This window comes from Tiliqua scincoides, chromosome 3, assembly GCF_035046505.1.
Source record: "Tiliqua scincoides isolate rTilSci1 chromosome 3, rTilSci1.hap2, whole genome shotgun sequence".
NCBI classification, from domain to species: Eukaryota; Metazoa; Chordata; class Lepidosauria; order Squamata; family Scincidae; genus Tiliqua; species Tiliqua scincoides.
In genome coordinates this window covers 78,822,263-78,944,158 of record NC_089823.1, presented here as the reverse complement: position 1 = coordinate 78,944,158, position 121,896 = coordinate 78,822,263, and the positions used below count along the sequence as shown (strand labels likewise).

Sequence of the window (121,896 nt, the reverse complement as noted above, 5' to 3'; positions counted from 1 at the left end):
AGTGAGACACACAATCTCCCACATCACCACAAAGCCACTTATGCTAACATCAATTGGAACAATTTGGATTTAAGCCTGTGTATGAACTTGTGTGGTTCGTGGGTGGATGTCAAATTGTATAGTTCCTCTCTGCGATTTTAGTTTTATCAGCCCAGATTTAGAGCGCCTGTAGTAACACTGCCAGAGGTTCTGACCAGGAGATTTCCCTGCATCTGTCCCAAGGTTAATATTAACAGCTTAGGCCCTGAGCCATTCCAATTCTTTTGTCACAAATCAAAACATTCCAATCACTTCTACTATGGAAGCAAAGATGGTTCATGAAGGGATTTGAAAGTGTGGGGGGGGGGAAGCTTAGGGCAGCAAACTGTGCTTTTAAACATTACAAAATAGGTGACAATATATGATGCAGTTTATATATATATATACTACTAGAGTAACCTATAGCAAAAACATCTTTAATGGGTGGCCTTGACAAAACAACTCTTTAACCTAAGGTTAAATTAATAGGGATGATGAATGACATCAAATTTGAAATGTTTAAAAACCGGTCTTATAAAGCTGGGGTGCCCAAACCCTGGTTCAGGGGCCACTTGTGGCCCTCAAGGACTACCAATCCAGCCCACAGACAGCCCTCAGTCACTAATGAACCTCTGGAGATTTGCTGGAACCTGTGCTGGCCCAACGCAACTGCTTTCAGCATTAGAGTGACTGTTCAACCTCTCATGTGAGCTGTGGGACAAGGGCTCCCTCCATTGCTTGCTGTTTCACAGCAGCAGCAGTGAATAAAAGGCCAGCCTTGCTTTGTGCAAGGCCTTTTATAGGCCTTGAGCTATTGCAAGACTTTCATTCATTCATATAAGTTCCAACTCTAATACATTCATTTATGTAAGGTTGCTCTGCCGTAAGTCGTTTAAATATAGTGATGTGTGAGCTACCCCTCCCCTCTTCTGTAAGCTTTTTACAGTCTAGTGTAAGCCTTTTGTTCACATTGTAGAGGAAAAGAGGCTAGGAGCTTGTTCCTTGCCTCTGTGCATTGGAGCACACATCCAGTGTGGTTTTTTGCTTTTGAAAGTGCGAATGGGAGGAGGGTTTTATTTGGCAGGTAAGAGATTTAAAGCCTCTCTGGAAGCCATGCTTTCTGTTGAAGCATTCCTCTGCTGAAGAAGCTGTTGAAGCTCTCTGAAGAAGCATTCTTTTACCATCCCATCTCAGCCTGAGGGCTTGAGGGCAGGTAAGATGTGAACCTGAAACCTTATTTGCATAGCAGGAAGCTCACCTTGCCCTATCTGACAAAGCAGCTCTGGCCACCCAGTCAGTTTTCTTAAACTGTTCCAAGTCTGTACAGCTATCTAGACTACACTGGCATAGCACGAGTGTCTGCCTTGTCCTGCCCTGGTATTGAAAGGGCTTCATGCCATGCGTGGTGCAGATGCAGCTCTGTAGTAAAATGGTCACCTGGACCCACTTCCCTCCACCCAAGTTTTGGAAAGCCTGCAGCCACTAGAATTCCAGAGTTGCTGCTACTAAGAATATCTATATACCACTTTTCAACAATAGCAGCAGTTCACACAATGGTTTAGAGAGGTGGGGCAGGCAAGGAGAACTCCTCTGGGAGGACCTGCAGCTAGTGTCCCAACTTGGAGTGCCAGAGGCTGCTCCTGGTCAATTGTAACACTGTGTGATGATGGAGGAGAAGGGCTGCAGAGTGAAAATGAGGGGCAAGGCACTCTGCACATGTTCAGAGGAGGCCGTTTAGCCATCCATCACTCATTTTTGTGAGGGTTTGCAGAGGTGGGGAAGGCAAGGAGAATTCCTTGGGGGGGGGCTTAGCTGGTGTCCCAACTTGGAGTGCCAAACAGCTGAATGAAGAAGCAGCTCCTGGCCAGACCTAACGTGTCATGATGGAACAGCCTGCAGGAGTGAAAAAGCAGGGCAAGGCATTCTGCACATGTTCAGAGGAGGCCCTGTTTAGTCAGCCATCACTCATTTTTGTAGGGGTTTGCAGAGGTGGGGAAGGCAAGGAGAATTCCTCTGGGTGAGCCCTTAGGAGGAGGAGAAGGGCTGCAGCGTGAACAGGGCGAGGCAGTCTGCACATGTTCAGAGGCCACGTTTAGCCACTCACTTTAGTGGGAGCAGCCTCAGAGAGGAGCTTCCCCGCAGGGTGAGGAAGCCCAGGTGAGTCTCCACCCCCTGCGCTGCAGCCGCCGCCGCCGCCTCCTCCTCCGGCCGGCCGAGCGAGTGCGTGCTGGAGGCTGCGGAGCGGGAGCGCCGTGCGGGCACGTGCCCCGGGGAAGCCTCCCGCGCGCCCTCCCCTTGGAGCGCGGCTGTCGCCAGCCCGCGCTCGGCTGTGCTGCCGCAGAAGGCGCGAGGAGGCTCCTGCTTCACCTCCTCCCTCCGCGCGCCGGAGGGGCAGAGCCAGAGCCAGCCCCGCTCCGCACCGCCGCCGGACCCAGCGCTGCACCTTCTTCGCCACTGCAGCAGCAGCCTCGTCCTCCTCCGGCTGCGGGGCGCTCCCCCTCCATGGAGCCGCCGGGAGTCGCCGCAGCGCCGGCAGCCGCAGCCTCAGCCGCGGCGCCCCTCTTCTTCCTGGCCGGCAGCGAGCAGCAGTGCTACGCCGAGCTCTTCGCGCTGTGCTGCGGCGGCCAGGCGGCGCCCGAGGCGGCCCCCGCCGCTGGGGGCAGCAAAGTGGCGGAGCTGTTCAGGGCCTCGCAGCTCCCCGCCGAGACGCTTCACCAGGCAAGTGGGCAGCGCAGCGGCAGCAGCACGCCCGGCCAGGGATTCCACTCGGGTGGCTCATGTCAGTCACCCCCTCCCCGCTGAAAAGAGGCTTTGGGGGCATGTGCAGAGTTCTTTTCTGCTTCAGCACCTCCCCACTGAGTCTTTTCATAGCAAGTTTGGGGTGAGGCTTGCAAAGTCAGCGGAAGGGGGAGGGTGGCCTCTCGCAAGGCTTGAACTCTTTGCAGATCAGGTGCGGAAGGGGGAAGAAGGGCTGGCAGCCCAATCCTGTGCATGTCTGCTTGGGAGTAAGTCCCATTGTAGTCAATGGGGCTCACTCCCAGGAAGCTGTGGATAGGACTGCAGCCTTGAGCCCAATCCTATGCATGCCTACGCTGAAGTAAGTCCCATTGTAGTCAATGGGGCTTACTCCCAGGAAAGTGTGGAGAGGATTGCAGCCTGAGTTGGCCAGTGGACATTACTTCACTTACAAGGGTGATGAGCTGGGCCAGGCACTTTTCTTAACTATTTCTCTTCCTCCCGCTCTTCCTTGAGAATAAGCGTTGTTGCAACAAGGGCAGGAAGTTCGTTTTGTTCTTAAAATCCATATGCTCTGCCTTATCCTTTCATTAGTGGCTTGTTTTCTACCTCCTGTGAATCCAAGGACTGGTGGTATCTAAACCTTGATCTCAGCCAGATTACAGGCCTCTTCAGTAGTGTACGCAGTTGTCCAAATGTGTTTATGGGTGCTGAAAGCTTGCAAAAGTGTATATATGTGTATCGAATTTATATGTATTTGTTTTGTTTTTACCTTTTAACATGTCAAAAAAAAAAACAACACAAAACAATTCTGAGCCTTTGACTTCATTTGCTTGGTGTTAGTATAGGTCCAGGTCGTTAATTTGGCCTTTGTTGGAGGTACTCCCTTTGAAATGTCCCATTGAAGACTACACAAGCGTAGTTCCCATTAGTGCTGCATCACTACAGCTTGTAAAGTATTTCCAAATTCTGTTAAACGAAATTCTGCGCTGTTCTGTACACCATTTTTGATTCTTGAATGCTCTCTATTAGGTAGTGTGAGTCTAGTGTACCAGAACTGCTACTTTTTCTCCCCCGGGGAGACTGTCATGGCAGAGAGCCTTAGCTTTATGCTGTCTCATCATCCCACTTCCTTTTATTTTCTCTGAAGCCCACAGAGGAAAGCAAAAACAAATGAAAACTAGAGTAATAGTTGCAGCTGCACCAACATCCTGAACATCGTTGATTGTTTTGTTGTATACCTCCTCTGCTACCAGCTGCAAAAATGCTGGAGCTGTTTTATTTCTTCAGGAGTTTGAGTCTTTTTGGCAAGCATATACCTCACTCTCAGAATTCAGCCATGAGCGGAACATCACTCTTTTAAAAATTCATTTTAAGTTCTGCGCTAACAATAGTATGCTTATGGTCGCCATTTCACCTTCAGGATGTGAATCTCTTCATAGTGGAAGATAGATATTTGCACTTGTGGTATCAAATGGTTATTTGGAGATGAATTCAAGATTGAAAACCTCTGGGATAGAAGGGAAATATTATTCATGCATACCATTCTAGTTACAAGCTAGAGTAGAAGGGTTCAGTTTTTACATTTGGTTTGAGGGTTGGAGTTGTTTGCCCTGATCCAGGGAGCTTTGAATATAGTAATAAGTTTGGCACCTGTTGCTTTTATTCCCATTGAGACCTCCTTGCCTCTTCTGCCAAACCTCAAAATAATCAGAGCTGTTAAAAAGATGAAAAAGGAGTGTGCCCGGACAGCATTTTAATTGCTCCATTCCCAGTCTTCTCAATTCCCCATAAGCAAGAGATGTACATGGGAAAGAATGAATTCAGCAGAGGATGCTGTCCTGGCATCGGTTATACAGGTAACTTCCATTGGTTTGGATTTATGTATAATCCATATATTAGCTGCAGATGCAAATAGGAACAGTGGATGTACAAGCCAGCTGCTGTGGATAGGAGGTTGAGAATCCAGTCATTAACTTTTGTGCATGTTACTTTCTGGCTGCAAACACATTTCTGCAGCATGATTGCAGCAAAGACATTGGGCAGAGTGAGGGGGGAGACTGGTATATTCTTAGATCCATGAATGATACTTCTGAATCGAATTGCGTATCTACCTGAACTGTCCTGAATACACTCTGTAAAATATATGCCGCTCTTGTATGTGCAGATGTATTGCAAGACTGATTACACGTCGGCAGCTATCTGTGCATTTTTTTTCCTTGGGAAAGGCTTAATACTTGCGAAATTGTACTGGATTAGCACATAGTTACTAAGAATAGCCTGAAATGCAGAGCAAAGCAGAAAAATTGTAGTTCATATGTAAGAATTCAAGGAATGATCTTCGAAGCACTTGTTGCACATCAAGCAGAACTATTTGAATGAAAGCTGGGAGGCAGGTAAATGTAGTCAATGCTTAAAGACAGTAATTGTCTGTTTCCCTAGAAACTGCCTGGTGTCAATTGCTTGCTTCTGCACCAGTATGGGTGCTGGTTATTCTTTGTTTTGCTTTCTGAGATGCTTCTTGTACTGTGTTATCTATGATGACACCTGTCTATTCAGAGAATTGCAAAGGGTGGACTTCATTCCTAGAAACCATTTTTTCCTTTTATTGGACCCCCTTCCTATAGTTAATAACATAAAGAAAAGTGTACTTCTAAATGTATGGGTAGCTGGGTTTATATTGTTTCTAAGGTGCTGCCTCTACAGAAGTGGTGTGTTTGATCCTTTGTGAACCCAGCTTCAGACCCATCATGCGCTAGCTAGTTATAAAATCTTCATAAGCTAATTATGTGAAGATGGTTGCAGTAATATATGTTTGCTTGTCCTAAGTTGGAAATAAATCTATTCGTGGGATGATTTACAGCAGGCAAAGCTATCTATAAAAAAGGATTTGGTGCTTGAGAGAACTTTGAACTTGCTGTCCTTCTGCCATAATACATCCTTATCCCTTTTGGGACATGGAGCCATTGAATTACTTTATTGACAGCCCAATCCTATCCACACTTTCCTGTGAGTAAGCCCCATTGACTCTATGGGACTTACTTCTGAGTAGGCATGCATAGGCTAAGGCTCCCAGTCTATAAACTGCTGTGTGAACTTTTTTTATTGAAAAGCAATACGTAAATGTTAATAATAATCAGTAATGCAGGTTTGATTCAAGATATGCAGACTACAACAGTTAGATGAGCATGAAAGATGACTGCATCTTAGAATTTGAACTTGGGTAGTCATGCCCTGAGGCCTGTGATGGTTCAGACAAGCCATAGCCTCAAAGCACTGATGGTATTGGGAGTCCTTATGGAATTGAACTGAAAAGCTACTCCCTGTTGACTGGATGCTTTTGAAGAGTATGATTTTGCAGTAGAACATAGCTTTTTGGAAATCCTCCTTGTGCTTTCTCAGTAACGGATCAAGTTTTTTTGTGTGTGTGTTTTTAATACAGTCTATTTCATGAGAATATAGAAGTTCTTCCAATTTCACATTTCTCCACAGATTATTACAGCTTCATAATTCATGCTCTGTTTTCTCTGTCATGCTTGCAGCAGTCAGTCTCAAAATGAGTGGGTAGTATAACCTGATACTGTGGGGGGGGGGAGCACGGGTAATCCAGTAGTCTTGTATAAGTTAATGGGCATCTATACATTTTTTTCATGCTTTGCTTTATGGAAAAAAAGTTAACAGTTTTTTGTCAATAGAACATGCTGGCAGTGTGAAGTGATAGTATTGCATGGATCATTGCCACTGGCAGGAGGAAATCCCAATTTGAGTAAGGCTGCCAGCTGGTGTTAATAGACAGCTTGTTTATGTTGAAATAAATCTGCCAGTTGAAGATTTTTACTTTTAAAATGTTTCCTCATTGGCACCTACAATATGAACCAAGTTTTTCAGCTGCTTGTTTCGACCATGCAAGAAATCTTTGTTTAAATAGCATGCCCATAATTCGGAGGTATTTCTTTGAGAAATCAGGAAAAGGATTCTAGTTCTATGTCTTTTAATAATAATAATAATACAGGTATTTCTATACCGCCTTTCTTGGTCCTCAGATTTCTCCTTAGACTTTATTCAAGGTAGTTTACATAGGCAGGCAAATTTAAATCCCCGTAGGGATTTTTACAATTTGAAAGAAGGTTTCTATCTTTCAAGAAACCACAACATTCAGATATTTCTTTCTTGATCTGGTCGCACATTCTGGCCTCCATCCTCCCACGCTCAGAGCAGATGGAATAGCTCGGCTCAGCTTGTCAGCTGCTTCAAGGTCGCACAGTGCCGGTGGCCTCGAACTGGCGACCTTCGCCTTTGACCTTCAGTGGACAGTCTTTTCCACTGTACTTGGTGATCCTATAGTGGCCTGCCATCATGGCAGTTCTAATGTCCTTAAAATTCATGACTGTTAGGATGATGACCAAGGAAATACATAATTGCCTTGTCTAGAATATGAACTTGTATAATGAGCCTGGCAAAGTTTTTTTAAAAAAAAACTTTGCATTATATGATGTTTTAGAAGCCTTTCTGGTAGTAGTCCCAAGATATAAACAAGTAACTACAAAATCATACATGCATTTTTCAAGCTCTTTTAATGATTACCCATTTCAGTTAATGTGAACTTAACAAGTTGTACTTTTCCTGCTTTAAATGCCCCAGGTAACTGCTCTACCTAATGTAGGAAAAAGTACTCCCCATTTGCCTATACTGAGTGCTCGTCTAATTTTATAATGACATGGCTTGTAACGGTTTTGACATTGTGTTGTCCACCTTCTTGCATTATGTTCCCACCACTTCAGTACATTTCCTTTACAATCTCCCTTTTCTGGTTTCCAGTGAAACTGAGATGGTTTGGAGAAAGTTTGGTCAATTCTAGGGATGTCAATTTGAATTTAAAAAAATTACATCTTGCACCAATGTTAAATAATTACAGTGAAACTGACACTTCCTTTCTGGTGACCCTATCATTTTCCCTGGAGAGGATAAAGGAAGGGTGGGAGATTAGTGTGGATGAAAAGAATGGTGCTGCAGAGGCTCATGATCCTGGAAAAAAGGCTGAATTTTATTAGTAGTGTCCAAAGAGGAAGTTCCCTAAAAGGAAGAAATATTAAATGTGTAAAAAAAAAAACCCTCAAAAATATTGTACAAATCCTTGGAAATAATGGTTTATGGAAGAATAAAAATGTGCTACAGACAGAATGCTGTTCACTGGTGACAAAAAATTTGGAAAGGCTTGAATTGCAATTATAAATCCTGCATGGCTAAAAACTAATTTAAGAATTCAGGCATGTTTCAAAACTACATTTCTATCTTTTACACATGCAGGCCAACAACAGGTGACGGGCTCCAAAATGCTTCAGATGACACTGAAATTGGTCCTGTTCTTAACCGTTTATTAACCCAAGCCAATATAAAAGAAGCAACAAAAACTAAGGGCGCAATCCTAACCAAGTCTACTCAGAAGTAAGTCCTATTTTGTTCAGTGGGGCTTACTCTCAGGAAAGTGTGGTTAGGATTGCAGCCTAAAAGTCATAATCTTCACAGATATTTTAACACCACAATTATAACTTTGAGACTTGATTCATCTCCCTCAATGATGAGTTGGTTAACTTGGAATGATAAGCTGAAGGTGCATAATTACAGGCCACTTTCCTCTTGGGGGGAAAAAAGTCAGATCTGCTTGGTTAGAGCTGGGGTCTCTAAACTTTTCAGCTGAAGGGCCACATCAAATATCTGGCGCAGTGTCGAGGGCAGGAAAAAAAATTAAATATAAAATGTAAATAAATACTTTAGAGATGGAACTTAGATGAATGAATAAATGAATGGGCTCAAATGTCCAGGACTTCTCCAAGCACCCAGAAATAAAGCATTTCTTAAATATAAGTATAAATAAAGAAATAAAGCAGGACTCCCATTTCCCCATCCCACAAGCACAACTCTGGTTGTGTTTGGTCAACTGGGCCAGAGGCTCTCAGGGGATCAGAGGCTGGCTGCAGGCCAGATAGAGGCTTGCCGCAGGCCACATCTGGCCCCCGGGCCGGGGTTTGGAAATCCCTAAGTTAGAGCAAAGAGTAAACATTAGCTGATGCGGGTTAGTTTTGTCTCTCAGTGATATTTCATTATCCATCAGGGCATGTTTCTCAAAATTTCATTAGAAGCTTTAGCTTCACCACAAGGCAGGATAGTGTGTTGGATAGACTGCTAGTCTGATTTGATCTGATAGCTAACCTCTCCAGGAATGCTGAGGTATGAATTTTTTTTCTAAAGCTGTATATAGAACAAGCCTATCACCTGCATCAGCTTGATACCATCAGGCTTACATTCACTGAAGCTTCTTGCAAGGCTGATATTGAATGCATTAATTGCCGCTCAACAGGTGGTGACCGTGGCTGTTTTTTCTTTTTGTTGTGGCCTGTTTGTGACTTGTCTTTTAAAGGACTGCGAGCAAGCAGAACATCCGTTGTCATAGTGTGATCCAGCACCATCTTGGGAAGACACACAGACTTTATCAAAGGAGATTTTATTTATGCTATGTTTTAAAAGCATATATTTATGCAATGTTTTATGCAATCTTTCCTGATAAGGCAGGGGTGTCCAAAGTTTTTGGCAGGAGGGCCACATCGTCTCTCTGACACTGTGTCGGGGCTGGGGTGGGGGAAAGAATTAATTTACATTTAAAATTTGAATAAATTTACATAAGTTTATATAAATGAATATATTAAAGATGAACTTATATGAATGAATGAAGATCTTGCAATAGCTCAAGGCTTATAAAAGGCCTTGCACAAAGCAAGACTGGCCTTTCCTTTGCTGCCGCTACTGCATCACAGACGTGAAACAACAAGCAGTGGAGGGAGCCCTTATCCCACAGCTCACGCGAGAGGTCAAACAGTCGTCCTCACGCTGAGAGCAGTTGCGTCAGGCCAGTGTGGGCTCCAACAAATCTCTGGAGGGCCAGAGGCTCATTGGAGACTGGGGGGTCCCTGAGGGCTGCATTGAGAGGCCTCGAGGGCCGCGTGGCCCCACGGCCGGGGTTTGGGCCCCCCTGTGATAAGGAGTGGATGTATTTTATCTTGCTTACTACTACTGAAGAGTCTTGATCGAATGGGTAACCAAAAGTATATGAATTGTTATGTCTGTGATTGTTGGTCACTAGTGCCTACAAAATTCTGAAAACAATTATTCTATAATGGGATGTTTGATAGTGATAGGCTCCATCCCATTACAAACAGTTATGATGTCACAATCAATGTTGTGTTGTCAGTTGCACACAGGGAACAAGAGTTCCCCAAATGTGCCATATAATGAAGCTGTCACCTGCTCCAAGCCTAATTACCTACTCTACAGGCACTTACTTACCCTGTGCATTGCTGCTCTGTCTTCCACCAGGATGCTCTAGGTATATGCTCAGGATGCTCTAGCAGTAGCAAACTGTAGAGGGAGTTCTGTAAGGTAAATAAATACAGTGGTGGTCAGGGGGGCCAAAACCTCAGGCACTATGCCTGTGGGCCTTGCTGGGGCAGCAGTGCTGTTTCTGTCTGCCCTCCTGAGTCATTACATTTCAGGCAAAGCCCCATGCTGCATCCCCAAGCACTCTGAAGGCCTTCTGAGGTCCCCAGAACACTCTTAAACAGTACTTCTGGTATTTTTCAGAAAACCTGAACTACTGTTTAATGGAGATCTGGAGGGCTCCGAAGACTTTCAGAGAGCTCAGGAATGTCATATGAGCTACTTACCCTCATATGAGAGGGTAAGTAACCTCTGGGGGGTATGGTGTGTTGCGGGGGAGGGTGTAGCTTGTTCCAGTCCTGTGCGGCACAAGGGCCAGGTCTGCAGCTAATAATAATAATAATAATAAAACTTTATTTTTATCCCGCCCTTCTCCCTAACGGGACCCAGGGTGGCTCTAAGTAAATATGGGAAGGAGATGGGAGGGTCACTTAGCTAACTTTTCATTAAGCAGCCCACTTAGCCAGCATATCTCCATCGGTTGTAGAGAGATGCTGGTTAAACTAGTTTTCCAGCTTTTTAAATTGCTGTGAATGTGTTTTTTACTATACCTCTGTAAAATTATTTTTAATTCTGTAGGGATGCAACAAGTTATATAGTGAATAACAGTTCACTATAAATGTGAGACATTTATGCTTTTTCCATCACTGGAAGCAAAATTCTTGATATTGTATTGTGATATATGGTTTGTTACCAGCAGTGCTTTTTAAATGCATGTAACATGTGCACACAAGGGAAAAACTGTTGCGTGCAGGAATCCTGTGTGTATGTTCTGGTGGTGAATGGAAAATGGGAACAAGGGTGAAAGGTACACAAAAGGATTTATTTTGGTGATTTAAACCAAGGAGAATCAGAACTGGGATGGCACTGAATTTACTCACTTGCACCTTAATCTACACAGTGGAAAGCAATACCTACCATTCACTGAATATGGGGGCATAGGAAGATTAAATAGGTTTCCTAGAGGAATCTGGGGTAAGGCAAAGAATGTGTTGTGGTCCAGAAGATAAGAGAAAGAGGGGAAAGTGGGAGAGATTAGAGGGGAGAAAAAAGAATCCTATGGTTCAGACTCTTGCTGGAGAGTGGCTGTAGCCAAATTGGGGACATCAGACAAGAGGTGGGCTGTGAAAGCACTGGGTGGGGGAGCTAGTTTCTCCCACCAGACACCCTTAACTGACATCTCAAGTCTCCAAAAGGAGATTAACTGGCATTGGAATTCTCCTTGTTTTCAGAGTGCTTGAAGGATCGGTTAAGGGGGTTTGTCGGAAAGGTCTGAGGTCTGGGTGTGTTGCATTGGAGGAGCCACAGCTGCAAAAGAGCCAAGCCAAGCAAATCTCCCTGAGTCAAAGCAGAATCTCTCAGATGGAAAACTGCCCCACCAAAGTAGTGGACCAGCCCTTGCTGGCTCAATAGCTTTAGTTGCACTGGGAAAGAGGTTGGAAAGGAAAAGGAGGAGCGCGGTGTTGGCTGGCATGGTAGTCTTTGGGATGGCACTTGGAATGGAGGTGACTTAACACAGCAGTAGTGGGTTAACAATCCATGGGCAGCAAAGTAGGTTATGGAATGGAGTGAGAAGCAATAGAACCAAAAATATGAGGCTCTGGAGCTCAGAATTTTTATAGATTTTTTTCCCCACCAAATCCTATGGGGTGAACTAATCCAAGGATCCACTTGCTTACAGAGGTTCCCTGCTGGGTTCTTCCCATGCCTTTCATCCACAATTGAAGATGAGGTGTCTAGTTTGGAGTGCTCTTGGCTCATAAACATGACTCTTCAGTTGGATTCCAGTCATAGAGTTGGAAAGAAAAATTGGAATTGGTAATCATTCTTTTGTTTTGCTAAGGTGAGGAGCACTTAGTCAGTGGCCACAGTCACAAGGTTTGAAATCTGGTGTTCCAATAGAATTTGGAGGTTCCATTTGAATTTGGAACTGTGAAAACTCTGTTTCAGTGTAAGGAGTAAACAAGTTTCCATTTTTAATTTGGAGTACCTCATGGCTCAGTTAAATCAGTTAGGAAGGGGAGTGGGAGTGCGCACAGCATCAAGTGTAGAACTAAAAAATATAGAATATTGACCATGTGACAGAGTGGAAAGTCAGATTATGTTGGACAGTGTTGCTGCACAAGGAAGAGGACTATAGCTTAGAAGTGTAGCACAAGCTTTGCACACAGAAAGGCTCAGGGTTCAGTTCGTGGTGGGTTCAGTTCGTGGTGTGTCGTAGTGAGATTAACTGATCTCACTAAAAACAGTAAAGGGCTGACTGAGGACCTACAACCATTGGAAGGTCAATCTGACCTACATCTGAAGTCCCAGTATACAGTAACAGAGAACTGCAAAAACTTTTAAAACCTCACACATGCACTAGCGCATACTCCCCACCACCACATTATTTTTGCTGCCTCTGCCTCTTTTTCTTTGCCTGCCAGTTTGCTTTGAAAAGCAGCTGGGTGGGCAAGGAGAGGGAAGAGATGTGGTGGTACTGAACCCCCTCCACCCCCTCCTTACCCTGAGTCTGTTGTTGCCTCTTACTCCTGCCAACCCTCTTGGAAACAATGGGACGAGCATGCAGGGAATGCCCATCCTGTTTGTTTCAACAGGACCAGGCAGAGTAAGAGGGAGGTGGTGGCACCAGACTGATTGTAAAAAGAACATGGAGGGGCTCCAGTTCCTTCTCCTTTTTGCTTGCCTAGCATTCTTGCTGGGATGGAATGTGAGGAGGAGGAAGAGCCAAGCAATCTTGTGAAAACAAGCCTACAAAACAGGACTGTAGTGCTGCTGCTTCTTGTTGTCCTGGTAGAAGAGGTGGGCTGCTGCCGCCTCAGTCCTCTTACTCATACTCAGGCGAGTGGTGGGCAGATGTGTGGGTGGGGCACTCCTTGTCATTTGTCCCTCCTGCCCAGCTGGCCTCTTGAAACAGGCGTGTCAGTCAACCTTGTGGCTCAAGCAGCCCTGACAGTGAGTGGACCCTCTTGGTCACCACAACCTAGCACCAGCACTGGCTAGAAAAGACCCTTACCATGGAGAGCCACTGCTCCACAGAGCAAATCCTACTGGGCTGGAGAACAACCAGTGGTCTGACAGCGCAAGGCAGTTTGTTGACAATCTATATCTGTGTTAGGATTATCCTTGTCTCTCAGACAACAGGAAATTCAGATAGGTTATCTTGCTTTTCTTCTCTGTTCCTAATGGGTTAATTTATCTTTATGGTGATTTGTCACTATGGTTAGTGCACATTCCTGTTGCCATTAGAACACTGTCTAAATAATTTTTGAAATCTGTTCACATTATTTCAAAGTAGGGCACTTCAAGAAGAATGTCAGCGATTTTGTTGTGTGTGTTTGTTTTTGGGCTCCAGCACCTATGTCAGCATTAAAGCAGTTTTAAACGACAGGGAGAAATGAGGTTCTGTCAGCTACAGTGTATGAATTTTGAGATTTGTGCATGTGGGTAGTCGCAGCTTGACTGAGGCAAACTGTTCACTAGAAATCTGCTCTTGTAGAGGAGTAAGTATGTTTTAAACAATTTCAGAAAAGCATTGTGTGTGTCTGTGTGTTTAATAAAAAGAATGCTCTTTTATAGTGACTTGTAGGTTGGGTGGAAAAGGTTATTTGCACCCAATTTACTCAGGAAGGGCAATTCCAGACAAATTGAAACCTTAGGGAGAATTTTCCTTTTTCTCCTGTTGTATTTTCTCACCACTGAGCAAAAGTTGGTACTTTTGATGCCATTAGCAGAAGAAAAGGATTTGCTTGTTAAATACCTCTGTCCACTTAACCACCACCTCTTTTGTTATGGTTAGTCTAAAAATTGCCAGTGCAAATGCTGTGAAAGTTTATGTAAAAATTTATATGCTTATGAGACTGGAATCTTCAAGTATTTTGGGTTATTCTCCCAATAATTCTTCTTTGGTTTTATTATAGCCTACACTCAGTTCCTAGGAGCTCTGCTACACTAAGAAAAAGGTTACCACAGTGGAGGATTTTCCTTGCCTCTCTGTTCTCCTTTTAGTTGCAGAACACACCAGGGACACTCACATTGTAGAGTCTGCAACCCAACTGAGGAGAAGTTCAACCCCAGAACTGAGGAAAGACTGGTGTTCTGAAATTAAAAATAAACTAAATAACTGTAGTCTGGTGCAAACTCTTGTGTATGCCTAATTGGTTCAGGTTTTCTATGCGGTGCTACACACGTAGGGGCCCACTCTCACCAGAGTTAATGCCATATCGATCAGTTGCAGTGTTAGTCTTTTGCAATAAAAAATAAGAGACCTGTGAGTCATCTTTACAGTCTTGATGATGGCGTTTTGCACCTCCTATGGGTCAAGTACACATGTGACCAATTCTTTAAAATGCCATTTATACTGAAAAATAAGTGATGGAAGAACACATAGGTGATTTAGGCTGCAATCCTAACCACACTTTCCTGAGAGTAAGCGCCTTGAACAAAATAGGACTTACTTCTGAGTAGACCTGGTTAGGACTGTGCCCATAATCTGGAACCAAGATTCTTAAAGCTTTTTTTTTTTTTACCAGTCTGACAAATAGGGCTTTCCCCCCACAGTTTAATTTTGATTTTTACTACCATATTTTATTATATTAAAATGTTTTCTTAACTCAGTTTTTAGTGTACACTGAAGTAGCCTTCTTACATTTCTTGAGTGATGGGCTTGTCCAATCAATTATTTTGCATCTAGCTATTCACAAACAGATGGAAGTAGGTGTGCGGGTGCATTGAGGGTCTGCATCTTCAGTGCGGAAAACTTCATTGGAAATGGTTGCAATATTCAAATCTGTTTTTCAACTGCATGAATTGGAATGTTAACTAAAGTGCCTTTGGGCATGAATGCTAGTCAGAAGAAAGACTAAAAACAGTCTTGGTGGGTCCAGTACAGACTGCAGTCTCTCAAATTCTAGTGCAGTTTTTTCATTATTGGCTATATTACGTATGCTCACAGCATCTCTCCATACTCCAGCAATGGGATAATGTGTGTTCAATGTCTGTGTCACCTGAGGTTGCTGTTCATATGCACTATCTGGGATGAATGAGTTTACCTAAATCAACACAGATTCTTAAAAGCAGGTCAAATGAGTGGATTTGGAACTGTTGTTTATTAAGGTTGTTACTGGGCAAAATAATAGATGTATTAAAGTGAATGGTACCACACATCTAACTATACAACTTAAAATGTATGCCTGTTGGGTGCCCAGGCTGGGAGGGAGGTTAGGTTTCAGTGGCAGAGGTTGCAGCTGTCTCTGCTCCCTCCTGGACCTAATTCTGACCTCCCTCTGCCATTTCCTCCCACTCCCTGCCTGCCCCACCGCCATGTCCCAAGAAGTCTTACAGCCAGCTGATGCTGGAGGAGCACTGTCTGGCTATCTACATAGCGCTGAGGCCCAGCACCAACAGCCCCTCCTCCCCGGGTGCCGTAGAAGCATGTTTGCAGCACCCAGTGCCAGCACTAGGGCCTTTGAGGATTGGGCCCTCAGTCTCACTGAACACAGTAGGGCTTAATTCTGAGTAAATATGCGTGTGATTGTGCTGTTGAGTATTGAATCTAATATGAAATATTGAGTCTGCAAAAGAGAGAGAGAGAAAAGAATGCAGGTCCAGCCTAGTTATACACAATTTTTTATACATGGATTTGACTCAACACAAATGGCCCCTGCAAATGAGAAGGAATGTGCTGATCCCTGGCGAAGGGGAAATTGCATCCCTTTAAAATCAGTTTAAAAAACTGAACAGTCCTTTAACAATAGCCTCCTTTAATGAGAAAGAGAGAGAGGGCAGCTGGCTGACAATCCATCAATCCTTCTCTCTCCAGGCGAACCCTCCCTTCCCCCTGAACAAAGAAAAGTGATAGCTTTGCATTGATGAAGGGAGGGGCTAAGTGAAGCTCCTTTGTAAGCTCTTGGAGGACAACTGATTGATGGATTGTCTTCTTAATGACTCTTATCTTACATCACAAAGATCAGCAAGGCTGTTTTTAAATCACTGGAGCAAAGCAACTTTGTTTTTTAAATTGATTTGCTATAGTTCATTTTTTTGCCATCCACATGAGTGCTTGGAAGGAACCCAGAGAAGAATTAGTCTCAACCCTTAGTTAAGAATGAATGTGCTTCAGAAAATCAAAAATAGAATGAACGGTGGCTCACATTTTCCATAGCCATAATTTTGACATCTCAGTGAATCAGGAAGCATCAATCTTTGAAATCATACTTATTTCCTTTTCTGCATTCTATTTTAGGAATGCTAACAACTGCTGTCCTTCATTATTTTTAAATTATTGAAATGTGTGGATATGTGAAGGATTATAATTTGTTTTACAATCCAAATTGTTTTATTGATAGCATGATATTCTGTAGTCTTTTTAAGGATGTCACTACAGTACTTTCAAACCCTGGAAAAGAAATTTGTCAGTGCAGTCTCCCTGGGCTGCTTCAGTGGTTTTTACCCAGAGCTTTCAAAGAGAAGATCTTTCCAACACCAAGCCAGTAATGGGAACACAAAGTTATTCAAGTTGGTGAATTAATTTTTTCCTCTTACTCTGTTTAATACCAGTGGATAGGATCTAAAGAGTAGTATATGGAGCACTGTGTGTGCACACTGGGCCTTTAGAATTCTTTTCTACCGTGGGCATTATCCACTAAAATAACTGCGCCAGAAGATTGTGAGTCTCTTCTAAGGAGAGATTCAGACAGTGCAGTACAAACAGATGCAACTTGAAGTGAAAATTGTCAAAACTTCTTGCTTGTGTGTATGGAGGCTTTTTGTGGTTTGTTTTTCTGGGCTTTTTTGTGCAGAGTGGAGGAGACAAAGGGTGGGAGGAGGAGGAGGTGAATGCCAGGCCAGAGGAAAGGTGGGCCCAGAGAGAGAGAGAGAGAGAGAAGACAGGAATTGTGATTGGAGCAGGGCTTAGGGACAAAGAAACCAGCAAAGAGAAACAGGACACAATAGAGAAGGCCAAAAGGAACAGTGTAAAAGAGAGAGGCCTGAAAGGAAGAGGCTGAAGGAGGAAAGGAGCAGTGGCCAACCAGCTTTGGGAGGTCCTACTGAGGGCTGAGTTCAGCTGCCTGGTCCCCTGAGAGGGCAACCACTCCAGCAGGGGGAGCAAGAGGAGCCCTTGGACTGGTATGTGTCCCAAGGGATCCTACAGAGGGGCCAAAGGACTTTTGGGCTAGGATAATTCGCCTCACCAACAAGAACCTACAGTTTCTTTGCCTCACCCTTCTGATGCCCCTCTGATGTACATCTGAACAGCTAATGTAACCTGGGTTTTCTCCAGTCCTGCTATATCTGAGTTGTAAACGAAAGACCACTCTGAGAACATATGACTTCCTCTCTTAGTTAGTGAACCATGTCCTTCCCTTGCCCCAAAGATGTAGAGCTCCCCCCTTGAGATGAGGAGGGTGGCAAGGCTTACGTTACAGTCCCCTAGAACAGCAGGTGCCAAATCCCAGTCCATGGGTCGGATTTGGCACCTGCAAAGAAACCTTCTGTTCTGTGCGGCACCATCTTATATTTCAATCAGATCATCTCAGAAAGTCATGCCAGGCAGCTGCTTCCTCTTCCCATTGCCCCAGCAGGCTCTATGCCCAGATTTCCAAGTAGAAGCGGCTGGCCAGAGCAACTTTGTGATTGGATTGTGAAAAGATCAAACAAAGATCAACTTTGTGATGGTTGGACTGAAGGATAAGACAATTGGACCTTCACATTTGGTGTTTTGTATTGGGAATTCTGAAGGTACCTATAAGGATATTGAGATGACAGATGCTAGCAATATGCCTTTTCTGCTTTGATCTTGGTTTCTCTAGCTACTCTAGTTACTCAGTTACTCTAGTTACTCAAAGGGCCTGTTTATGCACTTTCAACACATTTCCCATCTATGAAGTGCCTGTTTGTGTGCTCTTAGGGTATCAACATATGAGAATTGAACAGTTCAACCATATACCCTGAATATCTGAGAAATGTGTTCCTAGCAGATGCTTGTATACCACTGGTGGTGTGTGGTGATTACCTGCAGAGCAGGTAATCCTGTTCTGTAAGAGCAGAGGGAGGCAATGGTTTTTAGCTCTCCATTGATTTCAGTGGAACTTTTTATCTTGCATAGCATCTTCTTTTCCCAGCATAATGTTACTCTGCCATTGGGGGAGCTGGTTCAGCATGTGAGTAGGTACACACACAGACACATGCCCGCAACCTGGCTGACCAATTTTTGGCCGTTCTGTTGGTGTAATCGCAGTGCTTTGCAAGCATTGATCCCTGAAGCTGGCATTATTTATTGGAGTCCGTTTGCTCAAGGGGACGGTGGGTATCGCATCCTCCTTTAGCCAGAATAAATTAAGAACAGGATGGTGCTATCAACTGGTTAAGCACAAGCATGAAATTCCATTTCCAGTATTGAAAACAGTTTGATCTTTTCACGTGGAGAAGGCAGCTCACAAATTACTAAGAAAGTTGATATACTTTTCTTAAAGAGCATAGTTGAGTCATGTGCTCACTCATCTTTTCCCTGTTCAGCTTTCATCTTTTGTTGAAACATTTTGACAAGTATCACTTGTCATAAATTCTTCATTTAAGAATAAAAGCCACCTGTGTTCCACTTGCTCTGGATAGTGTTTTGTTTTTTTTTAAAGTTATTTTTCATTGAAAGTGCTCTGGCATGTGAGTACTGTGCTTGCTTCAGTGTATGTCAGGAACAAAGGCTGCAGTCCCGCATACATAATTATCTTGGAGTAAGGGCCCAATCCTGAACTCTCCCAGTGCTGGTGCTGAGCCCTAGTGCTGGCACTGCATGCACATTTATGGCACTTGGAGAGTAGGAAGCGCTGTTGCTAGGCCCACACCTGTCAGGTGCCGGCAGGAAGTGAATGCTCTGCTGCTGGGGGTAAGTGAAACCTCCTGGCAGCGGTGGGGGGAGCAGGGGGAGGATGGAACAAGAGCAGGGTGGGGGGAGGAACTGGGGCAGGAGGGACTGGCGGAGTCCTGTTGCACCAGATCCTGAACTCTGTATCAGGGCCGGAAGGCCTGACACAGAGGCTCTCGCATCTGCACTGCCAAAATAGCTGGTGCAGATGCAAGAAATCCCATTGCTGGGGCCGAGGCTTAATTTGGAGGAAGGGGACGAAAGTTCCCTTCCCCTAAGGAGACTCCCAGCAGCTTCCCAGTGCCTGCTGGATACAGCAGTAGCCACTTTGGCAGCACTGCTCCAGTGGGTGATGGGAAGCATAGGATGGGCTGTAAGTCTCATTGAACTTAAAGGGACATACTTCTGAGTAAATATGAATAGAATTGTGCTGTTAATTTTTAAAACGAGCATTGAGGTGTAAACCTTTCTAAGATTTGTGTCCTCTGAAGTGGAAGCTCTTGGCTTCTAATCCCTGGTGTAATTTTGAATAATCGAAGAGCATGCATCAGATCAATGCTGATACCTCTCATCTACTTCTGCACCCTACAAAGTGCTTACAGTTGTCCAGTTGAGCAGGTGAATCGTGCCATTTTGATGACTTAGATTGAAATCAATAAGCAAGCTAAACAGCTCTTGACACTTCAGATTGTGTGAACATTTGTTGTTTTCTACTTGTGTACTAGGTGTGTGCATGTTATTGCATGCTAAAGTGTTCTAGTGCTATTAAGCTCTCACATATTTTATATCCAAATGGTGTGATTGTGCTGTACTACTATCTCTTTCTTTTGGACCTGGAATGGTCAACTTCTGTATTTTGGGGCTGTTCCATTTTCCAGACAGTCACCTGGAACCCTAGAATTGTTGTTATAAGTGTTTAGTGGAAAAAGTCCTTGCAACATCCCATACCCCGACTCCCTAATGAGATTGTTTCCAACTTACAATCAGGGCCAGCTTGTCCATGCAGCGACTAGAAGCGACTGCATTGGTGGCAAATTGTGAGGGGTCCCAGGGGGTGGTGGACAAGAGTGCCTTTCACCCCGAGTCTGCTGCTGCCTCCCTCCAGTCGCCACTGCTGTGTCCTAAGTTAGGTTAATCATGACTAAGCCTTACTGAAAGATTCGCAGTGGTTTACAAATTAAGCAAAACAACAATTTATAAAAATGCAGATAAAGCAACAAGCAGTAAAATCACAAACTAGCACAGGGGTGCTGAACAAAAGGCCTGGAGGCCAGATGTGACCTGTGGAACTTCTTTATCCAGCCCTCAGGCTCTCTTATCAGCTCCTGAGCAGTACTGAGTAAGATATGGGTTCTCCCATATCTTGAAAATATGATCAAGATTTGCATATTTTCTCTTCCTTTTTTGCAGCCAACTTCCTCAGTGAGGAAAAGTGCTCATTTCTGGTCATGACCTTCTTAGTGACATCACTTCCAGTCCTCTGCAGGCATCATGAATACTATTTCGCCCTCTGTATGAAACGACACCCCTGGGCTAGCAACTGAAACACCAATATCTAAACAACATTATTTAGGGTGAAAATGCCTTCTTTCAAAAGAAATTAAATAATTTTCCGTTCAAGACTGCTAGTGTGAAGGGAATATTCTTCATTACTTTGGATGTTGTGGTTGGATGTCATGTGTTTTAATGTTTTGTTGCACTATTTTTTTATGGTGTTTTGATTATTGCACTTTATATGTACCAAAAGGAGTCAGTACGTGTTCCTCTTTACTGGGTTAGACAAACAACAAGCGAAGGTTACTTGGAGTTCTGCCAGGATCACAGCACTCTTGACAGACCTGATGTAATGCAGGGAAAGCTCATTTAGCCTTTGTGGCCTGATAACTGATCACTGAGCAGTATTAAACCTTGCAAGAGACTTTTTGCATCAGCACATGGTGGTGGTGTACAGAAACAGAGGCATGCGTAGGACAAACTGTTTGCTCACTATGTTTACCTGCTCAAAAAATGGAAGTATAATTCTGTAGTTTGCAAACAATCACAAAGAAAAAAATTCTTTAGAATCTAAATACTGAAAGTAGAGCTGCTGGATTGAACCTGTCTGGCCTGGTGTCCTTTCTCTCACAGGTCCACAAGCAGGGGTTGAAGTCATGTCCTTCTCCTGATGGTAATCCCCGGCAACTAGTATTCATCAGCCTCTGAACCTGCAGGTAGCATGTGTATATATTGATATGCATATATATCTGTAGAGGGACAGCAGGCATATATTTTGAAGTACATCTTATGCTGTTGCAAGTTTTGTGCAGGTGTTGCATATGTGTTCTATGTGGTAAAATGTCTTGCTGCCCCAGTAATTTTTCTAGGTCTCATATTTGTACTTTGCCTTAGGTCAGATACTGTTTTAGGTGAAAGTGTTTTCTTAAGGGCCTTAAAATTAGACCGTCTCAGCCAGGTGAAGGAACTGTTGATAGGGAAACCCTCAGACACAGGAGAGACCACTAGTTCCATTGTTAATACATTGTTTCTTATTGGGAGAAAATGTTTTAAGGCAATTATTCAACCTTAGCTGAATCCAGATTTTTCTTGTAAAATCTTGTAAAAGCAAAATCTTATATGGAATTCTGTGGAAATTTGAATTCGAGGAGGTTCTAGAAAAAGAGAGGGGCTTGGGAAAACTGTGTGGGTGCCTTTCTGAAGGAAAACAAGAGTGACCAAAAGGGACATTCATCGGGAATTCCATCGACTACACAGTAAGTGAAGGATTAAGGAAAGAGGGATGTTTTCCATTCCTTAGTTTATTTTCTTTTTTGCTCAGGTGATATTTATGTGAGTGCTGGCTTATTTTTGCAACTATTCACATATTAAAACAGCATAAAACATCTTCCCCCTCCCCTCAAATCACAACACCCTAAAAACAGTTGCCGAAACTGGTCTGAGGATTGGGGAGGGGGGGTATGTTGACCTCTTCACAGGAACTTACCAATGCACTGTTGGCTTTTATGAAACTCTCTGGAAGCCTGTGGAAAGATTTCTCTTCAGAGCTTACTTTAGGCCTGAAAGAATTTGTGTGCATTTTCAAGGCAGTAAAGATGTGTTCCAACTATCTGTGCTGTATTCAAAAGCTGTGTCTTGTCTTCACCTTTAGAATGTATAAAAGATGTAGTACATAACTTTAAAAGAAAATGCCGCCAGTATGCAGGTGCAGCTCCTCACATTTTTAAAGGAAATATACCGTCCTTTAATTCTTTGACCTTAGCCCATTCAAGTTTTAACTTGTAATATGTTGCGTAAATCCAACAGAACAATGGAACAGCTGGTAAATGTTTCCAGATTTATTTTAGTTCCCAATCAAGGAAAAGATCATGACCGTTTCCAGCAGTTTCTCTCCTGTAGTCACATGCTGCTTGCCCCTAAGACTAACCTTGGATGCAGTCCAGAAACAATACTCCTGATTTTATTATCACAAGCCAACTTTAAAGGATTGTAGCAGAAAATGTTGGAAAAATTGTGCCATATTAGATCTTCTGTAATGACACGGAGTGTTCATAACACTTGCTTCATTTTTTTTCTTTATAAAAATGGGAATTTTTAGGCTCTCTTTGAAAAATGAACAATAAGCTAAAGCTCATATTGAAAAGGGGGTTTGTGCTGCTTTCATTGCCTGTCAAACTGGATCCTGGCTGTGGAAATCACTTGTGTATGTTTCATGTTTAAAGGAGTGATGTTAAAAAAGACACGTTTTATTTTCCTGTCCAAATTTTATCTTATAAATTTAATCTCTCAAGAGTTTAATTTTATCTTGAAAGCTATTGAAAATATTATCCCCTGGGGCCTAGGGATAAGAATAGGCCCTCAGTTTGGCTGTACTTGTTATAAGAGGCGATTAAACAGCCACCTGGTAGATGGGACTCATTAGCCTGGGAAGGCAGCTCATCTGAGAGAAGGAAAGCTCTGATTCCAAACTTCCACTGCCTTGTGGCTACATCCAGTTATGGAAAAGACTTCAGGAGTCAACCTCGAGGCAAAATCCAGAGCTGGAGTCCCTGAGGCAGTTCATGGCTGAACACAGTCATGTTCTGGCAACTCCTGTGACGCCGCTGGAACCAACTGTATTGGTCTCTGCCTTTCCATTGGACCATTTCAGCGACGTGGAGAAGGGGGATTTGCTGCATGGGAAACAGTCTATCCTCCATATCTACTTTACCCAGGCTTCGTGCACTGGAGAGGTTACACTTTGTTCCAGAACCACCATTCAGAGCGCGATACCATAGTTTCCGAAACTGAAGGATGCCAACAACATTGAAAATATTCCTCCACTCTAACTGCACTTGTTTGTACATCATGTTATAGATTTGGGCCCAAATGGAATATAAATCTCTTACTGGCCTAAATCTGAGACTAATCCTTTTCATAGCTTTTGTAGAAAATCAATTTCCTCTGCATAGTGTCGAAGTTTTTGAGGTCAGTATGGTTTGAATATGTTCCCAGTGCAGTTTTCTAGTGTCACAGTATAGGATGGTCTTTCTGGTGCGCAGTTTCATCTCTGTGCTTATTTTTCTGATCTATATGAAGACACATTGGAGTCTTTGATTTTACTCTGAAAAAATGTGGAAGAAAAAAATATTTTTCTTAACTGAGTACAGTTTATCCCTCCCCTAGTGCTCAGATGTTGTCCGAAGATTTAAGTGCTATGAAATGTAGTGTTTTGCAAGTTGCCTCAATCGGATTTTAAAATTATGAAGAGCCAGAGTTTGAGCGTGCCCTGATTATTGAAGACGTTATGACAGGTTATAAAGAGGGAAACGACTAACATCTAGAGCTGTAAAGACAGGTTGCATTCTGCTCTGGATGGCCTCGGGGCTGACTTTGACCATTCAAGTAGGTTTATTTACAGTGCTGCTGACTGTCTTGCATATGAGATTCTGGCATGTTTGCTGGTTTGGGTACTCTGTAAATGAGAAAGAAAAAATGAGGTTGATCAAGTTTTTTGTTCTGCAGTTTGGTGCAAATGAGTATGTGGACAGTGGAAACATTTTGAAACGCGTTCAAGATTTCTCTCTTACAGAACTATGGAGAAAGGTGTGGAACAAGTCTCACAGTTGAAATATTTGTATGTATCATGTCCTGACCTGTTTGTCAGGCCATTTGCTATTAAAAAGGTAGTAATGGGTGGAGCCCTTGGCCTTTCTCATGCCTTCAGTATTTTCTGAACTTCTTTCATTGACAGGAACAAAAACAAATGAAAAACCTGTCAGTGTGTGTCAGTGGTGCATCTTTTCACCTGCAATTTGACAATCTGAACTTTGTTATAGCTAATCAGAAAAGCATGCACACATCTCAGTTATAGCAGAAGAAAGTTTTCTCTATAGTTTTTCCCCATCCTGTAAACTCCCCACCCTTTGAGCCTTCAGGCCTTTTCTGACAGGCCTTCATGCCTGTTCATATGAATCCCTGGTTGATTCTGTCCCTCCCATTTTTCTGATCTTGGTTTTTGATCTTTGGTTTAACTATTGGCTTTGTACTGTAATTCTTTTTATGCTTTGTATGTAATGTGAGGGAGGCGGGATCTTTAAAATAAATGGAAATTTCTATATCCTCTGTTTTAAAGACAATCTCCTCCCCCCAACCTGACTCAGCAGGAACTCATAAAGTGAAAGGGACATTAACAATAGCTGATTACTGTTAAGAAGTTAATTAATCTGCCTTGGTTTCAGTTAAAATGAAACATCAAGTGTTCATGGTGTAATCTGCCAATAGCAATGAGAACAGAGTCCTTGTGATCATAAAAGTAATGATTTTTTTTTTGGTAGGTGATCTTCATTTTAATCTGTTAACAAAGATGTGCATACCAGATATTTGAACCCTGTTTTGAGAAAACCAGAAAACCACTTATTAGAAAACCAGTCTATTAAACTCAGAAAATGGCACAATTACTAACACAATGCCAGTTTTCCTATAAATGCTTTATCTGCAAACAAAAGTTCTTAAAGGAGCTGTTGACTGCCAAGAAGCTACTTTAATAAGAGCAAAATAATTTTGCTGACTTGTTATTGAACTGTGTTGTAATGAATTGGCTTATTTATCTGTATTTTTATTTCTGGCTTATATTGTTACAGCCCTATGGTCAAACCATAAAAACTCAGTATTAGTATGAGGTACTGAAGTTCAGTATTTCCAGAGTTGATGTACCTTTTGAAAATAGGAAATACAGCCACTCATTCTTTTTGCTTAAAAGGGATGGGGTTCTGCAAGAATGAGAGATGAGGATTTGCTTGTTTTGAAGAGGCTGGAAAGACTGCCATTGTAAGAACTGTGAAAAGAATATTTTTATTTCACACAGTGTTCATTGGAGACACTTTAAGCCAGCAATTTTCAGACAAGTGTTGTGGCCCATTGGTGTGCCGCGAATGTTCCGCAGGTGTGCCGCACAAGTTTGGGGGAGGGTTATTTATTAGTATATAGCAGGGGTGCCCAAACCCTGGCCCAGAGGCCATTTGTGTCCCTCTGGGACCCCCAATCTGGCCCTTGGGGAGCCCCCAGTCTCCAGTGAACCTCTGACCCTCCAGAGACTTGCTGGAGCCTGTGCTGGCCTGATGCAACTGCCCTCAGCATGAGGGTGACTGTTCGACCTCTTGTGTGAACTGTGGGCTGAGGGTTCCCTCCAGGAAAGGCCAGCTTGGCTTTGTGCAAGGCCTTTTATATGTCATGAGCTATTGCAAGACCTTCATTCATTCATATAAGTTCCATCTCTAATATATTCATTCATGTCAATTTATTCAAATTTTATATGAAAATTAATTATTTTTTCCCTGGCCCCCAACACTGTTTCAGAGAGATGATGTGGCCCTCCTGCTAAAAAGTTTGGACACCCATAAGAACAGCCCAACTGTTCATTTATGAAGAGGTTGAAAAGCACCGGTCCCAGGACAGATCCTTGGGGCACACAGCTTTTCACCTCTCTCCATTGTGAAAGTTGCCCATTGACACTCACTCTCTGTTTCCTGGTCTTCAACCAGTTCTCAATCCATGAGAGGACCTGCCCTCTAATTCCTTGACTATGGAGTTTTTTCAGTAGCCTTTGGGGAGGGACCGTGTCGAATGCCTTCTGAAAGTCCAGATATATAATGTCCACGGGTTCTCCCGCATCCACATGCCTGTTGACCTTTTCAAAGAATTCTATAAGGTTCGTGAGGCAAGACTTACCCTTACAGAAGACATGCTGATTCCCTCTCAGCAAGGCTTGTTCGTCTATGTGTTTTGAGATCCTATCTTTGATGAAGCATTCCACCATCTTACCTGGTATAGTGTTAGGCTGACCGGCCTATAGTTTCCTGGGTCCCCCCCTCCTTCCCTTTTTAAAAATCGGTGTGACATTTGCTATCCTCCAATCTTCTGGCACCATGGCCATTTTGAGGGACAAGTTGCATATTTTAGCCAAGAGCTCAGCAATTTCATTCTTCAATTCCTTAATAACTCTTGGGTGGATACCATCAGGGCCCGGTGACATTGATGTTTATCAATTAGGTCTGAAACATCTTCTCTTTTAACCTCTATCTGACTTAATTCCTTGATCAGGAGGGGCCGTTCGGACAGCAGTATCTGCCCAAGATTTGCTGCCGTGAAGACGCCTGGTATATAGGGATGCAGTGGCACAGTGGGTTAAACCGCTGAACTGATGAGCCTGTTGGCAGTTCAAATCTGCATGATGGAGTGAGCTGCCATTGCTTGACCCAGCTCCTGCCAACCTAGCAGTTCAAAAGCATGTAAAAATGCGAGTAGGACCACCTCGGTGGGAAGGTAACAGTGTTCTGTGCACTTAGGCGTCTAGTCATGCCGGCCACATGACCACGGAAACTGTGTATGGACAGACGCCAGCTCTTTGGCTTGGAAACGGAGATGAGCACCACCCCTAGAGTCGGACACAACTATGCTTAACGCCAGGGGAAACCTTTACCTTTTACCTTATTTATTAGTATGGCCTTTGAGGTTGTGAGCCCCTTGTTGGCAGTGCGGTATGACTTGTCAATTGTAAAAAAAACACAACTGATGGTATGCCTTGACAATGTTAGTGCCTTGTCAGTGTGCCATGAGATGAGAAAGGGTTAAAATCTCTGCTTTAAATGAATTGAGTATTTGGTTCAGAGTCCAATCCTGCAGAATTGCATTAGGAACTATATTTATATAAATTTATGCAATCATAAAAATGCCATTTTCCTGAAACAGAAATGTAATTGCCCAACAAACCAGTTGGCAATTGAAGACTCATTTATAAAACTGACACCCCAACTATCATTTCTTACTTGAAAAGGTTTCTTTTGGTGCTTCTGTCTTTCCCTTCCCCCAGTGGTAATCATTCAGGGGTGTCCAAACATTTTGGCAAGAGGGCCGCATCTTCTCTCAGGCACTGTGTCAGGGACGGGGAAAAAAGAATTAATTTACATTTCAAATTAGAATAAATTTACATAAATGAATATATTAGAGATGGAACTTATATGAATAATTAAAGGTCTCTCGATAGTTCAATACCTATAAAAGGCCTTGCACTAAGCAAGGCCGGCCCTTCCTTTATTGCCACTGCCGCTTCATTGATGTGAAACAGCAAGTAGCAGAGAGAAAACTTGGTCCGCAGCTTGCGTGAGAGATTGAACTGTCAGCCCTTGCGCTAAGAACAGTTGTGTTGGACCAGTGCAGACTCCAGCAAGTCCAGTGGGCCAGAGGCTCATTGGAGAGTGGGGGCTGCCCACAGACCAGATTGGGGGTCCCCAAGGGCTGCAAATGGCCCTTGGGCTGGAGTTTGGGCACCCCTGTAATAGATCAAAATTAGGAGAGGCACATAAACTTCATGTTTACTTTCTCTGCCAAGTTCTTAGAAGTTGGAAACAGCTGGTTGACTAAATACTGTCAGTTGACTAAGTAGAAAAATGAAATAGGAGCATTGAAGATGACATCTTAACAATGTTTAGCCCATATCAAGAGTTTCTTTCTGTTGCTTTTCCCCCTTTGAACTTGAGCTGGTAATTCTCGGCAGTTCTTTTCTTGGCTGTCGCACGTTGGGCAGTTCAGATGAACTTTGCTAATTGCACTTTCAGGTTGCCTCTTAGCCTCTTGTTTCTTTAAAGAACACAAACCTAACCCTTGAGTCTAAGATCACTTTAAGTTCTAAATGTTCAGTGTGTGTAATTTTAACTAATTAAACCTGGGGTATTTGAGAGTTCAGCATGCTCAGATAGCACTGTAGACATGCAGGGAGGGAGATGGTGGTGGATGAGAAGCAGATTCTGACTGCTGGTAAAAGCTACCTAACTGGTGTTACTTCAAGACAAAAGCCCTATTCGGACAAAAGGTGGACAATTAGGGGTGGGGGATTGAAATACTCTGCTGCAGGCCCCACTTATTACTTTGTTAAATGCAACCAGTGAACCAAAAGGATGGTGACAGAACAAATGTTGTTTCCCTTAGTCAATATTTGATTTATCAGCTTTGGGAAGCGGCTGGTTAAATTGGATTGTTAATTTACAAAGCACATCCTGAAACAAATATTGTCTTAGATCTGAACTACACAAACAATAGATCATGTGTTAAAATCACTCTGATCTGATTCACTTCAGAATAGAAATTGCTGGTGTTGCAGATTTGAGTTATCCCTTAGGCAGGCTGGTGTACCCATTAGGAGGGGAAGGGAGGTGGCTGCTTTGAGTATTGGATAGATAGGCCTAGTGGCCACCTCTGCAGTTATCTCACATTACCTCCATTATACTTTTTCTTCCTCTACCTATCTCTGCTGCTCTGTGTTTGAAATAGGAGAGCTGCAGAGCAGGGGGAGACCAGGAAAGTTGAGAGCAGTACTTCCCCAACAAAAAGGGGGGGGGAATATTTTTTAGCTATACAGTTCTCTTCCCAGCTGCCTTATTTCTGTCTCTTCTCTGCAACTCTTAGAGCAAGATGGGTTGGAGAAGTTGGTGCTGCCACCCAAAACAGAGGAGAAAGGGAGTGCCGGAGGGGTAAAGGAGACAGGCTTGCTAGAGGGCTGAACTGGGTGGGAAGATAATGGGGGGAGGACCTTCACAGGCGGAAGAGGAAAGCGCATATGTGTGTGTGGGGAGGGCTTTTCATGCTGAGAATGAGATAAGGAAGGAAGGAAAGAAGGAAGCTTTGCCAACTTCATGTGCAGCTGGTGCTTGGGCTGGGTCTGCCCATAAGATGGGGGGAAAAAAGCTCTTCACCAGGGGTGTTAAACATAAGGCCCGGGGTCCAGATGCAGCCCATGGAAGCTTTTTATCCAACCTCAGTCTCTCAGCTGCTGAGCAGTGCTGAGGTGTTACTGCTGAAAGAGCAGCCTACATGAAAATTGAGCTCTCCCATATCTTGAAATATGACCAAGATTTGCATATTTTATTTTCTGTCATTTGAGCTAATGAGTACCTGAGTAAGAAAAAGTGCTCATTTTTGGTTATAACCTGTTTAATGACATCACTTCCGGCCCTCAGCAGGCATGTGGAATGCTTTTCAACCTGCTGTATGAAACGGGTTTGACACCCCTGCTCTACACACTGGTCTGGTTTGTATGCTATATTAGTACCTGGACTAGCTGCATGCAATACAAAAGATAGTTACACCGTCCTGGACTCTCATTTGCTGTATAGAGGAATTTGGAGTCTTTCCTGTGTTTGGTGGAGGGCTTTTCCTGTGATGGCCAAACTGCCTTTCTGCATGTGCTCAGGTATTTTTGTATATAGCAGGGTGATTTGGATGGACCATCATCATCCCCCCCACATGCTTGCACGTAAAGTCCCAACTTCCCCTGGGCTCGTGGGAAAGAGTTAGGACAATGTATGCTTCATGAATGTTCATCTCTCTTGTCTCCTAGAGCCAGGTCAGACAATAAAGTAGCATCCAAATCGGCTGGTAGAAAAACTTAATGTGTCAAGGAGAGAATGCTAGACTATAATCCTAATTATAGTCATATGTGTGTATCGGGAATAACATTCAGTCATGCAACCACAGCATTTGTGTTCTGAAGTGGTATAGACTGGAGCAGTGTACTGCATGATCTGTGGTTAGGGTGGACTAGCAGATAAGTTGTCTTGTGTACGGTTATTCAGATGACCACCTTGCAGGTTCTTCTCTGAATGCTTTTGGTTTTGCCTTTTTGTCGAATGCCTTTGGTTTCTCCAAATGCCTTTGCTTTCATCTTTAATAAATACGTGATGTGTATGCAGTCATGCCAAATTAGTCTTAGCTAACTCCATTAAAATTAAAGCGCGTGTAGGAAAGATGGGGTGGGGGGAGTGCCAATCTTCAGAAACTTGCTTCTTTGAAACATCCACTGTAAAGCAACCCTTATACCTAACTAAATTCAGGGAAATGAAAGTGGGCTGATGGCCAGTACTATTTGTCACAGTTTTACTTTGCAGTGATGTAAGATTTGGGGTTTTGAATTCCAAAGTGAAAACTGTGCAGGAAGCTTTTCTCGAGCACGTCTTGCTCCAGTGATCCGTATCTTTGCAGAAAGGACTACTGAGAATCCTAGATTGGACTGAACTCCAGGGCTTCCTGTCTTACTGTAGTTTAGTGGAGAAAGGGAATTGCCCCCCCTCCCCAAGCTGATCTTGCAGGCGGTAATAGTCCGCAAGTTTCTCCCTACCTACCCCTAAAGTCATTTTGCAGAGGAGGAGGTGGAGATATATTGATGACCCTCTTCCACTCAGTAGTTATTGGTGGTGCAATTAAGCACAATGAAGCAACAAAATTAAGCCTTCTGAAGTGGTATCTTCAAAGTTGATTTTGACCAATCTGCATCTGAAGCAGGGATTAGTGGGTTGGAGGAGGACGAAGTGGCCCAAAAGAGTCAAACAGACCTTGTTTTCTGACAGGGGCGTTCAAGCAGCCAGACGTGAGGTTGTCAAGTTAATAATTTGCCTGGTGCACTGAAATTGGCAACTGTCTTTTGAGATAAGGCAGAGCAAGCTACTTATCTCAGCAGTGCTTGCATTCTCTATTGCAAAACTTTACAGGGAGGCAATTCCAGTTAATTATGGTTTTCACCTTCTTCAGGGTAACTGTTTTTAAGGGTGCTTCAACTTGTTTACCCAAGTCCCAGGCTGGTTTGTTAATGAAGATCTTGCTACTCGTGAAAGGGTTATAATTTCTTCTGTGCCAGTTGCAAGCTGTACCTATAAGATGTGCTGCTCATTGCCTGGAAGTAACCTGTGAGATGGAAGGAAAAATTATTTCTCTTTTTCATTTGTTCCTTCATCAGTGAAAGACTGGACAAGATCAACATGCAACAAAACCTGCTCACAGCTATTCTCTTTAACTAGATTATAACACACTGTGACTTTGTAGGTGGCTAGATTATTTATAGCCTTCAAAGTCTTAAAAAAATGCTTTCTACTTAAACTATTTGGTTTTATAATTGCAGCAACAAATAAAATATATCAAACAGGGAGCTGAGAATACAATACCCTTTTATCAAGTACAACTCAGTTTTCCTAAGGGCTCAAGGCTGGCCATAATAGTTAAACCATTGTGGGTGGTCTACTTTATTTTTAATTTGCTTCTTGTTTTCTTACTCTAGTAGTTGTCCAATGCCAGCTGAAGCAGGAAGGCTTTTTCAAGCCTTTTCAAAAAGTATCCCAGCTCAGATCTCAGCTTTTAGAGCACAGGTCATATCATCTTTTTCTTTTCTTCTCTTTTAAAGAAAAGCCATCTGTTGTCCCTGTTGCCAATCATTTCTATGAGTACCAATTCAGCACAGCTACTGTGCCTTATTGGACTGTACAAGGCTAGGAGAAGGACCACAGGAAGCTATGGTGGAGAGGTGTACTGTTTGAAAAGGATCTTGGAGTTCCAGGAGAGACTGGAATGAGACTTCTCCTGCGCTAGAATTGGCAGGAGACAGCTCACAATGGCTTAAGGTTTGACTAGGAGTATGGAGACAGAGATGCCTTGCCCAAGTTGGTATTCTGTAGAATTTTGGAGAATTGTGAATTCTTTGGAAAAGTGGAGAAGAAGTCATTCTCTGTATCAGTGATTTTCAACCTTTTTCATCTCACGGCACACTGACAAGGCATTAAAATGGTCAAGGCACACCACCAGCTTTTGGACAATTGATGAGGCACACCATCTCCCATTGGCCCTATTAATAAATAACCTTCCACCAAATTCCTGTGGCACACCTATGGACCACTCGCGGCACACCAGTGTTTCATGGCACAGTGGTTGAAAATGGCTGCTCTATATATTGTAACAATCCTGGTATTTATGTTCTTAGAAGATAGTAAAGCAGTTCTTGAGGAAATGTTTTCTTCCTGACTATATTGAGTGAGAGGAGGAGTTTCTGTATCCCAGTGTCTGTTCCTTTGTTTCTTTTTAAAAATGTTTCCACATGCTCCATGTGGTACCTATTCAGGTTTTTCCTCCCACAAGAATTGCTCTTTTCCTGACAATGGGCAAAAGAATTGGAATGTACAAAGATATAGTACATATGGCTGAGTCTAGATTTGGGGGGGGGGGAATAGTTATAAGATGAATGGGAGAATATGGGGAAATTGTCTCTTGGATAGAAATGTTAATGTTCTCTGTTGTACATGGCAACCTTTTGTGGGGAACTAGATTATAGTCCAGTCACCTGCACCAGCTGTTTACCAAAAGTGAAATAAAACTAGTGTCAGTTTTTCTGCAGTGTTGTATACTTTCCTCTTAGGTATTTTTAATTTGAAAGTGTAATTTGTTTTAATGATGTGGTTTTAATTCCCCCCTTTTTTTCTTCCAGATAACAGAATTGTGTGGTGCTAAACGTGTTGGTTATTTTGGTCGGACTCAGTTTTTTGTTGCTCTGAAGCTAATTGCTGCTGCACAGTCTGGTCTCCCCGTACGAACAGAGAGCATTCAGAATGGTAACTTGCTATTCTTTGTTAAGCTTTAATTCCTGGAACTGTTTTGTACCCTATTGTTTCTCGTTTTCTTAGTGTGATATGGTGGTGTTTCATTAAATTCTCTTGTCTTTATTTTGGTTATTTAAGAATTACCCTTACCTCGATTTATGGCATTGAAAATTGATAGTGAAATGAGGTACAATCATCCAGCAGAACCACATGGAGCTAAATTTCAGATTCCACTTGCAACACTTGAAAAAAATTGCTTCAGAAGATCGGATGAAGGAGAAAAACAGGTAAAGTTTCTTTACAGGGTAGACATTTTCTCACATGATAAACATTAGGCTAGTGGTTTCCAAACTTTTTTGGCTAGTATCTCCCTTGACCTATTGAGCTATTGGCCACAGCTCCCCATTAGTGCTACAATCCTCTACATTGTATAGGCAGTGGACAGGCAGTGGATTTTTCACAATGATTCTGCAGCTCCCCCGGCTGGTTTCCGCAGCTCCCTAGAAGCCACATCTCACAATTTGGGAACCACTGCATTAGGTCTTGATTGTCTCAATAGACTCTGCTTCTACTATTAACTGTATGTCTTGGTAACCTGGATGGAATAGAACACTTGGAAACTCAGGTTTACAGTCTGGTGGTGATCCTGAACCTGGCCTTGGGCCTGGATGGTTGAGTGATGGCTGTGGTCAGGAATACCTCTATGCAGCTTTTGGTTGATGCACCAGCTGCATCCATCCATTCTTGGAAAATACAGTTCTGGATATGATGACCTTGGATGATTGCAATGGCAGAAGCACCCCATGTGTATCACCAATTTTTGCAACATCAAGGCATCCTTTTTTTAATGGTTATTTTTCTGTTGACCACCCATGTGCTTTCTTGAACTATGAATTGTACCTTCGTGGGAAGTTTGAAAGTGTCAATCCCAATCTGAGTTTAAACCAAACTTCAAGGGGGGAAAAATCAATGGCAAACCTTCACATTTAGAATTTCCTTTAAATACTTCAATGAGTCCTCTAGGCCATTTTAGTTTTTGCCAGGTATCAAATGCAGGAAGCTGTCAGCTATCCAGTGGCATCAGATGCTACAGTGCCATGTCAGTGTCGAATACTGACATGTATCATTGAATGTCAAGTGCTGACCTGCAATTTTGAATATTCGGCAAATATTCTGTATTATAATTTATAGCAGGTTTTTGAGAACAGTTTATGGGAGCAATTTTAAGGTGTGATTTCTATTGCGCTTTTAGATAGCATTTCTGTGACTGTGGTCTGGCCATAATTCTCTTTCCCTGTTTCTCTTTTGTTTAAATTTTGAAGCAAGAAGCAAAGTCTCCCCCCATGTCTCCCATTGATTCACCACCTGCTTCTCCATCAAGCTACCAGAGACTTCCCATGAGTTATGGGTATGGTGGTATATTGAGGAGTGGACTTGAACAGCAGCATGGAGGTAAGATGAGGTCTGCTCAGGAGTAATCCAATCATAAAGGCAGTTAAGGAATCAGCCTAACTATTTCCTGTCTTAATCACATTTTTTTTAAGAAATTGATTCAACATCCGTGCTTCCTCATTATCCAGTCTTGTCATCCTGATAATTAGTTTGAATTGCTGTAAGCATCTGTTTTACAAATTAATGTTCTTAACACTTTTTGGTACAGGATAGGGTTAATGCCTTTTGTCTGACTTTAGAAAATATTCGTAATGATGGATAGCCATGAATGATTTCAGTGTTAATTGTAGTATTCTTATATAAACTTCAGTTGGCATTCCTAAAGTCTGAGAGCTTAATTTTTGTCTTGGAAATTCTCTTTGCATTCCATGGTACATCCATAACACGAGACCTGTTTATTCAAATGCATTTTATCCCTTTTCCTGCATGCTATTATAATCCTATATCAAATTCTATCATTTATCCAAATTGCTGAAATGTTTTGAATGTCCCTCTCAGTTGTCAAGTTACATGACATTGTTCTTGTTAACTGTTCATGGAGTATCAGTCTGAATCCTTTGGAGAGAATGGGTTTTCCTACCCTACTGCCATTTCTATTAGCTGAGTTGCAGAGAGTATTTTTTATTCAAGGTTTGAAAATATATATATATTATGTATGTAACCAGAGTTTGTTTTCACTTTTTGATGTTTAGTTTAAAGATGAGTTTATCTCTATAGCAATAACATAGGGCTGCAATGATAAGTGAAAGGAAAACCCAGTTTGATGGGTTGGTCACTCCCAGTTTTAGATCCAACCATGGATTTAAAACAGCTAGATAAATAATTACCTTACGGTGGGCCTGCCTTATCCGCAGGTCCAAGCTTCCACAGATTTCACTGTGGATACTGGGCTTCCCCTTAAAAACATTTTAAAAGTAAAAGTTAGTAAGAAAAGAGTCTTCCTTACCTTCGCACTGCAAAATTGCACTGTTTGCAGGGCTGTCTTCTACACTCCTGTAAGCTACTTCTGGTTTGTGCAATGCATTCCGGGACAAGTCAGGGCCAAGGGAGGGGGTTTTGCAACCCAGAAGTGGTTTACAGGAGCACTGAAGACTTCCCTGCAGTCCTGTAAATGGCGCAATTTTGCGGTGCGAAGGTCGGGAAGACTATTTTCTTACAGAGTTGTACTGTTTTTAACATTTTTTAAAGGGACTCCAGTATCTGTGGACATCAGTATCCATGGGGGGGGGGGCTAGAACCAAACCCCCGCAAGGAACTACTAAATATGTGAGGAAAAACCTTTTAGTGTAAGAAGTGTTTAAAAAGAATTACAAATACGTTCTTGTTCCAGGAAAAAAATGAAAAATGTGTTATGTCTCCTGCCTTAGCATCCCACAGCCTGTAATAAATACGTTGTATGATTTTATATATTATACTCATTTACAGCTTAGGTCCCATGCATACACTGTTATCCTAGCCAAAGATATCCTAGCCAGAGGATAGCTTTAATTATCTTCTTCTGTGGGCCAGAAGGAATGCTGCAGTTGAGGTTGCCAGCTTCAGTGTTGTCCAGATACAAAGTCAATTTTTAATTGGAATTGTGTACAGTTGCCAGTCTCTCTCTCTCTCCCTGTCCGCCTTCCACTGTGTAGAAATGAGTGGGTTGCCCACACTTCTGTTTTCACTGAATATGATTGGGAATGTTTTAAACCTCAGCTTTAAAACATGTAAACAGTTTTCCTCTAACCAATGAAAGTCACATGCCAGTAGGATATTTGAGTCCTTAGAAATCATCTCAGAATCCAAAAAAAGGTCCATAGTTTACCAACAAAAAAATATGGTCAGAAACTGAACATGTTTTGCTTGTTGAACTTTTTTAAGTCTCTGTAACTTGGCCATTTTTTGAAATTTGAACCAAGAGGATCATCAATGTGTGCCAAATGTATAATGGTTTTGTGGTATAGAATGGAATGCTAAGATATGGTCGCACCTTAACTATATAACCACTTCTGTGGCCATATATTAGCTATTGTAAATGGTATTTAAATATATAAATCCTGAAATTATTGTGCAGGAGTTGGCATCAAAAGAATGAAGACTTTGGATCTGGGCCAACACAATATGTGCGGGCATGCATGATAAACACACATTTTCAGCTTGCAGTAACATTTCTGTTGAACCCACTTGCACTGCTTCGAAGGCAAGATAAAGTATATTTTAAGTAACTTGGCTCTGTAACCATATGAATGACTGCAATGAAAGCTTTAAAGAATTCCCCCTTCCCTGGGTTTATATGACTTGTTGGGTCATAGCATTTGCAAAAACTGAGACGAAAAAGAAGTATATGAAGGATTCTTACTTGATACTTAAAAGTTGTGCTATTGGGCTTTGGATATTTTGTTACTCACAGCGCAGGTTCTCAGCCTTTTCTGTTCTCTGACTGGAATTGCTACTGATTTCATAAACTTACTTCCTCTTTTCTCCAGTACTAAAATGCTTCATGATCAGGGAAATCAGAATGGTATTTGTCTCCCTAATCTTTTTAAAATTTCTGAATGCTGTGGTCCCTTGTCATCCATGGATTTGACTATCCACGGATCCATAGATGCCGGGGGACCCAACTGGGGGGCAGTCTTTGGTGCCCCCAGAAGCCATTTCCAGGTTGTGCAGAGGCCTGTGATCTCCTCCCTTGGCCCAGGGTTGCTCCAGAATGCATTGTGGAAGCATTTGGGAAACACTTCCACAATTCATTCTGGAGCAAGCCAGAACTAAGGGAGGGGGTTGCCAGCCTTGGCACAACCTGGAAGTGTCTTCCAGGAGCACCTGAGACTTCCTGGCAGCCCTGTAGCCAGCGTGGATTGCAGCACTAAAGTAGGGAGCGATATTGGATTTTGGCATCTGCTGAATCCCTGTGGATGCCGAGGGCCTACTGTACATTTTTGGTTGTGTGAATTATAACATTTTAATTGTGTATAATTCTTTAATCTGACCAGTGAAAAAAAATTACAGTGGTAACAAGAAAAGTAGCACAAATGCCAGCTTGCAAAACATACAATATTTGATCATAGAGTTGGATGGGACCTTGTTGGTAACCCAATCCAATCCCCCTCTGCTTAATGCACAAAAAAAATATTCAGGGCTAGGACCCATTCAACCTTCAGTTTAAGTCTCTCCTTAGTATCTCCAGTTAATATGATCTTAGACAGCATCACTGCTATCTAAGATCATATCAGCTGGAGATACTAAGGTGGGAAGATGGGATGCTGGAATGGAGAAAGATTCAAGTCTGTATTTTGCTTTGACTTCCAAGCTGTGTGTTTGGATTCCGAGCTATGTAAATTAACAGCACAAGTGTGCTGTGTAATGGGTTCTTTGGCTGGTCACAGCTTAGGTTTGAAGCCTAAATTGATGATCTCACTTCCAGCCATGACATCACTTCCAGCTTAATGACATCACTTCCAATTGGTCCTGACAGATTGTCATTCTAAAAAGTGGGTCCCGGTGCTAAAAAGTTTGAGAACCACTGCTTTATTCTGTGAGTAACAAGAAAAAATTTAAAGCTTATAAGTAGAGGTGTTTGAAAAAGGTGTTACAGATCGTGCCTCTTTATCCATGGGTGTTCTGTTCCAGAACTCCGAGTGGATAAAAAATATCAGTGGATACAAAATCAGTGGAAAAATAGCTTTAAAGACCCACTCCAGGTTTTTTGCTCCTCCATTGTCACTGCAGAATGCATTGGTGTAGATGCTATATTGCATTCAGCCACTAGAGGGGTGAATAATGGAATCTAATGGAATGAAATTATAATTATTTAACAGCGCGAAGGTTGGAAATGCTTTTTTCATTGTTTCAAGACATTTAAAAGTGGATCTCGGTATCAGTAGGGAATCAAATCAGTGAATACCGAGGTCCCACCTGTATTTTATTTGGTAGTAAGCCCATTGGGTTCAATAAGGTTTAGGATTATAGTTTATTTTACCAGAAACAAACACTTCTACTTATAAGGGAATGGTGTGTTTTTCAGCTCCAGTAATATCATGCACTATCTAAAAAGTGCTTTCGGTTGCCAAATGCACATTTCTTTTAATCTTGAAGCACACCAAGTGTTGATTTCCAGTTGCTGCTTAAAGTACTACAGAACTCTGCAAAACTGGTTTGACAAGAGCTCATAGCAGTCCAGCCACAAAAGAGTGGAACGTGTGGATTCCAAGTCCCCTTGCAAGTCTTTGAAGAATTATAGTACATAAGCTTTACTTTGAGTTTTTGATGAGTACTCTCAATACTTCCTCGCATTTATCTTTTTGCAGATTCCTAATATATTTTAAGAGACTTTAAAACAAGATTCTGTTTTCTTTGATATGGTTTCAGTGTTTTGTTCATTTATTTTATGTTATGATATTTGTACTTAATAGGGTGATTATTTTATTGGCATCAGGAAGTTACTCTCTGGGGCATCATTTTGCTGAAATCAAGTTCTTTATCTCAAGATATTTTAGTGGGAATTTAAAAGTGTGTAGTTTTGGTGAATTGTGTCCTTAAGTTGTAATGTGGATGAATTGTCATTGTATTACAACAACAAGGATATATAACTCCAATGTGTCCTAGCAGTTGAAGCTATGAATGTATATTTTTAAAAGTTGGCATGCATATGTTTCAGGTATCCTGTCGTAGTTTATTCTTTGCATGTATCTTTATTTAAAACTAATTTCCTCTCAAGCTTGAGTGTTATGTCTGGCTTCAGTGAAGGTAATCATTCCTCACCTAGAAACATTGAAATAAAGAGTGCTTTCCTTTCCAAATTCCACTCACATTTCTGAGCAGATTGTACTTGTTGGTGTAAGTTGTTATTTGATGGATGGTTTTGATAACTGGCAAATTCACGGATTTATTAATTATAAAAAATGTTCATAAAAACGTAGGGTCTACATTTTAAAAATGGAATAGGGAAGTGGGTTATAATTTCAATAAATTATACTTGCTTGTCTGGGTTGCATTCTTTACTTGTGTGAGATGTAAAGGAAAGTTGAATGTTCAAACCTACACATTTATTTGAAGTGCAAGTGCAAATTTTATTGATTTTTAGTGAAATATATATCTCATCAAAATATCACGGGTGTTTTGAGAATCTAACTTTAACTGATTTACAGCCCAATCCTATCCACACTTTCCTGGGAGTAAGCCCCACTGACTCTAATAGGACTTACTTCTTAGTAGACATGCATAGGATTGGGCTGTCAAGCTGCAATCCTAAACACACTTATCTGGAAGGAAGTTAAACTTAATGGAGCTTGCTTCTGAGTAGGCATAAATAGGATTTCACTGTAAGTTTAAGATTATAAAGTACCCTTTAAATGTTGAAAAGCATGTATCTTGGATATATTCTCTTTTGGCATGAGAGTGAATGATATATGTATGTATGAATGTTATATGTATATCATCTTTGCCTTTGCACAACCTCCTTTAACAAACGTTCTAATTTGTCTTTCTTTTTATCTTGCATAGGTTCCTATGAAGCTAGGCATTTGGCTCACCAACAAGATGGACCAACATCAGGGAATTATGCGTCCAAATCTGTGCCAGCACATTCCTCTCTCCTTTGGGTAATAGATTACATGGAGATGTTCAAGCAATTGAAGGGGAGGCTCCTGTGTTGGCAAAAATAATTGACATGCATCAGGGTTTTACAATGAATAATGCATGGCATAGTCTTGAATGGAGCCTTGAAGGAATCTGTTCAGTAGTCTTCACTGAGAATCTGCCACAGGTCAAATGGGATACAATCAAAAGAGAGAGGAAGTTAAATTCAAGCATCCCCATCAGTTGCATGATCAGACTCTTGTGCTGCCCGTGACCACCTCTTCAAGTACCACCCCTGACCAGGAAGTAATTGCGATTATATGATTATGTCACCACAGTTACTTCTGGTTACACACCACAGGGGGTAAAAAAAAGTAGATAAATTGGGTGGCCGCTACAAGAGTTGCTGTGAGGGGGGGTAGCCAGGCCCTCCTCAGCTACATCACTGATTCCTATGGTGGCATCCATTGATTCTGCAAGGGAAATGCAACTGGTTTTACTTTCCTGATTTATTCTTGTGCATCTGTGAGTTGAATGGGTCAAAAAGAAAAGCAACAACTATTTCCTATTAAGTACACCAAGGGCAGTTTTACTGATTGTGTTCCACTTCACTTGTCAGAACCAGCCTTTCACAGGGGTTCCAATAGCACCTTATTTTCCTAGATGTATTGCTTCCCTGGAGTGCCTGCCTTGAAAATCGTAATGAAGGTTGCAACCCAATATTGTTACTTATCATTCTTTCCGTATCATTCTTGAATTGAGAATTAGCTTCACCATTCAAAGCACCAGTCCCTATTACACTCACTGTTAGGATTACTTATGGAGTGAATATCCCATTTGTGCTAAGAGTTTGACTTGCAGGACCAAAGAATTTTCCTTTAAGTTTCAGAAAATAACTCTGTTTCTTTTAAACCCATTTTGGACCATGTTGTGCTGCCATGATGTCATTAGGACTGCAGTGTAGTCTTGATTCCTCCACCTCCTTGAGTCTCCTTGAGTCTTGAGTCCTTGAACCTTGAGTCTCCAAACTCTGTGAAACCAAGAGTTTGCATGTATCAATTTATAGTTTTCCTGCCTTTTAAAAAGTAAAATGTAACCAACCTCCAAAGAAATTGTCAGGGAAAACTGAAAAAAAAATTTGTATTGCAAAACCAAGTCAATTTTATTTGATATGAAAATACTGGCTTATACTGTGTTATTCAGTAAGCTAGGAACGGCACTACTGGGGTGAGAATTGACCTGTTGTTGACCTTTGTATAGACTTTAGTTCATATCTTCACTTTCTAAAATAGTTTGCTGAAAAGGCCAAGTATGTTTAATGTCCATATCACACATTTTTGACAATGTGTTCCTTTGTATATTTAGTTTCATGGGTGTAGAAGTTCCTGTAGGTCTGTGAACAAAGACATTTATTGTAAGCTTAGCAGTTACAGACTATTGTTAACTTCAGCTTCTCCCTATCATTAACAGACGTTACAGAGTAATGCTTTGAAACTGCAGAAACCCCAGCTTTGTCTCTTCCTTTCCAAATGATACTTTGCCCCTCTTTTTTTGAAGTCTCTTTCAGTAGAGAGAGACACACAGGACAGCAGTGGTAATTACCCAGATGACCCCTGGAGGATAACAGAGGAACAACGAGAATATTACATCAACCAGTTCATGTCCCTACAACCTGACTTGAACTCTTTCATTTCAGGTAATGTTCATAGTATGTACAACAAGGAAGACTAGGCAGAAAAGCTTGGGATTTAAAGCAAAATTCATATATGAAAACTGCAAAACTCCAGGGGATTTTTGTTGATAAGATCCTACTCTAAGAAATGAGCAGGTGGTAGAAGTGGTATCTCTCTCCTTGCATATTGTTGTCACTGAGAATATGAGTGAATATGTGAACCAGCCATATCTTTCTTTTTCACCTGACCTTTGCCTTATGGTATTTAGATCTTTACCTTCATGGAGGAGCACCAATGTGCTTAAACTTTGCCTCACCTCTCCACGTTAAGGGTCTGCAGAACTCTTAATATGATTTATAGTAAAGGAAATATGTTCCTAATTTTCAGGATCCTGCCAGAATATGCAGAACTCTGCAGATTTGAGCCCTTGGCTATTATTAACTGGGTAGGATAAAGCAAAAACATATGGTAACAGGTTCAGTGAAATCCCCTTTCCTCATGGTACTAGCATACCTGAGACAATGTTTTGGGTACTGTATCCAGCTCAACAAGGAAGAATTATAGCTTTTAAACTTCAGTCTCTCTGACTTCGTCTTCTGAGTCTTTACTATTGCAGTCCAACCCTTCTTGGAATTGAAGTGTTCTGAACCCAAACAATAGCACAAAATTGCTTCATGAGCATACCTGTGTCTCCAGAGGACTTGACTGCTGATTAGGAACAGAAAACATAGGATCCTCATATGGTTCTTATTTCTGCACATAGAAACACACATGCAGTACTGTGCATTCAATTTTAATGACTGTACATCTGGTTTATTCCATTTCAGAAGATAATCTCTAGGCATGTTGTTGCATTTCTGGAATACTCCAAACATCACAAGTCCCCCCCCCCCAAGGGCAAGGAATGAGACTCAACAATATTTTATGGCATTATGGCCCTCATGCTATACACTTAGCAGGATCTCCCAAACGCAAAACATACAATCTAAGTCAGATTTGTTGTGAATAGGAGTTCTCTGCTCTATTACCAAGAGACGGTTCTGTTACTGCTTAGCAAGAGAGAGAGTAGCTGATAGTAAACTGTTCGGGCAAATTTTTGGACCTAATTGTTGTTTTGGAAAGCTAGCAAGTGGAGTAAGTTTTGTTGACAGAACACTGGAGGAGCCTTTGTGGTGCTGGCCATTAGGGAATCAGTCTAATTTGTGCAAGGCTTGGAGCAAGCAAAAAAAAAAATTCACCTTTGTAGAATTCTGCAATGCCTGCTATCTCATTTAAAGGGCTATTAATCTGCGCACTGGCTCTTCACCTGCGCAGTCTGCATGCTAAAATAACTTCCTTCAGTCTCACTCTGTGGACAAGGCTGTCTTGAGATTCTGGCACAGTGCAGACATAACATTTATCTACATCAGTGGTGTCCAAACTTTTTGGCAGGAGGGCCGCATCATCTCTCTGACACTGTGTTGGGGGCTGAATTAATTTATATTTCAAATTTGAATAAATTTACATAAATGAATATATTAGAGGTAGAACTTATATGAACAAATGAAGGTCTTGCAATAGCTCAAGGCCTATAAATATCCTTGCACAAAGCTAGGCTGGCCTTTCCTTCACTGCCACTTCTGCATTGCAGACATGGAACAGCAAGCAGTGGAGGGAGCCCTCATCCCACAGCTCATGGGAGAGGTCAGTCGCCTTCACCCTGAGAGCTGTTGCGTAGGGCCAGCATGGGCTCCAGCAAATCTCCGGAGGGCCAGAGCTCATTGGAGACTGGGGCCTCCCTGCGGGCCGAATTGTGAGTCCCTGAGGGCTGCAGGTGGCCCCTAGGACGAAGTTTGGGCACCCCTGATCTACATTATCACTAGTTTTGTGGCATTAATTTTAGTTAAGATCCAGATGTACCATGAAATTGTAGTTAAACTTTCTAAGTCCTGTTCCAAGGGCTATATATTGGGAGATGCCAGCAAGACTTGGACAGAAGCTCTTTAACCATAGCTTGTTCAGTGCAGTTGTAATGCCTACCCCACAGTTGCTTCAAATCACGGTTTTTCAAACCAAGCCATCGGTTCACATTCTAAATAGTAGCCAAACTTTAAAAATGTCTTGAGTATTCAGTTGTATCACTTGCCTTAACTATGGTTAAGAGAAATAAACTATGGTTAAGAATTATGTCTGCATGGAGCTGCTGAATCTGTGTCCCTTTGAATCGTTAAAAATGGTCAGTTTTTTTGTGGACATTCCTCCAGTGAGATCCCTTTCAGAAAGATCTGGGAGCCATAAAACTGACATGAACTCATGCCATGAAAAGGTACATGGATATTCATCACACGTGTAAAACCATTGACATGTGTAAAAAACTTTGAATATCGGAACAGAACGTTTTCATCAGTGTGTCTAGTATACAACATAATTGCCAGCATCGGTTTTTTTGTGAGGTTGAAAAAAGAAAGAACTGATTTATTCAAATTCATGAAAATGTAAGAAGAGTGGCTCTGGAAAATTTGTTTTCCAAAAATTTATTATTTCACTGTTTAATTTTCTCTATAATAATTATTTGACAGGTTCTGTGGCTAAGAACTTCTTCACAAAATCTAAGCTGCCAATCCCTGAGCTTTCACACATATGGTAAGGGCTGTTTTGTTTTTTTTAAATAAAATCAGAATAATTTTTCTGGGTTTCTTTTGAAAGCCGCTGTGGTTAAAAAGTTTTTCACAGATTTTGAAGAAATATCTCTGAAGAAATCATAGTAATTGCTCTTATCGAAATCATTTTGAGGTCAAAGCACAGCAGGGTATATGTTGATCTTTCTTCTGATGCTTGTTATCTTTGTAGAGATACTGTCCCTTCGAAGCAGGACCAGAGAGAGTAAGCAACAGTATAAACTAGAAGTGTTCTATAGAATATCTTATGGAGTGTAATTAGAACAACTACTCAATAGATTTTTTGTGTGTGTGTGTGTTTCAATGAAGTGGGTTCAGTTACGCATATATTTGGAATGGTTAAGGTAATGTCTCGTTCTAACTGTGCTGATGAAATGAAACCTAATTTCGTACCTGGCTCTTTAAACGAGTACAGCTGCATAATTCATAAGCACTTTGCTAATGAGACCTCACCCTGTTTTTTTTTTAATGAATATCCTTAGCTAATGTTGCAGGTGGCCTCAGTGCAGCTTAAGTGTGATGTGAATTCTAATACTAGATGTGTACGTAGATAATCAAAATTTACATTAAAATACCCAAATGAAGGAAGCAGAAAAGCAGCTGGCATCTGGTAAAGTTAACAAATCTATACCTGAAAAAATATCCTCTGTCCCCCCCCCCAGCTGCATGTGTGCATAAGAATAAGCACAGATTTGGTTTCAGCAATGAAATAGGTCAGTAATGGCTCTCTTATTCACAGGGAACTAAGTGATGTAGACTGTGATGGGGCATTGACGTTAGCAGAGTTCTGTGCTGCCTTTCACCTTGTCGTTGCTCGGAAAAATGGTTATCTTTTGCCAGACACCTTGCCGGAGACTCTGCTGCCTGAGTATCTTCAAGCAGGTGACGCATCCAGATTGTGTTTGTTGAAATTTAGCTTTCTTTGGTTAAAACATCCTTTTAACCCAGTTCTGTTTTTAGCTGGGAATTCTGTTTTTAGCTGTAATTCTGGGAAAAGAACTTTGCAATTACAGGGCTTTAATTGTGTCTAAATGATAGGCTTGATGGAACCAGTTAGCAGGTAAACCATTGACATGAAAGCCATAACAGACTTGCCAAATACGTTGATGATGTGTTTGTCCTGGGAAATTATTAGAAAGCATTGGCTGATGATCCTTTGTACAATGGAATTGGATGCTGAAAGACTTTGAACATGTTGGCACTGCACATCTGTTATACTGTACTTTAGTACCATTCCTGACAATTTCACACTCTGCTGACATTTGTCTCCAAATCTGACCCTATCTCCAGCTATAGACAGCTTAGTAGTAATCATAGGGTGAAGTATGTGCATTAAACCTGTGCAGGCAAGCAGATGCAGACATGGCGAGCAGAAGTTACTACCAAACTTGGTACTGGATTTCTCTTGCCTGTTAGAATGAAGTGACATGTTTTGAAGTTGGGGCAGTTAGGTGAGCCGATCTGCAGTAATTAGTTCTAGTGGCGCTAAAATTTTCCTGTTAACCATATTTTATTCTCTGCGACATCTGTGCCATTGCACTAACAAGACATCTGTGCCTGATCCAAGCAATCAGGGAAACCTCTAGAGTTTTAAAAACTGGGAACAGGTACTTGGCCTTCCCTCCAAGTACGTAGAATGAGTCCACTCAGTTTCAACTCACCGCATGAGACTTCCATGTCAGCTAAGGTGTTCACCTCCACTCGGCAGCTGCAGCACCAATCAACCCAGTGTGGAGCTCAAGGGATGGTTCACCGACCTTTCTTGCTCTGCCTCATGCTGTTGGCCTCTTTGCTTCTTGGCTAATAATGGACTTATTCAGTCCTCCCTTAAAATGCAGATACTGACTCTCTCAGTCTTTCATTCATGTGTTCTGTGTTCCTTTCTTGTTAAGAAGTTTCTCTATTTAACTTCTGCTCTCATAAGAACATAAGAACATAAGAGCACACCAGACAACAAGAGACCTCATCCCGGTGCCCTCCCCTACATCTGGCATTCTGACTTAACCCATTCCTAAAATCAGGAGGTTGCGCATACACATCATGGCTTGTACCCCATAATGGATCTCTCCTCCAGAAACTCGTCCAATCCCCTTTTAAAGGCGTCTAGGCTAGACGCCAGCACCACATCCTGTGGCAAGGAGTTCCACAGACCGACCACGCGCTGAGTAAAGAAATATTTTCTTTTGTCTGTCCTAACCCGCCCAACACTCAATTTTAGTGGATGTCCCCTGGTTCTGGTATTATGTGAGAGTGTAAAGAGCATCTCCCTATCCACTCTGTCCATCCCCTGCATAATTTTGTATGTCTCAATCATGTCCCCCCTCAAGCGTCTCTTTTCTAGGCTGAAGAGGCCCAAACGCCGTAGCCTTTCCTCATAAGGAAGGTGGCCCAGCCCCGTAATCATCTTAGTCGCTCTCTTTTGCACCTTTTCCATTTCCACTATGTCTTTTTTGAGATGCGGCGACCAGAACTGGACACAATACTCCAGGTGTGGCCTTACCATAGATTTGTACAATGGCATTATAATACTAACCGTTTTGTTCTCAATACCCTTCCTAATGATCCCAAGCATAGAATTGGCCTTCTTCACTGCCGCCGCACATTGGGTCGACACTTTCATCGACCTGTCCACCACCACCCCAAGATCTCTCTCCTGATCTGTCACAGACAGCTCAGAACCCATCAGCCTATATCTAAAGTTTTGATTTTTTGCCCCAATGTGCATGACTTTACACTTACCGACATTGAAGCGCATCTGCCATTTTGCTGCCCATTCTGCCAGTCTGGAGAGATCCTTCTGGAGCTCCTCACAATCACTTCTGGTCTTTACCACTCGGAAAAGTTTGGTGTCATCTGCAAACTTAGCCACTTCACTGCTCAACCCTGTCTCCAGGTCATTTATGAAGAGGTTGAAAAGCACCGGTCCCAGGACAGATCCTTGGGGCACACCGCTTTTCACCTCTCTCCATTGTGAAAATTGCCCATTGACACCCACTCTCTGCTTCCTGGCCTCCAACCAGTTCTCAATCCACGAGAGGACCTGTCCTCTAATTCCCTGACTGTGGAGTTTTTTCAGTAGCCTTTGGTGAGGGACCGTGTCAAACGCCTTCTGAAAGTCCAGATATATAATGTCCACGGGTTCTCCCGCATCCACATGCCTGTTGACCTTTTCAAAGAATTCTATAAGGTTTGTGAGGCAAGACTTACCCTTACAGAAGCCATGCTGACTCTCCCTCAGCAAGGCCTGTTCGTCTATGTGTTTTGAGATCCTATCTTTGATGAGGCATTCCACCATCTTACCCGGTATAGATGTTAGGCTGACCGGCCTATAGTTTCCTGGGTCCCCCCTCTTTCCCTTTTTAAAAATAGGCGTGACATTTGCTATCCTCCAATCTTCTGGCACCGTGGCCGTTTTGAGGGACAAGTTGCATACCTTAGTCAAGAGATCTGCAACTTCATTCTTCAATTCCTTAATAACCCTTGGGTGGATGCCATCAGGGCCCGGTGACTTATTGATCTTTAATTTATCAATGAGGTCTGAAACATCTTCTCTTTTAACCTCTATCTGACTTAACTCCTCGGTTAGGAGGGGCCGTTCGGGCAGCGGTATCTGCCCGAGGTCTTCTGCCGTGAAGACAGATGCAAAGAACTCATTTAATTTCTCTGCCATCTCTAAGTCTCCTTTTATCTCCCCTTTCCCTCCCTCACCATCCAGAGGGCCAACCGCTTCTCTGGCGGGTTTCCTGCTTCTAACATATTTGAAGAAGCTTTTATTATTCCCCTTAATGGTGCTGGCCATGCGTTCCTCATAGTCTCGCTTGGCCTCCCCTATCACCTTCTTACATTTCTTTTGCCACAGTTTATGTTCCTTTTTATTCTCTTCATTAGGGCAAGACTTCCATTTACGGAAGGAAGCTTCCTTGCCCTTCACAGCCTCTCTAACTTGGCTGGTTAGCCATGCGGGCACTCTCCTGGATTTAGTGGAACCCTTCTTTCTTTGCGGTATACACCTCTGCTGGGCCTCTATTACTGTTGTTTTAAGCAGCCTCCATGCACTCTGGAGAGATTGGACTCTTTTTACCCTCCCTTTCAACCTCCTCCTAACCAGCCTCCTCATTTGAGGGAAGTCCGCCTGTCGGAAGTCAAGGGTTTTTGTTAGAGATTTGCCTGGTATTCTTCCCCCAACGTGCACGTCAAAACGGATCGCAGCATGATCACTGTTCCCCAATGGCTCAGTAACGTTTACATCTCTAACCAGGTCCTGCGTACCGCACAAAATTAAATCCAGAGTCACCTGTCCTCTGGTGGGCTCCGTGACTAGCTGATCTAAGCCACAGTCATTTAGCACGTCAAGAAATCCGGTTTCCTTATCGTGACCAGAACACAAATTGACCCAGTCAATATGAGGATAATTGAAGTCCCCCATGATTACAACCCTGTCCTTCCTTGTCACCTCCCTGATCTGTTTCCTCATTTCAAGGTCCCCATCAGATTTCTGGTCTGGAGGACGATAGCACGCCCCCAGTATTACATCGCTGCTCAAGCCTGGTAATTTAACCCACAGAGATTCTACGGTGGAGTCGGACCCACCTTCAATCTCTACTTTGCTGGATTCTATCCCTTCCTTAACATAAAGGGCCACCCCACCTCCAACACGCCCCTGCCTGTCCCTCCTGTAGAGTTTATAGCCCGGGATTGCGGTATCCCACTGATTCTCTGCATTCCACCAGGTTTCCGTTATGCCCACTATGTCAATGTTTTCCCTTGTTACCAGACATTCCAGTTCTCCCACCTTTGCTCGTAGACTTCGGGCATTCGCATAAAAGCATTTATACACGGAATGCCCCAGGATGGGCTGCTTATTCGCTCCTTTGTCCCCGCATCCTCTCATTGTGCCAAACTGTCTATCACATCCCATCTCCCTACCTTTCCCAATTTCTTCTCCTACCCTGCCTTTGTCTTGTTGTTCTCTAACCTCCCCATCCTCATCCCATAGGGATGAGGAGTCCCGAACCGGATGTCCCTCGGCTCCTGTCGGCCTTCCCCCAGGGATCAGTTTAAAAGCTGCTCTGCCACCTTTTTAATGTTATGCGCCAGCAGTCTGGTTCCATTCTGGTTCAAATGGAGCCCGTCCCTCTTGTACAGGCCCCGCTTGTCCCAAAACGTTCCCCAGTGCCTAACGAATCTAAACCCCTCCTCCCTACACCACCGTCTCATCCACGCATTGAGACCCCTGATCTCCGTCTGCCTAGCTGGCCCTGCGCGTGGAACTGGTAGCACTTCAGAGAACGCTACCTTTGAGGTCCTGGCTTTCAGCTTCCTGCCTAAAAGCCTAAATTTGGCCTCCAGGACCTCCCAGCTACACTTGCCCACGTCGTTGGTGCCGACATGCACCACAGCCGCTACCTCTCCCCCAGCACTGTCTACTAGCCTGTCTAGACGAGAAGTGATGTCCGCAACCTTCGCACCAGGCAGGCAAGTCACCATGCGGTCCTCACATCCGTCGCAAACCCCCCTCTCTATGTTTCTAATAATCGAATCCCCCACTACAAGAAGCCCCCGACCCCCCTCCCGCCGAGGAGTATCCCGAGTGCGCTCGGATACGGGCCCATCCCCTGGAGAAGGGATCCCCCCTAGGGGATTGTTTCCCTCCTCTCCAGGATGACGTCCTCCTGTCCCGAGACTTCCCACCCGGGCAGCCGAGGAGCTGCACGCCTGAGGTTGGGACGAAGCCTGATCGTTCCCAGAAGTCTCCCCACGGTCCTCCTCTGGCTGCCTGCGCTTCTCCAGGTCGGCCACCAAGGCTTCAAGGGAGCGGACGCGTTCCCTGAGTCCCTGGAGCTCCTTGCACCGAGGACACACCCATGACTTATGCCCCAGAGGCATATAATCATACATGTGGCACTCGATGCAGAACACTGGATAGCCCCCACCCTGCTGCTGGCTGTCTGACTGCATAGCTTTTTTGTTGTTGTTGTTGTTGTTGTTTTATTTAGGGGTCCTTTTAAAAACCGTACACTGGATAGCAGCCCTTTTCTCTAGGGAAGAGGAAGGGCAGTGTCTGGGGCCCTGGCCTCCTCGCCCTGCTGCTGAACTCGCCCAGATGCTAAACTCTCGTGCCTTACCTGGCACTTGGTTCCCAGAGGCCACACGCGTCTGCAGAGAGCCTCACGCGATGGCCTGCCTAGCTTTATACTCCTGGCTGGCTCCTCCCCCCTCCTTCCTTCCTGATTGAAAGGGGGCTGGCCTTCCCAGGTGAGTTTACAAAAGCTCAGGAAGGCAAATGGCTGCTGATGGGCGTGACCTACTCTGCAGGCTCCTGAATGGACTGCTTGGATTAGCCTAATGGGGCTTTTAATGGGTTGGGAATTGGCCCTTCCTAGGTCCTTTCCCTCCTAGTTCTGTTCTCTTAGGCTGGACTGTTTTTGTAACCTCAAGCTAGTTTTTATTTGGGTTTGTTTAATTATTTATTGCTCTCTAGATCCTGTGTCCCAATTTACTGACCTGTTTAGGTTATGTTCTAACTTAGATTAGGTTTAACCTGGGTTAAGTATAGGTTTAATTTAAACAAGTAGAAAACCTGCTTTTCACTTTATCCTCCTCCCTTCCTTCGATTAAGTGCTACCTTAGGTGCAGCTAACTTTCAATTTTGATTTAAATGCCTGACCCTTGGGCACTTACTCACGAGTAGGACTCTGCTCTTACTCACGAGTAGGACTCTGCTCCTGCTCACGAGTAGCCCTATGTACCTCCCTTAGGTGCTAACTTTCAATTTTGATTTAAGGTTGCTTTAAAGGTAAGGTTAAGGTTAGAAGACAGGGAGTTAGAAAGACAAAGCGTTAGAATGAGTACACTTACCTCCTCCTCCTGCTCCTCCTCCTCCTCTCCTTCTCCAAAACTCAGAGGTCTCCTTGCCTTCTCCTCGCCCAGATGCTAAACTCTCGTGCCTTACCTGGCACTTAGTTCCCAGAGGCACTTGGTTCCCAGAGGCCACACGCGTCTGCGTCTCTCCTCTTCTTCCACCAAGGAGTTTTTCCTTGGACTTAGCCAACTCATGAGAAAACCCTACAAGCTGTTAACCATGTGCCCCTTGTATCTCCTCTCATGGAATACAACTTTATCAGTGAACATCAAGTCTGCTTGATGTGCTGGAGAGCTGTTTGCCCTTCAGTGTAACCCCTCCCCCATTCCTCAGAACTGATAATATGATCCTTTGTCCTTTGAAGTAGCCCTCCTGCCCAAGGTGGCTTACATTTTCTTTCTGTCTCAAGTCATAGTCCTAACTTTCTTCCAGCTTTCATCATTTGAGGGAAGTGGATATTTGTTCAGCCTTGCAGTGGCTGTCCTGACCACTGTACCACCCTAGTGCAAGCCTGGAAATGCTGCTCCCTCACCAGTCACATGATCTCTGGAGGTCGTCTGAGAGCCAGAAAGGCAGTGCACGTCCTCTCTGGCCGTCAGAATTCCTTCTAAGGTCTCTGGGAAAAAGGCTTATTCCATGAGAGGAGAAAACCAGAAGTGACATTTTAAGGCCCTTAGAAGGCATTCTGAGGGTTGGGGAGGCTGCATATGGGCTCTTTAGAACACCTCTGGATGGAGGAGCAGTGGGTGCAGGCAATCCTCAAGGCAGCATGACTGGGGAGGCAGCATCGTCTCCCAGCTATGTTGCTCAGGGGCAGGAGTTAGGCAGGGAACTCCCAGACCTTGGAGGGAGGAGCAAGCATACCAGTATCCAGATTCAAAAGCTCTAGAAGTTTCCAAGGTTGGTCTGGACAGGCGAAGATCTCATTAATATGAGTACACATGACACAAAGAGCAGCCATGACTTTTTTGTGGGTCCATTTTGTGGTGCGATTGTAACATTTAAAAGTCTGCCACCACGAGTGGGAGCCAATTATGTGGACTCTTATCATTCAGTCAGGATTGTCTGGCAAGGATTGGGACAGGTGAGGAATGATCCAGTCTGCTTTGAATAACTTTGGGCGCAATCCAAAGCATGCCTGAGCTGACGCACTCTCATGCCATTTCTGGAGGACGGAGGCCGGCGCACAGAGGTACGCTGTGCTCTAGAGGCTGATGTGAGTTCTCATTAGCTGGTGTAGCATGTAAGACCACGTTGGCCAAGTTCGGCTGGCCCAGGGTCTGGGGAGGCATGGGGAGGGTGGGAGGGAAGTGTTTCGGGGCAGTTGTCGAGTGGGTCTGTTGGTGGGAGGGTGTAACCAGGGAGCGGGGCCAGTATCTGGGCACCTATGCCAGATCCTATCCCTGTTCCTGGGCAGCTCCTCTTTAGGTGGCGCAGATCCGAGTTGAACCATTGGGGCTACTGTGGTGTAACTGGGGTTAAGGGGACATGATTCCCCTTGCCTCAGGCTGCGCTGTTTTCAGCCCAACCCTGCCTTGAATGCAGCGCAGGCCTGTCAGCCTACCTGCTTCAAGGCAAGTTAGGATTGGGCTGTTAGTGTCATCTCTAAGTACGTGCCTGTTTTGTGGACATAAAACTAAAATGTCCTTAAGCTGCATCACCATTTTGACAAAGACGTCTATGTGAGGATGTGACCTACAAGGAGCATCCGGAGCTAGTAGCTTCCCATATTTAAATTCTGGTGCTGTTGCAGTTATCATTCCATATTCTTTTTTCCCAGGATATCACAGAACTATCCACCAAGGTCTGCACAATGCTTTCAGTGCCTCCAATTTAAAGCTGGGCCCTAATTCTTTCTCCAGTCACTAAAGCTGTATTTCCTTGGAGAAATCTTTAAAAATATTTCTTATACTGAGAGCAAAAAATACATCAGTACAGAAAATTTTGTAGTTAGGCAGTACATAGACAATGAGCCGTATCCTAAGCTGTCCTTACGTTTGTGTAAGGTCACTTGTGCATGCGAAGTGATAATGCAGAGGTCTTATGCACATAAATCAGAATGGAATCCTTACTTGGCTTTGTGTTTGCACAAGTTATGTGTTAAATTGTCTATACCTCATTATAGTGCAATTTGTTTCTTATGTTTGTTTCTTATGTTTGTTTCTTATGTTTATAGTGCAATTTGTTTCTTACCTGAGCAACTGCGCACAGAATCGCATGAAATACCACCTTATTTCTGCACATGCTCCTTAAGATACAAGCCAGAATATATGCTTAATACAAGGACCTGAATGTTTCTCTGTGTTCTTTTTTCCCCACTCTAGCATCCCTTAAGCCTAAATGCGATTGTGTTTTGAATTCTTATTCGGAATCGCTGTCAGTAGGCCAGCAAACCAGGGAATTCAGTAGGACTGAGGTAAGGAAACTAATATGGCAGGATAAAAAAGTTACACTAGTACTCTTTGCTCATCATTATCCTTACTGCATCAATCAGAGTATATCAGTAGTAGTATTTTGCAAGTACAGACAGATCTTTATACTGTTGTGGGACCATTTCAGAATCTTTGCATCCTACATGAGACTAATTTACCACTGGGGTGCAAACAAACTATGCTTCATAGTTGTCTTTAACAGGTTGCATTCTACCTTTTTGTTGTGCCCCTCAATGCATGCATGAAAGTGGACTGTGAGTGAGTAGAGAGGAACTTATCTTTGGCAGTTTTGCCACCCCTTCTTTAAGGAGAGTGGCCATGTGTTTTGGGACTTAGACTTGTGTGATAGTCACTGGACATGAGAAGCTGCAGGACTGGGCTGGCTGCATTACAAATAAAGACTTCCAAAGAGCAACCAGGGGCTGCCTGGGATACAGAATATGAAGGGCCACATGAGTGGAGTTATTTGGGTCCCATCAGCCTTCACTTCTTAGTAGGAGAGCAGGGGACTCTTGGTGGTTCTGTATGCAGGAGGTGCAGACACTTGGGAGAAGAGAGGTTGGGGGAGATCTGCAAAGTGTGCACACTAACTTGGAAAATTCTGTTTAGTGCAAGACTTGGCACTTGATGGGAGAAAATAGGAAAATGGAACCTCTGATCAGGTGTGGGCCTCAAATTCCATTAAAAGCCCAAATGACTATCGCTGCATCCAGTGCTGGATTTTAGCAGGCTAGAGGTCTCCTCGGAGTAAGGGGACATTCATCCCTTTACCTCAATAAAGTTTCATTCTGGTTAATTGGGCTTCTTGGAGCTGTACCAGCTTTTTAACTGTCACAGACTCAAAAGCCTCGTGTTGGGCTTCCAAGCCCGGGAAGTGGGATAGGTTTATGTGGAGGAGACCGCCACTGGTCCCACTGCCCATTCTGCCGTCCCCCTGCACAGGAGCACCTCCCCCATACACTCTTGCCACCCTCCCCGTACCCCCACGGCACTAGGCACTTACCTGCTCTCTGCCAGTGGCTTGGGTGCCAAATGCAACATCAGCAGGCCGGTGCAGGCCTCCATGTTGGCACTATTTATTCCCTGAGTGGCTCTAGGGCACCAAAGGATTGGGCTGCCTGTTTGTGTTTCCAAGACTACCTGTGACCTAACAATCAGTTATTTGGGGGTAGGGTAAAGGGAACAGGCTTTCTATTTTTTCTTTTTCATTTTGAGCATAATTAGTATGCTCACCTTACTTGATGTCAGGGAGAAGTTTCCAAATGTTTCTTTAAAACTGAACAAATTTTACATTTCTGCCAAAATGTAGCCAAAATACATTTTTGCTTATATAAATTCTTAGATATTGAAGTTTGGAGTTGCTTTTAATGCAAGTACTGATGTCCTTTTCTCACCAGAGAGATTGATCTATCATTTTTTTCTTCTTCTCCACCTCCATTTTTATTTTTTCTTCTAAAATAATCAGCTTGAAACTGTCCGTGAGGATCCAAACAATTCGGAACCGTTGATTCTCTTTGAGGCAACTTCTGTTGAGCCAGTTGGTGACCATTTCTTTGTTCTTGTTTATATATTGCATTTTATTGCTTGGATGTATACTATTCTCATAGAGCACTGAACTCAGGGCAGTTAGGGTCCTTTTACTGTTTTTTTTCTGAGTAGCAGGCCATGTCAGGTTGCAGCTGGAAATGCAGTGTAGAGCTGGAGGATATTTACCTCTTTACCTCTTTACTGTTTTCCAGCTGGAAATCATGCCCCTTAAGCAGATATTGAAACCTGAAGATACCATGGTAGCAAAAACAGCCTGGAGATGCAAGGATTAAATGCCCTCTGCCTCTGTGCTATGACTGTAGCATGAGCTACAGTCCCTGTGTGACTACCACTCAGAAGGGGGAAAAAAGAGACTCTGACTATACATTGTATGATAAATGTATAGTTTGGCTGTTAGTCATATTGTGAAGCAACTCCAGAACTGCTTTGCTTCCTCCCTGAATTCAGCCCACTAGTTTGAGACCTAGTTTAACTTCAAGGCCTAGTTACGTTGATCAGTGGTGTCACTATGGGGGTGCGGGCCACACTGGGTGACACCACTACTGGCCAAAAGTGTTTAAATCTTGGTATTTTTGAATAATACCATCATGTTATATATCATTTGATGTGTAATTTCATGCAGAATGGAATGGAATGAACCATGTTGAAATATCTATTCTGTCAAAAGTTTATAGCCAAAAAACCAGCAGGGGTGGAGTGATAGTGCATCACGATGCCCACTTCCCAAGATGTTGCCCCGCCCACTGCATGGGAGAGGTCCATCATGGAGGTGATGCATTGGCCTCCCACACCGGGCCTCCCACACCACCAAACCCTAGTGATGCTACTGATGTTGATCATTAGGGAAGTGCCATTTCTCCCTGATAGCATTCTCCTCCAAAAGTGCTCTATAGACATCAGAGTTAACTGTGAAATGTGCAGTTGTTACTTAGTCTTTGCTGAGCTGTTGCACGGCGTCCAGATCCCTTCACCACCTGTAATGCATTCTGTTGCAGGGAAAATGCATTTTCCTAGCACAATGCTTCCGATTTGGAAAAAATCCTTCCTTCTCCATGTAGTACGTCTGTTCCCGTTTGGGATGTTCTGCGTTTACATGAATTGAAGGAACAGCTTTGCTAGTGTGTGCAGCATGGCTGGTAATGAGCAACACCCACATCTATCCTATACTAACCATTTTGCAAAGCTTTTAAACTATTTGGATTTTGTGTGTGTGTGTAAGATTGTGTAACTCTTAGTGTATCGAATGATGAGAGCAAATGGGGAAGGGGAAACAGCCCTGAATACTATCAAGGCTACAGGCCTTTCCCATAACAGTTCTTGAGTAGTTTTTTAAATCTTTTTTTAAAATTCTAGACTGTGGAACCTCCTGTCACAGGATTCCAGAGCATATGTATTAAAACAAGAAAAAGTCATGGGGAGGCATTCCTTGTGCTACCCAGCTATCTTCTTCCCCTTCCAGCAAAGCCACCCTCCCCATCTGTTGTGTGGGGACAGAGTACAGTATTGTACTACTAGGATAGGATCTGGGCAAATGCTACTTTTAGCTCTAAGAAATAAATCCGAATTATTTAGATGCCTGGGAAAGTCTAAATTATGTCACATAAGGTAGATTTAACATCTCTTTTGTCAGCCTGTAACCTTGAAACTACTTAACTTGCACGCTGTGTGTTTCTCTCTTTTTTTCCCTCCCTTTCGTCTCTAACTACTACTTTTCTTTCTGTAAGGGACAGTCACTTGAAGACATGCCTGATAAAACTGTGCTGACACAGGACACAATTAATGATGACAAACAAGGTACCATACCAAACTGTTGTCTCTTAATTAGATTTGAGGTGGTAATGGATATTTTATTCAACTCCCCTTGGCTAAAAAATCAATATTGTCTGAGCTGGTTGTACAGCAGCATCACTCTGAGTAGGAAGAACAAATGAAGAGACTTTTCAGTAGATAAAAGATTGGAAAAACACATGCACAGATTGATAGAAACCATAACGCTTGTTCAATATGGATAGCTTTGGAAATTCAAGCACATCTTGTAATAGTATGTTCATTGTAAATAAGAAGTACATTTACATTTGTTACTTGGGCAAAATTTGCACTGTCAACAAGAATAGAGACATTGAGTCATATATACAGGTAATACTAACAGACACAGATTTCCTATCAGTTTCATGCAGATGAAGGGCCCGATCCTATCCAATTTTCCAGCGCCTGTGCAACCATGCCAATGGGGTGTGTGCTGCATCCTGTGGTGGTGAGGCAGTCCCCTTACATTTGTTTTCTTACCTCGGTCTGCATTGTGGCTACATCAGTGCTGGAAAGTTGGGCCCTAAGACAAGTATAAAGATGGGGGTGGGATTTGCAGACAGAATGAATGGTAAGAGGTGTTTAACCTTTTTCTTGGCTGCTGAATCTTTCTTGCTTTCCCCCTACAACTGGGTTTCTGGTTTGAAAGCTCAACTGGAGGAAAACTGCATTTTTGGGGGGAGACAGAAGTGCCCCCATTCCCGCATTAGCATTACAAGATTGCAGTTAAGAATCTTGTGTTTGTCCTTTATCTGTACTTCTACCCTTTCATTGTACAGATTGGAATCTGGTATCTAATACATTGAAGGACTCTTAAAGATTGTCCTAGCTATCTGGGAGCCACTTTTAGATAGTAGTGGTAGTAGTAGTAACTTTATTGTCATTGTGCTACAGCACAACGAAATTTATGCACCTTTGAGATACAAGCATAAATATATACAACAATTCCAACAATCACAATCTACACACTCACCCACTCATTCTATACAACATGCATCATAATATAAAAACAGTATAACAGACCATAATGCCCAGGAGCATGGTAACAACTATATTGCCTTATTCCACGTAATTATGGCTGTGGGATAAAAACTGTTCCGGAGTCGTGTGGTGCATGCTCTAATGGTTCTGTATCATCTACCCGAAGGCAACAGTTCAAAGAACTTATGAGCCGGATGGAAGGGGTCTCTCAGAATACTGTGTGACTTCTGCAGACAGTGAGATGTATAGATGTCCTCCAAAGCTGGTAGATGAAGGTTGATGATGTGCTGCACGATTTTAATAATTCTCTGCAGAGCTTTTTTGTCCCCTGCAGAGCAATTTCCGTACCACACCAAGATATCATAGGTCAGGACACTCTCAACAGTGCAACGATAGTAAGACACAAGCAGCTGCTATGGCAAATTTAACCTCCCAAGCTTCCTCAGAAAATATAACTGATTTTGTGCCTTTTTTATCAACATGCTAGTGTTAATAGTCCATGAGAGGTCGTCTGTGATGTAAATACCTAGGAATTTGAAACTAGCAACCCTCTCCACCTCCTCACCATTCGTATAATGGTGTGTGTACATCCCTCTTTTTTCGAAAGTCAATTATAAGTTCTTTAGTTTTTTTGATGTTAAGTGAGAGATTACCCAGCTAGGGAAGGAGATGGATAGCTCAGTTTTCATAATAAGCCACTAGTGAAAAAGTAGTCTCCATATAGATAACATTTAAAGGGCACCCTACACATGGTAATCTCCATTCTCTTTCTCAGAATACCTTGAGACACTGATAGGGACATCAGAGTTCTAAATAGGCATGCACCTTGAGATGTACACTTGAGACGTACACAATTATGCAGGGAATGGATAGAGAAGATAGAAAGGTGTTTTTATCTCTCACCCAACACTAGAACCCGGGGAAATCCACTAAAATTCAGTGTCGGAAGAGTTTGAACAGACAAAAAAATATCTTTACCCAGCATGTAACAGGTCTGTGGAACTCCTTGCACAGGATGTCATGGTGGCATCTGGCCTAGAGGCCTTTAAAGGGGGACTGAACAGATTTATGGAGAGAATTCCATCACAGGTTACAATCCATAATGGTACGTGCAACCACCTGGTTTTATAAGTATGCTACCTCAGAATGCCAGCTGCAAGGGAGAGGCAACAAGATGCAGTTATCTTGTTGTGTTGTGTGATCCCTGAGGCATTTGATGGGCCACTGTGAGATACAGGAAGCTAGACTAGATGAGCCTTTGACCTGATCCAGCAGGGCTCTTATGTTCTTGCCTACTGAGTAAATGAAAAGCATGCACATGTAAACTCCAGCATATATCTCTTTAAATTTTCTGAAGCAATAAACCTGTCCTTTTCGTGGTTGCCACCTCAGAGTTATTTCAAGGAACATGTGCAGACTGTAAACTGTGCTAAAGAAATTGTCATAGGGTTTTAAGGGATTCTGGGTATTTTGGACTTGTCATGGTGTGCATCTGATCAGGAGACGAATTCCAGATGTCAGCTGGAGTTCCAAATGTCTACCAATGACTGCTGTTGCACAGCCTCCATTCACTTCAGTGAACTCCCCACTCATGCCCCATGGGATAAATTACACAGATACAGTGCTTGATTGATTAATCCTGGCTGCTGCAAAATCCAGTTGCTAAGTGCTACTTGTCCATGTTGCTGGCTCAAGACCAGCTATCATTTCCTTGACAAAACATTGGATCTTGTATCCTATTGAATAGTTACCATTATGATGATTGGAGTGTAGTTCTTGATGGCTATTTTTGGCATCAAGAGAACTTTAAAGAACAATTTTCTGTATATCTATATAACTTTTTGTAAACATGCAATCTTTTATAAGTACCCATGATGTATTGAGAAGGGAGAAAAGTAGTGCAGTATTTTATAGGGTCTCTAGCTTGAAGTGGTCATAGTTGCAGCCATTTGCTCTTGAATGCATCATTAATATCAAATAACATTCCACATTTTTGTTTTTACTAAGGTCTCAGAGTTAGTGCTTCTGCCCAAACAATTCCAAAGGAATTTAAAGCATCTCAGCACTTGGCTGTCAAAACAGGTATGGTCATAATCTATAATAACACAGCTTTTGTTCTATTGTACGACTCTCCAAGAGCACAATTCTATGTGTATCTTCTTAGGCTGCGAAATTCAGTAGGACCTTCTTCCAGGGAAGTCTGTGTGGTATTGAAGCTTACAGTGCAGTCCTATGCATGTTTTATCAGAAGTAAGCCTCACTGAATTTAATGTGACTTACTCATAAAGTGTGAATAGGGTTATAGGATTATTCTTAATAATGGCCTAAGGCCGCAGTTCTATACACATTGACATGGGAGTCCTATTGAACTCAATAGGTCTTACTTCTGAGTAGACATGCTTAGGATCTACTACTAAGACTACTTAGTAGTCTACTAACTAAGACTCAAGTCTCTTTTGTACTTACCTCTTAGTAAAATATATTTTATATCATGAAATTAATTATCCAAAACATGAAAATCTTCATTTATTGCATCTTTCACCTCATGAAGCCCTGAACCACTCTATGCGTGCATGACTAGAAATTCAGATTATCCAAATTCTGGTTAACCTTGGAGCATTTCAGAAAATTGAGATGCATTTACTTTGGCCACTACTTAAATGCAATAAAATTACTTATAATTATGGGATCTGAAACAATGTACAGGCAATCCTCATTATCTGCGGATTTGGTACCCATGGATTTCAGGTTCTGAACCCACAAGGGGCCATTTGGACCTTTCTAATGTGACCAGAGCTGCTTCTGAGGCACACAGAGGCCACACATGTCTGCCCACAGCCTCTGCAGGCCTCAGAATGCCCGTTTCGGGCAAAACAACATGTTTTCCAGTTTCTTAGAGAAACTTGAAGTGACGTTTAAATGCCTTTAAAAGCCAGGGAAGACCTCAGTGGACACACACAGCTTCTGTGGGCCTCAGAACAACCTTATGCAGTATTTTTAAGGGGCCCAAATCAGTGGATTTTAACATCTGCAGATTTTGGCATCTGTTCCGGAAATGGGGGCCAAGGTCTGGTCTGTATATTGGTCACTATTTGTACAGCTAAGACCTGCTGCCAAAGTATCTTAGATAGCTCCTCCTCTTTAAATGGGTTGTTTTGTTCCTGTCACAATTTACATTTCATCCCTGTAGTCTTCTCCAGCAGGCAATAAAGATATTAATCAAAAACAAATTACCAAAAGGGGGCTGTTTGTGTTTGTGGTGTTTTCTCAAAGGATTTTCTGGGCATCCCTAACCAAAGGGAGCATTTATTGTCATATTTTCTTTTGATAGCTTTTTTGAAAACAATGGCTTTGCCCATCGATTAAAAATAAGCAAACCGGTATAACTTGAAATGAATCTGGTAAGATTCTATAGAGCATTTTTAGATATGAATTTTTAATTCATGAATCATCTAAGAAAAAAACCAAAGATATGATACTGCATCTGGAACTAGCAGAGCAAAACACATAAAGAGATTGGCTTTTACATTTAAATATATAAATAACAGCCCAATCCTATCCACACTTTCCTGGGAGCAAGCCGCATTGACTCTAATGGGACTTACTTCTGAGTAGACATGCATAGGATTGGGCTACTAATAAATAAATAGTTACCTTGGGCTTCAACTGCAGTTTTCCAAGGAAGGCTTTCTTGATGAATTTCATAAAAAGTCAGGACCTGAATATTGTATGGCTACTTGGTTCAAATTTTTTTTTCTCCCCTTCATTGTTGTAAAGTATCATTAGAAGCCCAATTGGTACTCAAGGTAGCGGAACAGAATTCCCTAAAAATATAAACCATAATAAAAGAGAGCAGCAAACTAAACGAAAGCATTCAACTGTACAAAAAAAGGTAGATGTAAGTAGCAATTAACTAGCTACTGTGAACCAATTGTGCAATTAATTGTGAACCATCTTCGGGCCAAACTGAACAGAGAAACATAGTGAGACAAATCAAATGCTTTAATCAATTAAATCAAACTAGCAACAGTCCAAAATAAATAGGACAGGTTTTACTTGCCACCCAAAGGATAATCAAAGTGAATCTCTTTTGAAAGGGAGTTCGCATTTGGGGGGACATCCAAAAGAAAGCCATGTCTCCAGTAGCCAACCGCTCCAGGCAAGACACCTGAAGAAGGAGCTGTGATGACCACCTCAATTGCTGGGCCAGTTCATGTGGGGAGCAGGTGGCAGTTCAGGTGATATCCTGGTTCCAGACCATTTTTTAACCTTTCCCCACTACCGTGGGTGCTCAAGACTGCTTGCATAAAAACCATTAATATAAGAAGAATGTAGCGAACATAACAGCAAAAAAGCCAGAGGCAGAAATGCTTCAGCAATACTAGCTGTGCACAAAAATAAAAGCAGCAATAAATGATAATAAAGCAATATAGTATAACCTTTAAAGGTGGCAATAAAAACAGACACAAAACATTAAAAACAAACAAAAAGCAGTGTTCCACAGATCAGCACTATACCAACCCAAATAAAAAGGTTTTTAGTACCCACCAGAATGCTCCTAGGGTGGGAGCAATTTGTAAGTCATAAGGGAGGGTGTTCTATAACTGTGGTGCCATAGCAGAGAGGGCCTTACTCCTTGCTGCAGGCCCCCCCCCACTACTTCTGGTTGGGGTGACACCTGCAATAGGACTGCCTCTGACAATCTTGGGGAGCTGCCGGGAATATATGAAAGAAGATGGTCTCTCAGGTTCCCTGGTCCTAAGTTTTGAATTGTAATGTACTTTGCAGAAAAGGAAACAGTTTTTAACCTCTACTCTTGATAGGCGTGCACCCTGAGTTATGTGGGATAGTTCAAAAGGAGCTCAAGACCAATCTTCAGAGGCTGTTGAGCTCAGAGGTGCTAGTCAGGACTCTGTTGAGCCACAAGTGCAGGGTCAACCTCAAAGGTTGATCAGCTTGAGATGGGCAATGCATCTCAGAACCGCATAGACTCCTGTTAAGGGTTTGGCTGTGGTAAAGCTGAGATCACATAAAGCGTTCTCAGGCATGAAGACAGGGTGATGATGCCTATTTAGAGAAGGGGGAATTTTTGACCGTAGTGTTAGCTACCTCTTCCAGAATAGGTACCCACACTAAATGGAGAGTGGAGAATTAGGCAAGCCCCTGTCACAGTATGTCAATGTTTTCAATAAAGTTGTGGTCCATTTACATTCAAACACTTGTCCCATGTCTTACTTGGAGTTATTTGGGCAATGTGCAGTTTCTATGGATTGAATATTTTTACTTGTCTGAGCTTTGCTTAGACAAGTAAGCAAAGGACAAGGTGTTTGATATCAATGTCAATGTGTGGATATCTTCTGATGTGTGTGTGTGGATATCTTCTGATGCGGCTTAGTATGGGCTGCCATGACAACCACAAGTGTCTTCCAAATTTTATTTGGTTAATGGATGTGGCAGGTCATGCACTGTGTTAAGCTAGACGTTGTGGTAAAGGCTGGATGGGGGGTGGAGAGAGACAGCAGAAAATGGGTGTCTCTGGTGTATAGTTCCACATAAAATGTGCTCGATTTCAGTCAGTTGGGACCAGTATGCTTGTTGTTTGAGCACCATCCCTTCAAAAGAAAGCATGACAGCATGTTTCTAAAACCAACAGAATAAATGGGAGAAACTCTGACATTCTACCATCGAATCAGTCTGGCATGGAGGAAGCTCATTCTGCCAGGCCTCCATCTAGTCAATTAAAATTGCCAGCAGCTGGGGGCTTAAGTCTGATTATGTTCTTGCATGTTCCTCCCCTCCATCTGAATGGATAGAGCTGTGGCAGAATAGAGCTTGGCCTAGAATTGAAAGGAGAGGGAAGGCAGGTGTCCCCCAAAGCCGAATTCTTCCTTCCAACTCTCATCAAAATCTCCTCCATGTAGAATGGTAGAGAATATCGTTTAGAAAGAGGGAGGGAAGCAAAAATACACTTCTTGTTTAAATTTAACCTAAAATATAAGCACTAAAAGAAATTCTAGCTTATGATGTTAAAAAAAAACGCAACAATCTTCTCTGAGAAATTCTTTCAGAAATGAAATAATCCATAAACAGACCTAATAAAATTGGGTCACGGAGCACCTGCTGCTTCTATGGCTTCTGTGGAATTTCTGTTTCCTACATAAGAGGATTTTCATTAATGCATTAATAACATCCTGTCTGTCTCTCTCACAAATGTCCTTTGAACACAGAGTTCGCAGCACATGAATCTGTAGGGACCAAGCAACCCAGGAGTATTCTCTTGGGACTCGTTTTTGCTTTCTCAGTATTATTGACTTCTGCTTATTTAAAAATGTATTTCGTGCACTTAGCTTTCCCTTTACGCATTCAAGATGGCCACCACTGTGCATGTTAAAAACAACAATAACTTCACTTGTGTGGTGTAAATGATTTAGGTTTTTCCCCTAGGGACCAGGCAGCATTAATGTGTGTGGGGGGGGGGGAGCATGTTTCTCACTCCACCCATTTAGGTTCCTGTATCAAACTGTTACCGAAGTTGTATAGAAAGAAGCTTTGGAAAAGCAGCTATCCTGGAGAAAGGATTCCTTGGCAAAGCCAACAGAAGACACTATCCTGATTCAGTCACTATAGGAGATACGATACCACTACCCTGATTCAGTCTACAAGGCAGCTGCTAAGTAACTAGGCTTAGGAAAAAAGTTATGTTTGCAAAATCATCCCTTTTTATTCTATAGTATCTTTTCTCTGCTTGTTTTCTCATTTTGGCTGCCCAAGGTGCCAGAATGCTGACTAGGCCTCTCTGAATAGATCATGGCACAGCAGTTCTGAAGCCCAGTATGTTCACTGACACAATAAACAGAATTGGGTTTAACTTCTGACTTACTTTTGACCATCTAAATTTTTTTTTTACCTAATTATTTAACAGTCCAGGAGTGAACTCTCTGTTGTTCATGTACCAGATATGGCTGCCATCTTCTGTTATATGAGAGATCCTGGGATGTTTTGGGAACCTCAAACACATTTATGGTGCAATCCTGACCCCTTATGTCAGGATTTATTTCTAGCACTGACATAAGGGCAATGCAGCTCTGTGGTAAGGGAACAAACATTCCCTTACTTTGAGGAGGCCTCTGTGAGTGGCACCCAACTGCAAGATGCAGCACATGTTCCATTGGCACCGCTTTGCCAGTGCTGGAAAGTACTGACATATAAGGGGTTAGGATTGCGCCCTTAGGATCTCAGATTATCGTAGCCGGAGGCAGCAGCGCTCATAGTTCTACAGTGATTGTAGGACGAAACATTTTTAACTCATCAAACAATATCAGTTGTTCTTGAATTTTATGGCCCCTATACCCAGAGATTTTAACTATGAGCACTCAAACACATTGTTACAGTGGCTGCTGAAAATGAAGCATTTGGCCATTGCTTGTTTTGCATGGCTGTCCCTTACACAGCCAGAAAAGAAAGACTGTTGGCTCAAACCTCCAAGTAGGATGTTACAGTTGCCTGATAGCCCAAAGGAGTTGATATATTTGGAACTGAGATGAAAGAAAAGTAAAAGACTGTTCACACTTGTGCTCAGCAGTGCCATTCGTAGGCAGCATGTATTCATCTTGAAGCCTCATTGGTAATTAAGGACACTGACCTTCCCAGTATGTTCTTAACAAGTAATCTTTTGTTACAGTTGCTCAGGAATCAAGCACACTCAAAGCAAGACCAAGATCCAGGTAGGTCAGGCCAAGAATTAGTCTTCGTTTCTATTTGTGTTCATTTTCCTTTGCCTGCTATTCTCTACATCAGGAATGTCAAATTCGTTTCATACAGAGAGCCAAAGTTAGCATTCATGGTGCCTTCTGAGAGCCAGAAGTGACGTCATTAAATAGAAAGTGACATTGTTAAGCAGATGATGGCCAGAAATAAGCACTTTGTTTTCACATAGAAACTCATTAGGTGCAAATGACAGCTGAGAAATGTGCAAATGTTGTTCATATTTTCAAGACAGGAGAGAGTCCAATTATAATTGGAGGCTGGATAAATTACTTCTGGGGGCCGCTTTCAACCTGTAGGCCTTATGTTTGATCTACATGTTCTTCTAACAAACATGTAGACCCCTGATCTACATGTTCTTTAAACAAACTCTTCAGAAGCAGTGAAATCTCTCCATACCTTATGCAGTCATGTGCAACAGTGACCTACTTTAGCATCATGTATATGATTTAGCAACCTTCTATTTCAGAACAAATGGTGTAGAATAGAAGCTTCTTTGCTATATATCGCAGGCCAGCTGAGTATTCTGGGCAATAGTTATATACATGCCTAAATAGCACATAGAGGGTAGCAGATTGTATATGGTGTGAGCATGAACTAAAATTCAGAATTGGACGCAGGTTTTTCATGTACATAAGGCAAGAGAAAATGAGTTAAAAAACATTGTTCAGGAAGTACTCTTGAACTGCAGTATTTCAGGAGAATTGCTTCTGAATAACATTGTGCAGTAGGAATGGAATGTACATGAAGAAGACTTGTATTGGGATAAGCAGCAAAGTTATAGAATAGAATTAGTTGGGTGAAAGGTCATATAAGATTAATGTTAAGGGATTGCCATGAAAAACTTCTAATGGTTCTAATGGTTGGAATTTCATTCCCCTTAAAAATGGAAAGAGCTAACAATATTCTAGTCACTGTTGAGGACTATTAATTGGCTTGAATCCACAGAACCATGTGTGGTGTTCAGCATGCATACTAGGGCATTCTTGCACCCCATTTCCCTGCAGCTTATCCCGTCTTTAGAAAATCCACTTGGGGATCATCAAATTGGTGCGTAAGACAGTATTGGGAACTGCGCTGCAACCCACGCTTGCATGTGTAGAGGTGCCCTCTGGATCTAAAAATGCCCTGTGTGCAAGCAAACAATTATATGGAATTCACAAATGATATTGTCATTTGACTGGTTCCAGTGTAAAGGCTCCTTCAGATGTTGGCACATTTAATAAAAAGAAGAAAAAAATGAACACATACTCGTTTGACCATCTGCAGGTGATCAAACTGAGTGTGTAACTGAGAAATCTTGATAAGTGGTCAGTAGTGACTTCTATGATCCCAAAGGATGTGCCTCTGTGATTGTGGAAATTTATTTACAGGTTGAGACTAATTATTCGTGTGGGTTCCATTCCAAGCACTCAAGTGGATTAAAAAAAAACTGCACTATAGCAAATCAATTTAAACAGTTTCTTTGCTCCACTGATTAAAAAAACAGCCTTGCTGACCTTTTGACTCTAAGATAAGAGTCATTAAGAAGACAATCCATCAGCCCTTCACTCAGCCCCTCCCTTCACCAATGCAAAATGATCCCTTTCTTTCACTGGGGGAAATGAACACATACAGACAGAATAAACACAGCCAGAATGAAAGTGTTTTGAGCCCTCACTGAAAAGCCATGAGGGAGGGAATCATTCTTAAATCCCCCAGTAGGGAGTTCCATAACTGTGGTGCCACTACCAAGAAGGTTTGCCCCTGTGTCGACATCTAACTTGGGATAAATATGGCACTTGCAGGAAGGCCTCCTCAGATGACCTAAGAGGGCAGGGTGGAATGTATGGGACAAGGCAGTCCCTCAGGTAACATGGATCCAAACCATGGACACAGTCAATGTGATGAGAGCTGCATGTGTAACTTTTAAAGCAGTCCAAGCAGAGCCTAGTAAAAAAGCAGAAAGGATGGGGTTAAATTGGGTCATTCACTCGCAAATAGTGGGTAGGAAAGGAGACTTGTACCCAGTGATCCAGGAAGGAGTTTTGACCCCTTGACTTCACCCCCTATTTGTTTATGAATGTGTTTCTTTCACATACTCTCACTCTTCAAGTACAAACACTGTAGCTAGGAAAGCACAGCAGGACCTTTTCTGTGATGGCCTCAAGACAATGGAATTTGCTCCCCAGGGATATGCTTTCTTTTTAGCCTTTAAGAAATGGAGTAAGGCATGCTTATTGCAACCGGAGGTATTTTATTGCTGTTGTTTTAATGGATTGTAGATTTATGTTGCACATATATTTTATAGAGTTTTTATTTTGGTGACTGCTTGTTTTACCTTTTAAAAGCAGAATGTAAATAAGTTAGTTAAAATTTATGTATAATAAGAAGCATGGCTAGAAAAGAACTTGTTCAGAAAGACTAATCATTGCTTTTAAATATCCTGCCACATATTTTGCTTTAATTAAGAAAAAAAATGCAAGTATTGGCATTGTGAGAGATGCTTTGCAGTATCATATCACTGGGTGCTTTCCTACACTCCCAGAATAAGAAAATTTTAATTGGATAATATTTTAAAACAAAATTAGGAACCAACTTTCAAGGGTTATTTTGGTTTGATTACTCTTGCCTCATTGCTGAGATTAGGTATGGGTAAGAATTCAGAAAAGCACATAGACATGCATGAATATCCATGCATCAAAAATATAATCATGAAGTTTGTTGTCCATTAGCCCCATTTTGTAGTCTGTCTTTTATCTTCCATCTTGGGCAACAGCTGCTGGTTCCTTTTCCCATCATTTAAAATGTTTGTTTCTGTACTGCTTAGGTTTTTTTTCTTGCCCTAATCTGTCATGTATAATGTATTATAGTAAGCATAACACCTCTGTGTTGTCAGTACTCATCTGAAAAAAGACTGCAGCCTTTCAGGAGAGGGGAAAAAAACTTGTAATTGCAACAGCAGAAAAAATATTTTTGCCCTCTAGTCTTACAAAGTACTTAAAAAGAGTGCATAAGACGCTCCCATCCCGATTCGTTCAAATGCATTTGCTAAGTAGAAAGTCAGTTTCCCAGTGACTGGATATTTATCAGAGTATACTAGAACAATAGAAAATAGAAGCTCCCTGAATAAGAATTGGGCCTTTGTATGCCTTCCTCTACATCCTGTGGGTCAAGTTGTTTGCCTGTTTGCTGTGGTGTTTTCAAACACTATTCAGCTCTGGAAGTCACAATTTTGGAAAAACTGAGTTTACTTTCCAAGTCCTAACTACACAGAGCTGCACACAATCTCATTTTTCCTTTTTTAGAGGCAGTCTTTGTCAAAATCACTTTCACTAGAGTCACTTGCTTCCATGCGTGTGTGCATGGGTGGTATCTGATCGACCAAAGGGAAAGAAGCTAGGTTAGCAAATCACTGCAGTAGAGATATTGAAACCAGCTATTTTTAAAGGATTCCAACCAATAAAAGAACTTACCAATATTCTGCAGAAACAGTGACCCTGCAAGTACTTGGCCTTGGTTTATATGTTTTAAGAAGATGGTTGCAGCATTTGGAGAAGCAAGCTCACCTTTCTATATCTGTCTTGCTTAACATGAGCTGAGCTCTGCATGAAATCACCTAATCACACAGATGTCCTGTTTGCAGGATTCTTCCTGCTCACAGTAGAAGGGGGAGGGACTGAACAGACTAGGACTTCTCATGAGCAAGCATTCTCATGGGGTGCTAGGTTTTCATGAAGTGTGACTGCAATAGTAGAAGGGAAAGGGGTTAGCTCACTCTACCATGCAAGGGTAGTGCCATCCCCTTAGGACATATGAACTGGGATATTCAGATGTTCGTTTTCAGCCAAAAGAATATACAGACCTGCCCCTGTATCCATGGGTGTTCTGTTCCGGAAAGCCCCGTGGTTATGTGAATTAATGAATTCAGGCAAATGCCTTCCCCCACCCTTGGTAGGTGAGGGGATCTCTGTGAAGGAAGCTCTAGAGCAGTGTTTCTCAAACTGTGGGTCAGGACCCAGTAGGTGGGTCGCGAGCCAATTTCAGGTGGGTCCCCATTCATTTCAATATTTTATTTTTAATATATTAGACTTTACGCTACCATGGTATGTGACTGCATTTGGGGAAATGTCACATGTCTACTTTTAACAGGCTACTATATATATGCTTTTAACAGTGATAGTAAATGGCACTTACTTGTGGGTAGGATTGCAGTGTAGGATCGTAAAAATTTTTTCCTGCTTGATGATGTCACTTCCAGTCATGACATCACTTCCAGTGGGTCCTGAAAGATTCTCAGTCTAAAAAGTGGGTCCCGTTGCTAAATGTGTGAGAACCACTGCCCTAGAGGGTTTCCCTGGGCCTCCTAATGCCTTATAAGGCATTAAAAATGTCGCTTCTGGTTTCATGGAGAAATTGGAAGTCACTTCTTTGTGTGTCTGGCTCAGAGGACCCTCCAGAGACGAGAGGAGCAGAACTCCCCTTGCCTCTGGTGGGGGAGCTGTGGACCCAATCTGTGGATAAGTGAATCCGCAGATATGGGATCCACAGATATGGGGCCCCTTATATTGCTCTCCCATGCGTATTTACCATAGTCTTTGCAACAGACATACAAAAACCACTCATTTTTTCCCTTTGATTTTGTCTTATTTTCCCTGAGGTCTTATTCTAGCACATCGATAGAAGATGCAATGAAAAAAGGGGGAGAACCGCCAACTCCCCCACCAAGACCACAGAAATCACATTCTAGAGCATCCTCCTTAGATCTAAATAAAATCTTCCAGCAAAACACACAAGGTAAAGTTGCACAATCCTTTAAATCTGGCCTCGGCCTCCTTTTTCAGTATTTTTTAATGACAACTGAAATTGCAATGCAGACGCACTTCTTTGCACTGGCTCACACTTGCACGTTCATCTCTCAATGACTGCAATATCGGATGATAACTTGCATGTGCAAATAACAAGCCATTACAGATCTGATGCCACAGAGAAAATGTTTGTATTGCACAACATCAACTCAAATGCAGTATTTTTCAAGGGGTCGATTCATGTACTGTATTTAGCTGCCAGTCATAATGTGGTGCTAAATCGAGGTACTTGTATGTGTGAACCAGCCATAGATGTTTTACTGATGTTTTGTTGAATGGAGTCATCCTCTCTATGACCTAGGAACACTTGCTATGTATACTCAGATAATGCCCATTGGGTGAACAGGCAGATCTGTCAAATTTCCAGCTCATGGATTTCATACAACATGTGCTACAGCCTGCTCCGTGCTCAATAAATCCCACATTTTTGAAGGCGATTTATCTGACAGCCTGCAATAAATGGTTGATGTGTTCATATATGATTAGGCCTGGTTTAAAAGATTACACCTTTACTTTACCATATAGTAAGATCTTTTCATACAGGGGAAGCTTCCTTTGGCTGAAGGCTAATGGGATGACTTTTTTCCTTGAAAAGAAATAAAGGAAATAGTTTATCTTGGGGAAAATTTACTATTTTGTTGGATTCTCTGTGACTTTTTGTCAGATTACAGCTCTTGACATCTGCCTGGATTTTTTTTCTTCGTTGGGCATTTTTAGAAAGATGTTTTCCACCCTCAAATCACAGGCAAAACTGTCACTCTAGATGCATATCTAAGCTGACAGCATCTCTTGTCTTCAGACTTGTTTTCAGATTTAAAAAGTGCCACTATTTTGCAACTGGTGGGGCGTTTTGCTTCATAGTGTAACCTATGGCTCTATCTTGTGTGGATTTTTGTTTCTCTGAAGATTAAAAAATGGACAGGAACGTGATTGTTGTTTCATAGGGTTCCTTTTTCTAAAGGTTCCTTATTTCTAAAGGTTGTTTTGTGAAAATGTAGTATAAGCAGTGGTGTGTCTGCAGCAAAGTAGCCTACTTTGTCAGAACAACACCTGCAGAAAGGGAAGCTGGAAAATCCTCTTGCTTAAACAGATTAAGTGTCTGATACCTTGCTATCTGAGCTTCTGAAGATTCAAGGATGGATCAGGTTTACTTCATTACCTTCCATAGTTACTGGAAAAGCATTTGAACAGCATTTTTTTAACCTTAGTTTAAACTGTAAAAAATATGCAGGGATAAAAACACTTGTGCACGCATGCTATAAAAAATATAATTGGTTCCAACAATGAAACAGTAGTTTGTTGAAAACAAACGGTTTTGTTTTGAAGAAGAAGAAAAGTTCTTCTGGTCAAAATTTGCTAGAGTAAACAGAGTTTTCTGATTATTGTGAAAATAGCACCAACAGCACACTCAGCTTGCTGTTTGTTTCAACAAACAGGGTGGAGAGAAGGGGGAAGGAGGGGTGATGAATGGATGACATGTCTGAAAGACAAAATAAGAAGGCATGGAGGTGGGGCTCTACTGCTGTCACCTTCTTCCCCGCCTGGCCAGCTTGCTGGACCATTGAGAAGGAGAGTTAGCCAAGCGATCCCATTCTGATCACTTGTGGAAACACATGATCAGAACAGAATTGCTCTGCAGATGCTTCTTGCCAATCATTTGGGAGCCCTCTCGGGCTCTCCCCCACCTCTTGAACTAGTGCATTTCTTTCTCCTTCCTTGGTAGTGGATGGTAGTGGTATCTGAACCAGGCACTTCTGATTACTGCTAACCATACATAGTTTGATCCCCAAACAGGAACTGAAACCAAATTCCACGGTAGTTTGTTTGACGGTGATTGTTGCTAAGCATAGCTTTCCCAAATTGAATGTCATGGCAAGCTACAGTTATCTCAGACTATGAGAGGGGAAGGGGAAAGGGTGGGAGGAAGGGTGCGTAGTGATATGTTGGGATCATGATGAAGTGACCCCAAAAAAGCATCAGTGAATAAATTTAATCCTTTTGTATTCCTGCTTTGCATAATGGAATTGACTGTTTTTACATTTTGGGACTCCTTCCACCTGGCCTGTCTTGCGCTGCTCCTTCTGCCACAAACTGTGCAAGCGGCTGCTTCATGTCTCCAATAGTGGAGCTGTGCCGTGCCAGCAATTTGCCTCATGCTGCATTCTTGTGCTGTGTTCTTTTAATCATGCTGTGTTTAATAGTCTGATCCATAGATTAAATTAGGAGAGGTGGCAACCCAGACTAGTCTTTCAAGTTTTAAATGACTGGATGAAAGCCAGGAAAGGCCACCCCCAGAATACTTCAGGCGTTGCTGAAATTAAGACATTGGATACAATCCAGTGTCAGTTACGCTTGCTTAGCTTAATTGAAGTCAATTGCCGTGATCCACGGGCAGCACTAGCGTCGCGGAGGAGAAAGTGAATACTCACCTGAATTGGTTATTTCATCTTCCTTATCGCACGTCTAAACCCTACATGGCAAATAGCCATGCACTTAAAAAGTGATTGGTGCTGGCAAAAGATAAAGGACGGTGAATACTTCAATCTGATACCTGTGGACCTGGGAATTTTATGGAATGGGCCTAAACTCTCCCCCGGATCAATACACAATAACAGCATGGACTATTTGAGAACAGAGAATTCCAGGGTCCAATAATTAACATTTCCATTGCTATATATCTGAATTTGGAGGTGTGGTGAAACTACATAAATATTGAACAGGTAAATAAAATCTAAGCATTCAATTCCCATTTCCTTCACTATCTACCACTATATACAGTAGCCTTCTGTAACTGAATCCCCTTTAATGTCATCCAGAATGATACAAATAGGAACTGGACAGGCACCTGGGTTTTTCCTTTAACCTTTTATAATAAGGGAAAAATATCCAAAACTTCCACCTGGGAAGGATGAATGTGAGAGTAAATGGATTACAGTATTTTGTTTACCTTACTTGATGGGTGACTTCCTGCTAATAGAAGGAAACCGGACATCCCACCTTTCTCCCATCCTCAGTAATTCTTAGAAGCTCTGACTAAATGCGAAGAATTGAACAATCCTGTGTCAGGATCTTGGGCTGGATTACTGCACTTAAATCCAATCACAAGCTAAATTATTTGTAGATGGACAGCTGAAGAAAAGTAGTGAACAAAACCAGAACTCAAAGAATCAAAACACAAGAACTGAATTATAAAATGGAATGGATGAGCAAGTAAAATTGTGTGTGTGTGTTTATTCACATATCCATGCAAAGTAAGGAAAGAGGGAAGAAGAATAGCTCTTCATACTTGGAGAGGGAATATATATTGTATCATTTCTGGCCTTGGCAAATTTTATTTTGCATGCTCACGGATGCATGCATTGCATACATAGCATGCTCATGGATGCATACATTGACCTGGTAGAGAAGCTGTCACTGATATCAATAGGAACTCTATATCAGGATTTGAGCTTCAAAGGTTGCATGGTCTGGTCTTCTGCCTGACAGAGATTTCAAGAACTCATCCATTTGTAATTTCAGGCTATAGTACTGTAACTGCGATTGTTTGCCATCTTGAATACTATACTTGCGAATTCAGTCCAACAATATTCAACTCCTAGGAACCTTATGACAAGGATTATAGCAACCAAGCAGCTCTCCATTTGACAGTTTCATAAAGAGACAAAGAATCCCATCCATCCTTTTCTTTTCACTAAGTCTTGCACCCTTGTGCTTCTACTACTACTACTTCTCAGGATGATTCAGCACCTAGACTCTTTCTCAGTTTGGCCAGAGAACAGCCCCAAGCACCAATATGTTCCTTAACACAACCCAAGAACCAATTTGTTCCATAACACATTATAAATTTGCACAGTCAAACATAATAGTATAATAATAATAATAACAGGTATTTATATACCGCCTTTTTTGGTCTTTATTCAAGACTTTATTCAAGGCGGTTTACATAGGCAGGCTTTATTTAAATCCCTTATTAAATATTAAATATTTAATAAATAATTAATAAATAATTAAATTAAACAGTACATCTCCACCCAATGTGTGTATAAGATTATTTTTCAGCAACGCCTCCTTGGTTCCCTTGCAGACATTATTGTTTTTCGTATAAGTTTTACATATATGTTGCTACTGCCTTTAAAAGACAGAGTCTAACAATGATAAATCTGGCATATAAAGGTGGTACCCTTGCATTTCTCTATAGTTTGTTCACATGCCCTAAGGGCCTGTATTTGATAATAGACTGATGTTCTGTGAAGTGTTATTGGAGGAGAACCTTCGCTGTGCCTCCTGCTCTGTGTTTGTGACTGTGTCTGTGTAAGATTGATGCAGATTTATAGAATTTTTTTTATAAAAAAAAACACTGTCTCTCTTTTAGAAAGAGGTTTTTGCTGATATTCGAAGAACTCCAGATTGTGCCTGGGAATAGTGCTCACATAAGCATGACTTTTTTCTCAAACAGGTCAAAAATATTCTGAACAGCAGGATTTTATGAATATTTCATGAATAGCTTAAGTTAGAATTTTAGGATTAAAAAAGCAGGAAACTGGGTCAAACATGCCTGGTTCGAGTGTTTTGCTTGTCTACAATGCTTAGCTCCCAGATACAGCATATTTTTCAAAGCTGAACAAGATGTAAGTTTTCCTTTCTCCCTGCCCCCCCCAACCACTTAAATTTGGCCTGTTGTGAGCAAAGCAATTTCAACTGGCAGTGTTCTTTACTAGAGCATTCTGTAGTTTTGGCAGGGCTGCCTGAATGCTGTGTATAAAATCTGGGCTTGGAAGAAATCCTAGAGTATTTTCTTTTAGGCCCTTCTTCTCTCTCTGGAGATGGAAGCTAAGTACAGAGGTGGCAAAGATATTGCTTAGGATATAGGACATGCAAGAAACAATTGTTATAGTATGTATGGAAACTTACTAATGAAAATAAGTGATGAACAAAGATTTTTTAAAAGTTATACATTGAAAGTGTAGCTTTTCTTGAAAATGAACATAATTCATTTGGAAAAATAAAGGAATATCAATGTACAACATTGACAGTGCATAGTTCAAAGTAACTTCTCATGGTGTCATCCTGTTAAATTTAGTTACTGCTTAACACATTCCAAAGCACCTCCATAGAAAGCACTTCATGTGAAACTTTTCTGTAGATAGTGATGTGATAATCCCTATGGGTTGCTGAGTTTCTTCTGCTCTATGTACCTGCTCCTTGGAAGGTGTGATTGGTCAGTTTCTCAGCTCATGTATGTTATGTGTATATTCATAGTGAAAAAAAATTGCATGTGTCTTAGTCTGCACATGGGTTTCATGTGACCCCTCCATCACAAAAATTGTTTTGGCATAGAAATTGATAGCATGTGAAGCATTCTTGGACTTCCCATCCAACTGTATTTAAGACTCTGTAGCCTGAGTAGCAGTGCAATCCTATGCACATATACCCAGAAGTCCCACTGTGATCATGGGGCTTATTCCCAGGAAAGTGTATATAGGATTGCAGCATGAATTTTATACCTCACTTATATGTGCTTTATGGAGTAGCAGTCTTTAACTCTTCCAGAAAAGAGATTCATGAAGAATCATCAACTCTGAAATCTTTTCAACATGATTTGTTCAACTTTCAGTATATTTTAAAATGTGTTTCAGTTCTAGTCTTGAGCAGAGAGAACATTTCTCATCACTAGTAGAGTTGGAACAGAAGTCAAGGGATGAAAACCTCACTCCAATATTGTCTTCATTTAGAAACTATAATTGCCTTGGACCCACATGTGGAAAGGTGGGATATAAATTAAAAATTACAGAAAACATTCAGTAACAGAATACATCCTCTTTTTTTATGTTCAATGACTATAATTATCCTTTTAATTTTACAGCCGATTTCTGTGCATTTTATGGATGGATCTGTGGGTTTTATTGGTAATGACCTACATTTCAGTAGCTCACAACTTTGGCGCAGTGTAGTTGGGGTGCTGAATGTAGCTATTCATTTATAATATTGCCTCAATTCAGCCTGCTTTTCCTTCTAGTTTGTTGCATTTACTCGTCAGGAGAATTCAGTATTATGCCATACACATTTAAATACAAAAATCTGTATTTCTTTATGTTTTATAAATGTACATACCTAAATGGGACCATGGCAAGTTTTTTTTTTTCTTTCTTCTTCTTCCAAAGCAGGCTTTATATGCTTTAATAAATGCATGTGCAATAAGTTTTGTGGCCAAATCTGTTTAGCATTCCCATGGCATGAGTTTAGTGTTACAATTTGCAACTGCCAAATGACAACCACAAAGAGAGGTTGCTACGCATCTTTCCAGTTGTGTTTGCCGAAAAGACTCTGCAGTCATAAGGGTCTGCTCGAAGGTTAGCTATCAAGAGTCTCTTCAATCATGCTTCATATGTATGTATAATCTGTGTGTCATTATAATTGCCTCACAAAGCCTCATCTTCTCTGCAGTTCTGGCCTCTAAAGGTTTACAGATTTAACTGAAGCCAAATTGGGAAGTATAATAGATGGTCCCTGCATGGGTGTTAGCATCTCAGATTGCTGGCTCAGAATAGAGAACTGAATTATATTACCTTACCATAAAGCCTGAAACTGACTGTTGTTTGGTCTCTTCCCTCTTCAGACCCTGCCAAAAATATTTAAAAGCTACAGTTTGCTCATCTAAGTGCCAGAACATCCAATTCCACCCACAGATGTTTTCTGTACAACTGCACTTTTTCACTTCATCGCATTTTATTTTGAATGGTCTCTAATGTCCATGTTAGAATATTGCCTAATTTTTTTTTTTAAGGAAAGAGTGTTAGTGATAGAGAACAGAAAATGCAAGGGCAGTTTGAGTTCCATGTACCAATACCTTTCATGATGATCATGTAACTGAACCTGTATTGTCTGTATGTGTCATATGCTTACTGGATAGCACCTTTTCTGAGGAGGACGTGGAGGAAGGTGATGAGATATTGGATTTCATTTGGATTTGCTTTCAGTGAACCCAAACCAAGTTGAGTCTCTTTCAGAAGTCACATGGTTTTAAGATATGTACAGTATGTAGTGTTGGAGTCTGTTCATTCATTTTGTTTCTTTTTTGTTGCCTTTGTTTCAGCAGCTAGAGCTGGTTGGCTACCACCACCACCCCCTGCTCTACCTCCTAGGCCCTTTGTCTCACAGGTTTGTATAGAATGTCAACAGAATAATGTGGACTTTTGCTTTGAGAACAACTGAGGTCAATGAGAGTGTTTCCAGACAGAGAAAGAGCAATCTTTCCTGGCATAGCATCCTACAGCATTAAGACAGGGGAAGCACTGCTAAGCAGAATGTCCCTTTAAAGGACAAAAAAGTATAGCAAACCCAGGGAAGAGTGTATAGGATTGCAGCTTTAGTGAACAAGATAGGATATAAATCCCCAAACAATCAAGATCTTGCTTACACACAGAATGTCATAAGACAAACTCCAAGGAATGTCATCATTCTGTACATTTCAGGGGCTGTAGTTGTCCCCAACTAATTTCAGATTAGATCAAATATATTTAAAAAATGCCCTGGGGAGATTTGCCAGCAAAATGTATCGCAATGAACAACTTGCCCCCTGTGCACCTATCATTTCCACATTTTGCCAAGCTCTTTTGAGAACTCACATCCTAGCACGTGCCTGTCTTAAGACTAGTAACTCTCTTCACCAACTTATTTTATCCTCTCCCCACACTGTATAGTCACAAAATCTTTGTTCTGCTTCTTATTCTCTGTGAGATGAAGCATCTCCCCAAATTTCTTTTTTTTTAAAGAAATATTTTTTTAAAAAATTCTTTTTTTAATCTGAATGTATTGCTTCCTGCTTTTTCTTTTGATATTTTCACTTATCATTCCTCTTCCTATAAATTCCTAGTGCAGTGTTTCTCAGACTGTGGGTTGGGACCCACTGGGTAGGTCATGAACCAGTTTCAGGTGGGCCCCCATTCATTTCAATATTTTATTTTTAATATACTAGACTTGATGCTACCATGGTATGTGACTGCATTTGGGGAAATGTTACAGACATGTACTTTTAACATGCAATTCTGAATATGCTTTTAACAATGACAGTCAATGGGGCTTACTCCTAGGTCTATGTGGGTAGGATTGCAGCCTAGGATTGTTAAAAAATTTTCCTGCTTGATGATGTCACTTCCGATCATGACATCACTTCTGGTGGATCCTGACGGATTCTCATTCTAAAAAGTGGGTCCTGGTGCTAAAAGTTTGAGAATCATTGCCCTAGTGCACTTAAAAACTGTTAGGTGCCCCTTCCCAGGGGAAGAGAACATTACTTTCTGCAAACTAAAATTGCAGTTAAACCTTACTCCGTGGGCTCCGTGGGATTTTTCCGTGGGCTGATCTTGCTATGCACAACGCTGGGCTCTTGATGCATGCTTTCTGCTTGTGTCCTGCAGGTTCCTCATCATATCACAAATACTGAACCAAATGCTCAACTCAAATCAAGTTATGTAGACTTCAGACTTCAAGAACAGGTACAACTTTAAATTATAAATGTAGAATTGTCATGCTAGGATGGGCAAGATGACTGCTGTTTTTCTATAATTCTACCACAGAATCTAGGGTTTCTGTGCCATTTCTCACTTACCTGAGTTATGGGTCCAGACAGCATCACAGCCAAAGCCTTACTGATATATATAAATGCTAAAATCTTATGTGCCACGATTGGTGAGAATGTCCTGCTGCCATACACATAAATCACATAGGTCAGTCTCTACACAACATAATAAATGGATACAAATTGGACATCAAGCAAGCAGCCTGTGTCTGCTGCAATTTTGTTTTGTGTTTGATTTTCTCCTTCGTTCCACAGCCAACAAAGCGGATAGTTGCGCCTTTTTCTGTTACCAGGTAGACTGTCCCAAAGGGCAGTAGATTCTGTCTGTCCTTACATGTTGGAATTTCCCCTGCATTAATCATTTTATTGAACAGAAGTTTTTTTTGTTGTAGACGTGATCTTATTCATGCTTTACCCCTTCCTGACTGGTTTTTCACAAGCCCTTTGTTTATAGTCCCTTTGATAAGTTGCTGGCATTTCACTGGGTGGCCCAACCTTGCAAATGTTTAAAAATAAAATAGATATATTTTACTAAAATAGCCGTCAAAGAAAATTAAGCATCTGTTCAGACATGGGGAGGTGGTCAAGAGAGAGGTTGAACCAGATATCAGCAGTAATGTTGTGGGTAATATCCATAGGATGCCCCAAAACAATAAGTAAATAAAATTATGCACATCTGTAGCTCTAACTACAAGTGAAGTGAAGGTCAGGTTTCAACTAAACTTTTGTGACACTCCTGGGCTGCTGCAAGGGACTTGCGTCACCCCAAGTGAGAGTCAGGATTGCGCCCTGACTTGCTTTCCTGGAGTTATCTGTATCTATTCAGAGTGGGAATAGTTGCTTTTTGCTTTCCAACAACTCTCTATTGCAAACTGCAGAGAGCTGTAAAACTCATTGATTTCACAGATATTTGGGAGAGGTGCAGAGGTAAAGGAAACAGAATACAGTTCATTGGGTTTTTTTTTTACAGTATACTGATCCTTTATTAGCTAGATTAGCACATTATATTGTGTTACTAGATTTTTTGTTACTAGATTTTTGCATTGAAATTTTCTGAGCATTGTTGTTGGCAACCTTCAGTCTCGAAAGACTATGGTATCGCGCTCTGAATGGTGGTTCTGGCACAGCGTCTAGTGTGGCTGAAAAGGCTGATTCGGGAGTGACAGTCCCTTCCTCACTGGGAGCAAGTGTAGTGTGTCCCTGGTCTGTCTCCCTGGCTGTAGGCCTTCCTTCTTTGCCTCTTAGCCTCAGCCTGTTGGCCAAGTGTCTCTTCCAACTGGGAAAGGCCATGCTGCACAACCTGCCTCCAAGCGGGCCGCTCAGAGGCCAGGGTTTCCCACTTGTTGAGGTCCACTCCTAAGGCCTTCAGATCCCTCTTGCAGATGTCCTTGTATCGCAGCTGTGGTCTACCTGTAGGGTGCTTTCCTTGCACGAGTTCTCCATAGAGGAGATCCTTTGGGATCCGGCCATCATCCATTCTCATGACATGACCGAGCCAACGCAGGCATCTCTGTTTCAGCAGTGCATACATGCTAGGGATTCCAGCTTGTTCCAGGACTGTGTTGTTTGGGACTTTGTCCTGCCAGGTGATGCTGAGGATGCATCGGAGGTAGCGCATGTGGAAAGCGTTCAGCTCCTGTTGTGAGCGAAGAGTCCATGACTTGCTGCAGTACAGAAGTGTACTCAGGACGCAAGCTCTGTAGACCTGGATCTTGGTATGTTCTGTCAGCTTCTTGTTGAACCAGACTCTCTTTTTGAGTCTGGAAAATGTGGTATTAGTTCAGTAATTAATTGAACTAATTATTCAACTGAGCATTAGTTCAATAATAATATTATAATATTATTATAAATAATAATAATACAGGTATTTATATACCGCCTTTCTTGATCTTTAGTTCAAGATAATGTGGGTGTTGTGTTCTGGCTTCTTCTGTTTTGCAGATAAAATAGTATACAGGGTCCTGTACCTTTGCAGTTCAGTAATAAAAATATATGTGTGTTTTCATGGGCTTGCTCTACTCGACACTGTTTGTCGATGTTTCACATGGACATTATTTGTAATAATTGGGTCAGATGTCTTTAGTAATAAAATATTACGTTGTTGCACTCTGTGTTTCAGTTTTGTTTTCTGTATACTTGTATTTGTGTATTTATGCACACCCTTCTGCCTACTGAGGATTTCACTTTCTGCACCTGATGAAGTTGCCTATAGTCCATGAAAGTTTATATGCTACACCAGAATTTCTCATCTTTCTGGGGCATTTGGTGGGCCACTGTGAGGTACAGGAAGCTGGACTAGATGGGCCTATGGCCTGTTCCAGTGGGGCTGTTCTTATGTTCTTATCGTTTGTCCTCTGCTGTACCACTTCACATGGTCCACCTATTCAAAATAGCACCGGATGTAACTGGGAATGACATAATTGCCAGATACTTCTGTGTTGTGGGGCCAGATTTGATGCGATGAACACCAGCAAGAGGCTCAGGGTGGATAGGAGGGCTTTTTCAAATGCAGAAAAGCATGGTTTGGAGCTCGGCCCACCAAGCCAAGCCTCCTACTGCTGTTTGTTGAGTCGCGCTGTTAGTTTCGCTGCTGGGTGGCAGGTGTCCACCAGTCGCGTGAATACCACCAGACACCACCTCAAGTACCACTGGTGGTACCCATACCACTGGTTGAGCAACACTGCTGTACACTAAGGGTGCAGTGCTATATCTACTTACTGCAAGTAAGTCCCATTGAACTCAGTGAGGCTTATTTTTAGGTGGACCTGAATATGAATGTACTGTAAATTTGCTGGTCCCTAGAGTCATGAGAATTTAGAGCAGTGGTTCCCAACTGGTAGGTCGCGACCCACTAGAGGAAGTGGAAGAGGACTATTCCTCCTTAAGGGGAGTGGCCCAGAAACAAGTGCCCTGACAGCAGCTCTGGTCCAAGGACTTTTAAACCCACTAGGGGGTTGTGCTGGCCTCTGGCAGGGTGCAGGAGACTTGCAGCCCCCTCTGTTGGCCTCTGGGAACATAAGAACAGCCCCACTGGATCAGGCCATAGGCCCATCTAGTCCAGCTTCCTGTATCTCACAGCGGCCCACCAAATGCCCCAGGGATCACACCAGATAACAAGAGACCTCATCCTGGTGCCCTCCCTGCTTCTGGCATTCTGACATAGCCCATTTCTAAAATCAGGAGGTTGCACATCCACATCATGGCTTGTAACCCATAATGGATTTTTCCTCCAGAAACTTGTCCAATCCCCTTTTAAAGGCGTCCATGCCAGACGCCATCACCACATCCTGTGGCAAGGAGTTCCACAGACCAACCACACACTGAGTAAAGAAACATTTTCTTTTGTCTGTTCTAACTCTCCCAACACACAATTTTAGTGGATGTCCCCTGGTTCTGGTGTTATGTGAGAGTGTAAAGAGCATCTCTCTATCCACTCTGTCCATCCCCTGCATAATTTTGTATGTCTCAATCATGTCCCCCCTCAGGCGCCTCTTTTCTAGGCTGAAGAGGCCCAAATGCCGTAGCCTTTCCTCATAAGGAAGGTGCCCCAGCTCAGTAATCATCTTAGTCGCTCTTTTTTGCTCCTTTTCCATTTCCACTATGTCTGTGCTGCTGCAAATAGCTCCAATCAGTTATCAGAGCCCACATCTGGTTTTTGATTGATCATTGGAGCTATTTGCAGTAGTGGGGAGGCCCACCCACACCAGGACTTACCAGCTTCCCAACTCCCATGTAGGAATTTGGGAACCACAGCTCAAGAGTCATAAGACACTTTGCTGTGTTTATTGCTACTGTTAATTATACTATCCACCATCACCTGAATACAATTAAAGGGGATTATTCTGGAATAAAGTATAGCCATCCCTGTTCTGTCTCTTATTTATTCTGTAAAATTAATATGCACCTAGCTGCATAATACAATACATTCAAAGGCAAGAGACACCAGCTATTTACCTAAGTTCAGTGGAAAACAAAGGCTTCTCCTAAGAAACCCTGCTTCAGAGAAAAATGCATATTATCTTATTTTGTGTCATACAACTTTTTAGAAAATGAAGAATCTATTAAAATAGTCATAGAAAAATATGCACCCCTGCCTTTCATCTTAGGTTTAATCTGGTTTTGTAAAACTTGAGTATGAAAAAAAAATGCAAGTATTTCCATTGAGGTCCTATTCATCACTTCTAAAAGCACTGAGTACTTTTTCTTGCATGCATGTGTTTGTTGCTGCCTTTGCCCCAAGCCTTATCACTGACTCTCAGATAGCTCTTTAAAAATGAAATGCTTATCAAAATTGGAGGATTGCGGGAAAGTGCTGCAAAAGCAGTCAGCAGCAGTGTCAGCTCTTGGCAGCTTGTTGCATTTGCATCCTGATAGGTTTTCTTTCTATGCTATCGCTTTCAGCTGCTATAACAAGCTGTAAAAAGGAACAAATGGCTCACTACACTATATACCAGGCTCCCAAATGGAACAGAAAAGAGGTTTAGCTTCTTTGAAAATGAACGACGAGGAGGAAAGTGAATTTGAAACACCGAAATGAGGAGCACTTTTAAGAGAGAGAGAGAACCTCTGAATTTACAGATAATTTCTTTAAACGGTTAAATGTTTTTTACTAGTTGCCTTTACCTCCTTCCACTGTTTTTATTTATATAAGAAATGCACTTCGATAATTTGAAGTTCGATTTCAAAATACAGGTATATGCAGCAAAGTAGACACTGGCACAATTTGCATGCGCTGTTTTCTTCTTTACATGTGGATAGCACAGATCTTTCATCTGCAGTCACTCTGAGCAGGAGTCATGGGTAGAAGCATATACATAGTAGGACTGGTGCATGAATGAGCTGTTTGCTTGCAGGTTGTCTGCTTTAGGGTTATGCACAACTACATGCCTTCCTGCATAGATTCCACTGTGAATTCTTGCAGCTTCATGGTGCACATGCATGCTGCAGTTTGTGCAGCCTAGGCACCAGGAAGCTGTGGTAAACCAGGGTGATTGCATCCCTGAATTGGTTAATGCATGAAGCAGCCCTCATTGCTGGTAGGAGAAGAATTAAAACATCTTAAAGGTTTAAGCTGAAGTTCTTCTTTTGGGTGAACTTGAAGTGTCTTGCTGTGAGCTAGTTGTTTCTCTGTTCTGTCTTTATTTTGAGTGCCAGACAATACTGATGCATGCAGGATGCATGTTGAAGGTGTCAAGGTAACTAGGAAGTCCAGTTGAGCACATTCTCATGCATGTAGACTGTGTGTGAACCTAACGCCTTGATGCCTTTGGAATTGCCAGCTTCTGCTAAGCAAGTGTGGCTTTTGGTGTGTATTGTAATCTGAAACATTGCAATGGCTTCCACTAGGTGGCACTTTAAGGACACGACAGCCAGTTAGCGTGTGTTCCTTCTACCTTAATCTGATCATTTTGTTCATGGAAAAGAATATTTATCTTGCATAAGACCTCTCCAGGCAGCTGAGTCAGATGTAGGCTTTGAGGTTGTCAGTTCCACAGTGGAGGTGCTCCACAGTGTTGCTCATAACAAATGGTGCCAGGAGGTGGAACAGTCATCGCTTGGCCAACACTTCTTATCACAATAAAAATACTGGGGATTGTTTTGCTAGAATTTTCCCAAGGCATCTCCAGAAATGCTTGAGAAAGGGGTTCCTTGCCATCAGAATTGGGCAGGTTAAAGTGAAACCAGTTGGGTAGAAGTACAGAAGTGCAATATAAATGTAGTTTATGTTTCTGTATTTGAAAATTTCAGTACTCCCTCTGCCGACAAAGAGCACACAAGGAAATTATTGCACAGAGAATTCTGCCTTCTTGGTCATCCTAAGTTACACCAGGCATTGTTCAATCCTTGCAAAGTACTACTAATGCAATATTTCAGAAGAAAATCCTCATCAGAAGTTGTTGTCCTATTCCATCTCCAGGGCACAGAAATAGCCAAGCATCCACAAAATTTGCTGCCTCCACAAATATTTTGATGTCGCAACTGGAGAGACCAGAAGTGCTATCATTCAGTCTTTGCACCTGCTCCTCATTCTGTGTTAACTATTGCCGTAGGGACTTTTAAAAAAAGTTTTTTTTCCCCCTGAGCACTTCCGTTTGTTAAAAGGCTACATATTTGGAACACCCACGGCTCCCCTGGCTGGTTTCTGCGGCTCCCTGGGGAGCCACAGCTCAGAGTTTGGGAACCACTACTTTATATGGAAACAAAGTTGTCAAGCTGTTCATAGCTGCTTATTCACTTTAATGTAAGGAGTGGGTGATGACACTTTCAAATGTCCTGTTGGTGTTCATCCCAACATCTTACAGTTTCTTTTCTGGAAGGCAGCATTGCATAAGTGCTGAGTACTTTTCAGAAGTCCTGCTGAGGTGAACAAGATGGACAGATAGAAAAGGGAGGAAGAGTAGTGCTTAGATGTGGTGCTACAGTGTGTTAGCTTGTTAAACTTGGCTGGGATCTGAAGGCAGAAACACACGCAGCTCTGGGGAATCTCACTTTCTGAAACCATTTATCCAATTTCCCTCACTTTTTTTTTTAACTGCGATCGCAAGACTTTTTTGGCCTTTTTAAAAAACCTTCTTTTGAGCAGAAGAATATACGTTACAGTGCTCTCTGGGACTGCTCATCAGCGGTTCTTGGTTAACCATTCAGACTCATCACTGTGATGCTGAAGAAGATTTCAGATTGAAAATGTAGCTCAGTACAAATAGGACACATCATTGGAAAAAAAATCTGTATAGCTACATACCCAAAGATGTGAAACTTGGGGCTCAATCCTAACCAACTTTCCCGCACTGGCATAGCTGTGCCAGTGGGGCATGTGCTGCATCCTACAGTTGGGGGGGGGGATTTATGGAGGCCTCCTCAAGGTGTGGCAATGTTTGTTCCCTTACCTTGAAGTTGCATTGCCCTTATGTCAGTGCAGGGAAAATGGGTTAGGATTGCACCCTTAAGGATGCAGTTTGCGCTGAGCTGTGAATTCAACACCTAATGCGCTACCGACAGCCCCATTCTTAGCTAATGAGTGATGGTGTTAGAGTTGACATAAGTTTTTACATTCTACATTGTTTCTCTTATACAAGGTACATGGGATGATGCTTTATCCAATGATCAGGTACACTCATTTCATGCATCTGATTCTCACTTTCTATGTGACCCCAAGGCTTTGTTGCCCAACATATTTGTAGAATTTAAAACTTTTGGCAGAAGTCATAGCTGGTTTCCTGCTCTTGTTTTGGTAATATCCCTGGGAGATGGTAATTTCCACTTGTTTGGCACATGATGCAAATAGGAGATCAGCAAGCACAGCTATTTGTGTAGACACAAAACATGGCCCAAAAAGAAAAGTAGGAGAGAAACTTACTGACTCATTAGCTTCCTCTGCCCCCTTTTCTTTTTAAGGATTGTGACATTTTTTTAAGGGTCATGAAATTGTTTCTGAAATCTGCTGGCAGATCTATCTTAAAAAACGTATTTATAGAACATCATCATTCTTGGCAGCCTTATCCTCTTCTTCAACTTCATTTTAAAGTTCAGCAATAGATTTATACATATAAACGTTAGTTTAATACGAGACTTATTGACATAGGTCTTGCTTGCTTGCTTGATATATAGACTTCATATCTGGAACGTTCTGTATACTATATGTGGACTGCTTTTTGGGTTGGAAATGATGTGCCAGTTTCCCTAGAATTTTCCTTCATAAATATTTGGATCTTTGCAATGTGTTAGTAATGCAAGTGCAAAACCACTTGTATGTGAGTTCAAACTAAGTCATTGAGTTCAGTGGAGCTGCCTTCCATATATATAAGATTATATTATATGCCTAATAAAGGTTTGTTGTATACTGTTGTTGTTATATAAGATTATAGCCAATGCAAATGGCTATACATGTTTGAAATTCAAACATTCACACATGTTTAAAACAAACATTCAATTCACGCATGTTTGAAATTCAAACTGTTATGAGTAGAAAGGAAGGTTTTTCTTTTCATACTGTAGCAATTAGTTTTTTCCATTTACCTACTGCTCTTCCTCCAAGGAGCTCAGGGCAGTGCATGGGGCTCTTCACCCCCCTTTTCACCCTGTTATTCACAACCTTGACTGACTGTTCAAGCATCTTTACAAAGCTGTATAAAACTATTGGAGACTGCAGTAGCAGCAATGGATTGCATCTGTTGTCTGGGTCATACACTAGCAAATGTCTGTCATGATGATGTGAAAGGAAAGAGAACGGGTATTGCAAGGACCTTTTGTGTGTGAGAGAGGATACAGTAGCCTCTGAATACTTGCCAGTGGAAGCGAAGTCATCCAATAACTGGGCCGCAGGCAGACCTTGCTCTCACTTGAATGGTGCCCACCACCACTGAACGCTTCTGTTTTCCCCAACTTAACAAATGACATCGATTTGTTTACATGGGGTGCATTCAAGGACTCTGAGAATCAGTAGGGTGAGAGAGGAACCCATGCAACTTTGCATTCCTGCTCCTGTTTGCATAATTGTATCTTCTTTCTTAGGCACACTAGAGTGTGACAGGCTGTTGGGTACTGGCTTTTAGACAGAGAACTTTCTGCTAGTGGTGTTGGTGTAACAGCAACTTCCATATCATTTCAGACAGCACAAGAATCTGAGATTGAATTGCATTTGCCAATGAGCAGAGCCTCATCACAGGCAGAAGAAAACAGCCCTGTGAAAAAGGTAAGGCTAGGTCGTTTGGTTGTTGAGTCATCTCATCCCGTCCTCTTCTTGTTTGCAATCTGCAATCCACAGAGGGGGATGATTAGGTTACATATTGGATACATATTGGATAGTAACCTTCCACACTCCCTGCCTTCTAAATCCCCCAAGTTCTTTTTGAGGAGAAGGGTACAGGAAGAGGAGGAATACATAGCCAGAAGCCAGGGGTGGGCTCACCCTGTCCTGTGACCCATTCCATGTCACTGCTGACTGTCCGCAGCAGTTTTTTATGGGCCTTGGAAACTTCTGGAGGGGGAGGTGGCTTATACATGCACATTATTCAAGTATAAGCTGTGGGCGTCGCCTATTGACTCTTCCTGAAGATCAATAAAAAGAGTGGGGGGGGGGGTCACAGTCGTAATCAGAACTGTGGCAGAAGCAAAATACTAAGGCACCCAACCCCACCCCATCTGCCTTTAAATAACACTCATCCTCAAAATGAAGACAAGTCTTACTGATTCTTAATTGTTTTCTAGGTCATTAATGAAACTGACTTCCTCGTGTTAATGCAGTTACTTCTGGTTTTTTTTTAATTTCTCAAATGTGGGGAATCTTTCTGGAATGCTAAAAAATATAATAAAGCACAGTAGTGCAAACAGGTGGGAGGTGTTTGCTTGTGACTTTCCCCATTTTGAGCAACATTCTGTAGATGCCTACGATGGTATCGCAAGCACAAGTCTCAGGGCAATGTTTGTGTTATTTGAGAAAAGAATCTTCTTTTCCCAGATACCTGGGTGCACATCAATGGAAAAATGTGATAGTCTTGCCATACAATCGCAAAGCAAGACATCTGGATTGCACACAACAAATTGGCAACAACTGCATATTTACTACACCAAAGACCGAAGAGCTGGAAAGGCCCTGAGTATACACAGTGTTGTAGTAGTTGGTGCATTGTTTCCCTTCCAGCCAAGAGCTTGTTGAAGCCACCAGTGCATCAGCAAGAAGACTTAATTATAGACTACTCTGGAACATCATTAAACTAATTCAAACCACAAAAAGCATTTTTGTCGCCAAGTGTGTGTTTCTATTGAAATGTTTTCTTCTGTGAGTTCATATGGCAAATTCTCATTTCCGTGTCCCCATTTCCCTTATTTCAGTGAATAGATCTTAGTGATTAGTTCTAATTTTTCAGTTGACCTTGTAGGATATTGTCTCGGTTCAAAACCAACTCAGGTATAGGAGGAACAGAACCATTCCTGTTTTCAGCCCTATTGAAAAGAAACAAGAGTTAAGAGTATAAATATACTGTTGCACAACTCTTATTCACATCAGTGAATTTACACTGGAGGTGTGCCTAACAGATGATGGCCATGGATTCTTTTGGTCTAAGGATGCTGAAAAAATAGTTAAAGTAAACTGTAAACTGAAAGAACCAGAAGAATTTTCTGATATTCAGATGTCTCTTTTAAAAACTTTCTTCCTAACAGAGCATCAAAAGTAATGTAAGTTTTCTCTTTTCTGCACAGGAGGTTTTGCTTACTCAACCACCATCAAAACCAATCCGAAGGAAATTCCGGCCTGAAGGCCAGATGCTGGAGACCCCAGAACTTTCACCCACTAAAAGTGTGGCACCTCCGTTGCCTGCTATCAAGTCCCACCATTCAATTCCAAAGTAAAAGGCCAAACTTGGGTTACTTCATGAGAAACTGGGAGAGGCTTGAGCCTTTGGGGCAACATGGAGTGGCTTGAGATATTCTGAAGAAGTAGTGTAGGAGAAAGTACATCTTGCTTTTCCTGTGCTTCCTATGTGAAGTTTTACCATAATGTTGTGTTAAGAGTGTGCACCACCCCATGTGCACCCCCTTGCCTCTGGAGCACTTTGTTCCCTCACTTCCAGAGGGTGTTCTGAGCCCCACAGAGGCTACATGCATGTGCCCACTGCCTTTGTGGGCTTCCCTGGAGGGTCTTTGCGGTCCCAGAGAGCTTCCCTGCGCCTCAGAATGCCTTATCAGGTAGCAGAAACTTCACTTCCAATTTCCTGAGGAAACTAGAAGTCGCATTTTTTAAAAATTTTGTTTTTTGCTCAAACAGCCATTCTGAAGTCCACAGAGGCTACAGAAAAGCCTCCGGGCCTGACCACAACACAGCTCCAGTTGGATTCGGAGGACTGGGCAGGGCGTCCCCAGTTATTCGCAGTTTTGCTTTACGATGTGGGGGTTCCTGACAGAACCCCCACAGATACCAGGGCACACCTGTACAGTTGGACCTTGGTATCCGCGAGGATCCATTTCTGAACCCACCCCTCACAGATAACGAAACGGCCTCTGTGGGCCTCAGAAAGACTCCCAGATGTGACCAGAGAACACCTCCAGTTGCATTGGGGAGCTCAGGTCCAGCCCTCCCACCATGGGTTTGAAACCCACAGTGTGTTAAATCCACTAGTTCCGAATCCGTGAATAGGAAGGACAGACCTGTATAGCTTGTTCTGCCTTTCCTGCTACTACTTTAGAATATGCAAAGTTCCTGAGAGACTCTAGGCTCTTGAAATAATATTTCTCTTGAATCTGGATTAGGTGGGATCTGTAAAGGGACAGTTATATGGTGAAGATGTAGGTGGAGGATCCTGGAATAGGGAAGGAGGTTGAACAGCTGCATTCAAGGTCCTTTCCAGTCTTTTAATTCTATGGTTTTCAGTTGATTAGAAATGGAAAATTTTTCAAATGAATGTACCTGTACAGTGCAGCAGTAAATTCCTACTGGAGGAATCTAAGCAGGAAATAATAGTTTTCTGATGCACATAAAGGCCTAAAACAGGGTTACATAAGTCACACCCTTCTGATGTATGTGTTTTCTGACCAACTATGTGGAGCTCCAGTCTTCAAAGGAGCTGCAAGTAATGCTGTGTTTGGAGAACCTAATTGACTTTTTCAGAATAGATACATTTGCTATTAGCACAACAAATTAGTCGTATTCTGAGAAGGGTAAATGCTTGAAGTTCACTTGAATGGTCAAATAGTCATATTATCTTTGTTCCACAGCTAGAGGATTGAGGGAGGTGAAGAGAGAAATGAAGAGTGTAGGGGAAATTTTTAGGAAAACTACTGGGATTCTGTTCCAAAGATCAAATTGTCAACTCTATTTTGTTTATCAGCAAACTGCTTTTTTTGTTCATGCTTTGTGCTGTTTTAAAAGAACGAATCTGTCAGATCACATAGTTACTTTAGAGATAACAGTGAATACCATAAATGGCCTTTATTTTAGAAATAATTATGCTTATCTAAGCTTATATTTGTTCAGTTTTTCCTGTTCCTTGATTTTTTAATGATGAAAATTGCGAACGCACTTGCTTTTTAAAAAGTTGTACAAAGTCCAAAAAATCATCTACAGCGTGTTCCATTTCATCTTGTGACATCATAGCTTAGGACTGGTCTGTATGTTGCCAAGAAGGAGAAAAAGCAGCCATGCTTATGATGATTTCATTCCATGATGTTTTTCTGCATGCATCTTAGTTTGACTGGAAGTAAGCCATCAGAAGGTTTACTAATAAAGAACAGCAAATGGATGCAAATACCTTAAAGAAAGGCTCTAGGAGGAAATACTTGGTGGGGGTGGGAACACAATGGGAAAGACATTAAAGTATGCTAGTAAAGATCTTGTATTATCATTTTTATATTGTATACAATTACTTTGGCTACGATTACCCAATGTATTAAATAACACATTTGATTCCATGTATACATCTTTCTCTTTAGAAGCTCCCTTTCCTAAATGAGCATTTTTGCTTTTTTTTTTTTTTTTAAATTTGGTGATGATTGTTCTTAACCAGGGGTGCCCAAACCCCAGCCCTGAGACCACTTGCAGCCCTTGAGGCCTCTCAATGCGGCCCTCAGGGAGTCCCCAGTCTCCAGTTAGCCTCTGGCCCTCTGGAGATTTGTGGGAGCCTACTCTGGCCCAATGCAACTGATCTCAGCGTGAGGGCGACTGTTTGACCTCTCGCGTGAGCTGTGGGATGAGGGCTCCCTCCACTGCTTGCTGTTTCACGTCTGTGATGCAGTAGCGGCAGCAAAGGAAAGGCCAGCCTTGCTTTGTACAAGACCTTTTATAGGCCTTGAGCTATCGCAAGACCTTCATTCATTCATATAAGTTCATCTTTAATATATTCATTTATGTAAACTTATGTAAATTTATTCAAATTTTAAATGTAAATTAATTCTTTTTTTCCCTGGCCCCCGACAGTGTCAGAGAGCTGATGTGGCCCTCCTGCCAAAAACTTTGGACACCCCTGTTTTTAACTGAACATTATGTGTCTCTTTATCAGTCTCTGGGGAGACCTCACTGGCTGAAAGTGGTTTGTCTTTACTCTCTGGCAGGCAGTCTTCAAAACAGAAGAAAGCTATTCAGACAGCTATCCGTAAGAACAAAGAAGCCAATGCAGTGCTTGCTAGGTTGAACAGTGAACTCCAACAACAGCTAAAGGTAAAGAACACAAACAAGGACCTGCAGTTAAATACCTGTGTTGAAGCTCTCTGTAGCCTGTGTCACTCCCTACTGGCATTCTTTTATTCAAAAAGATGCAAATATAAAAATGTGTACATGAGAGATCCCCTTCCTTCCATCTTGACCTCTGAAAACAGCAAGGTCATTTGCTCCCTGGACTAGGCACACTATGAATTTGTTTTCTGTTGGAACTGAAAATATGGCTGTTGCTTTCCTATCATGTGAATGGGAAATGTTTTCATTTGCCCACCTTGGCTGATATAAAAAGTTTGTGAATGGTATTGAAATACATTTCAATCAGTAATATGCAGCTTTGCATCAATGAACAATAATGGGCAAGAAGATTTTTGATGGACAAAGGGACTGCTACTTCATACAGTCAGATTGTGGAATTTGCTACCTCAAGTTACGGTGATGGCCATTAGTTTAGATCAGGGCTTTTCAAACTGGGGCGTTGTGACGCTCCAGCCTGAGGACCCTGGCCTCTGCCCCCTTAAAGGGTGGGGGCAGGGGGGAGGAGGCAGGGACACGATCCCCAGGATCACATCACTAAGGGGGGCTCAGAGTTTGCAGAGGCGGAGCATGATTGCTGCGCTTTCGCTTTTAGCAGGCTGGGGAGCCCTGCAGACAGTCGCACGGGGCACTGGTGCAAGAACTGGTGCAAGGGACTGGTACAAGGGACTGGTGCAAGTCCCTTCAGCCCCCTTAGCAGCTCCTGCAGCTCCCTTCCCCCTGCTCCGCAAGAACTTACGAGTTTAGATGACTTTAAAAAGGTATTAGAAAAATTCCTGTGATGGCAACTAGTCATGATGGCCATATGCTATCTCCAAGTCCAGAGGCGGTATGCCTCTGAACTACGAGGTGCAGGAGAACAAATGGCAGGAGAATCGTATTTGCCTACACATCCTGCTTCTGGGCTCCCTAAAGGGATATTGTTGACTGCTGTGGTAAACAAGACACTGAACTAGATGAATATTTGACCTGATCCAGCAGGGTTTTTCTGAAAGTCAGTAACTGTGACACCATTTATTTTCTGCTGTACTTCCTTGGTGCTTCCTAGTCAAGAGGTTCTGATTTTGCACCTCTTACGTCCACTACCTCAAGATGGCATTTTGTACCGCCCCTGCAACTCTTTACAAGTGGTTGTAGTCAGTAGTATTATAACAGTGTTCAAAATCGTGCTAGGCTAGTGTTTTTCAACTTTTATCCCCAAATGTACCACTTCAAATGATTTGTGTTTTCTTAAATACCACCAATACTGATGACGTTGACCCGTGGCATCATGCTTCTGGCCCACCCCTTCCAGTCCCACTGCGTGGAAGCTGCCAGGGAAGGCGGGACAAGAACATAAGAACAGCCCCACTGGATCAGGCCATAGGCCCATCTAGTCCAGCTTCCTCTATCTCACAGCGGCCCACCAAATGCCCCAGGGAGCACACAAGACAACAGGCACAACCTGCGTCCTGGTGCCCTCCCCTGCATCTGACATAGCCCATTTCTAAAATCAGGAGGTTGCACATCCACATCATGGCTTGTAACCCATAATGGATTTTTCCTCCAGAAACATGTCCAATCCCCCTTTAAAGGCATCTAGGCCAGATGCTGCCACCGCATCCTATGGCAAGGAGTTCCACAGACCAACCAGACACTGAGTAAAAGAAATATTTTCTTTTGTCTGTCCTGACTCTCCCAACACTCAATTTTAGTGGATGTCCCCTGGTTCTGGTGTTATGTGAGAGTGTAAAGAGCATCTCTTTATCCACTTTATCCTTCCTATGCATAATTTTGTGTGTCTCAATCATGTAAGTGTTTTTATGTTCTTACTGGCCAGCAGCTCACCAGCTGATTGTCGGCAGCGCTGCCAGCAATCAGTTGGTGAGCAGGAGCCTGTCTGAGAAAAAAGATCTTCCAGCCCAAATGGACTTGGGCAGCAGAGTTGGAGCTTCACAAGGAGGTCAACTTTGTGTACCACTGGCCAGCAGCTCAGATACCGCAAATGGAACACATACCTCTTCTAATCAACGAAAGAGAAACATTCTAATGCTTAGGCATCTTCCTGTAGTACTTTTTGAATGCTGTGGTGTTAATTTCTGAAAGCATCTAGATTTCAATAGATTAAGGATTCCAGATGGCTGCATTCAGGGACCAGGGGAATGCTGATGGAACCTATAAAAAGTCCTGATGCATCAAAGCAACCAGTATTTGAGAGTCAGTCTATTTCAATATAAATTTAGTTTTTTTCTGAAAAACCTAAATACATCAGTTATTGAGCTATTGTAAAACTGGTTTTCTGCATCTTAATAAAAGTTGGTTTATATGTTTGCATCTCAAAGGAGTAATACTGCAACTGTTTTATATCGGTTTCATTTTCTAGGAAGTTCACAAAGAACGAACTGCACTGGAAACTCAGCTGGAACGACTTCGGCCTGTTACTGTCTTATGACAGAGTATAGTAGAATGTTTGTGCCAAGAACCTTTCAACGTTTATCCGCACAAGATACTGGCGTTGTCTTTTCACTAAGGCAACATCATTTGGGGGAAAAATGACTGCCAGATTTCTTTTGCATTTCTTGCACCCAAGTTTACCTTGCAAATGAAGGTACAGAATCTGAATGTCAAACCTTGGTTTCCTCTTGATTCTTCAGGAACGCCTCAGTCTCTTGTCTTATTAACTTTTTATTTATTCCAGGAATTATTGATTAATATGCAATTTAGAAGACATTTTAAATATTGTATACTTCCAGGAAACTTCATACTAAATTACCATATTCTTTTAATATCTGCAATTTTCAGGGTGTTTCTAGATTTAGAATAAATTAAAGTAGCATGTACCGAGCATTATACCTCTCATGTACACTACTGTCAAGCAATTATGTCCAGCCCTCTTTGTTTACTGATGATATCTGGGTGCAGTGCACAAACCCAGCGGAGTTGGTGTAATGTGCATACATACACACATCTCCCTCTACAACATATGACTGGACAGAAACTCCCTGCCCTGTTTCCTCAAGTCTTACATCTCAGCTCCTTCCCAGGTAGGTGCCATTGGCTCTCACACAGTGTTGGAAGGGATGGAGTGCTCTGGTCCCACCTCTCCTGGCTGGGAGCCTTTGCAACTTCTTTAACCAGATACATCAGTTTTTTTGGGATCTTGCATCACCCTCAATCCATATGATGATGTGGGTTATGTAACTGCTCGTAAGTTCAATTTATGGGATTTGATTGGATTCATCTACCTGCTCTTGTCCATTAGTGCTCTCTGTGCTGCTGCTCTGATCATGCAAGTTGCATGGTTAGAGAAGGAGATGTGCTGCAGGTGATATGCAGGTTGTGCTACAACTGATTCAGGACGTCCTCACCTGCAAACACATGCAGTGCAGTTCCTGAGCATGGTAGTGTAAAGGTGGGTTGTGTCAGCATAGCAAGATTTTTGGACGATAGTCCATGTCTTTTCTGATTGCAGCATTTGTATTTTACTGATTAAATGCTACCAAGTGATTAACAATTTAAACCCAGAACTTAGATCCTCTTTGATTTTTTGACAATTAGATGTTTGCTTATTTCTTAAGATGTAACTCACAGGGCAAGTTAGCTGGTTACCTCTGTGTGGCATGTCTTATTTGCTTTATATGTAGAATTGTAGTTTGTTTATGTCCTGTGTATTGAAGTTATCTGTGAAAACTGCATTGTTTTCCTTCTGCATTGGGAATTGATGGGCCTTGCATCATTATCTTGATGATGATGGACATCTTTCCTGTTCAGTTAGCACAACTGACCTCAATAAAGTTCCACTGAGCTTGCTAAGATTTACTTTAAAGTAAAGATGCATAGAGATCTGCCTGTATGTTTCCTTAATAATATGCCTAACTTTGACTAATTGCATCCAAAATATACAGTACTCTTAATTACATGCAGCGACAGTAAGAAAGGCAGTAGGATAGGTAATCTTTTGGGATAAGATATAAGACTAGAGAGCTTTTTATTAACTGATTAACACTTATACAAGTGGTATTTTCCATACGTTCATGTTTCTTGTGCATCATGTGATGTGCATCTTATAGCATCTACAAGATGTAGCTGATCTACAGTGATGGCCACAGGCTTAAATGGCTTTAAAAGAAGACCAGACAGATTCATGGAGAATGGGTCTAATTAACAGCTATCAGCCTTAGTAGCTAAATAAGGCTGTTCAGAGGTTGTATGTCTCTGGCAGACTATAGGGAAGAGCCATCACTTGTGTGCCCTGCTTCTGAGCTAACAGGAAGCAACTTGCAGGCCACTGCTGGAAACAGGATGCTGGAATAGATTGGCCCCTGGTTGGATTCAGCAGAACTTCTTTTACTTTTTTTCCTCTGGCCTTCCTTCTTTGTTTCCTTACTTAAAGCATTCCGTGCCTTCCTATTCTTGTGAAGTAAGCATAATTTCGGACATCAGAAAATTCTACAAGCTACCACTAGGTCAATAAGAATATCTCAAGAACCTCTGATTTAGGCTGCAGCCCTATACACACTTACCAGGGGCAGTAAGTCCCATTGAACTCAAGGGGGCCTTGCTTCTGAGTGGATGTGCATAGGAGTTTGGTGCATTCATATAGCAAAAAGGCCTTAATCATTTTGATGAACTTAGTATTACTCATAATAGTTATGCATATGCTTACGTACTTCAGGCTTACGTACTTCAGGTTAGACTCTCATCTGAAAGTGATATTGCAAAAATGATGCATATTCCTGTTTTCATGGTTTAGTACGATGTTTTTCAAAGCGTGTTCCTAGAAGCCCTGGCACTCCCTGAGATTCCGTCAGGGGCTCCATGAACACACCATAAATGGCTGCCATCTACCTCCTGTCTGGTTTGCTTGTCCATCCCTCCCACCTTCCCTATTCATGACTCTTCTTCCTCATTCCCCTCCTATTCTGGCTCTTTGCCAGTATTCGGCATTGTGATTGGCACTGCACCATTCCATGCATGTGCCAGCACTCGAGGGCTCCCCAAGACTCCTTTTAGTAGTGTAAAGGGCTCCAGAGACCACAAAGTTTGAGAACTGCTGATTTAGTATACAGCAATATGTCCCTGTGAGGAATGGGCCAAGAGGATTTAGGAGTACAGCATGTAAAGATTAATAGTAAACAATGGGCAGTTTATAATTTTACAGAGCTATCCAGTGTGAGACTTATCAGTGAAAATATGTTTAAAGTTGACAAGAAACAGCATCTTGACTAGCACTTGTAAAACTTTGAATCCACGATCCAGAAGTATTGTGTATAAAACAAAGCTATCTAAGGCTGCAATCCTATACATAACTTATCATGGAATTGTTGCCATTGCAATTATTGGGATTTACGGCCTCATGCTATTCTGATGCTGTGCTGATGTGTCTCAGACATCAGCAATGTCCTAAACCAGCTTTTCCCAAACTGTGGGTTGTGACTCACCATTCCATTAGTACTGCCATATTCTTCAGAAGGGCTTCTCAGTGTAGAACAAGCTAGTGTGCAAATGTTGAGGCTCACTTAAATTTTAGGAAGATGTTATTGGTTTTCTGGTGCTCAGTTAAAGTGAGACAATGGAAAGTGTGTTGCAATACCTCTTCTGTTCTTCCCTGTCTTTATTTGAATAATGCATCAAAAATTCCTGATCACTAACTTGTCTGACTAGGTTTAGGAGCACTAATTGTAGCATCCAATTTTTAATTTGAAAACATTATTTTAAAATTGTATTTGACCCTGGTGAGAGAATATGTGTATTGTTTATAAATGTTCCAAACAATTAAGTGGCGTGACTAGGCATTGTTTAATTAAATTACACTGGAGGACCATGGTTCTTACTGCAAAATTACCTGTATAGGACTCCAGATTGTGTGACCTTGGTGTGTAATGAACAAGCCTTAATATTCAAATTGGCTTGACAGAGTTTACTTTGCACCAGTTTTTACCATGTATATTTGAGAAGCTCCAACCTTATGGGAAGGCTTTGTTGCTACTGTAACCAAGTTGTTATATTTGAGAAATGCATATGGCAGAGATTCATTTCTGGGATCAGTGTTGGCCACATTAATATGGAAATTCCTGGACTGTTCGTTTTGGACAAGAGAAATTTTCACAGTACATGGAACACAGTATGTCAAAGCCTCCATTCTTGAATAGCCTCAGGAAAGGAGTCCTATTCATTCGTGTGACACTGCCAGGTCTTTAGTCTTCAGCACATGCACATGTACACATATTTAGAAAGAAATATTTTGTGTAATATAAAGCAGATCAGGAAAGACTGATAAGTCTGTGTATTCTGTGAAAAAAGAGAACATTTATTTTATTAGAACAAGATTATCCCAAGTGATGAAGATGAGAAGAAATTATATATTTGAAGTTTACCTTGTTATGTTATTTTCATGATAATATGCTAATAAAGTTATGTGTTTGTTTTGTTCCTCTACTGACTTTTTGGCAAACAAAATAGTACTGTGAATATGATTGTATTTTGCTCATGGTCCATATATTTGTTAACATATGCTTTTTTTTAAGCATTATTATTAAGCGCCCAATACAAATACAAGCAATACAAATGCAACTTCTTCAACCTAATGAATACAATCAGTGTACCAAAAGAAGGGGTTTTCATACCTGCCTTGCTGAATCCATGCAAGTTTGCTACACAAAGACAGTAGATTCCCTCCCTTGTTAACAGTAATACATAACAGATACAACTTTATTCCCCATCTCAGATTTGAGAAGCAAGAGTCTGATGGCATTGTGGGACTCTCCTGGGGTAGGAGTAATCGCACCCAGCAACAGTGATCAGCAAAATCTTAACCCCTCTTAAAAGAAAAAAAAATGCCAGGAAGTGAAGCCCTCCCACTCATCACAACACATTAATTTTCCACAATTTGCAATGAAAAGGTGGACAAGGAGGTAAAGACCCCTCATAGCATGTATAGAGACCCTGACCAAGAAGTTAAGGAAGAAGAAAGAAAGCTAAACATTGCTAATTAAATGGAAATGACTATACTCAAGACTGGTGGCTCTTTAGAGATGGGCTTCAGCCTCACCTACTGAGCAATTCCTCATCTGAAAGAAGAGCAGATCAGGATGATAAAGCACAACCTTGATTATTTTTTTTGCCCATCTACTTTATTTGTGCATTTTTAAAAAAAAGAACAATGACAAAACCAAAAGAAAATGAAAAAATGGGGAAAAAAATACGTGTGCAATGTACCTGAAATATAGGTTACAAAACATCAAGAAAAATGCACAGAAAAGAAATTAATTACAATTAGTTAACAGTATTTATGTACCGCTTTTCAACTGAAAGTTCACAAAGCAGTTTACAGCGAAAAATCAAATAACTAATGGCTCCCTGTCCCAAAAGGGTTCACAATCTAAAAAGATGCCAAGAACACCAGCAGACAGCCACTAGAAAAGACACTGCTGGGGTGGGTGGGGTTAAAAATGAATAAACAATCTATGCATAAATCTCTTTAAAAGGCTGGATAATGTTGATGGGCAAGCTATGAAGGGAGTGGGGGTGAGCTCAATCCTACTGAGAACAGTCAGGTCATGTTAGCCAGAGTGACAAATTGTTAGATATCCTAGCCAAAGATACCATCTCCCATGCCCTAATACTAATTCATTGTTTACAACCTGGCTAGCCTAAGATTCAAGGATCCTTACAAATTTGCTGAGTAGAAGTGGCCTTGTGGGCTTCCAGATGTTACTAATATTTTGGGGGCACAAATCAGTTTTGTGGTAGGTTGTCAGGCTTCTGAAATATGCCCCCCAGGCACAGTGCTCTTTGTCTAAGATTATTTCCAATAGGAGGCTGACATCTTCCGGTGCTTATCAATTCAGTGTTTATGCTGAGGGGCTACAGGTGAAAATGTGTTTTTTTCTGTGTCATCTATACTTATGAGAAAACCAAAGAGAGGGCATGAATAATGATAAGATGCGGTATTCATGTTTCTCAGATGGAGTGTCCAACAATGCTTTCCTTGTCTCCCTCACTTCTCCCACACAAAACTGGCATTGAAAAAAAAGGCTCTTCCAACTCTGAGATCTAAATGGAGGCCTGCAACCCAATATTCTAATTATTTTGTGCCAGGTTTGTTTGAAACAATCAGGTACTTCATTTTGTTTGCCATAGATTTAAGGTGTGGCTACCTGGCAGTGCTTTCATTGCCTGTACAAAGCTTTTGCTGTTTTACTATAAATTCTACTTTTTTTCTTCCTAATGATAACATACACAAAACCTTGTCCGTGCCTAATATCCTTAATCTCTGCTTTACCTTAGAGAAGCCTAATCCCTTATATTTAAATGGTGGCTTCCAGTTTCATTTGCTGCTTTTATGCCCTGGCATTTTGGAAAAATTCCAAAATCGGTTACTTCCAATCAGCTTCCTCTGGGGCCAGATCCATCTACTATATCAGGGGTACCCAAACCCCGGCCCTGGGGCCACATGCGGCCCTTGAGGCCTCTCAATGTGGCCCTCAGGAAGCCCCCAGTCTCAAATGAGCCTCTGGCCCTCCAGAGATTTGTAGGAGCCCGCACTGGCCCGACGCAACTGCTCACAGCATGAGGGCGACTGTTTGACCTCTCACATGAGCTGTGTGGTGAGGGCTCCTTCCACTTCTTGCTGTTTCATGACTGTGATGCAGTAGCGGCAGCAAAGGAAAGTCCAGCCTTGCTTTGTGCAAGGCCTTTTATAGGCCTTGAGCTACTGCAAGACCATTCATTCATATAAGTTCATCTTTAATATATTCATTTATGTAAACTTATGTAAATTTATTCAAATTTTAAAAAAGAATTTAAATTTTAATTCTTTTTTCCCCCGGCCCCCAACACAGTGTCGGAGAGCTGATGTGGCCCTCCTGCCAAAAACTTTGGACACCCCTGTACTATATCTCTGCATTGTGTGTGTGATCAAATAGCTCAGTTAGTACCAATGTAGAGATGCAGTCAATGTAATAAAACTATAAAATGCTCAAACCACTTCACAGGTATTACTCAGAAAATTCTAATCAGAGCAGCAATTTTCAACCTTTTTCATCTCATGTCACACTGAAAAGGCTCTAAAATTGTCAAGGCCAAACCATCAGTTTTTTCACAATTGACAAGGCACACTGTGCTTGCTGGCCAGGGACTCACATCTCCCAATAACTCTACCAATATATGACCACCACCCCCCCCCCAAAACCTGTGGAACACCTACAGACCAGTGATGGGACAGCGGATGAAAATAATCTCAGGTGCGGTGCAAATGGGGCAAAGCTTTACCATTCTGCCCTGCTGCCTCCTGTCTTCATGCCCAATGTTTGCTGATGCCAAGAAGCATCTTCCCTTGGAAAAGAGAGTGCAGAGCCTTCTGGGGCAATCAGCTGTGGACACTGCTCCCCGGTGCAAGTTTTTGCAAAGATTGTTGCAGAGGCAGTGGGATGGAACATTAAGGCTTTGCCACAACTGCACCCAAGATGATTTTCTCGATGTATCCCACCCAGGTCATAGTTTGAAGGCCCCTGATCTACAGCAGCTCTGGCTCTCAAGACAGCAGAACAAGAAAAATACGTGTACTTACAAGGGACAATGAGGGCCTTCTACAGTCGCAGCAATGTGCTCCACTCATAAAATGATCACTCAGAATCCCCCTAAATTGGGTAATGTTTGATTTAGGCCAACCAAAACATAATCTGATTTTGGATACTAGATTCCCACCACCACCACCACCAAACAATGAAGTCACATACAATTCTATTCAATAGCTCCAGGTGACAGGCACACAGATTTTCCCCAGATTCTAAAAATAAAGCAGAAATATGCAGTAAGCTGGAAATCTGTTAGGCTGTCCATAGTATTAAACTGCCCACTCTAATCAGATTGAGTAATGCTAGCCTTTTTCAACAAACATTCAGGAAGGGCCATGTTAGTAATAGAAAAAAATCACATCATGCTCCCATTCTTTTCTCTTATGGATGCTTTTCTTTTGTAAAATAAATGCTTTCTTCAATAAAGGCTGTGTTTTGTCAATAATCTGTGGAAAGCCTGCAGTATTCTTTTCCTGGATAAGTTTCCCCTCAGTTTATGTTAATCAGCATCCTAATCTTCCATTTTGTTTCATGGCAGTATTTATTGATGCAATAGCAGCTTTAACTATGGACATGTTTGTCCTTCCCTCCTTTTTTCCCCTAGGACTGTCAAGATGAAAAGCACAAGGAGCAATAAAACAGTGAGCAGGCCGAGCCCTCCACAGGGATTATCTGGTTCATGGCTCTTATGAGTGACGTTCTTGCAGTGACACTGGAAGCAAGTTGCAAATCTAAATCACTTCTGTGTTGATCCCATTCTGTCACCTCTAACCATGCTGATTAGTAGTTTTATTGAGATGCGTGTAAGTTACTCGGCATCAATATTTCACGGAAGGGAGGGGGCAAATAGCTAGGCTGGAAAGAAGAAAATGGTAAGCTGAGCAGGCTATCAGGTACGACACAAGGAACTGTTTGACAAATTGGGAAAATCTGAAAAGGTTAGTTGGCAATCACACCTCAGGGGTCAAAGGCATGTGTTAGGTTATGTCCACAAGGGATCTTTCCACACTGCTAATTTAGTACAGTACTCTATTACATAGTACTTTATACAGTATCTGGGATGGACTATGCCAGTGGTACTCAAACTTTTCCGGCCAGTGGCTCCCTTGACCCCCGTGGCTGTTGTCCATGACTCCCCATCATGTTCCTGAGGGCTGGAAGTGACATCATTAAACAGGAAGTGGCCAGAAATATTAACTATATTAAATATAATATTATATATTTATTATAATATAATATTAAATATTAAATATATATTAACTATATTAATAAAACATTAATCATAACATTAATTAAATGCAGATCTTAAAATATATTATTAATGCACAGCAATATACATGCTTTATAAATGATCAGCTGCTGATCACTGTTGGAGACAGGATGCTGCAGCAGGTAGATTTTGTCTGGTCCAGGAGGACTCATTTTTTTAAACTTTGTAAGCATACCAGTAGAATTGTTTTATCAAATGAACTTTGTGAACAACCAGTCTGACCAACATTACACACACACATACACACACCCCTGTGGAACCCAATCCAACTAGTCGTTTCTCCCATTCTTTGATAGGATTGAAACCTTTATTTATTTAATGAAATTAAATTTTTCCAGCAGCTGGTGGGGAAAACAAAAATAGACCATGAAAATATATCAGAGCTGATAAGGGTTTGGTTAGGAAGCTGATTTGTCTCTATACTAAGAGATGTTCTGGGATGGGGAAGGGGAAACCAAATGTCATGTAAGACCCCATCTGAATTTTTGTGGGGCAGCAGTTTCCTTGTTGCTGATAGGAATCAAATATCTTGAGCCTCAATAAAAATCCCTAAATTGTCACACCCTGATACCAGCCATCACAAAGAGAAACAATTTCTTACATTTTGTGAAGATAACCACTTTTTAAAGCCACTTTCACAAGCCATCTGCGAGCCAACTAATTGGTGTGGTGCAGACAATTCCAAAGAGGTCTGTTGTGGTGTCATGTTTTTGTGTGGCAACACAACTGTATCTGCAACACTTTGACTCGGTGCTTTCAGTTGATCTTGGAATTGGTTGTGATGATCTTGTCCTTGTATCGTTTCATTAATCATGTTTCAAAAGGAGGTTGCACTAGCTGGCCACTTCAGATGTGCTGTTTGCTTCCTTTGTGGCTAAATGGGGAGGAATGGAAGATATCTTTGCTCAATTGTGAGATATACACTAGCACCAGGGGCCTGAAAACTGCATATCTGAGATTTGCCTTCTGGTGTAAGTTTAGTCAATTATTTTCTCACATTTGATTTTGGACCTTTGGGTACATTCCTTCAGCAAGAATCCCTGCAATTCATATCTGCACCTGTTGCAGTTTCTTTGGACTCGGCAAAGAATCTGTTAGGAAAACAGCTTCATCCAGGCGCAAATCAAACAAACTTCTAATGTGGTGTTGGCTGCGCCTTCAAGTTATTTTTTTCCTCTTGTGCTTGAGAGTGAAAACAAGTCATGCGTTCATACCCAAGAGGTACATCCTGTACAACATCCAATAGAGAAAGTATTATTTAAGGCTGGTGTTCAAAACATTGTTCATAGGTTACTGCCTCCTGGTTTGGGATCATTCAGTGCCTGAGGTATGACTTGTTCACGTTCTGACTGAAGTGAGCCTATGGCCCTTCAGGCTTGGCTGCTGCTGTTTTGTAGGATATGCCTAGGAAATGGAGGCGTCCTTCGTAACAGGAAGGCACTGCTTGTAGTCTCTGTGAAAGCCACTACTCAAAGCCTACAAATAGGAAGTGTGCTAAGCTGCCACCTTTTACCTAAATAGAATTAGGCAACTTCTGTTTTCTTGTGGCGGGGGGAACCAGAGAGCAAAATGTCTCCTCAGGTGAACACACCGGTCTAGTGAGACATGCGTTTAAGTGTGTTCCTTCTGTTACATAATGACAACCCTCAGAACAGAAATGAAACAAACATTTACAAATATTTGACATTTTCCAGTTTTGCCACTCAGATTTTCAATATGAAATTTTAAACTTGCATTCCTAAAAATTCATGAAAGTGTTCCTCCCGTTCTCTCACATAGCCTTTTCATCCTGAGGCCTTCTGGGTTTACCTCATAAAGCGGCAATACCTCATGTTACCATTTTGAATGTAAAATTTCACAATAAGAATCTCACTTCTCTAGAGTCATTTTCTCTTTGTTTTGGCAGGCATCAAAAGCGAATTTGCATTATGTTTTAGCTCTCAAGTACTAAATATTGTTGCATGTTTTTTTCTCCTGTTTACCCCAGTCTGAGTGGTTATGGATTACAGTTAAGGTTAACAACTTGTTTTTCTGCAGGACTTCATAGCATCTAAATAGATAATGCAGTGAATGAAGAAACATGAGCCAGTTAAATTTCTGCCTGGGGAGCAGGGCCAGACTGTTCATGCAGCAGTAGCACCGTTGGCATAGTTTCCTCCCCCCCCCCCCGAAGCCTGCAAAGTCACACCCATGCCTGCGCTGTCACCTCCTCCACACATGCGTGGCCCTGGCCCCCCCCAAATGGCTCCATTTGGAGCCATATAGGAACAAGGTTAGGAGGGAGGGCCGATTTCACAGCATTTCCCATGCAACCATGATAAGCGCTGTCATCCCCTCTCCCCAGCAGAGATGCCAGAAAACCGCTACTCTGCCACAGGGGCAATGAACCCCCTGGCTTAGCTATGCCACTTGCCATACAGCCATTAGAAGCAGGCTACATCAATGGCAGACTGCAAGGGTTATGAAGGGATGGCAGATTCAAGCTGACTTTCACCCCAAGTCTAGTATGATCTGCTTCATACTTGCTCAAGCACAAAGCAGATAAATCTCATACTTGCTGTGCCACTTGTGCGTGGCCTTGAAACCCAGAAGTGTGGCACTTCCAGATTTCAAGACAGTGTGCATGGAGCATGTTAAGGTGTTTTGTTTTTTAGCACAGGGGGGCAGACCCCAAGCTCCATCAGGCGGTGTTCCAGATCACACCACCCCTGCTGTTGAACAATGGTTATGGCTACAAAGTAGCCTCTGCTACTACCAAAGAATTGGTAGTGGTAATGCTATTTCCTTATCTTGTTTAATACTCACAACAACCCTGTGAGGCACGTTAAGCTCTTTCTGGGAAATTAGTGGATCCACTGTTGGGAAGCCTCTGTCACAGCTCAGTAGCTGAGTGCTTCATGGTTGAGCAGACATTTGGACTCCCATGTCATTCAAATCCAACTACCTAGCCAGTGTGCTGTGCTGGCTTTCAACAAGCAAGGAAACACAAGTAAGCAAAGCCTTGCTTTCCAGAAGTGGGGCACGGGAATGCTTCCTCAGCTGGAACTGCAGTCCAGCACATTAGCTCCTGGTTTTGGAAAGCTGATTGAAAATGGAGTTTCACAGCAGCTCTGGACTGCTGCTCTGACTAGCCATTTGGGGTCTGAATACTGAGCTTGTAGCATGATTGACATTTTCAAAGCAAACATGGGGCTAGAACTGAAGAGTAGCTGCTGTAACAAATGCTGGCCTGAGTTTTGACACTAATAGTGATGATCGGTGCATAATGTCAGCACAAGATGAAAGGCCGCAGCCCAGAGGAAAAGGAATTCAAGTATACGTGAATCACAAACACCACACACAGTTCTAACTTTTGAATCGCTGAATTAAAAGGTCAGGCAAGGACTCTGTTATGTCCAAAATAGTTGGAATGTTAACCTAAAGTTGCCAACTTTTTTGGGAAAAGCTCCTGCACTTTTAGTAGTTGTTATACAGGCAGAAATTCCACATTCATGTTGATAACCTCTCTGATCCAGCTGTCTCCCACCTACTTTCCTGGACACCCTCCTTTGACCTGACACCCTGACTCACAGCCACTCTCTTACATTTGATTTCTCTAATTGCAGCTGTGTGTGAACTCTTTCTGTTCTCACTCTCCAACCATCACTTTGTCATTTGTGCATATTCTCCACCTTCCTCTCACTTGTGTCATGACCTGCAGCCTATTGATGCGCTGACTTTACCAGAAAGGCTGCACCAATGGTCTTCACTACCATTTCTCTCTTCCTCCTCTGCAGTTTTGACTTTCCCTCTTTCCTAACTTCAAACACATAACTAATTTGCCACCAAGTGGCCTGTTTGTGCCACCAATCCCCAGTCTTAGGGCACAATCCTTTCCCATTTTCCAGTGCCGGTGCAGCTGTGCCAATGGGGCATGCGCTGCATCCTATGGTGGGAAGACAGTCACAGGTATGGGAACATTTGTTCCCTTGCTGCTACACTGGTGCTGGAAAGTTGCATAGGACTGGGACCTTACTCCCCTATTCATATTCTCTGGCTGCAGACCACATAGAATATAATACTTCATATTATATATATCTTACAGGAATTTTTTTCCCTTTATACCACAAAGAGATAATAATAAACTTTATACTTTCTTTTGGAAATTTTTATGGGAATCTGCTCTGCCTCAAATTTTGTTGAAGAGGTTTCAACTATCATTTCATGAAGGGGAGGGTTTACATTTCCTGATTTTAGTTTATATCATCAAGCTTATATTTTAACTCCCAGTAATTATTGAGAAATAATTGGGAATTATTAGGAAATCTTTACACTTGGAAATTCCATCTTGGGGTATTTTACAAGCTTCCTCAGTGCCCCCCCCCCACCAAACCGGGGTGCATTTGTTAAAACAAAAGATATCCCATAAGCAATATCCACGGTTAGATATGTATGGAACATGATGGCAAAGAAATATGAATTTGATCCTTAACTTCATGCTAAATTAACATTGTGAACCAACCTAAGACTGAAGTTTGGGACGGCATCCTTTTTGTGGAAAACCTAGACTGATGGGGCAATTTTTACCCTAGGTCAATTAAAATGGCCAGTATTGAGAGTTCATGATTTTGAGGTTGATATATATGAACTGCCACTATTGACTGAAGGGCAATATTTACAACTGTGGCATGTATTAGAGTTCAACGGCCCAATCCTATGAGCTGTTTACATTGCCAGAATGAGTATTCTAGCAGCACAAACAATTTTATGACTGTTATAAACATGGCAATGCCAGGAGAGTGGCCTGGCCACCACCAGGTCTGCAAGCGGACAGACACTGGATCCCTGCCGCTGATGGTAAGATCACATAGGGGTCAGGAGGGAGGCGGGGAGGGGGATAGAATGTGGTGGGGGTGAGCAGAACAGGGAGGCAATGGGGCAGAGAAGAGGGCGGATTGGGCCCGGGAAGGGGGTGGGCTCAGAGGCAGTGACACCTACCAAATTCTAACCACCTTCCCAGGCCCAATCCACCTAATCTGGTCAATGTGGACTTGCACTAGAGATATTGCTGGAGCAAATCCAAATTGACAAATGGTGGTGGTGAGGGCGTGGACCCGGTTGGGGCGTCAGCTAGGAAGAGGATATTGGTGTATGCTGCTGCCATTGATACCACCCCCTTCCCAGTCTTGATCAACCTGCTGCTCCATTCTTCCCATTCCCTGCCTCCCTCCAACCCCCTGCGCCAACTTACTGGCAGGCTTCTCCAGTATGCTGGTGTGTGGACTTGGCTGCTTGTCACTTGTGGTGCCAGCCAGGCTGCACCAAATGGCTTGTCAACTTTTGCGACAGCCCAAAAGGGCCCGACACCACCAGAATGAGTGTTGCAGCAGCTCAGGGCCCAATAAGGATTGGGTTGTCACACTGCCCCTCTCTTGCATGTAGAAACACATGGGGAGCCATGTCTGAACATTGGATCCCACCTGAATAAAATACTATTCTAACTTGAGCTAATTGGTAAAACAGATGATAGGGAGGTGCCTCTGTTTTGCTTCCTTGTATTTTATTTTTATTTCTGTATAGAATTTGGAAGCTTGTTTCTCTCCCTTAGAAAGATAAAACTGACAAATAGTAGCTAAATTCTATTTAACTGTGCCTGAGGGTGTCCTGCCAAGCTCTTGAGCCCTCATTCATGGTGTGCTCTCCCCATAGTCTTCTGACACCTGTGCCACAAGAGTTCTTTCTCATATAAACTAACTCTCCTCAACCCCCCCATGGGATTTTTGATTCAAGACAAGAAGTAGCATGAGAACTCTCTCACTTCAAACCCCACATCATTTCAAAAATTTTCCCTTGTCACCAGTGACAAAAACTCTGTAATGAAAAACACCATTTGCCTTCATACCTGTTAACATGATTGATGATCGATAACTTTGGTTAAAATGTGTATATCCCACCATTCTTCCCAAGAGGTAAGTGCAACATACATGAGGTGCCCAAGCAGCTGCCCATGCCAACCCACACGAAACCTAGGACTGCCCGTTCTCTCTCCTACCATCCTTGCCTGTTCCTGCCTCTGGCTTCATACTCATGATCTGACCTTGGGCCTTGATTTCTGACAGTGGTTTTGCCTCAGGCCTTGAATTTATTGCTTGGTCTAGATAGGTTCCCCAGATGGGCCATCTCAGTACTTGGCTTACTTTCCATTCGGTCTTTGGCTGCTGTTGCTCTGACACCAATTTCAGCCTTCATTCTGCAGGCTCCAGTGCTTGCTTCAGAACCACAAAACCTTAACACCATAGGCACTAACTAGACCTCCTATTCTGAAAAGGTCTGGACTAGTGGTTCCCAAACTGAGGTGTTGTGACGCCCCAGCCAGGGAAGCCCGGTCATTGCTCCCTTGAGGGGCATGGTGACAGCAGCGATGGGTCCTTCTCAATTGCACCCATCAAAAGGGCTTTTTTAACTTACCAGCAGCAGTGCTGGTCCTTTGGAGGAGGTACGGGGACACAGAATCATCCGTGAACCCCCTCGTGTCTCAAAATGATTCCCTGAAGCAATTCCAAACCACTTCTGGTTTTCAGTAACCAAAAGTAGGTTGGAATTGCTGCAGGAGCAGTTTTGAGGCATGGGGAGACCTGCAGGGGGTTCCACAGCCTCCCTGCACCCTCTGGAGGACCGGCGCCACCCCCAGTAAGTAAAAAAAATCCCTTTTTCAGAGTGGTGAAACAATTGTGGAGGTCCTGTCGCTGTCATTGCCCCACCCCCGTAGCAAATTATAGCAGTCCCTACTCCCAGAAAAAGTTTGGGAACCACTGGTCTTGGACAATCGAGGCACAGGGAGATTTCTATTCATGCGGTTGTCTTTGCTAAGCTATCCTTTTTAACTTCAGCAGGCACATCTTTATAACAGGATATGCATCTCCTACATGGAGTTCTCAGACATGGGCATGAGATGACATGAGTTCTCTTTTCTTTCAATCCGATTAAAGGGGTCTGTTTATGACCAGCAACCATTTATAAAAATGGAGGTCCACATCTAAGTTCTCTTTAGATAGTTTCTGGAACATTTCAGTTGAGACCGACTAGGTCAAAAAATGACTTGCTTGTGTTCTGGGTTTGCCTTTCCCAAAGAAGGAAGAGCACATTAACAGTTCAGCACGGCAGGTGAGGGGAAAAGTGACATCACATTGTCCTTAAATTAAACCTGCAGCTATAGCATCAGCAAACTGTCCTTGGTGCCAAATCAGATAAACATCTCAGTTGTTTCTTGAGGCTAATCTCTTTTTTAAAAGTGCAAAGCCACGCAATTCAGGTTGGAGTCTGAAGCAGAAACCAGCACAGTGTAGCTGAGACATGTTTTTCTTTCCTTCATCTTTCTATTCTTTCAACAGAAAGGTAAACTGAGATTAATTCCAAAGACGCTTTCCAGTTGAACACACCACTACTGAATAATTTTTAGGGCATGCAAGCCAATTCAGTGCATGTTTATTTTTAAGTCAGCGCTGTTGTGTTCAGTGGGGCATACTCCCAGGATTGGAGCACAGGCCTGGAGGCTTCATCTATAGCCGTATCTGAAGTAAGAAAGGTATGTACTATCTAGGCCAGGCAAAAAAATTTATTGTATCAAAATGAGCAAGAACTGCAATTCAGATATGTGAGGCATATGGGAAACTCAACTCCATAGACAGCTTGCTGGAAGTTTCTTTTCATGGAACAGTGTCATAGGTGATCTGCCCCTAATTCCCAGATGGACCTCCTAAGGTCCTCCTTCCCTCAAGTTGATCTTGCAAGTGCTTCAGGAAGTAGCCAGGCCGTCTCACCAGCAGGAAAGGCACTGGAGGCCAGTTATGTCACTTCCTTAAGTGATAAAATATGAAGAATGAGATCAGGAGGAAGGAAGAGGTGCTGGATGGGAAGTGACAGTAGGGTTGTGTGATATAAAATCAATTAGCACTTTAACTTATGGAATTCAGTGCAACATGATGTTGTGATAACCACCATCATAGATTTTAATGATGCATTAAACAGGTGACAGGTCTATCAATAATCAAGATAGTGAAGTCCAAGTTCAGGTACTTCACACTTCTGAATACCAGATACTGAGGACTAACAACATGGGACAATGCCTTTATTCCCAGTCCTGGCTTCCCAGAGGTATTTGGCAGGTCACTGTTGAAGAAAAAGCTGTGATCCTTTGCTCATTTACTTGAGAATAAGGCCAAAGGTCCTTGGTGAGACTTACTTCCAGCTTCAAATAAACAGGTATTTGAGGTTACACATACTGGACTAGACATTGCTCTGATCCAACATGGCAATTCTTACATTCTGATAAACATAAATTTGAAGACTTTGCCTTTACAACTTCCCACCAAATAGAGAAGAAATGTGAAACCAAGTAGATGTTCACGCATCATAGGTGTTATAAGCAGCAGTATTGACACTGATATTGAACACACTACTATAGATATAACTGTACTCAATACGGCATTGGATCAGATTTTATTGGCACCTATCCTGTGGTATGGTCTTTAGCTGAATGATTTCTATAGAAAATTCCTGCCAAGTTCTTGTGCAATTCAAATATCCTCATGTCTTTGGGGTGTCAGTAAAAGAATCTTGAATTGATTTACCATTTTTGTCACAAACGGAACCAATCTATTTTCTATCAGGTGAAGATTTCTGTGCATTCACGCTGTAAAGAAATCTTGTAAATGTCATGTTCCTTTAGATGGAAGAGGATACTTAGAGGACATTGGACTGCTGGGAAGTCAACAAATTGGCGAATGTCCTGACCAATCCTGAAAACAAGGGAGGAGGAAGATTATTATTATCATTATTAAACCAAGGAATGTATTAAAATCTTGTTTTTGATTCCAATTGTGGGAAAAGAAAACAGACCACCCACTTTATGCAGCTAAGATTAAACATAGCACAAAGAATTTAACTGGTATTATTTGAAAGCAGAAACTGGAGGGAGGTTGGCCCAAGTCCGTGGTTCTCTTGGGAAAGCTGTAGTTGGATTCCAGACTTTGTAACAAGCCTCTCCTCATAAGAAGGGCCAAACCAAAACCCAAGAGCTGAATATCATCCAGATGCTTTAGAAATGAAAGGGGGAGTTCTGATGTAACTGTCAGGATGTGAGTTTTTTTCTGATGAGAACTCTGCCCCTCCCTTGCTTACACTCCAAAAATAATGGCTGAGAGATCCAGTTCATGTTTTCAGCCCTGTAATAGCCGTAGTCAAATTACGGAAGTCTTTTTTTTTTTTTTTAACTATCTCAAATATTTATATCTTTTGTTTATTTTGGCCACAGCACTTGGGCTACTATAGCAAATTCATAACACAGAAAAATATGGGATAAAATGTAAAATGGCTGCTTCTATTATTGGCAGCATCTCATTGTTGCTCTTAGTGATCTTCCCTACTCCACAGGTATGGTCTGCTAAGTCAAGGAGGTACAGAATTTGGATTTCCAATTTTTGTTTTCACCAAGTGTTCCTATGCCTTTAATAGTAGCATGAAAGATAGAAATGAAACAGCTGCAGCATTTTCTAGCCCAGTGATGGGAAAGACTTCTTGAGTCAGATTTCTACCTATGACCTACCTAAGGTATGGGGACTACCTAAGGTATGGGGACTCTGTAAGGGAGAGTGCTAATGACAGACTTTAGACCCAACAGAAATTCATATACTTGTTCATGTTCTATGAGAAATCTATAACACACATGGTTGCCAATATTTTTCTTGGCACTGCTCTTGTGTTTTCAACAGCTGCATGCCAAGTTCAGCTGGGAAGCTTTTTCTTGCACCTACAAGCATGTGGTGATTCTGTAGTCACCTGCTAAATTTCTTTATGCTGGTATCTGCCAGCAACGCAGAAGACCTGCTGGAGAGAAAAATGACAACCTGAATTGATCTGGCTCCTCTCTGAGTGAACTGGATACTTATTTCATATATCCAGGCCTCATGGCATTTGGGTGTATTTGCCCTGCGTCCCCCTCCCTTTCACACAACCTGTAAGGACCACCACAAGACCAGCCATTTCATCTATGTAGCTAACTTCTCTCTTTCAGCTCAGAAGAAGAACTTGCCTTGTCCAGGAATGTTTCCCAAATTCCTGGTTGAGTGAGTAATCTTGAGCATAGAGGGTAGTCATGCAGATGGGTTCACAAGCTGCACAGCTGATACCATTAGTGTGATTGTGCTCTACACAGGTTTTTGAACTGTTGTTCTAAGTCAGGGTGTTAAATTTATTTCAAACAGAGGGCCAAAGTTAGGGTTCATGGTGCCTGCTGAAGGTCAGAAGTGACATTATTAAGCAGGAAGTGGCATCATTAAGCCACTGGTGGCCAGAAATAAGCATTTATTCTGACATAGAAACTCAGCTGCACATGACAGAAAAGGTACAAATCTTATTCATATTTTTAAGATATTATAGAGCCCAATTATCAAGCTGGGTAAGCCCAATTATAATGGGGGTGGATAAAATGGTTCTGGGAGACACATTTGACCCATGGGCCTTATGTTTGACAGTCATATTCTAAATAATATATATGTGATTTCTATAGGTTTTCTTTTTCTGTACCTACATTTGAACTATCTTGAAATAATTAAAGACTGCTCATTACTGTCCCTTATTGAGAAAGCGTGTCTGTATTTAGCAAGTGTGTAACAGGCAGAAATTCAACAGGTTTCCAAGTAGGCACTGAACCTTTATATCAGAGGAAAGCTGGCAACCATATTTAAAACTGTTTTTTTGAAGTCTGAAATTATATCTCAAACGCCCGCTGCAATCCCTGCATACTTTTCTGCACATTACTAATTTGTGGGTTTTGACTGGTGCAACTACCTAATTCAGCTTTGTATGGTAATACTTTGGACTCCTCACAGCACTCTTCTCTTTGGGTAATGATATTGTTCTTGGAAATCCCAGTGCCTCTTGCAGCCACATGAAGAAAGTGTCTGATTACAATATTTAAAAAAAAAAAACAAAAACACTCAGGGACTGCAGGAAGACCCTGGCAAGACCAAACTTTCTCATGCAATTAATGCAGAAAACAAAATCAGTGTAAGAAAAAAGTCGATCTCAGACACACTTCGGAGGTGATGGTGGGGCAACAATTCTAGAGATTAGACTTCCAATGAAGAAAAAAAGACCAGTACTTAAAAAGACAGAGTCAGTGTTGGGAGACCACACAGGGGAACTAAATTAAACCTAAAAGGACAATGTGCAGATAACATCCCCAAGCAATAAGATGGCTTAAGGTCTATTGTCTTTTACCATGAGAACTTCAGGCGATTATTTGTGTATATAATTAGAAGTTTAATCAGAGCTCAAAGTCAGCTGAAGGTGACAGAAAAGACACCCCAGATAACTAGAGACAGGTGCCCCATCTCTGCTTCAGCTCAGCGTAAATGGACCATGTAAACATTTGTCTGCTTATTGTCAAAATGCAGACAAGCAGGGCCAGCTCAGCCATGAGGCTAAATGAAGTGGCTGCTTCAAGCGGCAAGTTAAGAGGGAGTGGGGAACCGACAAATGGTGCCCTACCACCCATACCTACTTAATGCCCACTTTGTGCCTGCCTCTTGCCAAGCCACTTCAATCATCTCTTCAATCCTCTTCAATCCACTAGCTGAGAGCAAGCTGCAAGGGGACAGCAGTGGCCCACTTCTTCCCCAAGGCTCCCATTGCAAGTGATCACAGCAGTGGAGTTGTGAGAAGCAGCAGCAAGGCAATACTGTTTGTTCAGTCTCTTTCATGACTGATCAGACAAGGTTTACTTGGTTCTGCCTTATTTTTCTTCTTGCTTGCCCAGCAAAAAGACCAATGGTTACTGTTACATGCAAGTTATGCAGGATTGAAATCATGCATAACTGATTGGCCCAGGCTTATGGCTGGCCAATCGGGTGATAGATCGAAATCCTATTATCCAATTGCCCCTCTAGTGAATGTTTCAACTGCACCAATCATGGGAAGTCTGGGCGGAGCTAAAGGCTATAAAAAGCCAGAGGTGTTTGCCTTGAGATTCATTGCCAGATTCTGTTCTGAAGATGGAATAAACATATTATTATTATTATTATTATTATTATTATTATTAACAGTATTTATATACCGCTTTTCAACTAAAAGTTCACAAAGCGGTTTACAGAGAAAAATCAAATAACTAAATGGCTCCCTGTCCCAAGGGCTCACAATCTAAAAAAATGCAAATGAATACCAGCAGACAGCCACTAGAACAGACAGTGCTGGGGTGAGGTGGGCCAGTTACTCTCCCCCTGCTAAAAAAAGGAGCACCCACTTGAAAAAGTGCCTCTTACCCAATTAGCAGGGGTAACATATTGAACTGTTATCTCTATGCCTTCCTTTATTCGCATGGACCCACTATATAACAGTTATTGCCTCCCCCCACTTCTCCAACCAGCCCTGTTGAAAGAAACAGGGTGAGCAGAGCATGCTAAGAGTACTCCTGGCTGCCCATCCTGTTCCCCCCCTTTTTATTTAGTAGGTCTGATAGAAGCAAGCAGGATTTGGGAGCAATGAACTGGAAGATAAGAAGCATGAGATGAGAGGGGGTCAAACTAGCATGAGCAGCAGTCTGTCCCAATTCAGGCAGTAGATCTCCTTGGACCGCTCCTGTAGACGAGGGTGAAATCTAGAACCTGCAGCAGGAATGTGGAGATCTGAGGCTATGCCACCAAATCTCTTGCCCAATCCTGGAAAAGCTTCATCATCCAACCTGGGATAAAATACAGCAGCTACAGAATGAAACCTCTGGCAAACTCTGCTAAGGTAAGGTCTCTGTATTAGAAAAAGAAATGCAAACCATAATAAAGGTTTTCCCGCCATCTCAGCTTTTATACCTCATTTTAAGAAATCCAGGAAATCACTAGCACTACCTGTACCTGAAAACTGATCCACCCCCTAAGGCAGCCATTTTCAACCACTGTGCCATGGCACACTGGTGCACCACGAGTGGTCCACAGCTGTGCCACAGGAATTTGAAGGAAGGTCATTTATTAGTAGGGCCAATGGGGGATGTGAGCTTCCACTGGCAGAATGGTGTGCTTTGTCAATTGTCAAAAACCTGATGGTGTGCCTTGACAATTTTAATGCCTTGTCAGTGGGCTGTGAGATGAAAAAGGTTGAAAATCACTGCCCTATGGTCTGATGTTGCTGATCAAGCACATAAGCTATGCAATTGCCTTGCCCTTGTTTTTTCACAGGATGTTATTCTTACTATCTTGTTATGTACTGCAGTTACCCAGTTCGGGTTGTCAGGTCATATGCATCCAAAACCCTGAGGTTGGTAGCCTGATGATGACACAAGATAGCCAACTATTGAAAAATGAGAGGAAAACAAATCTGGTCCTGGGCACACAGCCCAGTGGTCAGGGGGCAGGCCCTGGCAATATCCTTAGAACAGAACTTGGCTGCCCATCGTCCTGAGGAAGAAGCAAAGAGCTGAAGAAACAGGGTTGTGGTTGCTGGCTGCCAACTGTCTATTCAGTACTACCAAACTGCCAAAAACCCTGCCCCACCAAAGCTAGTGATGGTATTATCATTTTGTGTCAAAAATAGTTCACATTTTGGAATTCTACCCCATATTATTTTTGTACTGGGTGGCTTTTTTTTATATCGCTTCTCGTAAAGGACTAGGCCTGCCTGCCTGCAATCCAAAACATGCTCCCCCCTTCTCTCTGACAACATCACAGCTTCACGAGACAATTTAGCAGTAGCATTTCCTGCTCATTGGTCCCATCACCCACCTTTTGCCTCTGTCTGCTGGTGGTGAGAGAAATCATGAATTGTCCCACAGCTGGCAGAGGTGGAGGATGGGCAAATGCAAGTGGAATGGGATTTTGCCTTTCTGAGTAATTTGTCTATTTCATTTAACAGCATATTGATTTAGAATGTTTAAATGTAGGTTCACTGTACGTTTAAATGTAGGTTCACTGTATTCACAGTTAAATAAAGCTTTTTGGAAGCTTAAATCCGCAATCCTTAAGAACTGAAATTGTCTGCTCGTGCTCCTGTTTCGTAATGGAAAATGGTTCATGGAAGCCGAATTACTGCGATTAACTTTTTTTAGAAGCAAAAAGCCTTCACTAATGTTTTGAGTGATGTATATTAAAAAGTGCTACATGAGTTTTCAAGACAATTTAAGAAAAATCAGTTTGGCAGCTAGCGAGTGAATCCACTCTGCTGTGAAAGTTTGGGTTTCAGCAGATTTGGGAATAAATCTGATATGGTTGGGTATACGTTAAAAACCAAGAGGCCTTTACTTCCCTGGTTGTCTCCCAATGTATGCCAAATACTAATTAGCTAGAGCTGTTTCCTGCAATCTGTAATGCAGCAATTTTCTGTCCAGAGCAGAATCTCATTGCAGAAGAAGCTACATAAAATAATAGCAAACAACATATGACTTCTAAAGCCAGTTACAGACTGGTGGGGGGGGGGACTCTCTCTTTCCCTTCTTGCATTCTCTCTCCCCTGAAACTGGTGGTGATAGTGTGGATTAAATAGAGCTGGCCCTCTGTACTGCATCTTACTTGTTATTTTGGTGAGAAATGCTTTCCAGATTCCATTGCTGGGGAATGAAAGATTAGCTGCAGAAAATGTTGTTGGGCAAATGTGCTGGTGAAGATGAAACATGCCCGGCTCTTCTTGATCTCATGAACCCATGCCTTAGTTTGCCATGTCCAAGAGTCTACAGGTTTAATTATCATAACTGTGGCTGAGGAACCACATGGCAAAGACTGCTGTTTCCATGACGTCACTGCTTCTAAGGACATGCTTGTGTTTCAGGCAGTTTCTCTTCCCAGAGGGCTGTGCACAGTCCTAATTACAGAATCGTTCGCCAACCTAGAAATGCCACTGTCTGTGAGTGTTTTAGCGTTCAGTTGCAAGCAAACCGCTACAATTTCTGCTAATAAAGGCCATACCACATTAGTGCACACTGTTTTCCTGGAGTGGTAGAGAATTGACTTTGGATCTCACTCTGTGCCAGTAAAGACTTTCTTAGGCTTTGTGCTAGCCCACTTCCCCCCTTTTTTACTTTGAACCGCTGATTTTTCCCTACCCATTTCCCCATACACGACAACGCCACTCCATTTCAGAAGCAGTTTCCATGAAAATGGATTAGGCTGTTTGAGGAAAAAACAAGGCCAATCCATCCTTGGACTTGTGGAATCATTTCATAGGTTTCTGTCCATTGTGTGGCAGCAGTGACAGGACCATTGCATCCTGGACAACTGAGCAAATGAGTCTCAGCATTGGACATTTGCGTCCTGGACATTTGTGTCCCGATATATTTATATTAGATATATATATTTATTTTTAAAATGCAAAGGTAGGGTTAGGGCTAGGACAAGAGACTTAGAATATATAACATGGGGTTTGTTGCCCAGTTGTAGATTGTTGCCCAGTTATACTGGGATGCAAATAACTGGGACGCAAAAAACTCCAGACACAAAAATCTGGGGATGCCAATGACCGAAACGCATTTGACCAGGACACAGTCATCCAAGGTGCATTTACCCTAGTTCAGTGGTCTAAAACATTTAGCACTGGGGCCCACTTTTTAGAATGAGAATCTGTCAGGACCCACTGGAAGTGATGTCATGACCGGAAGTGACATCATCAAGCAGGAAAATTTTTAACAACCCTGGGCTGCAATCCTACCCACACTTACCCAGGAGTAAGTCCTATTTACTGTCATTGTTAAAAGCATATACAGAATAGCCTGTTAAAAGTACAGAGGTGTAACATTTTCCCAAATGCAATCACATCCCAGGGTAGCATCAGATCAAAGATACTAAAAACAAAATATTGAAATGAATTGGAACTCACCTGAAATTGGCTCATGACCCACCTAGTGGGTCCCTACCCACAGATTGAGAAACACTGCCTTAGTACCACATGGAAGCACCTATTGCTGATATTAGTGGAAAAATATTAGCTATTTTGTATGTTCTAAATAGCAACCAATTTTTTTATCCCCCCTCCTTTAAAATAAAAAAGGTGAACTCTTTACTTAATGCCCATCCTCAAGGGAATGGATGGATGTCAGGGAGATGAGAACTGTAGTCACATTTTGCTTCCATTTTTTTCTCCTCTAACCCTCCTCTCTTGAATGAACAATGGGAAAGGGGTATGACTGGCTAACTCCAGCCTTGAACCCCACACTTCCTCTGGCCCTGGCACTGCATCCAACTCCGCATGAGATAAGGTTTAGAATGCTCTATTCAAACACAACTGTACATGTGCATGATCCAAGTTCCTGATCACAAGTGCAGACCAAGGCACCCACACTCTCTATGAATATAGAGCTTGATCTAACCTTTGGCCCCACATGAGGATGCTGCAGCAGAACTAGAGGATGTATTAATCAGGAGGAAGAACTGGTTCAATCTGTCCCTCAGTTCATGTGTTTGGTCAACATATAGAAAAGAAGGGGAGAACAGAGTCACAGAGGCTATCCTGAGGCGCCCTTGGGTTGGTGCAAGTCCCTTGTGCTGGCCCAGGAGGGTTGCAAATGTGCCATAAGGTACATTTGTGCCTCCTAGTGAGTCTATTAAGCCGGTGTGTGGAGGCGGGTCCACTGGCTTATGGAGCCTGAACTCAGCCTCCATGCCAACGGAGGGACCAAGGCAGGAAGGAGATGGGAGGGAGGTGTTCCAGGGCTGGGGGAGGGTGGGCAGTGGGTCATCCTGGGGGCAGGTGGGTAGGGAGCAGGAGACGGGGCTGGAACCCAGCAATTATGCCAGATCCCAACCCTTTTCCCCAAGCAACTTGGAGCAGCTTCAAGTCGCTCTGCTCTCCTCTGACTTGTGCCACCTCAGAAGGTGGTGCAAGTCCAAGGAGACCCATAGGGGCTGCAGTGGCTTACCTGGGGTAAGGGGAAGAGTTTCCCCTTACTTTTGGCTGAGCCACTGTGGAGCCCTACCTCGCGCTGGATACAGCGCAAGCCTCCTGGCTTGCCTGTTCCAACTCAAGATAGGATCTGGCCTGGATGCCTTTAAAAGGGGATTGGACAAGTTTCTGGAGGAAACATCCATTATGGGTTACAAGCCATGATGTGTATGTGCAACCTCCTGATTTTAGAAATGGGCTATGTCAGAATGCCAATGCAAGGAAGGGCAGCACGATGCAGGTCTCTTGTTATCTGGTTTGCTCCCTGGGGCATTTGGTGAGCCGCTGTGAGATACAGGAAGCTGGACTAGATGGGCTTATGGCCTGATCCAGTGGGGCTGTTCTTATGCGCCCACAGCCTCAGAACAACTATTCACAGTTCCCATACGTATGTGCTGCCTCTTCCTTGAAATTATGGGTATAATAATTCCACTGATGTGCAGAGTCAGTTCTGAAATGGTATTTCATCTGACTCACTGGTTCAAATGCTAACATAAGCACCGTATATGAACATGCAGTCTAGCACTGGGAGAGCAACAACTCCTGCAAGGTTGTCATCTCCCTTTTATGAGAAGGACAATTGAAAATTGAAATGTTCATATTGATGGTTTCATGTCAGTTGACTCTTCCAGTGTTACTCTGTGTGCATAAGAATATTGAATGGTGACAGATCCTGGGATACAACTCCCACAAATTGCTCATGCAAATATCAGAAGTTGATTGTAATAAAATCTGATAGTGTGAGTTTACTTCTAAAATGAAAAAAAATGGTTGAAACCTTAAGGGAAAACATTGGAATCCAGAAATATTGGTAGGCAACCTACTTCAATGCTAATGTGAGCACCATATATGAATGAGCAGTCTAGTATTGAATCTACCACTATAAGCACTTCGTATCGCATTGATACGAGCAAGACACGGGATCAGAGAAAAGTGGAGGAATTTGCAAGAGCGCTTGAGGAATCTCTTCCAGGCCCGGTCGATGCAAACTCATCCAACAGATGGGAACATTTCAAGAATGCCGTTTACAACACCGCCTTGTCCATATTTGGCAAGAAGACCAACAAGACAGCAGACTGGTTTGAAGCCCACTCTGAGGAGTTGACACCAGTCATTGAGGAAAAGAGGAGAGCTCAAGCAGCATACAAGGCCTGTCCCAGTGAGCGCAACCTGCAGGTCGTCCGAGCTGCTCGCAGCAAAGTCCAGCAGACTGCCAGGAGATGCGCTAACGACTACTGGCTCCAGCTCTGTTCCGAGATACAGATAGCAGCTGACACGGGCAACATCAAGGGGATGTATGATGGTATCAAGCAGGCCCTACGTCCAACACAGAAGAAAATTGCCCCTCTGAAGTCTGCAACAGGCGAGGTCATCCAGGATTGGGCGCAGCAGATGGAACACTGGGTGCAGCACTACTCTGAACTGTATTCCAGAGAAAATGTAGTCACCGAAGAAGCGCTGAACAACATTGAGTGCCTGCCTGTGCTGGAGGAGCTTGACAGTGAACCAACCCTAGAAGAACTTCACGTGGCCCTGGACTCCCTTGCCTTTGGCAAGGCACCTGGAAAAGACAGCATCCCTGCTGAAGTCCTAAAGTGCTGCAAAGAGATCATCATCACTGAGCTGCATGAAATCCTTTGTCTCTGCTGGAGAGAAGGTGGAGTACCTCAAGACATGAGGGATGCAAACATCATCACGCTGTACAAGAACAAAGGCGACAGGGGTGACTGCAACAACTACCGTGGCATCTCTCTCCTTAGCGTTGTAGGAAAGTTGTTTGCCCGAGTTGCACTAAAGAGGCTCCAGGTACTTGCAGAGAGCGTTTATCCAGAATCACAGTGTG

The 121,896-nt window shown here is 42.3% G+C and overlaps 1 protein-coding gene across 2 annotated transcripts; it reads left to right on the top strand.

Annotated features, from left to right (window-relative positions):
* Window positions 1-2,363: 2,363 nt before the first annotated feature.
* Window positions 2,364-98,713, top strand: REPS2 (RALBP1 associated Eps domain containing 2). Of its 2 annotated transcripts, XM_066622206.1 has the most exons (20): window positions 2,364-2,736; window positions 32,883-33,006; window positions 33,133-33,281; window positions 34,317-34,446; window positions 39,928-40,025; window positions 41,560-41,698; window positions 44,234-44,297; window positions 45,072-45,214; window positions 53,519-53,610; window positions 55,092-55,163; window positions 56,899-56,968; window positions 59,969-60,043; window positions 65,643-65,685; window positions 70,365-70,501; window positions 77,666-77,730; window positions 78,990-79,067; window positions 87,759-87,842; window positions 89,351-89,496; window positions 92,195-92,300; window positions 94,696-98,713. In XM_066622206.1, exons 1-20 carry the CDS (start codon window positions 2,521-2,523, stop codon window positions 94,762-94,764), a joined length of 2,100 nt encoding a protein of 699 aa, XP_066478303.1. In that variant the 5' UTR covers window positions 2,364-2,520; the 3' UTR covers window positions 94,765-98,713. The 2 variants fall into 2 exon arrangements, with proteins under 2 accessions (XP_066478303.1, XP_066478302.1); XM_066622205.1 differs by lacking the exon at window positions 2,364-2,736 and having other exon boundaries at window positions 32,935-33,006; window positions 77,669-77,730.
* Window positions 98,714-121,896: the final 23,183 nt, after the last annotated feature.

Excerpts from the sequence above, each read along its gene's own strand:
- REPS2 (XM_066622206.1), top strand. The coding sequence starts at position 2,521 with ATGGAGCCGCCGGGAGTCGCCGCAGCGCCGGCAGCCGCAGCCTCAGCC. Across the intron at positions 53,611-55,091 it reads GGGAATTCAGTAGGACTGAG|CTTGAAACTGTCCGTGAGGA; the intron begins GTAAGGAAACTA and ends TAAAATAATCAG. Across the intron at positions 92,301-94,695 it reads AACTCCAACAACAGCTAAAG|GAAGTTCACAAAGAACGAAC; the intron begins GTAAAGAACACA and ends TTCATTTTCTAG.